General features: G+C 43.9%; 4 protein-coding genes and 1 pseudogene across 7 annotated transcripts; 2 read left to right on the top strand and 3 right to left on the bottom strand.

Annotated features, from left to right (window-relative positions):
• Positions 1-19,487: 19,487 nt before the first annotated feature.
• LOC308401148 (ras-related protein Rab-11B-like) lies at positions 19,488-20,142 on the bottom strand (annotated as a pseudogene). Its single transcript has one exon. The product of its transcript is annotated as a ras-related protein Rab-11B-like (transcript).
• A 24,501-nt stretch (positions 20,143-44,643) lies between these two features.
• Positions 44,644-52,222, top strand: LOC308401005 (uncharacterized protein; the record flags this gene model as incomplete). The annotated part of the gene is made up of 4 exons (XM_080889072.1): positions 44,644-45,916; positions 45,995-46,259; positions 47,109-47,395; positions 52,217-52,222. Exons 1-4 carry the CDS (start codon positions 45,251-45,253, stop codon positions 52,220-52,222), a joined length of 1,224 nt encoding a protein of 407 aa, XP_080745198.1. The 5' UTR covers positions 44,644-45,250.
• A 1,510-nt stretch (positions 52,223-53,732) lies between these two features.
• zbtb44 (zinc finger and BTB domain containing 44) lies at positions 53,733-71,531 on the bottom strand. 3 transcript variants are annotated; one of them, XM_080890071.1, is made up of 7 exons: positions 71,458-71,531; positions 71,225-71,363; positions 63,993-65,092; positions 63,397-63,481; positions 62,765-62,916; positions 62,078-62,378; positions 53,733-57,726 (listed from the first exon to the last, which is right to left on the bottom strand). In XM_080890071.1, the coding sequence occupies exons 3-7, from the start codon at positions 65,056-65,058 to the stop codon at positions 57,315-57,317; spliced, it is 2,016 nt and encodes a 671-aa protein (XP_080746197.1). In that variant the 5' UTR covers positions 65,059-65,092; positions 71,225-71,363; positions 71,458-71,531; the 3' UTR covers positions 53,733-57,314. The 3 variants fall into 3 exon arrangements, with proteins under 3 accessions (XP_080746197.1, XP_080746196.1, XP_080746198.1); XM_080890070.1 differs by having other exon boundaries at positions 71,225-71,524; XM_080890072.1 differs by having other exon boundaries at positions 57,563-57,726; positions 62,295-62,378; positions 71,225-71,524.
• Positions 71,532-73,346: 1,815 nt separating this feature from the next.
• On the bottom strand, positions 73,347-91,978 carry LOC308401169 (A disintegrin and metalloproteinase with thrombospondin motifs 8-like). Its single transcript, XM_080889286.1, has 9 exons — positions 89,966-91,978; positions 87,884-88,123; positions 83,293-83,425; positions 83,008-83,175; positions 81,924-82,213; positions 78,735-78,921; positions 76,536-76,708; positions 76,082-76,257; positions 73,347-75,472 (listed from the first exon to the last, which is right to left on the bottom strand). The coding sequence occupies exons 1-9, from the start codon at positions 90,680-90,682 to the stop codon at positions 74,728-74,730; spliced, it is 2,829 nt and encodes a 942-aa protein (XP_080745412.1). The 5' UTR covers positions 90,683-91,978; the 3' UTR covers positions 73,347-74,727.
• Positions 91,979-92,234: 256 nt separating this feature from the next.
• LOC308400463 (A disintegrin and metalloproteinase with thrombospondin motifs 15-like) lies at positions 92,235-115,049 on the top strand. The gene is made up of 8 exons (XM_080888168.1): positions 92,235-93,382; positions 98,398-98,530; positions 100,444-100,611; positions 104,792-105,075; positions 105,170-105,347; positions 107,943-108,118; positions 108,808-108,983; positions 109,463-115,049. Exons 1-8 carry the CDS (start codon positions 92,429-92,431, stop codon positions 110,238-110,240), a joined length of 2,847 nt encoding a protein of 948 aa, XP_080744294.1. The 5' UTR covers positions 92,235-92,428; the 3' UTR covers positions 110,241-115,049.
• Positions 115,050-144,179: the final 29,130 nt, after the last annotated feature.

Below are 144,179 nucleotides of genomic sequence, written 5' to 3'. Positions count from 1 at the left end.
CAGAGGGGGGGGGGGGGGGGGTAGCCTCCTCTGCACCCTGGTGACATACCCCTACTCCAAGGCCCTGCATGTGTGGGTGGTTGTGGTGGAGCGGGAAGAGGGAGGCAGCTGGAGATGGGGAGGGAAGGAAGGGAGGGGCATCATCTATCCATCCATTAATCCATTCATCCATCCATCCATTATCCATCCATCATCTATCCATGAATCCATCCATCCATCCATTGTCCATCCATCGTCCATCCATTCATCCATCCATCCATCCATCCATCATCCACTCATCCATCCATCCATCCATCATCTATCCATCCTTCATCCATTCATCATCCATCGATCATCTATCCATCCATCATCCATCCATCATCCAGTCATCCATCCATCCATCATCCACTCATCCATCCATCCAACTATCAATCCATCCATCTATCCATCATCTATCATCCACTCAGCCATCCATCCATCCATCGTCCATCCATCCATCCATCCATGCATGCATGCATTCATGCATCTATCCATCCATCCATCCATCCATCCATCCATCCATCCATCCATCCATCATCCATCCATTGATTGGTAATTTATTTCAACATGTGAACAATATACAAGTACATTTAGAAAAGAAATGAGAGGAAAAAAAATACCATACAAATTACATACAAAAAAACATTCTGAATAATTTACATGTTGAAAGGGAGTGGGAAGAAGTATACACTTATTTAATCCCACCCCTGTCCCATAAATTATCAGTGAATATTTAGTCAGCTTCCTTACTGATATAATTTGTAATAAAAATAGTGAACAGATTTCTGATATACTATATACTATAATATCACATCATGAATTTTTTGTTTGTTTGTTTTTAAATAGAGACATTCACTTAATTTAAATATTTTCCTTTTCTTTATAGATCGAGAAGATCATATTTTTATAACTCTTTTTGAACAGTTTTATGTTTGGACATTGCTTTAATTCCATATTCAGTTTGTTCCATAGTTTCACTCCTTGAACAGAAACACAAAAGCCTTTTCTTGTAGTACGTACCTTCATTGTTTTGAAGTTACAAAAACCCCTTAAATTATAACTTCCTTCTTTCAAAAAAAAACATACTCTGAATATTACCTGGCAGTTCTTTATTTTTTGCTTTGAATAGAATTTGTGCTGTTTGGAATTTCACTATATCGTCAATTTTCAATATTTCAGACTGCAAAAATAGTGAGTTTGTATGTTCCCTATAACCTGCATTGTGGATGATTCGAATTGCTTTCTTTTGAAGAGTAAAAAGTGAATGTAATGTGGTTTTATAGTTATTGCCCCAGACCTCTGCACAATAGCTTAAGTATGGTGAAACCAGTGAACAGTAGAGAATATGAAGTGATGTTCTGTCGAATACCTGTTTTGCCTTGTTTAGTACTGCAATGCTTCGTGATACTTTGGAATGAATATATCTTACGTGAGCTCTCCAGTTAAGTTTTTCATCTATTATTACCCCCAGAAATTTATTTTCACTGACTCTTTCAATATCAACACCATTTATTTGAATCTTTGCATTTGTATTTAAACTACTATTTCCAAATAACATAAGTTTAGATTTATTCAAATTTAATGATAATTTGTTTTTATCAAGCCAGAACTTCACTTTACTTATTTCATTAGTCATATCCTCCAATAAATTCTGCAGATCATCACCAGAGCAAAAAATGTTTGTATCGTCAGCAAAGAGAACCATTTTTAATACTTTGGACACTTTACAGATGTCGTTAATGTACAAGTTGAAGAATTTTGGACCCAAAACTGACCCTTGGGGTACACCACAAGCAATGTCCATACATAAGGAGCAACCACCATTTATTTTCACAAACTGCTTTCTGTCACTTAAATAACTCCGGACCCAATCTAAAACTACCCCTCTGACACCATAACGTTCCAGTTTTCTTATTAATATATCATGATCTATAGTGTCAAATGCCTTTGTCAAGTCTATGAATAACCCAGCCACATATTGCTTTTTGTCTATGGAATTTGTGATGTATTCTATTGAATCTAATAGTGCCGATGATGTTGATCTGCTTGATCTGAATCCGTACTGACTCTCAGTGAGTAGTTTATGTTTATCTATAAATTTTTCCAGTCTGTTTTTAAACAGTTTTTCAAGAACTTTTGAGAATTGGGGTAGTAAAGAGACAGGCCTGTAGTTTGTGAAATGGTGTTTGTTCCCAGATTTGTATAGAGGTATAACTTTTGCTATTTTCATTCTGTCTGGAAATCGACCAGTTTGAAATGATAAATTACAGATGTATGTAAATGGTTTTATAATAGCCTCAATGACTCTTTTAACCACTATCATATCAATATCATTACAATCCAAAGATTTGTGATTTTTACATTTTTTGACAATTTCAAGAACTTCATTTTCATCAACGGCTGTGAGAAACATAGAATATGGATTTCTGTCAATCAGTGTATCGGGTTTTTCCTGTGCTTTCCCAGGATCAGTGATTGTTCTTGCTAAATTTGGTCCAGCAGTTACAAAGAATTCATTGAGACTATTTGCCACAACATCCATATTGTATTCTTCATGGTCATTACAAATGAAATACTTGGGATAGTTCTTTTGTCCAGTCCCACATTTTATAACACTGTTCAGGATTTCCCATAATCTTTTATTATTATTTCTATTTATATCTAATTGCTTCTTATAGTATTCCTTTTTACTAAATCTAAGTATATTAGTTAACCTATTTTTATATCTTTTGTATCTGATTTCAGCATCTTTAGTTCTCGTTCTTAAGAACTCTCTGTATAGAGCATTTTTCTTTATACATGCATTTTGCAGACCTTTTGTTATCCATGGACAGTCCATATATTTCTGTTTCCTACTATATTGCTTTATTGGACAGTTGGTATTGTACAGTAATGTAAATATTCTAAGGAATTTATTATAAGCACTATTAACGTCCTGTTCCTGATATACTTCACCCCAGTTTTCCTTCAATAAATCTTTTTTAAATGCATTCATTCTTTCTTCTGTTCTTACTCGTCTGTACTCTTTTTTACTGTCCATTTTATTGATCTTGTAATTCCTATCATAGATTGTAAAAATTGGAAGATGGTCACTTATGTCGTTAATCAGGAGTCCACTTACAGTCTTATTTTCAATGTCATTTGCAAAATTGTTGTCTATGAGAGTTGCACAATGTGATGTAATCCAGGTAGGTCTAGTAATTTTAGGGAATAGATTCATACAGTGCATTGTGTTTATAAATTCCTCAGTGGTTTTATGTTTATTTGGGTTTAGCAAATCAATATTGAAGTCTCCACAAATGAAAACTTTTTTGCGAGCTATTTCAATAAATGTTTCTTCTATCCAGTCTTTAAATGTCTCAATACTACTACCTGGAGCTCTGTATATACAGCTAATGATTACATTTTTACTTTTTTCTTTACAAATTTCAACTGTAATACATTCTAGTACATTATCAATCACCATCGTCATCTTTTCCACCACATTAAATTTCAAGGATTTGTCCACATACAAGGCCACTCCTCCTCCTCCTTTGTTTCGCCTAGTTATAAATGTGAATTCATAACCCTCCAGTTCAAAGTCTGTTCCTTTTTCCATATTGATCCAAGTTTCTGATAAGGCAATGACACTAAATGGATGTGAAAACTGGTTAAGATATTCTTTGATATGACTAAAATTAGCATAGAGACTTCTACAGTTAAAGTGGATAATTGATAATTTATTCTCAGTTTTAATCCTCTGATTGTAGTCTTTATTTGTATAGTAGCAGCAATTGTTATTGTTAGATGAGAAAAAGTTGTTGTCTGGATCTATTTCATATTCCAAGTCGTGTGTATTGTGATCCATATAGTTAAATGTTTTCAGTTCCAATTGATCATATTCTGCAACTGTCTGACTGATGCAGCTGATTCTTCCAGATGTATCTGAGTTCTTCCTTCCAGTGTGTGTCATAAGTGAGTGTGTGGTTGTCTGTTACCTTGTTTGCCGTCCAGATCGTGTTGCTCACTGATATTTTTCGAGATCCGCCATATTTTTAATGGTCAGAACTTTGGCTTCCTCTGGTGATCCGTTTAGTTTAATGAATATTTTGCAGTTCGTCGTCCAAGTGCCTTGGATTTTTCCCAGCTTGTTAAGGTGTCGCGCTTTTTTGGCTATTTCAGCGTTGTGTTTGGTTAGATGTTCATTGATAAAGACATTAGATCCTTTTAATTTTCTTCCTTGTTTCAGCAGCGTAATCTTGTGCTTTCGATTTACAAACCTTAATATAATAGCCGGTATGTTGCCGTTCCTCCTGGGAAGAGGGTGGCATGCTTCGACAGAGTTACAGTCCAGGGCAATCCCTTTGGACCGCAGGAAAGCAGCCACCTGTTGTTCCGTGGAGCTAATGTCAAGCTCTCCAGGTTCCTCGTTGCTGTCAGCGGTCACCGCCTGAGCGTATGACCGGGGTTTAATATGGAGCCCAGTGATGATGACGTCGTTTATCCTGGAGTATTGTTCCAGGTCAGCGACCTTACTTTCCAGGTATGCAATCTTTTTATCTTTTTCGGCATTTTGGATGCGGAGGAGCTTTACCTCCTCCACAATTTCAATGATATTTTTCTGCTGCAACCTGATAGTAGAAATTTCCTCCATTATGAAGTCAAGGGACTTTTTAATGTCCTCGACTTCCTCAGCTGTCGGTGTCCTCTTCGGCCCCATTTTATCTGGTTACCCTGGTAGCAGGTTCGGTCAGCTGATTCCTCAGTCAGCTGTTAGCCTGGTAACGCGTTGGCTAGCCTGCAATTACCTCGTTAACTCCGTTAGTCCAGTCCAATATCCTGTATCAAAGTCGTAATCCAGACAGGGTTGTACCAAAAGTTCCAACAATGTGAGTAGTCTTTGCTCCAGAAATTGATGGCCAAATTTCAAAGATCCACAGGACACGATCAAAACACAACTTCCAAACAAATGGCAAACAGGAAGTGAAGCAACCTAATCAGAATGTTTTTTTGTATGTAATTTGTATAGTATATTTTTTTTTCTCTCATTTCTTTTCTAAATGTACTTGTATATTGTTCACATGTTGAAATAAATTACCAATCAATCAATCAAATCAATCCATCTATCCATCCATCCATCATCCACTCATCCATTGTCCATCCATCCATCATCCATCATCCACTCATCCATCCATCTATCCATCCATCCATCATCCATTCATCCATTGTCCATCCATCCATCCATCCATCCATCCATCCATCCATCCATCCATCCATCCACTTCCACTTATCCAAGGTTGCCTAGGCAGAGAGTCACAGACGTCCCTCCTCGCAGACACTTCCATAGTCTCATCTTGGGAAACACTCCATCTCTGGCATGCCTGGAACACCTCGTCCCAGAAGCATCGTTATCAGACGCTCCAAACACTTCCACTGTCTCCTCTTGATGACTGAACTTCTCACCGTATCGCCAAGAGAGAGCCAAACCATCCATTCATCCATCCATCATCCATCCATCCATTGTCCATCCATCCATCCATCCATCCATCCCTCGTCCATCATCCATCGTCCATCATCGATCCATCCTTCCATCCTTCCATCCATCCATCATCTATCCATCCATCCATTCATCCATCCATCCATCCATCATCCACTCATCCATTGTCAATCCATCTATCAATCAATCCATCCATCCATCCATCGTCCATCATCCATCATCCATCGTCCATCATCGATCCATCCTTCCATCCTTCCATCCATCCATCATCTATCCATCCATTCATCCATTATCCATCCATCATCCATCCTTCCATCCATCCATCCTCCATCCTTCCATCCATCCATCCATCCATCCATCCATCCATCGTCCATCATCCATCATCCATCGTCCATCATCGATCCATCCTTCCATCCTTCCATCCATCCATCATCTATCCATCCATTCATCCATTATCCATCCATCATCCATCCTTCCATCCATCCATCCATCCATCCATCCATCGTCCATCATCCATCGTCCATCATCCATCATCCATCGTCCATCATCCATCCATCCTTCCATCATCTATCCATCCACTAATCCTTTATCCATCCATCATCCATCATCCATCCTTCCATCCATCCATCCATTCATCCATTCATCCATCCATCATCTATCCATCCATTCATCCATCCATCATCTATCCATCAATCATCAATCCATCTATCCATCCATCCATCGTCCATCCATCCATTGTCCATCCATCCATCATCCATCCATCCATCCATCATCTATCCATCCATCATCTATCCATCCGTCATCTACCAATCCATCCATCCATCCATCCATCATCCATCCATCCATCCATCCATCCATCCATCCATCCATCCATCCATCATCTATCCATGAATCCATCCATCCATCCATCATCTATCCACGAATCCATGAATCCATCCATCCATCCATCATCTATCCATCCATCCATCCATCATCCATCCATTTATCAATCCATCCATCCATCCATCATCCACTCATCCACTCATCCATCCATCGTCCATCCATCCATCCATCCATCCATCCATCCATCCATCCATCATCCACTCATCCATTGTCAATCCATCTATCAATCCATCCATCCATCATCCATCATCCACTCATCCATCCATCCATCCATCCACTTCCACTTATCCAAGGTTGCCTAGGCAGAGAGTCACAGACGTCCCTCCTCGCAATCACTTCCATAGCCTCATCTTGGGAAACACTCCATCTCTGGCATGCCTGGAACACCTCGTCCCAGAAGCATCGTTATCAGACGCTCCAAACACTTCCACTGTCTCCTCTTGATGACTGAACTTCTCACCGTATCGCCAAGAGAGAGCCAAACCATCCATTCATCCACTCATCATCTATCCATCAATCATCTATCCATCCATCCATCCATCATCTATCCATCCTTCCATTCATCCATCAATCATCTATCCATCCATTCATCCATCGATCAGCTATCCATCATCTATCCATCCATCCATTCATCCATCCATCCATCCATCCATCCATCCATCCATCCAGCATTTCATCCATCTATCCATCCATCCATTGTCCATCCATCCATCCATCCATCGTCCATCATCCATCGTCCATCATCGATCCACCCTTCCATCCTTCCATCCATCCATCATCTATCCATCCATTCATCCATTATCCATCCATCATCCATCCTTCCATCCATCCATCCATCCATCGTCCATCATCCATCGTCCATCATCCATCGTCCATCATCCATCCATCCTTCCATCATCTATCCATCCATTCATCCATTATCCATCCATCCATCATCCATCCTTCCATCAATCCATCCATCCATCCATTCATCCATTCATCCATTCATCCATCCATCATCTATCCATCCATTCATCCATCCATCATCTATCCATCAATCATCTATCCATCTATCCATCCATCATCCATCCATCCATCATCTATCCATCCATCCATCATTCATCCATCATCTATCCATCCATCATCTATCCATGAATCCATCCATCCATCCATCCATCATCTATCCACGAATCCATGAATCCATCCATCCATCCATCCATCCATCCATCATCTATCCACGAATCCATGAATCCATGAATCCATCCATCCATCCATCCATCATCTATCCATCCATCCATCCATCCATCCATCCATCGTCCATCCATTCATCCATCCATCCATCATCCACTCATCCATCCATCCATCATCTATCCATCCTTCATCCATTCCTCATCCATCATTCATCTATCCATCCATCATCCATCCATTTATCAATCCATCCATCCATCCATCATCCATCCATCCATCCATCCATCCATCGTCCATCCATTCATCCATCCATCCATCATCCACTCATCCATCCATCATCTATCCATCCTTCATCCATTCATCATCCATCATTCATCTACTGGGTGGCCTGGGGGGATTACTGCACCCAGTATTCATGCTGTTGTCCAACCTGACTGTACTGTGTGTTAATCAGAACTTCAAAGTCCTTCACAGAGGGTGTGTGAGTCCTTTTAAGGAGAACTGTAAAAGAGCTTTATACTGAAGTAAGTGAATAGGCAATATTTACAGTGTGTAAGTGCACGGCTTAAGTTTGTATGCACCCTTTTTCAGAGCTTTTTGGCTTTCCTCTTTTCTTACGCCCACAAGAACACACACATAATACAGTACACAAAACCTCTCACCCTTACACATTCCTGCATTCACCCTTGTGGGTTTTTTTTAGTTGCATGCATTGTATGCATGCATTCATGCATCCATCCATCCATCCATCGTCCATCCATTCATCCATCCATCCATCATCCACTCATCCATCCATCCATCATCTATCCATCCTTCATCCATTCATCATCCATCATTCATCTATCCATCCATCATCCATCCATCATCTATCCATACATCCATACATCATCCATCATCCATCATCCACTCATCCAATCATCCATCCATCCATCCATCCATCGTACATCCATCCATCCATCCATCCATCCATCCATGCATCCATGCATCCATCCATCCATCCATCGAGCCATCCATCGTCCATCCATCCATCCATCCATCCATCCATCCATCCATCCACCCACTCATCCATCGTCCATCCATCTATCAATCCATCCATCCATCCATCCATCCATCTATCCATCCATCCACTTCCACTTATCCAAGGTTGCCTAGGCAGAGAGTTACAGACGTCCCTCTTCGCAGCCACTTCCATAGTCTCATCTTGGGAAACACTCCATCTCTGGCATGCCTGGAACACCTCGTCCCAGAAGCATCGTTATCAGACGCTCCAAACACTTCAACTGTCTCCTCTTGATGATCGAACTTCTCACCGTACACAGCAAATTCAAAAGTGTTAAATGTTTTGGTGTTAATAGTCTTCTTGCAAAAGTAGAGTTAATTTTACTCTAAGCAGAGTCACATTCTTTTAATGTAACTCTGAGGTGTAAAATGATAGTAGTTAAAATCGAGTGTTAAAAATGAGTGTTTCTCTGTCAAATCTGGAGGTGTTACAATGGAAACATTAACTCTTGACCTCTTAACTCTGAACTCCTAGACGGGCTATGACACCAATAGAGTGAATTCACAGACTCCGCCCCCAGCACGGCTCCAATCGAAGCTGAAGTGAAGCCGTTTCAGAACATTTTGCTCTACATATTTGAGTTGTTTGCCATGCTTGGTAAGTCATTTTTTCAAAGATTGTTTCAATTATTATTATGAGCTTTTACTTCTGTGGCTCTTTGGAGTTGAGACAAAGCTGTGTGAAAGGCATTAGCCATGTTGCTCGCTGATAGCACAATATTCTGTTTTAGCTAGCTGAAAGGTATTGTTTGCCTTGAAAAAAAGCTTGCATGTGAATTTTCAGTCAAACCTTTGGTCAAATACGCCTAAAACAATGTGTAGAATGTGAAATGTTGGTATAATGGTGCTACTTGAAGCCTGAAAACGATCGCCCATTAAAAAAACGAGCAAACAGCAGTAGCAGACGTCCTGACTGGGTTCTACGTTAGCATAGATCCCTCCAGAGTTTTGTGCACACGGTTTAGGTAAAAATGAAAAAGGTTGAGGTTTTACATTTAGTTCAGTATTACCTGTTGCCTGTGTCTTTGTCTTTTGGGAAAATACTTTACACAAGTAATGGCTCAAAGAGGATTCCTTTTTTTCCCACTGTGCTGCAATTGTTTTGTGCCATTAATTAGTGTCAACTAATTTTTATTCAATCTCCGCACAGGATATGCTTGTGAAGATGGAATATGGGGGAGAGCAGAAGTGCGTTGAAGTTCCACAAAGGGATGAATGAAGGACATGCATATTGTATTGAAGAAATAAGTGATAAGAATGCTTTTATTTGCATTTACCATGTCAGACCTTTTGATAAACAAAATTCTAATGAAAGTGAGAACATGTACACTGTTACATCTTTCAGAAAATGTTTTGAAATTGTGGTGCACAGTTCAGAATAAATGTTTTTCAAAAACATTGCATCTTTTTAGTAAATGTTTATTTCCAAAAGAAATGTCTAGAAGTTCAGAACAGTAAAATTCCCGCTTTTTAGAATGAATTAGAAGATAACTCTTACGTAGTTAAACTAAAATACTCTTTGAGAGTTAATATATAAACTCTTAACACCAAGTGTTAAATTATCAACTCCAGACAGATTTGGTGTTTAACACTAAATCAGAGTTAACGTACCAACTCTCCAAAAAGAGTTAAATTAACACTCTCTGGTGTGGACCCATATAGACACTTTAATAGTGTTGAAATCAAATCCGACAGTGTTAATTTGGACATGCTGGATTTGCTGTGTATCGCCAAGAGAGAGCCAAACCATCCTTTGGAGAAAACTGATCTCCACCACTTGGAAGGACATAGATTGACTAGTAAATCAACAGCTTCGCTTTCATGTTCTTTATTTACCACAACAGTCTGGAACAGCATGCATATCTCTGCAGACATGTCTGTGCGTCTCCCTTCTCCTCTCACACGAGGTAGCTGAACTTCTCCACTTAGGTCAGAAACTCCTTCAGCTGGAGTGGACGCTCAACCATTTTTCATCACCACGACTGTTACTCCACAGTGCCGATCGCGATCGCTCCCCCTGTGCACAATTGCCATGTATTAAAGGAACAGTACGTAAAAATTAAATAAGGAAAGAAAATTCAATATAACTGTAAACATTACACTAAACAAAATTTTAAAGTAAAACTGAAATTCTCCATTATCTTACATTTTATCTTCATCCAAAATAATTCAAATCAAATTATTAACAAATATACACTCTGTGAAATCTGAATAAAGTAAGAGATGTTTAGACCTTTATGTTATACTGGGCATTTATCTCATCAGCTGGTGGAGGGCTGAACTAAAAGAGAAGTAAATTACGCACTAACTGCACTTCTACAATATGGGAGTGCACTTCTGGCTAGCACATTAGCAAAGTTTAGCACAGCATTTCATTCCTGTCACAAAAAAGTTATATTGATGCAAGATACATGATCCCCAGTGTTTTTGCTTCAGGTTCATCCTTAAGTGTTTAAAATCAGTGCTTAGGTACTTCAGCACTCTGTCCATGAAAATTCCTGTGGCCAGGCTAGATCATCACCTTCTCATACGTCCAATTTGGCCAAATTAGGGAATTAAGAGCAGACATAAACATTTACATTCACCCTCTGACTTCAGCAGTCTGGAGCACATCGTAGTACCAGCCAGGTACAGCTCTCAGACAGATGCTGCCCTCAGTTCACAGACAGGCCACCACGCTCTTGGAGTCAGAAGTCAGCATGTGGTGCAACTAGACATCAGCAGGAGCAGCAGGTTCAGCAAAACAAACTAAAAAAAACCCCACAAGGGTAAATGCAGGAATGTGTAAGGGTGAGAGGTTTTGTGTACTGTATTAGGTGTGTGTTCTTGTGGGCGTAAGAAAAGAGGAAAGCCAAAAAGCTCTGAAAAAGGGAGCATACAAACTTAAGCCGTGCACTTACACACTGTAAATATTGCCTATTCACTTACTTCAGTATAAAGCTCTTTTACAGTTCTCCTTAAAAGGACTCACACACCCTCTGTGAAGGCCTTTGAAGTTCTGATTAACACACAGTACAGTCAGGTTGGACAACAGCATGAAAACTGGGTGCAGTAACCCCCCCAGGCCACCCAGTGTCCAGTGTTTTAGCAGACCCTGAAAAAAAGTCCGCCATGATCTGTTAACCAGAGAAAAGATGTGGAGAAGTTGCACTAATGAGCTGGTCACAAGATCCTGTCAGACTGGAGCCCTTCAGTTGGTGAACAGCTCTAAAAAATGTCGTTTTTGCAATTGATTACGTGTAAAATGTGCTTAAGGTATAAAACAAAACCATGCACACATCAGATGAAAAGTGATACCATGTAAAGCGTATAGTACGAACATCTAATAGTGCCATACACCACAGCAAACCTTCTATGTTTCTACTCTGCAGCCTTTCTGAATTGTCTGAGCTCAGACAGTCTCCCCCGCCCGTAGCTGTGATCAGATTTTATTGGTCGCTACCCAAAGTTTACCCAAAGGTAAGGGTGTGAATGTAAATCTCCAGCTTGGCCTTCATGGCTTCAGGATCCACTTTCTCCTCACTTCAGCAGACCAGAAGCCTGATGCAACAATCCACCTCTCAGTCTTCCAGTCCACCTTCCCCTGCTCATGAACAAGACTCAGACACCTGAACTCCTCCGCATGAAGCAGAAATCGCCAACCCAGAACAGACAGTCCAACCTTTTGCAGTTGAGAACCATGGCCTCGGGCATGGAGGACCTCATTCCAGCTACTTTGTATTCAAACACAACGCTCTGCAGTGTGAGCTGGAAACCATGGCTTGATAAAGCCACAGGACCACATCATACACAAAAGCAGAGATGTTATCCTGCTAGAACAAAGTCACACTCATTCATTACTGGTGACCAAACCCTAGACATTAGACTTACTTTAGACTTTTTAGGTAACAAAAACAAGCAAATATAGTTTGCTTAAACGGTGCTGCTGCTTAATGAAGCCCAACAATGTTGCAGTCCTACCTGAAAGATGGATTTTTACATTTACGCAGTAATACTCAGTGTTGGGACTAACGCGTTATTAAGTAACGCGTTACAGTAACTATGTTATTATTCTGGTACCGAGCACGGTAACTGCTTATGCCAAAATCAGGAATGCATTAATCGTTACTGAGATTTAGTCGTTATTCATTACTTCATGTGTTGCGTTCGACTTACCTTGGAAATCAGAACACGGACCTGGGAATGATGTCACACTCGAGTTCTGGTTAACTTCGTCAGAGAAGTCGGGATTCCAATATGGCAATGCCCTCGAAAACAGTTGTTTTGCTAGCCCGCTACAACAACAAATTACTACTAAACACATATGCAGCCATAGCTGGACCCGGTGGGCCGATGGTGATTTTTCGTTTTGATGAGCCGATGTTTTTTTGTTTGTTTTTTTCCGTAATGGTATAAACAATGAAAGGTGGTGGATTGTCCAGATGCTGGCAGATGTGTAAAAAATAACTCAGTTGTTTGGTGGTGGCTATGGCGGAGCTTCCACAGAGGCCAGCAGGTGGATGAGGGAGAGGGGAGGCAGGAGGAGAGACCAGAGGCAGCCGCCAGTCCGAGTGTCAGGTGAACTGAACTTCAGGTAAGAAGTTATGAGCTGCAGTCTCTCTGGGTCAGATATGAACCAAGTTTAGGTGGAGTTTATTTTTGTTACCATCAGTTACAATAACTCGTACTGCGTGCTAGCTAGCTTGACGGAGTTTCTATACAGCTGGGTGGTGCTATGATGTTACTGATAGTGAACTTTATTTTGTTCATAAGGTTAGTTAGTAGAGTTGCCAACCGTCCCGTAAAAAACAGAATCGTCTGGTATTCAGAGAAAATATTACGCGTTTCGTATTGAGGTGAAAAGGAACAGTTTGTCCCAGACTTCAGGTACAATGAAAAAGACACAAAGCTGGAGTTATTCTGTCTTTGCTGCACAGCTGCCTCTTCTTCTCTCATTCTCTCCCTCTCTCTCCCGTTTCTACTTCAATCATGAAACTGATCAATGATCAGCTGATTGGCTCTCTTGTTTGTTTATCGCCCACTTTGCGCCAGAAAGAGGAAACCAGCGGATGTCGCGCTAAACAACAGCAGCACGTTTAAGCTTGATCAGCTGTTGTTAGAATTTATTTAATATTAATTTCTAGTATCAGCTGATGTTTGCTGGAGCCACAGCTGTAAAGCTGCTGGTCATGATGTCGGTTTGGATATCTGGTGAGAGGGAAACATGAAGATGAAACCAGGAGATGTCCTTACTGAACCATCAGAGCTGAACAGGTGATGGAGAAACAGGTTTACCTTTTAGGTGACATGGATGAGCTGAAGGGAAGTTATGAACTGTTTCTGAGAGACAAATAACCCCAGGATCCTTTTCTAAGTAGCTGACAGCTGGTAACTGTGCAGGGGCGGGTCTAGCAAAGTGTTGCCAGGGGGCAGGTAGGCATTAACAGGGAGAGGGGGGCACAAAGAAATACTTTTCTTTCTTATTCTCATTTAAAATGTCTCGCTTTTAAAAAATAATTATCTGAATCTAGGTGACCCTGAATCCTCCCTTAGTTATGCTGCAATAGACGCAGGCTGCCGGGGGATTCCCATGATGCATTGAGTTTTTCCTTTCCAGTCACCTTTCTCACTCACTATGTATTAACAGACCTCTCTGCATTGAATCATATCTGTTATTAACCTCTGTCTCTCTTCCACAGCATGTCTTTATCCTGTTTTCCTTCTCTCACCCCAACCAATCACAGCAGATGGCCCCGCCCCTCCCTGAGCCTGTTTCTGCCGGAGGTTTCTTCCTGTTAAAAGGGAGTTTTTCCTTCCCACTGTCGCCAAAGTGCTGCTCATAGGGGGTCATGTGATTGTTGGGTTTTTCTCTGTATCTATGAAGCGCCTTGAGGCGGCTTTTGTTGTGATTTGGCGCTATATAAATAACATTGAATTGAATTGAATTGAGTCTTGCAACAAATGATTGATAGATTGATGCATATATACCATCAGAACAGTGAACATCACTGTCACAACAGCGTTTGTTTTCATTCAAAGGCTTTATGATTTTTCCTATAATGGCGGCCGGTCTCTAGTCAAAATGCCCGGGACGATTTTCTGTCCCAGTCCAGCCCTGTATGCAGCTCATCTGCAGTCTGGTGTTACCTACATCTTCCTATTCAGAAGGCAGAATTTCCGAGTTCTGAGTACAATCAAAGCACCACGACTGCAGTTTTTGTGTTGGATGTAAAAAGCAGGCTAGGATAGAACCAGGCGTGGGATTTCTCTCGTGGAAATGTGCACATTATTTTTTCCTTTCTATTGGTAGGTGGCACAGTGCACTTGTGGCAGGATAGTGTTAACATGTAGGCAAGCTAGAAGACTGGCAATCTGGCTGGGTATCCAGTTATGGAAGCAACACATTAACAAGAGAATTCTGAGTAAAACCAAAGTTACTTTCCCCGGAAACTAGTTTGAAAGTAACAAGTAACTTGAAGTAAGTGAGTTACTTTTGATAGAAGTAACTAGTAATGTAACTAAGTTACTAATTTAAAGTAACTTACCCAACACTGGTAATAGTAAACTGAAATAGGGGAAGCTGCCTAAGCAGTTAATCATTAGCTGTAATGATGGAGGCAGAAGCAGTGTTACAGCTCAACAGTAAGTCGTCAGCAGCTCTGTGAATGTTTTTCTTTCCTTTTTTATGCAGCACAGAAATCTAATGCGGAGAGCAATGATTTATGAAGTGAGGCCTGCAAGACTGAAAAAAATACGTCCTGACCAAATCGATGTACAACGTGTGGCCCATTTGTGAATCTTTTTGCTATGGGCACCTTCCTGATGTTGGCCAAGTTGATTTGCAGATGTGTCCTGACTTATGTAAGGTTAGGAGTCTGCACAGTGGGGACAGCCACTGGCTTCCAGCTTCCTCCAATGAAGTTCAAATGTTGGTTCAGTCCCAGTACAGACATTAACCCTGTCTTTATTCACTGGTGGTGTGTGCGAGTATGAAAAACCACAAACACTCAATGTGCTGCACATCGTCTGTTTGCTTTCCCAGCTGACCTCATGAATGAGAACATATATCTCCATAATGACTGTATTTCTTAACGTTTTGGCTGACAGAAGCAGGTCTGACAACTTCAATTCATTTGTCGTGCAAAGGCACAGAAAGGTGGGCCCGTCAATCGGCTTTCCTCTCTGCAAGAGCTGACACGAAGGATTAAGACAAAACAGAAGCCAGAGTTTGCCTAAATCACTCCTTTATGTACAATGTCTTCCCTCAGGGCCCAGAAATGTGTGCTTGGTTTACTCACCTGTGTGGACCTTCGAGTGCGCCTCAACAGGTGCTTCTCTGGTCCAGGGTTGTGGTTGTGTATACAGCTGTTTACTTTAATAACAGTGTGTGTTAATCGGGTGTAGCTCCTTGGCACCTCAGCTCTCAGAGATGACATCACTGGTGCGTAGCTGAGATTAGAAGAGACGATACCTTCTTCAAATTCTGACTGAGCAAATGGGAATTAACTGTGCATTAAAAATTACATGTTGTTGACTTTGTGAGTGGAAAAACTCACTGAATGAAAATTACTGACAGTTTTATTGACACAATGTCCAATCACAGCTGCCTCAAGAAGCTTTATATTGTAAGGTAGACCCTACAGTAAAACAGCAAAAACACCAACAATCAAACAGGCACCTACACGCAATCGCTTGGTGACAGTGGGAAGGAAAAACTCCTCTTAACAGGAAGAAACCTCCAGCAGAACCAGGCTCACATCTGCTAAGGAGGTGATTGGAGGAAGACAGGATAGAGACATGCTGTGGAAGAGAGCCAGAGATTATTAACAAATACGATTGAGTGCAGAGAGGTCTGTTAACACATAGTGAGTGAAGAAGAAACACCCAGTGCATCATGGGAATCCCCCGGCAGCTACACCGTGTGCAGCATAACTAAGGGAGGATTCAGGGTCACCTGGTCCAGCCCTAACTATATGCTTTAGCAAAAAGGAAAGTTTGAAGCCTAATCTTGAAAGTAGAGATAGTGTCTGTCTCCTGAATCCAAACTGGAAGCTGGTTCCACAGAAGAGGGGCCTGAAAACTGAAGGCTCTGCCTCCCATTCTACTTTTAAATACTCTAGGAACAACAAGTAGGCCTGCAGAGCGAGAGCGAAGTGCTCTAATAGGGTGATATGGTACTAAAAGGTCATTAAGATAAGATGGGGCCTGATTATTTAAGACCTTGTATGTGAGGAGCAGGATTTTGAATTCAATTCTGGATTTAACAGGAAGCCAATGAAGGGAAGCCAAAACAGGAGAAATCTGCTCTCTCTTTCTAGTCCCTGTCAGGACTCTTGCTGCAGCATTTTGGATCAGCTGAAGGCTTTTCAGTGAGTTTTTTGGACATCCTGATAATAATGAATTACAGTAGTCCAGCCTGGAAGTAATAAATGCATGAACTCAGACAGGATATTTCTAATTTTAGAGATGTTGCACAAATGGAAGAACGCAGTCTTACATATGTGTTTAATATGTGCATTGAAGGACATGTCCTGGTGTTACAGAAGGCCTCTTTTAATGCTGAACTCTTTTAAGAACATTTCATTTAAAAAGGCTTCTGTTGAGAGTTTTATTGAATTATTATTATTGTTTTTATTTATTTATATTGCCTATTATTTTTTTGTGTACACCACTTGTTTGTCTATGAAAAACTCCTATTAAATAAACTTTACTGACTTTCCTTCAGTTTCAAGGACAACAGTTTTAAATGCAACACATCACCATGTATAAGGTCACACATTCAAACCAAATTTAAGACCATTTCAGAAGTTTTAAGGCCTTTGACTTGTAAATGTTGATTAATTATCAATATATTAGGCTAATTGTTGGAGAACAGAAAGATCATCATTGTTAGTGTTAGCACAGCCCATGGCGGCCTCCAGGGTCCTAAAGAACCATGGAAAAGGGAACTAGACCAGAAACAGCTGAAAATCATTTTCTTTGGATGGAAAAGAAAGTGTGGACAGTAAAACACCACGTTTACAATAAACCACATTATCCACAAACACACATAAACATTAGGGGTGTATAGATGAATCTTCTTGTCATTCAGTGTCTCATTGGTGTACAGTTCACTGGCACTGGGAGTCTTCTTATAAGGAACCGTTCAGCTGTACAGCACAACCATTTTATTATAACCTGCCTGTTTCTAATCCAAGGCTACTCCTGACGTCAGCGCTTTTGGAGAGGAACCTGCACACATTCCTGAGATGAGTGGAGATCCACACCTCGGCCCTCACCCCCCATCCACCCACGCCCCTCCTCTGTAATCAGCTGTGACAGCGAGCTGAGTCCTCTGCAGGCAGGCTGATTGATCGATCAGTTTAACCAAACTTATATGTGAAAATTATGTAAAACCTTTGCGCTGAGTATGCCTGTAAGACAGCTGTCCTGGCAAGAAAAGTCCTTTTTTTCATGTATCATCCATCTTTACTTGCTGTTTTTAGCCTTGATGTATTTGTGGAGCGCTTTTCTTCCACCTTTCCTCCACAAATCACTGGAAGGCTTCTGCATTGACACAAAGGGAAAAAAGTCACTGTGTTGTTCGCTTAAAAACACCAATGCTCGCAATGCTAGGTGCACAGAACATGTCCTGTCCTTTATGAAGGACATAAACATTTTCTTTTGACAGTGAACACTGACACCAAAGGACGCACAGCAGGGACCCAGGTCAGACTCAGCCCCAGGCTACTGCACTCCAACCTGAGCCGAGGCCTTACCCATAAAGGACATAAACATGCACTAAACAAACAGACAAAAACATCCCAACAGCTAGCTGTCGCATTTGTAGCTCAAACACGTTGCCAACAGTGCCCTCTGGTGGTAAAACTACATAACATCAACACTGATAACATGGCTGAGCGTGGGTCTCTCGTCTTTTTAAAAAACTTTATTTGTATTCATTGGCCATTAAAAACAATGACTCTGACAGATGGTCAAATAACCACATTTTTGGGAGCATTTGCTCAGCTGCCAAGAAATATGACGACTAATGAAGCGTTTTCTTTTCTGTTTTCTTTTGTTTTCCATTTCCAGCTTTTTCTTTTTATTGATTCATGCATATATTATCAGTGAATGCGTCCTTTACAGGTATAGCGCCAAGAATAATGTGTCTCATGTCAGATTTGATTTTGTGTGGGTGTTAATTCCACCATCACCAAGGTGCATGTAAAAGTTGCATCCATGTGCTGATTCAGGTGTAGATCAAGTGAGGAGCTGGGAACTAGATTAGGGCAGCTTTCTGCTTTGGTGAACAATAAGCGTCTTCATGAACAGCATGTTGTGCCAACCTGGTTAACCAGGCTAGTGGGCTGTTTGCTGTGACACTGATACACTATCTGTACATGTGATAGTCTTCCCCTGTTACTCCAAATCTCAGCACTCTCTATAATTCCATTTACAAGTTTCCATGACGAAGTTTGATCCCAGCAAAGCTTTATGCTTGTGGATCAGCAAAGAAGGGATGGAACATAGATATGCTTACACTGCAGTGTGTGCCATGGGATAAAATGAAAGAGCACAACATGCACAGTGTGCTTTGCAAAATATTCCACAAGGTAAGGGTAGTGTGGCGGGGCGTGGTCTGGCGTGGGTGTGGTGCCGCTGCAGGGGAGATGGATGCACCTGCACGGTATCTGCAATCACGCCTCGCCACCATACCAGGCTGTCTGTGTGTGTGTGTTGTTGGTAGTGTGTGTGGCTGAGCTGGAAAGCTGCAGCCATGAGGTGTGTGTTCAGTGCAAAATAATGACTATGCTGAAAAACATGCAAACATCGTTGGGTCTATTGTTACAGGTTTCACATTTTGATTACTGAAACATGATTCTATGTATTCAGACTCACGTGACTCTGGGAAAGGAGGTCAGGGTCACAGGCTTTGGCAGTAGAGGAGTTTGTTGCCCCTCTGCCCATCCAGTGTTGGGGACACTTATGTCCACTACATTGTTGCCTGGGGAATCTTTGTGTGCAGATCTGTCTGATATTTGCTTCTGAGATATGATACGGTAGGTTTCTGTGAGAATGCTCTTGAATGCTTCTTCTTCGTTAGTGGAGTCCGAGGCTGAAGTTTCAATAAATGAAAGACTGTTCTTTTCTGCAGATGCTCGGGCCTCGTCAGTGGGCACGGCCCTGAGATGTCGAAGGTCGCTCTTGTTTCCAACCAGCATGATGACGATGTTGTTGTCAGCGTGGTCCCTCAGGTCCTTCAACCAGCGGTCCACATCCTCGTATGTCAGGTGCTTTGCAATATCGTAAACTAGGAGAGCCCCGACTGCACCCCGATAATACGCTGAGGTGATGGCTCTGCAGCACTCCTGCCCAGCTGTGTCCCAGATTTGAACTTTTATCGTCTTGCCATCCACCTGAATGCTGTGGGTTGCGAACTCCACCCCGATGGTGCTCTTGCTCTCCGAGTTGAACTCATTTCTTGTGAAACGCGACAGCAGATCACTCTTCCCCACTCCAGAGTCTCCAATGAGTACAACTTTGAACAAGTAGTAGTATTCATCATCTGGAGCTCCCATTTTAGAAAACTTTAACACAAACAACAACAATAAGAACAACAAGCTTCTCCACCAGCAGTAACAAGCAGCAGGCACCGCCTTCCAAGTGCTGAATTACCAGAAGATGGAGCATCTTTATTTGTGGGATTTTTGTTCTTATCAATATGAATATGATGCCCTGAGAGAAGCAGCAGACATAGTTCGTGGGTGTTTTCACTGACAGTTGTGATTCCTGTGGCAGTTACCTTTTGATGATATGCTTTAGTTTTGATTTAATTAGGTGTGCTGTCAGAATAGATCATTGTAATGGTGTTCTTTTAATTTGAGGCATATTTAGCATTTTCCTTGATAAGTAAAAGAAAGATTCCTCATTGACCTGCTGGGTTGTGTTGTGTGCAACCTGATTCAGGTTTGTAGGTCTGAATTGCAAACTCTATTTACTGTGCTGGAATCTAAAAATCAGAAGAGTCTAGCTCAAGATCTTCGAGACTCCTACATCTGGTATGGCCACACTCCTGAAAGCAGCTCTGAATAATCAGGATCGTTGCTTTTCCTCAGTCGTGGTTTCTTAGCAGCTATTTGACCATAAAGTATCAGACACACAGACTGATACTGGAGCTCTGTGCGGCATCTATCTGGGCTCTGATCTGAGCTGCTGTTAACGATTTCTGAGGCTGGTGACTCGGATGAATGTATCCTCAGCAGCAGAGGGACTCTTGGTCTTCCTTTCCTGGGGCGTCCTCATGTGAGCCAGTTTCATCGTAGGGCTTGATGGTTTTTCTGACTGCCATAATATGAACCAATGATATAATTCCAGCAGTTGTCAAACAGGGCTGTCAGCTGTGAACCAACCTGACTTCTACACAACACAACTGACGGTCCCAACCTCATTTAGAAGGCAAGAAACTCCACCAATGAACCCTGGCAGGCACACCTGTGAGGTGAAACCATCTCAGGTGACTACATCACTGAAAGAAAGTCGAGGGTTTGCAGCGCTGTCAACAAAGAAAAGGTGCCATACTTTGAGGAATCTAAAATACAAAACATATTTAGAGTTATTTATCATTTTTTTCTTTGCTACATAAGTCCATTGTAAACATCACGCGGCAGACCCGACTACATGTTTATACTGTTCAGCGTCTTTATTAAGTCCTTTCCTCACGGTTGCTGTTCACACTGTCATGGCTGCACCAGTACACACCAACAACATCATCATAGTCCGGACTTAGTTCGCTCTTATAGGCAGGCGGGGCTCAGGTGTGTCAGCCTCCCTGCAGATACAAATGAAATTTGACTTTACTTCTGATTTGAGGCTCTATTTTTCACAGGAGCTTCAGTATCCAGAGTGTGTTCTTGCAAGACTTCTGACCTCGTCAGCCATCATTGAGAGTGTGCACTGTTTGTACTCAGTCCTGGAGCTGTTAGTAAGAAACAGACATGGTGACTCAGTCTGAGCATGTTGCTTCAGGTGCACCTTTCACCAGTTGTGTATCTCACCTTATGCAAGAATAACAGTTTATCCTATAAAGTTACACCATGCAACAGTTTGCAGCTAACTGAGCTTATATTGGTATTGGTATTATATTGTGATGTGAGTACAAGTGTGTGTGTGTCCGTCCTCTGCTACTCATCCAGCGTATGTGTGTTATATTCTGCCCTAAAAATTTAGAAAAAAAGCTGTGTACTCCAGCGGTCCCCAAGCCCCGGGCCACAGACCGGTACCGGTCCGTGAGTAGTTTGGTACCAGGCCACGAGAGTCGAGGCTCGGGTGTGAAACCGATGATTTTCAGGGTTTTTAATCGTTAACACCTTAAAGGCCGGTCTGTGAAAATATTGTAAGACGTTAGCTGGTCCGTGGTGCAAAAAAGGTTGAGGACCTCTGCTGTAAAAGCTCTATACTTCTGCAATCAAGTTCATAACCCCAGAAAGAACAGCCCAGCTCCGGCGTGTACATATGTGCCTTACTGTGATACACAAATAATGAAAATGAATTATGTTTAACCACCTATTTCTAAAACTCTCCCACTGCCTGTTTTAAACAAGCCAAATAAACTGAATTGACATTTTATACCCAAATGTGAGCCGGCACACTGGACTTGTTTAAGAAAGCAGTTTAGCATGTAAATAACTGTAATTTGACTTCTTAATGACAGCTTTATTATTTTGTCAGCTTTTTTTTTTGTAAAAGTGTATAATTACCATAATTGCTTTTTAGCACTGAAGCAACACAAAGACCATCTTGATCCACGCTGGCAGATTAACCATTACAGGAATATAAGACATGACAGTGGTTATTACCAACACTGTTAATTTAGGGCGGCTAATCATTGGCTAATAAATTAGTTTATTATGGTTGGAATAAGATGAGATAACCTTTGTTAGTCCCACGCGTGGGAAATTAGTTTTGTTACAGCAGTGGAGAGTGCAAAGTTGCAGAGAAAAACACTGGAATAAGATATCAATAAGATACTGTACACAATAGAATAAAATAAAATACTGTATACAATCAAATAAAATGGAATACAAATGCTATATACAATATGAGTATAATACAATGGTGCCAGGAAAGAGTATTGCACTTAGTCTTATTGCACATGTGTGGATGTGTTTGATCAGTTGGAGGCTTTGTTGTGGAGTCTGACAGCAGTGGGGAGGAAAGACCTGCGAAATCTCTCCGTCCCACACCGTGGGTGCTGCAGCCACTGGAGGAGCTGCTCAGTGCTGTCACAGTCTGCTGCATGGGGTGGGAGATGTTGTCCAACAGGGATGACAGCTTAGCCGCCATTCTCCTGTAACTCACCACCTCCACTGGGTCCAGAGGGCATCCTAGAACAGAGCTGGGCCTGCAGATCAGCCTGTTCAGTCTCTTCCTGTCCCCAGCAGAGATGCTGCCGCCCCAGCAGCACCAGCATAGGACTCACATATCACCCATGCATGAAGCCTACGCTCTCAAGCGTGCAGCAGGGTTACGGTTTGAGTGTTTGAGTCTGAACTAACGATATGAGTGACTCCTTGTTCTGAGGTTACTCTATTTAAACTTATCAGAGTGATGAATGATGCTAATCTACAAAATAAAAATGCCTTCAGTATGCGTGGCCACATGTCGCACATTCTTACTAACATATTATGATTAAAACTAATTTCCTCCATGTTCATATGCAGGTTCTGCCATCCTAAACTTGGCCAGATGTGCTGGCTGACAACAGGACTGCTGGAAAATGTCAGAGGTGTCGTAGGCGCTTTACTGTCACCGCTGTCAGGTCGGCTTTTCCACGATTTCCCTGAAATGCGATGGAAAGACTCTGTCATGACCGAATGGAAAAAAGTGCTGAGACCCTTTTCTGATGGTTGGTTGGTTGGTGGGTTGGACATCGCTGCATCGCTTCAGAAATCCCTCATGTGCTCCAAAAACTGGTCCTAATTGTCTGATATAAATTTCACCCTTCATCTCAAAATGAAACAGAGTTGTCGCAGACAATGGCTAATGAGGAAAAAGTGAAAGTGTGCGTTTAAAGCCTGCAGCACGTGCCCCGTGTCGCAAATCTGTCATCTTAAGAGCCTCTTTGCAACACGTACGTGAGGAGGTGGAAACACAGCTCGGGTCGCAGAACGTGGCTGAAATGATGAGAGTGTAAAAAAATCCCAGGCCCTGGCTTTCTCATACGAGCTCGCGCTGAACACACTGTCCAGGCAGCACCTTCTAGATCTCTGGGAAGATTATTTAAGAAGATGAGAGCGCTGTTTGACGTCAGGCTTCCTGTGAAGTAGAGATAGTGTCCTTAGTAACGCCTGAAAACAATGCATCACAAATGTAACTCTGACAGCAGCCGGGAGTCTCATCCCAGCATTGTTACAGGAATAACACATACTTGGAAATGACTTTGAATAGCTCGGCTGTGAATCATCAACACACACACACACCAAGTGTAACCTCTGCTGCTGATCTTTCTAATACACTCCAGCCTACTGACATAATCTCCTCTGGATTTGGTGGAAGAATCATGTGATGCAACTTAATAAAAGTCTGATTTCATGATTAACTCATTTGATCAACAAAACAACAGAATGTCACAAATACCAAACGCAGTACATCTGTCTCATTGACCCTTTTCCCAAAACTTGAACACATTTTTCTTCAGAAACAACCGTGGCAGCATTTTCTCATACAGCGCCCTGTTTACCAGCTGTCAGTTGTATCTGGGCACATTATGTGAATACTGAGCTGCAGGTAAACGGAGTCCATTTTTAAGTGCCTACCACTTTAGTTTGCTAGCTAGCTTAAACTGCATCATAAGTGTTGCTCAGACTATCAGAGAGTGTGAAACTCGAGAGGGCAACATGATGCAAAATGAGCAGATGTGTGAGTGAAAGGTTTTAAATGTGAACACATTCATGGTCGATATGTTTGTGCTCCTGGTTTAGTCTGACACCCTGTGCCTATAATGTTAAAGGCAAACATGCTGTTACAAATAACAACAGCCTCAGTCATACACACTTATCGAAATCAGCCGCACAGCGGTGTGCTGATTGTAGCTGTTCCCGTACAGCAAGCAGGCCTTGGGTTTAAATCCACCCTCTGAGTCTGCATGTTTCTCTGGACACTGGGGCTTCTGTGGGCTTACGGTTATAATAGTTATGATAATGGGTGTGAACGGACTTCTATCCTATTTGTCTATCCCCAACCAATCACAGCAGATGGCCCCGCCCCTCCCTCAGCCTGGTTTTGCCGGAGGTTTCTTCCTGTTAAAAGGGAGTTTTTCCTTCCCACTGTCACCAAAGAGCTGCTCATAGGGGGTCATATGATTGTTGGCTTTTTCTCTGTATGTGTTATTGTAGGATCTACTTACAGTGAAAAGTGCCTTGAGGTGACTGTTGTTGTGATTTTGCGCTGAACTGAATTGGTCATGTGTCTCTTGAGGTAAACTTTCTTTACCTCACAGCAAAGCACGGTATGTGTCCAATAGTTCAATGAAATTCCTCCAAAAGCCACCAAAACTACAAACACAGCAGCTCAAACTCTGAGGCAGACACAGCTTCTATTTGCAGGTCTAGTAACGTGTTAATGCTTTGTTAAAGTGGCCAGAGTTGCCACTTAGTTAGAACTCGATTAACACAATACAATAAAGTCAGATATAAAATCTCCCTGTAGCCATCCAGGCGCTCGGTATGCTGAATTGAAAAAAATGATCATTTTCTGTCGTGCCAGCTCTCAGCATAACAATTCAATATATGTCGGGGAAAGCTCACCGAAGCCTCAGCTGGTCCATCGAGCCTTCGGTCCCTGCTACAAGGTTTTACGTCTCTTGCGTGGTGTATTCTCGTGACCGACTGAGCCACTAAAGGATCTGAGATAACAGCCGTGACAGACAGCTTGTCCCTCGGCCACATCTCATCTGACCTACCGCAGAATGATGCAAAGTAGAAAATAACTTTACAGCTTGTAGTGGCTGCAAACCTTCAGGATGAGGTAATAGCATTACTTATAATGACTGCAAATTTGTACTTTATATTTATCAGTGCAGCGTAATGGGGATATTTTCTCCTGAAACAGAAAGTTTTGAGAGCTGCAAATCTTAACACCTAGCCAAGCCAGCACCGAGTCCCTGGTGTCCAGATCAGAAACCCTCAGCAGAAATGCTACACAGCAGGAATGTGGGACTTATTGCCACTTAGAGACCATCCCAGCTGGTGAAACGGCAATCCAAATTGAGTGGTGCACTGTTGCACTGTTTGTGCTGAAAACAGCCTCTCTGTTCACAACAAGAGGCTGGAATTTGACATGTTCATATGTTTCCACATGAGCAGACAGCTTGAAAGGGCACCAAGCTGAACACTGAAACTTTTATACCCCTCCATTGCCTACAGCCTTTCCTCTGCAGCTTATGTAATTTTATGTTATTTGCTACCTACTCACTCCCTTTGGAAAATTGTCTCCCCTCACTGGGTCTAACAAGATCCAAAACTGGATGAACACTTTCATTTCCTTAAGATTTGATTTTTATTTTAAGCCCTTAATTTAATTTTGTATCTGGAGCCACGACTCATGACAGACCAACAAAAACAAAGGGTCAGCGCTTTCTCCCAGTTACAGAATTAGCCCTTCAAATGCTGAGCATCTCCAAATCAATTATGTTGTAGGAGAGAACGCCGAAATAATGCATTTCATTGCTTCTTCTTCTACATAGCAAGCATGTGACTGAGAACATGAGATTTATGCTCACATGTGTAGACACATGCCAGCTATCCCCCGTAGTGAAAACATCTGATTCATTTTCTCCAAAATTCACTGTTACGGTTGAGTGTTTGTAGTAGCCAAAGTCAAATAAAAGTTGCACATGTGTATGCCTGTCTCCTTTCACGTGGGTTTTCTTCATCCAGCCTATCTATTTATCAAACACATCTGATGTACGCTCAGCCTTGATAACTGCACTGCTGTTTATTGCATTCACGCATTTTTTCCATGACAAAGAGTTTTAATCTCTCCTATGGCTTAAACTTACTCGACTCCTCGGTGCATTCAGGAACATCAGTAAGCGAGAATGAGAGATCAAATTAGATTGAAAATGTGACCTCAATCTTTCCACATTTTTCCACTTGAGACAAATCTGTGGAGTAACCAGATGATTAAATGGGTAACAAACAAACTAATTCATCATTTGTCAGACACAAATATGTCCACGCCAGGGCTGACACCACCATATGACCTAAGCTGACTGCGGGTGTTTTCTGAATGCATGAACTGCAGGCTAATAGCTAGCTGTTTGGCTAGCTATTAGCCTGCAGTTGCAAATTTGAAAAGAGCTCAAAATGCATAAAGAAATTTAACAAGAACTCATGTGGCTCATGATCCACCACTATTCACAACTTAGTGAATGAAAAACAAACAAAGTTTTCTGATCAGTAGCTTTATTACACAAACTAATGGAATTAAAATTAAAGTACAGCGGTCCCTTGTTTATCGCAGGAGTTACTTTCTAAAAATGACCCGCAACAGGTGAAATCCGCCAACTTTATTTTTTACAATTATTTTAGATGTTTTAAGGCCGTAAACCCTTCACCACACACTTTATACACTTTTCTCAGACTTTTTTCTCTTGTTTAAACACTCTAAAGTTCAAACCTTCGTAGAAAAATAAGTCCAGTATTATAGAATGAAACCAAAGGCAACTGCAGGAGCCTTTGACAGTGCAAAATGTTTCATCGGCATTGTCGTGTTTGTTGGGGAGAAAACTTACAAACATACAGTCCAGCACTTCAGAGTCACGCTGACATTACGCCCACATTACACCGGTTTTAGAATCGCTGCACTGGCTCCCCGTGTGTTTCAGGATCGATTTTAAATCCATTATTATTATACCTAGACTACCCAACCATACAAAATCTATGTCTGACATACATGTAGATGCAGTTCTACATAAATATGTAAACAAAGGTGAACCGCGTCATAGCGAGGGAGCGCTGTAGCCTGAAGGATGATCTGATATCGTCGTGTTGATCCTGGAACAACATAGTAAAAGTTGTTCCAGGTTCAACATTGCAAGTGACCAATCACATTGTTGTCACGTTATTCTTTTGCGCACCAAGCCATTCGTGCATTTATGAAATTCCAATGTTGCAAGGACAATATCAGTTCTGCTTAGCGTTTATTAAACGGTCAGGGTCAGGGTCCGTTGATCGGCGGACAGAGGCGGTTTCTCGCAGCTTAAGTACAGTTTTTTGTTTTACGGCGGTTTTTCCCGAAGTCGCAAAAGTATGACGTCACCACATTCTGATTGGTCACTTGCAATGTTGATCCTGGAACAACATTTAGTATGTTGATCTGGGAACAACACCAACACGAGGATATCAGATCGTGCGTACTCTGAAACACATTCATGTTTCCCAACAACCAAACAAACAGGAATGTTGTGAAGGAATTCTCTAAGAATGAATGTCTGTACCTGTGTTGGTAAAGACTATGGGAATTCCACAGGTGGTGCACATAGGCCAAGTACACACAGAACAGACTGGCTCCCTTCAGCCTTACTTTCAGACACCTCTTTTATAAAGAGTTTTAGCACTAATGGAGTTCACTGCTGTGATACTGAGCAGTAGGTCATAAAATGACTCTTCATAAATGTCTAAACTCTGCACTTTAATCTAAGTGATACTGCAGAGTAGCCTGGGGGAGATTTACTGGGAAAGGCTCCTCTTACATGGTGGATATCAACACCATGCTGGGAGTATGCACACATGACAGCACACCTGTAAAACCAAACCATTTATTAGAAATGTATCTTCTCCTACACGTCACAATTATGATTGTTAAAAAAGTGCAGTTTGTATTGCACAATAAACAGTAACAACCATGTTCACAGGCCACAATCCATCATCCAACACTTACCTTCGTCCAGGTCACAAAATAAATTGGTCCAAGCAGAGAAGACCAAACTGGTTCCCAAGCAAACTGAGAGACAGTTGTCCAGAATGTCCTATGTTTGTCTCAGTTGGACATGCCTAAAGAAAATTTCCAACAGGGGTCCCAGTCTGATGCCTGAACCCATTCAGCTGTCTCCTTTTGATGCAAAGGGATTAAGCTACATACAAAGTGCTTCGAGTGCTATGTTATAGCAGAGAAGTGCTACATAAGATCCAGTGTATCTATGCTAGGACGTTCTGCATGATTGAGCTCTTCACCCAGTCTCTTCACACAAAGGTCATGTCTGTGATCTTGTTCCACTGGCCAGTATCCACAGCTTATAGCCACAGGTCAGCTTTCCTTTACCACACCTGAGCCCGTACTTTTATAACGAGCCATCGGCACAGCAGTCGCTGCCCCAACCTGCCCACGAGTCTCATTTAACAGGACGACATGCATGAACCCTTTCTATCCATATGATAAATGGCCTGGTTCTTATACAGCGTTTTTCTACTCTAGCTGAGCATTTAGAGTGCTTTACAGCAGCGGTCCCCAACCCCCGGGCCTCGGACCGGTACCGGTCCGTGAGTCGTTTGGTACCGGGCTGCGAGAGTTGAGGCTCAGGTGTGAAATGTGTAGTTTTCAGGGTTTTTATCGGTTTTCAGCGTGATTTTGTTATCGTTTTTATCGTTAACTCGGTTTTCCTGGGTCTTTTCAGTGTGTTATGAATAAATCTTCTTTTTTTCGGTACCGGTACTAGTTTTATTTTGTTGTATTTATCCTCGACACCTTAAAGGCCGGTCCGTGAAAATATTGTCGGGCATAAACCGGTCCGTGGCACAAAAAAGGTTGGAGACCGCTGCCTTACAGAACCTGCCTCAGTCACAGAAGCACCTTTTTATATGCTTTTTGACATAACTGCTTTCTATATAACATCCACACACAGTCACAGTGCGATTGATGCATCCAAGAGATATTTGGCATGTGTGTGTGTTAGCAGGGTTTTAACACAATTTGACCTGTCGTTAGTCATCTGAACTTCAGTCAAACACTCTGTTTCTATGGAGGCTCTCGCTGAGATGATTAATACAATGAGGCCCTGATGTGCTCTGGATAAGCTCCCCGTGAGATTCCTAAAAGAAGCTGCACATTCTGTCTGTAATGAATTCCTCACTCCTGACTGTCCCGGTTTATTTCAAATAAAAACAAGTGTACGATTCTCTTCTGAAAACATATTCTCTGGATATTAAGTCCTTGGATAATTTTAGAACCTTTTCCAGACTTCCATTTCTCGCCAGGGTTTTAGAAAAGATTGTTGCCAGACAATCGATTGCTGTTTGAAATAGAAATGAACCACAGCACAGAGACAGAACTGTATTTCATTGCTTTCATCTTATCCCAAACCCCAACATGTCATCTGAAATCCAGAACAGGAGTCCACTTTGTTTTTATTCAGTTCAATTTTATTTATATAGCGCCAAATCACAACAAAAGTCGCCTCAAGGCGCTTCATGACACAGAGAAAAACCCAACAATCATATGAGCCCTATTATGGTGGCTTCGGCTCGGGGGCCAGAGGGGCCGTGCACCAGCACAAAGGTTAGTGACTGGATCGTCGCCGCGTTTGTCGATGTGGGAGATTCTGTGACGTGAAAAGTTCAGTGTGCTTTCTATAGCGCTGTATGTCACGGTGTGAGGATGCGGCTTTGAAGGGTAAAGCTTTCAAGCAAAGTTACTGACCACGACCTGCTATTCAGAGACTCACCCTCGGCACAGCCCCTCTTTTTGCTCACACCCTTTATAGCAGGTGCACATGTGAACACTAGTAAAGTTTGCCCAGGTTAACTCACTGTGGAGCAACGAGGCTGTGGAGGAGCTTCGCACGTGTTTGGAGTCTACAGACTGGGACACATTGAAGGCTGCTTCTAACAGCTTGGACGAGTTTACGGACACTGTCACCTCCTATATCCACTTCTGTGAGGACAGCATTGTGCCATCACGCACCAGGGTGAGTTATAACAATGACAAACCCTGGTTTACTCCTAAACTCAAAAAGCTGTGGCTGGAAAAGAGAAAGGTGTTCAGAAGCGGAGACAGGGACTGCTACAGAGAGGCCAAGTACAGGTTCACTAAAGAAGTGGACATTGCTAAACATCAGCACTCTGAGAAGATGCAGCAGATCTCAGAGAATGACTCGGCCTCTGTGTGGAAAGGTTTTAGGAATATCACCAACTACAAGCCTAAAACCCCCCACTCCACTGATGACTCGCTCTTAGCCAACACCCTTAACGACTTTTACTGCCGTTTTGACGAGCCATCAGGCAGCCTTCCCACCTCCAACGGCCCCAACAATAGAGACACTTTGGACACTCATTCCCCCACCTCTCCCCCCTCCATAGAGCCATCACCACCTTCAAACTGTTCACCTACAACACCCGCCCCCTCACCCCACACAAAAGAGGATTTCACACCACCTCCTCCCACCACAACTCTTCATATTCATGAAGCAGATGTGAGGAAGCAGTTTAGGAGTCTGAATGCTCGGAAAGCTCCCGGCCCAGACGGCGTGTCTCCTGCCACCCTCAGACACTGTGCAAACGAGCTGGCCCCAGTGTTTTCTGGCATTTTCAACTCCTCACTGCAGGCATGTCATGTGCCTGCCTGCTTCAAGTCCTCCACCATAATCCCTGTCCCCAAGAAACCTAGGATCACTGGACTAAATGACTACAGACCCGTGGCTCTGACATCTGTGGTCATGAAGTCATTTGAGCGCCTAGTTCTCTCCCATCTCAAGACCCTCACGGCCCCCCTCCTGGACCCCCTGCAGTTTGCATATAGAGCCAACAGGTCTGTAGATGACGCCATCAACATGGCCCTACACTTCATCCTGCAGCATCTGGACTCCCCAGGAACCTACGCCAGGATCCTGTTTGTGGACTTCAGCTCTGCCTTCAACACCATCCTTCCAGACCATCTCCGAGGCAAGCTTTCCCAGATGAATGTGCCTGATCCCATCTGCCGGTGGATCACTGACTTCCTGACGGACAGGAAGCAGCATGTGAGGCTGGGAAAGAATGTCTCGGACTCCCGGACCATCAGCACCGGCTCCCCTCAGGGCTGTGTTCTTTCTCCTCTGCTCTTCTCCCTGTACACCAACTGCTGCACCTCCACCCACCAGTCTGTCAAGCTAATCAAGTTTGCAGATGACACCACCGTTATCGGACTCATCTCGGACGGGGATGAGTCTGCCTACAGGAGGGAGGTTGAACGTCTGGTGTCCTGGTGCAGCCACAACAACCTGGTGCTGAATGCCCAGAAGACAGTGGAGATTATTGTGGACTTCAGGAAGCACACAGCTCCACTCCCCCCCATCATCCTGAATGACAACCCCATCACCTCTGTGGACTCGTTCCGCTTTCTGGGTACCACCATCACCCAGGACCTGAAGTGGGAGCCCACCATCACCTCCGTCATCAAGAAAGCCCAGCAGAGGATGTACTTCCTGAGGCAGCTGAAGAAATTCAACCTGCCAACACGGACGATGATGCAATTCTACACCGCAATCATCGAGTCCATCCTCACCTCCTCCATCACCGTGTGGTACGCTGGAGCCACTATCAGGGACAAACAGAGACTGCAGCGTGTTGTGCGCTCTGCTGAGAAGGTGATTGGCTGCAGACTCCCATCTCTGCAGGACCTGTACACCTCCAGGACACTGCGGCATGCAGCTCGGATCTCAGCTGACCCTTCTCACCCTGGACACAGTCTGTTTGACCTGCTCCCCTCAGGCAGGAGGCTCCGGTCCATTCGCACCAGAACCTCTCGCCATAAGAACAGTTTCTTCCCCTCTGCTGTCGGACACATGAACAATAACCGTATGACTGTTCCCACCACTAACACATGACCCTACGCTGTGTTCACTGCATCATTCCATGTTTGGCACTGATCACCACCTGCACTCATGTATATATCATGTATATATCTATCCACTTAGCACTTTTAATTCTTATTCTTATTTTTATATTTTTATGACAGTATGTTTGCACTGAAGCACCGCAGCAATTTCCTAATGTTGTAAACCTGCTCAACATTTGGCAATAAAACCCTTTCTGATTCTGATTCTGATTCTGATTCATACCCGCAGAATCATTGTTGCACATCCTCGTGAGGAGACGCTCTGACAAATGCCTGGTGACACTTTTGCAAATGAACAGCCTGAGTCATCAAAACAGAGCGTCGTCTCCAGTTCAGCGTTTCCGAGCTGACTGTGTGCAGACTTCTGGAAATAACTGATAGATAGTGCTGCAGCATGCAGTCGCTCCCAGTTTTGCTGTGATGCTGATGGTTTTGAGCACAAAGTGAATAATCAGACAGGAAGCCTTACCCCAGGATTCACACTTACACACTTTTCCGATAACGCTGCTGGCACTACTCGGATAAAAGAGGTTTGATTTCAAGCGTACTCCTGCTAACCAAATCATACAGCGTGACAGCAGACTGCTACATGGGCAAACGGAGTGCGAGGCCAAATACCTCATTGATAAATTAAGCTTATGTAAGTACGTATGAATGCCATTAGACAACCTCATAAAGCATGTCTGACTCCAAGATGCAAGAACATCACTGCAATGTTCCAAAGACGTCTGATACTTGAGAAGCTTCAGGTGCCCAGCAGCTGCAGAGCAAAGACGTGATGCAGCACCACTGACGTACAGCGCTTCAGCAGAAGATGAAATCCACTCCACCACCACCGCAGCGCTGCTGTCACTGTCATTTAGGAGTCACACAGCCTGAGAGGCCATTAACTCTGTGAAGAGAAAACAGAAGTCCGTGTTTACGTCCCTGACACATTTGTAACTAAGGTCATGGAAACTCGAGGTGCCCCTGACACATTTGCTAAACCTTCTATCAGGAACCTTGGGGCGACTTTTGCAGCTTTCACTCTGGATGCTCACATTAAATCTCTGGTTTGTCCTCTTTTAACACATCAAGAAATACTGCCAGATGATGTCACGCTCTGAACTGGAAATTGTTATTCATTTTTTTCACCACATCTGACTTTTGTAATTTATTGTTCACTTGCAAGCACTCAGTTTACATTATGATATCCAACAGGAGTCACTGTATGTTTAAACTGTATGCTACACATACAGGGGGAAAGGTCTCTTTTTCCTTTTATGTTCAATTCAGTTTTATTTACACAGCACCAAATCACAACCGCAGTCGCCTCCAGGCGCTTTATATTGTACAGTAGATGGTACAGAGAAAAACCCAACAATTATATGACCCCCTATGAGCAGCACTTTGGCGACAGAGGGAAGGAAAAACTCCCTTTTAACAGGAAGAAACCTCCAGCAGAACCAGGCTGAGGGAGGGGCGGGGCCATCTGCTGTGATTGGTGGGGGAGAGAGAAGGAAGACAGGATAAGGACATGCTGTGGAAGAGAGACAGGGGTGTGAAGCCTAATCTTGAAAGTAGAGATAGTGTCTGTCTCCTGAATCCAAACTGGAAGCTGGTTCCACAGAAGAGGGGCCTGAAAACTGAAGGCTCTGCCTCCCATTCTACTTTTAAATACTCTAGGAACAACAAGTAGGCCTGCAGAGCGAGAGCGAAGTGCTCTAATAGGGCGATCAAAGGAGCTTGTAAAGAAAAGCGTCTGGACTTCTTTAAGTTGCTTGAAGACGTTTCACCTCTCATCCGAGAAGCTTCTTCAGTTCTAAGGTCAAATGTTGGAGAGTCCCAGATATAAACCTAGTGGGAGTTTCCCCCCAACGAGGGACAAAAGGACCCCCTGATGATCCTCTAATCGCCTGAGCCAAGGTGTGAAACTGGGTGTGGGTCCCAATCAGCCAGAGTTTCGGGTGAGTTCATTGTGAAACCTGGCCCCACCTTATCATGTGATTTCCTGAGGTCAGATGGCCCAGGATGTGAGTGGGCGTTAAGGCGTCTGGGAAGGATCTCAAAACTGGATTATAGATGGCAGAGAGTTGGTGTCGTAAACCCCGCCTCTGTTCAAAGATGGTCGCTCACAGTGGACATAGATGGCTTCTTTCACTCCTCTTTCAAACCATCTGTCCTCTCTGTCCAAAATGTGAACATTGGCATCCTCGAATGAGTGACCTTTGACCTTTAGATGCAGATGGACTGCTGAGTCTTGTCCTGTGGAGGTGGCTCCAGAGCCTCGTTTCATCTTCAAAGTTCTCACTGATGGAAGGAGGTTTTGGCTCAAAATCTCACGATACATGGCCCCATTCATTCTGTCCTTAACACGGATCAGTCGTCCTGTCCCCTTGGCAGAAAAACAGCCCCATAGCATGATGTTTCCACCCCCATGCTTCACAGTAGGTATGGTGTTCTTGGGATGCAACTCAGTATTCTTCTTCCTCCAAACACGACGAGTTGAGTTTATACCAAAAAGTTCTACTTTGGTTTCATCTGACCACATGACATTCTCCCAATCCTCTGCTGTATCATCCATGTGCTCTCTGGCAAACTTCAGATGGGCCTGGACATGCACTGGCTTCAGCAGCGGAACACGTCTGGCACTGCGGGATTTGATTCCCTGCCGTTGTAGTGTGTTACTGATGGTGACCTTTGTTACTTTGGTCCCAGCTCTCTGCAGGTCATTCACCAGGTCCCCCCGTGTGGTTCTGGGATCTTTGCTCACCGTTCTCATGATCATTTTGACCCCACGGGATGAGATCTTGCGTGGAGCCCCAGATCGAGGGAGATTATCAGTGGTCTTGTATGTCTTCCATTTTCTGATGATTGCTCCCACAGTTGATTTTTTCACACCAAGCTGCTTGCCTATTGTAGATTCACTCTTCCCAGTCTGGTGCAGGTCTACAATACTTTTCCTGGTGTCCTTCGAAAGCTCTTTGGTCTTGGCCATGGCGGAGTTTGGAGTCTGACTGTTTGAGGCTGTGGACAGGTGTCTTTTATACAGATGATGAGTTCAAACAGGTGCCATTCATACAGGTAACGAGTGGGGGACAGAAAAGCTTCTTACAGAAGACGTTACAGGTCTGTGAGAGCCAGAGATTTTCCTTGTTTGAGGTGACCAAATACTTATTTTCCACCCTGATTTACCAATAAATTCTTTACAAATCCTACCATGTGGATTCATGGATTTTTTTTTCACATTCTGTCTCTCACAGTTGAAGTGTACCTCTGGTGCAAATTACTGACCTCTGTCATCATTTTAGGTGGGGGAACTTGCACAATCGGTGGCTGACTAAATACTTTTTTGCCCCACTGTAAAGGTTGCTACAATAGGTGACACGGGGGAGCCCATGGCACAGCCATGTGTTTGTCTGTAGAAGCCTTCGTTGTACTTGAAGTATGTAGTGGTGAGGCAGAGGTCTAACAGTGTGCAGATCTGATCAGGTGTGAAGTTGGTCCTGTCCTCCAAGGAGCTGTCTTCTTGTAGTCATTTTCTGACAGTCTCCACGGCCTCCGTGGTGGGTATGCAGGTGAAGAGAGAGACTACATCAAAGGACACCATGGTTTCATCTGGATCCAGGGGAAGTTTCTGGACCTTGTCGGTGAAGTCAGTGGAGTTCTTGATGTGGTGTGGGGTGTTCCCCACGAGAGGAGCAAGGATGGTAGCAAGGTGTTTAGCAATGTTATAAGTGGCTGAGTTTATGCTACTGACTATGGGACTATGGGTCTGAGTGGGACAGCTTCTTTGTGGATCTTAGGAAGTCCATAGATGCAGGGTATGGCATCCCCTGGGTAAAGGCGGTGATATGTAAGGCGGTCAATAATTTTGTCCTTTTCAAAGTCTTGAAGGCAAACTATAACTTTCTTTTTGTAGCTGCTTGTGGTCTCGCTTTAAGGCTCCGTAGGTATTGTTGTCACTGAGGAGAGTTGTGATCTTTGTATGGTAATCTGTAGTGTTTAGGACCACGGTGCATCTTCCCTTATCAGCTGGTAAAACAGTGATGTTGTGGTCTTTGCTCAGGGAAGCGACGGCCTTCTTTTCCTGTATTGTGAGGTTGGACGGAGGGACTTTGGCACTGGAGAGCGTGGCTGAGACTTTCATCCTGATTTGCTCTGCTTCTGTCTGTGATAATTTATTAATCCGTATGGCGGTTTCTGTGGCTGTGATGAGGTCCACTATGGGCAGCTGTTGTGGAGAAATGGCAAAATTGAGTCCTTTGGCTAATACTCTCTTTTCAGGTTCAGTGAGATTCCTGTCTGAAAAGTTCTTAACCCATTTCTCCTGACTGTCTTCAGGTGTGTTTTCTTCTCTGGGTTGTGTAGGTTCAGGATGAGGAGTGTGTGTTTTTGAAAGCAAGGTGTGAAATTTCCTGCGTTGTCTTTCTTTTCCTTTAGAGTGTTGGGCCCGCTGAGCCTTGTCCACAAACTTGTAAACCTCTTCTAAGATTGGAGAGGGTAGAAGGATTTCCAGTTCCTGCAGGGTCTGGCTGATCTTGATCTGGAGGGCATCTATAGTGAAATGGACCTGTCTTATCCTTTCACTTAAAAGGTGATTTTGTGCTCTCTGTAGAATCAAGTCTGCTCTGTATCCCCTGACAGTGGATCCAAGGCGCAGGCTCTTAGGAACAACTCTGCTTTGTCTGCATCTTAGGTTGAAACGGAGATGGTTCCTATAATCCGCTAGTTTCCTTGATTCCCTTTCATACTCCCGCACCAGTTGAAGGGTGTTCCTCCCAAAATGTACGGCAATAGGGTGATATCATAGCTGGACTGGCCATCGGGCATACCGGGCGGCGGTGGGCCGCTGGCTATTTTTTGTTTTTATGGGCCGATGGATTTTTTTTTTTTTTTTTTTAGGAAGGGTATATACAATGAAAGGTGTTGGATTGGCCAATTGGTCATGATCGACTCTGGGCTGGACCAATTACAGCCGAGGAGGCCAAATGCACCCGCCCCCTTCTTTAGCAATCATGTGACTTTCGCGCATTGCATGCCGGGAACTCGTGGCAAAACAATCCAAGTACCGCATCAAATGCAAGCATTTGCAGCACCGCAAAACGTTCATTCTTCGGTTCCAATACCTTCTTGTTTTTTCTTTGCCGCAAAAAAAGGAATGTACAAAACAAAAGGAGAACAATGCCGGTCCGTACAAAGACAGACTCGACGAAAAGACAAAGAAAAGATACGAGGAAAAAATCAAAGACCATGGTACGAACAAAGGTAAGTTTACCAGTCTCACAAATCGTCGTCATAAATACACATTCGTTAACCGTTTATTAATATAACCTTTGAGCTCAACGGTAATTAATTAGTAGTGGAAATAATTTCTGGTACCCATCACAGAAATGTAGCAGTGACAATAATACTGTATGCTGTAATCGTACTGGACAATTAGTGATACAGAACAACTGTTTTCTCCTGTGAATAAAAGTATATGTTTTTGTCAATGTACCATAATAACAGAAGCGAAACGCAATATTGTGTCAGGACAATTCACTATTTATGCACAATAAACAAAGTAAACTTTAGTAAGTAAGTAAACTTTATTTATTAAGCGCTTTTCGCAGACAGGCAATCACAAAGCGCTGTACACAAATATTAAAATATTAAAATAAACAATAAAATCAATAGACATTATATACAATGTAAAAGATCAAATGTAAATAATGTAAAAAAAAAATAAAATAAAATATGTAGATCAACAAAAGGCTTGTTTGAACAGAAGAGTTTTTAACTGTTTTTTAAAAGAATCCACAGAGTCAAGCAAACGTAATTGTAGTGGTAAACTGTTCCACAGCCTTGGTGCAACAGACTGAAAGGCTCTGTCCCCTTTTGTCTTCAGTCGTGTACGGGGAACAACTAAGAGACTCTGAGTCTGTGAGCGGAGATGACGAGCAGCAGTGTATTTTAAAAGAAGCTTGGATAAGTAATCTGGAGCCTGGCCATTTAGTGCTCTGTATGTTAAAACAAGAATTTTAAAGCTAATTCTAAACTCTATTGGGAGCCAATGTAAAGAATATAAGATGGGAGTGATGTGAACACGCTTGGTAGAGCGAGTTAGTAATCTGGCTGCTGCGTTTTGTATTGTCTGGAGGCGAGAGAGAGATGATTTATCCAAGCTAGTAAACAGGGAATTACAGTAATCTAAGCGTGATGACACAAATGCATGAATGAGTTTTTCCAGTTCAGCTGAGGAAACCATATGTCGCAGTTTAGATATGTTTCTTAAATGATAGAAACAGGAACGAGACAAAGATTTTACATGAGAGTCAAGGCCCAGGGAAGAGTCAAATATTACTCCAAGATTTCGAATATTTGACTTGACAGATGGACAGAAAGAGGCAAGAACCTGATTTTAGAATGTAGCTCAGGAGGAGCTATGATCATGGTCTCGGTCTTGTTAGTATTTAGAACGAGGTAGTTGCTTGAAAGCCAATCAGAAACCTGGGTTAAGCACTGGACTAGGGTGGACAGCCTATCCAGCTGATGAGGCTTAAAGGACATATGGAGCTGAATGTCATCAGCATAAAAATGATAAGACAGGTTGCTAAAAGATTGAATGATACTAGCTAAAGGAAGCATATAAAAAGAAAATAGTAATGGACCTAAAACTGAGCCCTGTGGGACACCACAGGTCAGGGCAGCAGTGTTAGAGGAGAACCTATCAGTCCTAACAGAGAAGGTCCTGTCTGATAAGTAGGAAGAAAACCAGTCTAGGGCAGAGCCAGATACACCAGCCAAAACCTTCAGCCTGTTAAGTAGGATTTTGTGGTCGATGGTGTCAAAAGCTGCACTAAGATCAAGCAAAATGATCACAGAACAGTTCCCTGCGTCAGATGCCATTAACAGATCATTATAGACTCTTAAGAGAGCGGTCTCTGTAGAGTGCTGCTTTTGAAAGCCAGACTGAAAAGGGTCAAGAATCTGTAATTGACATAATAGAGACCTGAACTGATTTTCAACAATTTTTTCAAGTAATTTACTGACAAATGGCAATTTTGAAATAGGTCAGTAATTACTAGCAGAGCTAGGATCGAGATTGTTTTTTTTAACAGAGGAGTTACCTCAGCATGTTTAAAATAAGATGGAACATAGCCTTGCCTCAGTGAACTGTTGATGATGGATAGTAATGTGGGACCAATGCTGGTGATAGACCCAGACAGGACAGAGTGAGGTAATATATCGACAGAGCATGACGAGGGAGGAGCATAGCGCGACCATTTCTGTTCAGCGCCAGACTTGCTTGTAACCTATATCACCAATTATGTTAAGAAAAATGAAGCATTAACTACAACAGAAGACTGACCTTTGTGGGAATGCTTGGAGCAGACTAACCTGTGAGCTGGAGTGTTCTGGGACGTTATATTTGGTATATCCAGACCATCCGTCGCCTCTTACTTCGGAAACATGGCTTAAAAAATTTCTCTTCAACGACGTAATCCGATAAAAAAAAAAAACCGATCTCTTTACCCGTCGGCTTCCCGTGGCTGTCATGCGACCGGCTATTGCAGTTAATAATACAACGGCTTCTTGACATTTTTGTGTTTCTTTTTATCGCTGTGTGACTGATTTCAATTGAAAGCCTGCGTGCGCTAGTACCTCTTGCCACAAGTTCCCAGAATCCTTTGCGGTTTTACCCCTGAATGACGTCACATTTTCAATCTTTATCCTGGTGGGCCGGTCTCTAGTCAAAATGCCCGGGCCGATTTTTTGTCCCAGTCCAGCCTTGGGTGATATGGTACTACAAGGTCATTAAGATAAGATGGACTATTTATTAAAAGACTAAAACCAGGTTATTGTTTCCTATTCCATAATTATGTGCTTTATAAACTTCTGGTAAAATAAGACTTAAACTATACATTTGGACAGCTACTGCTGTTCACAGCTCTACTAAGTGAAGCAGCCCAGATTCAGTGTCTCGCCTCCCACGTCTTCATCACCACTATGTCACCCATCACATATCCAGTGTAATTTAAAGACGACTGCTTCTGCTTTTCCGTATTTTGTCATGTATCTTCCATTCCAGTCGTGGATGTTCACACTAAACATGAACTCATTTTTAAGGAATGAAGTCGGCGTGTGTGTGCAAGTAAATGCTGTGAGCCAGTACTGTAGCTCAAGGTTCAGACTGCACTAAACATCTGGCACACGGGCCAGTGTCAGCACTTTGTCACATCACACAGATTTAATCTACCCACATGTCCTAATATCAGGGCACAGGAAGTAATGAAACCTGACTTCCAGATTCTCTACCTCAGGACACGCAGTAAGTATATTTTTACATGTACACGGCTGATAATGTGTGGTAGGTCATACACTCACCGGTCCTTTTTTAAGTTTGGACCCCTTTTGCTTTCAGAACCGTGGCGCAGCTTAAACAAGGACCTGGAAACATTTCCTCCAGATTTTGGTCCACAATGACGTGAAAGCCTCGCAGAGTCACTGCAGATTTGTTGGCTGCACATCCGCGGCGTTCTCCACCGCATCCCAAAGCTGCTCCACTGCACTGAGATCTGGTGACTGTTGAGGTCTTTTGAGTACGGTGAACTCGTTATTTTCCACACGCCACCATTATTGTGAACTACTGACACAAGGAAGGATGGCTTCATGCTTTCATGCTGTTTACACCAAATTACCGTCTACCACATCAACTACTCATCGAACCAGGCGATGCCGGCCACTCTCCTTACTGTCGTGAAACTGAGTTGTCACCTGAGTTTCCTGTTCTTTCTCGAAACGTGTTTGGTGTGGTTCTTCTTCAGTGTGTGGCCCTCCTGTTTCACGGTTTGACGTGTTGTGCGTTCAGAGATGCTTGTCTGCGTAGCTTGGTTGGTGTTGCGTTTCCGTCAGCTTGAAGCAGTCTGGTCTGTTCTGACACCAACAAAGCATTTCCCCCGGAGAACAGTTTTCCCTTCTTCAGACCGTTCTCTGGAAACCCTGGAGATGAAGGAAAATCTCAGACTAGCTTATGTGGCACCAACAACAACCACGCCATGTTCAAAGACACTCAAACCACTGAACTCAGGAATCTTAAAGTTTATGTCATAAATACGTGCTTTTGAAATCCTTTAGTTTGGTGTGCATATTTTCTAATGTCGCTCACGCCATCTCCCTGCTCTTAGCATTCAGCTTTCAACATGTTGTTTCCTACTCTTGGGTCTACGGTGTTAAAGAGAGGAGCACAGCCTCGGCTGTAAAGCCCCTCCCACCAGCAGCAAAAAGCTTCTGTCTCTGAGGCACAGCCAATCAGAAGAAATTAGTCGTAAATCAAGCTGCTACCCAAGAATTTAAAAAATGGAGCTGAAATTAGCATATTTAATTTAACGCTCATTTCTTTAAACGTTTGTGTCAGCTGGTGATCAGCTGATCACGGGGCCGGGGTTAAAAGCCACCCACCTGTTCGCCGCTCAGACATCATTCTCTTCTCTCCGAAACTCTGCCGACGTCAGTCTCCGCCTGATTCAGCAACCGTGAGTGTTTTTCCCTTCAATCCTTTTTCTCTTCCCGGCTCCGCTCGCTCTCTGTCTGTAACGACAGTTCCGAAGCCACGCTTCGTGCACTGATCGTTACTAGAATAACTGCGTGTCTGCTCCAAACCCACCGCTAGCCGTAGCCGCGCTTGGGTCTAGTCAGCACGCTACACCGGCACGCCGAGCTACTGTGCGTAGCTCGCCCCGCCGTGACAGTTTGTTTTACATTTGAGCCTCTGAGGATCTGTGTAGAAATGTTTTTATTTTTCATTGTCCAAATATACTGTTTTCATTACGTAAGTGTCTGCTGGATGTGCCAATCACTAAATCTGTTGTATGTCAGTGTTTCTTGTGCTCTCTCTAAATCAGTAAACCATTAGTAACAACAGGCAGACAGATTTAAAAGGCTCCTGTTACTCCTACAGATGGAAGTTATTTTCTGTCACCACATCCAACCGTAAGTGTCGGTGAAAGGACTCCTGTGCATCAGCTCTGCTGTTATCAGCTGGGACACACAGTTGGTGTGAATGACACTGCTCCGAGCGCAGGCAGGCATTACCCAGTGTCTTTAGCAGAGCTAAAGGTGAAGACTAACTGCTCCTGTCTACAAAGACTGATGTAAACACACCCAAACACATGGAACCATTTTCCTGAAAATCCGGAGAGCCACACAAAGACTCTCAGGCCATCGTATAACTCAATTACCCCAAAGTGTCCATGCAGAGCAGTTTCACACTGATTCTTCTAAAGCAATAAATCTATTTCACATAACCTCAAACAGAAGTATGTAGCATGGCTACAGGCAGCAGCAGCAGCTTGGACAGCTCGGCTTCTGAATGGGAGATGGTTCTTAGAAACCATACGAGTCCCAGGTGGGCAGGATGCCACCTTCCCAGAGCTTGGATAGGAAGTCAGGACTGCCACTAGGCTGACCAGCCATACAGTAAATCTTGACTTTATTATGTAACCCACTGGATGGTTTGCTGCTGGAAAATGTGCTCCTAGCCTGAAGATAGACAGGTGGGTGGATAATGTTTGGAAACAGTCACCGTCTGGCACATGTTCATATGAATAAATGTGTTTTACTACTTACTATCGCTCAGCAGTCAGCAAAAGCTTTCAAAGTGACGGCTGTAAATCCAAGCCATCTTCTCTTACCCTGCTCCTGTGTGCTTCTGCTAGAACAAACAGAGAAGAATGTGAGCAGTTTGCATGAGCATGTGTTACAGTTCACAGCGCGAGAGCACTACCTGCAAAACACTTCATCCTGAAACGTTTACTAGCAGCACAGTAGGCAAGGGAGTGCTGCACAGAGCTGTGCTGCATTAATGGAGTATCCATGCACTATAATGCTAACTGGGCAGTGACACAGACAGGAGACAGGGAGAGGTAAGGATACTTCTTCCAGTTATATACCTCCATGAACACATGCTACGGCCTTATAAACGTATGGACTCGTGGATACAAAGAAACACAGCCCGTGTTTGAGATGCTTCCAGGCTCACAGAAACATATGATAGATAACGTGCAGCCCTGCTAGCTAGCTGATCACATCAACAATATGAACTGTGATTCATTACTGCACTGCTATTTAATTTCTTTAAGCTTGAAGCTCCCCGATCATCAACACTGCATCTACAAACCAAAGCAGCTAGTTTCATCACAAGACGTTAAATTATTTGTCAAAATATTAAAATCGTGTCATACTGGTGGAATAGACCAAGATCATTCGCAGAGGTGACTGAGGGGAGGCCAAGAGTGAAACAGGTGGATCAACAGGAAACATTTAATCACCTTTAAAGTAAGTGTTGAAGTAGCTGGCGCTACTCCATGTCCACCCCTCTTTAGAAATCCCTCGGCCACTTCAGTGCCGCTGAGGAAGGGTCACAAAATTCACCCACTCAAATACATTATCTGTCATATGACAGCAGGGTGAACACACAGTGCATTCACACACAGAGCAGCGATCAGAACACGAGTTCACATGACTTAAATACTTCCTGAAGGAGACTGGGAGATTACACACAGCTGGACCTGATGAGCCTGACGAGACGGGGGAAGCAAAACTGAACACACTGACATAAGACAAGGACCTTCAAAGTAAAACAGGAAACAAACAAGTCACAAAGACGCAGACTTGACACTGAACTAAACCTACACTAAAGACGAGGGCACAAGAACAAAACCCTAAACCAGAATCAACTGAAACACAGAATTATAATAATAATCAACGAAGCATAACAAGAGAATCAGAATACCTCCCATAATACAGACAAATATATGAAACTGAAAATGCTGGGTCAAAATGACCCAGATCCACGACTTTATCAAAGAATCAAAGAGTTTGTTGCTATCCCCCCCCCCCCCTTTGCTTTATAAAGCAAAACGCTCTCCTGCACAACACCACTGTGACCTTCTCCAGGTAAACCTAGCATGCCACAAATCTGCCACAAATCTGCCACAACTTCCCAGAGTCATAGGAGAGAGGCTTGGAGTGAAAAAGTAATCAAGTAGTTTCACGCTTCGAACGCCAAAAACTCCCAGTTGGTCCATTCACTCTCTGGGAACTCTTAATGTCTCATCTTATTGTATGGCAACCAGTGTTGGTCAAGTTACTTGAAAAAAGTAATCGGTAACTGATTACTTCTGTCACAGGCTGGGTCTCCGACCCAGCACTCTGAGTTTTCTTTGTATTTTTTGATACGTTATTAGTTTGTGTTATTTCCTATTTGCCTTTAGTTTAGGCAGTTATTGTTCCTGGGTTTTCTATGTTTTGGGGTTTTCTATTTATTTCATCACGTATTAGGTCTGTTAAGTTGTGTTGTCATTTCCTGTTTTATTCTGACAATGTCATGTGTTCTTTGTTCATTGTATTTAGCTTTCCTCTCCTGGTCCTGTCATTAGGTTTATGTCTGTCAGCTGTTTTCCCCCATGTGTCGCCACTTCCCCTGATCACCTCATGTCTGTATTTAAGCCTTTTGTTTTCTTCATGCCATTGTCAGTTCGTCTGTTTATCTCACCAGAGTTACAGTCATAGTCATAGTCATAGTCTTAGCCTGTTTATTTTCCACCTCAATCATAGTTATAGTTTTTGGTCTTAGTACCTTTAGTGTTTTGTTTCTTAGTGTTTTGCCAGCTTAGTGTTTTGTTTCTTAGTGTTTTGCCTGTTTGCTTTGGTCTCTTGGTTCATTTCCTGTCGTCATCGCAATAAAGGTTCACTTTTCTGTTAATCATTACTATTCCTCGTCATCATCTGCTTTTGGGTCCTGTTTCCGCACACATCGGCGCACCCCGCCGTGACAGAACGAACTGACCAGTCATGGACCCAGCGGATTCTGCTCTCACCGAGTGTCTGGAGGAGACTGCTCGGATCCAAGCGATCCTCGACCGCTTCTTTACAGCGCCCGATTTGAAGAGCAAGCTGGTAATGATTAACGTTGCTGAAGCTATTATGGAGAGGGATCCCCGCCTTCTCCAGCTCCCGGACTCACCTGCCATAGTTGATGCCTTTACGAGGATAAAGGAGATGCTGCAGGCCCAGGGACTGTCGAGTCAGGAAATGGCTTCCAGCACCCACCAGTCACAACAACCCCACAATCAGTCATCTCCATTGCTGCCTCCGGAACCTGAGTGTGTTCGTGTCGGTTCGCTGAGATTCGCCGCAGCGTCACCACCTCTCAGCTCACCAGTTTCCACGCCCTCATCACAGTCTCGCCATACTCCTGTCACAGTTCAGCGCGAGGAAGCGCCGCACACCATAGACTTGGACGACGACGAGCGCCAGTCTATATTCTGCGCTCTCTTGGAGGAGGAGCTCCGGTGGAAGCCGTGGCTCATTCCGGAGCACGAGCACTCTTTCCGGGGAACTCGACTGGCTCTCGGGGGACCTCGGAGTTACCAGGGACTTCCACCCATCGCTCCGCCGTCTTCCACTCCTAAGAAAAAGCGGCGTGCGCGCCACCGACGCTCCGTATCACAAACGCAAGTGAGTGATTACATTTTGGCTCCTCATGTTTTCTCTCAGGAAGTTGTTGAAATTGACACTACTTTTCCGGTTAATGAGCCCGGCTATACAGAGACTGTTTGCCCTGGAAAAGCTAGCCATCAGGCTCAGCTAAGCTGCTGTGGGACTGCTATCCAGGCCGGTTTGGAGCCGGAGACGGAGGTACAGCTGGTGCAGCCAATTTCAGTGTCAGCCGGAGGGCCCGGGGAGCCCGTCCGGCCTCATGTTTCGTCTGCTGGAGGTTCAGGAGAACCCAGCCAGCTTCATGCTTCGTCTGCTGGAGGTTCAGGAGAACCCAGCCAGCTTCATGTTTCGTCTGCTGGAGGTTCAGGAGAACCCAGCCAGCCTCATGTTTCGTCTGCTGGAGGTTCAGGAGAACCCAGCCAGCCTCATGTTTCGTTTGCTGGAGGTTCAGGAGAACCCAGCCAGCTTCATGTTTCGTCTGCTGGAGGTTCAGAAGAATCCAGCCAGCTTCAGGCTTCGTTTGCTGGAGGTTCAGGAGAATCCAGCCAGCTTCATGCTTCGTCTGCTGAAGGTTCAGGAGAATCCAGCCAGCTTCATGCTTCGTCTGCTGAAGGTTCAGGAGAATCCAGCCAGCTTCATGCTTCGTCTGCTGAAGGTTCAGGAGAACCACACCAGCCTCATGCCTCGTCAGCTGGAGGGCCCGAGGAGCCCATCCAGCCTCATGCCTCGTCAGCTGGAGGGCCCGAGGAGCCCATCCAGCCTCATGCCTCGTCAGCTGGAGGGCCCGGGGAGCCCATCCAGCCTCATGCCTTGTCAGCTGGAGGGCCCGAGGAGCCCACCCAGCCTCATGCCTCGTCAGCTGGAGGGCCCGAGGAGCCCATCCAGCCTCATGCCATGTCAGCTGGGGGTTCAGGAGAACCGCACCAGCCTCATGCCACGTCTGCTGGAGGGCCCGAGGAGCCCTTCCGGCCTCATGCCACGTCTGCTGGGGGGCCCGAGGAGCCCTTCCGGCCTCAAGCCACGTCAGCTGGGGGGCCCGAGGAGCCCGTCCAGCACCACGCCACGTCAGCTGGGGGGCCCGAGGAGCCCGTCCAGCCTCACGCCACGTCAGCTGGCGGGCCCGAGGAGCCCGTTCAGCCTCATGCTTCGTCAGCTGGAGGGCCTGAGGAGCCCGTCTGGCCACCTTCTGCTTCACCACCTGTGGCTGCAGCGCCACCTCCTGCGGCTCCCGTGCCGCCACCTGCAGGACCACCACCTGCTGCACTACTGCTTGCTGCTTCTACGCCTCAGCCTGAGGACGACGCCTCGCCTGGTTCTGCCACACCTCAGTCTGAGAACACATATAAACTCATTTCACCCAATATAGACTGTGTGTTGCTGCAACTTCCGCAGCCTCCTGCCATGTCGGCTGGGGGGCCTGAGGAGCCCGTCCGGCCACCACCTGTGGCTGCCTCACTGTCACCTGGTTCTGCCTCTGCTACGCCAGGACCAGCTCCGGTCTGTGCTTCGCCCGGTCCAGCTTCAGCCTCTGCTTCGTCTGCTGCAGCTCCAGCCTGTGCTTCGTCTGCTGCAGCTCCAGCCTGTGCTTCGTCTGCTGCAGCTCCAGCCTGTGCTTCGTCTGCTGCAGCTCCATCCTGTGCTTCGTCTGCTGCAGCTCCAGCCTGTGCCTCGTCTGCTGCAGCTCCAGCCTGTGCCTCGTCAGCTGCAGCTCCAGCCTGTGCCTCGTCAGCTGCAGCTCCAGCCTGTGCTTCGTCAGCTGCAGCTCCAGCCTGTGCCTCGTCTGCTGCAGCTCCAGCCTGTGCCTCGTCAGCTGCAGCTCCAGCCTGTGCCTCGTCAGCTGCAGCTCCAGCCTCCGAGTCTTCGTCTGCTGCAGCTCCAGCCTCCGAGTCTTCATCTGCTGCAGCTCCAGCCTCAGAGTCTTCAGCCTCGTCGGGTCCGGCCTCTGCCTGTGCTTCTGCTACGCCTGGTCCGGCCTCTGCCTGTGCTTCTGCTACGCCTGGTCCGGCCTCTGCCTGTGCTTCTGCTACGCCTGGTCCGGCCTCAGCCTCTGCTTCAGCGTCGCCTGGGCCGGCCTCTGCTTCAGCGTCACCTGGTCCTGTGCCCTCCAAGCCTCGGCCGGTACGCCTGACACTTGGGCGCCGCCGCCGCCTTCCGCACGGCCGGCCCCCTGAACTGTTTCCACGCCGTCGCCTTCCGCACGGCCGGCCCCCTGAACCGTTTCCACGTCACCGCCGTCGAGGTCGGCCCCCTGAACCGTTTCCGTGTCGCCGCCGTTGCCGTCCGCACGGACGGCCCCCTGATCACATGAACTGTGGCTTTCTGGACCGTCACCCCCCGGGCCGGCCCCCTGAGGAGTCATGAACTGTTCCCTGCGCTCCTGTGATTTTTGATGGACATTTTGGGGGTTTTTTTTGGCCTTGTTTCTGGCCCTCCGTCCTGGACCCCCACCGCCCGCCCTTGGTGGGTTGTTTTTGGTTTTGTTTTTCGAGGTTTTAGGGCGTCTGGAATCCGCCCTTAAGGGGGGGGGGCTCTGTCACAGGCTGGGTCTCCGACCCAGCACTCTGAGTTTTCTTTGTATTTTTTGATATGTTATTAGTTTGTGTTATTTCCTATTTGCCTTTAGTTTAGGCAGTTATTGTTCCTGGGTTTTCTATGTTTTGGGGTTTTCTATTTATTTCATCACGTATTAGGTCTGTTAAGTTGTGTTGTCATTTCCTGTTTTATTCTGACAATGTCATGTGTTCTTTGTTCATTGTATTTAGCTTTCCTCTCCTGGTCCTGTCATTAGGTTTATGTCTGTCAGCTGTTTTCCCCCATGTGTCTCCACTTCCCCTGATCACCTCATGTCTGTATTTAAGCCTTTTGTTTTCTTCATGCCATTGTCAGTTCGTCTGTTTATCTCACCAGAGTTACAGTCATAGTCATAGTCATAGTCTTAGCCTGTTTATTTTCCACCTCAATCATAGTTATAGTTTTTGGTCTTAGTACCTTTAGTGTTTTGTTTCTTAGTGTTTTGCCAGCTTAGTGTTTTGTTTCTTAGTGTTTTGCCTGTTTGCTTTGGTCTCTTGGTTCATTTCCTGTCGTCATCGCAATAAAGGTTCACTTTTCTGTTAATCATTACTATTCCTCGTCATCATCTGCTTTTGGGTCCTGTTTCCGCACACATCGGCGCACCCCGCCGTGACAACTTCCCCAAAAAAGTAATCCTGTTACTCTACTGATTACTTATTTTCAAAAGTAATTAATTACTTAGTTACTTAGTTACTTTTTAAAAACACGATTTACAACCTGAAGAGGTGATAAAGCGATAGATCTTTCAGCCCAATTCTACTTTTTCTACATAATCCATCATACAAAATGTAATCAAATGGAAAAGTCTCTTTTTAAAACTTGTTTTATCAGTTTTAATCTTTTAACTTTATGCATCAAGCAAACATTTAATTATCTGCAACATTCTCTGACTGGAAGAAATTAGTTTAACATTTAAACCTATTTTCTGCACATTCCAGCACATAAAATAAAATATTTTTTGTGTTTACACTCAGTCTTTCAAATAGATGCAAGTAAAACACAGCAGAAAATATATAAAGTCAAAGACTCAGCGGTCCTGTTGCTCTATTTTCACCTGTAAAGCAGGAGTGGGGTAGGCGGAGGTTTACCCTGGTGCAGGTGTGCCGCGGTCAGTGGAAGAATCCGCGAGTTTCTCTGTGAGTTTCCCATTACGTCGTAGTTACTCGGTGCTTGCTCGGAAGTTTAGGGGTTTTTTCGCTGTAAAAAGACGTTTTCTTCCCACGCACGATGGACACTAATGTTTTTGTCACTTTTTATGGAATCAAACTCAAAGTAAGGTCAGTACTTCCACGCTTTAAACGCTGCACGCTCATACTCTCTCTGCACTCGATATATGATCCATTGTTGATCTGCACACAGCTGTTGTCACTAACGTCGCACTCGCTTACGTCACTGTCGTGAGACATTCTCGCAGAAAAATCACGGTTTTAGTAACGCAGTAACGCAGCGTTCCTACGGGAAAGTAACGGTAATCTAATGACCGATTTTGCAATAGTAATCCCTTACTTTACTCGTTACTTGAAAAAAGTTATCAAGTAACGTGTTACTGCCCATCTCTGATGGCAACTGCATGAGCCATGGGAGAAGTCACACTAAAGACGTGCTGATGAACTTTGCTAACATCTATCAGTTAGGATCATTGGCAGAGAGGCATGTGGGGGCATCACACAAAGAGTCCGAGTCACTTTCTGTACACACAGCATGAAATTAGCTTTAATTTGGATCCTATGAGGTGTTGCTGGGACTGGAAGACAAGGCAACTTATTTTGATCAGTGTTATATTATTATATTAACACAAGTGAAGGACAAAGCGTGCACAGCCTCCTAAACCGTGATCACAGTGGCCTTTAGAGGTTATCTCTCCTATTACTACAGGATAGATCCATCGGTTCACTGCAACAGGCCCTTTAGGTGGCCATGTTTACCTCCCGTCCTTCGTCTAGCCACAGCACTGTGTGCGACATCACGTGAGCTGAAGGAATTTACACTGGAATGAGGTGCCGGGTGTTCCGTGTCTGGCTTTAATGAGGTTTTTCCAACACTAGAGAGCACAATAAATTCTGAGCTGTAGTGGAAAGAATCAGACACTGAGTGAGCCTCTGAGAAGCTCATTAGAAATGAATGGAAATTGACATAATACAGTGGGCAGATGAAGCGATTTTCTTATTGCTTCTATTAGCAGGTATTTAGTGCAGTAGAGCTACTGGTGGACAGACACGAGTGCAGCTGTGGAAAAGGGAGAAATCATTGCGGTCAATCCTTCTCAGACAGCTGTCATCATGGTCCCTGAATCTTTGAACGTAATGGAACAAACCTTTTGCATAACTGCAAGATGTCAACTGCAATGATCACCGGTAACATTACCCAGATCCTCGGGTCGCTTGAAAGACGGAGTTATTATTTTCTGTGGATACAAAGGGCTAATGAATCTGGCAAGGTCGGGATTTGTGGAATATTCCATTGAATCCAACTCCTCCATTGATTGGGAATGTATGACATGTGTATTAGTCATGCAGTGTGTTTTATTTTTCCTGGCATTGATGCGCGCCACAGCATTATCGCTCAGAAAACTGCAGTATCCCGTGTGTCTAAGAACTCGCCTCGGGACGTTCACGACGTGCAGATAAGCCCAGAATGTAAACAAGTCATAAATGCATCTGCAGTAAACCTTTACAGGTCTGAGCCCAGTATTATGCAATGGAGTTGTACTGGAAGCAATGCAGGGGTGGGAGTGAACAACTGCTCCGTCACTCATTCATTCATATTCATCCACCTGCGTAATCCAAACGAGCTGTAGTTTATTTGGCCTTTAATGGCAAAGAGAGAAGGATCATCTACTCTAACCTCCTGAGACCTGAACTCTTCCACTGCAGCATTTTTCATTTCTCTTTGATATTTGGGCTGATTGGGACACAATGAATGTGAAAACAAAGAATTTTTTTTTTATTCTAATTTTTGTTTCTAAGAAAAATCAGAGCCACATGAGGACATTCGTTTAACATTTTGATAGGACAGTAGCAGCATAACGTCCTCGTAAGTGGATATCAGGCCCATGTAGAGCAAGATTGAGTATTTTGGTCTAAATAACTGAAAATGTGGACACCAGGTCCTAGGAGGTTAAATCATCCAATGTGCATCTTTAGAAAAACAAACAATTGTGTGTAAAACATTTTAAAGATTCATCCAACATGAGCCGTGCGAAGAGAAGGACTTCCTGCGATGGGTCTACGATCAGCCAGACGTTCCCAAATGACTCCAGCTTAGCCAAATTTTCATCCACTGGTCATTTCTGCTCCGCTAAATATTTCTGGGAATGACTATGAAAGGCAACTTGTTACCAGAACCAGGGGTTGATATTAATATATATTCATTTCCGTTAAAGAAAAGGTTCTTAGCTTTAAAAACAAAAAATTAATGACTCAGTTTTCCCACCCAGTACCAGTACAGCAGTCCTGATGCCATCATGAGTTCTACTATGACTGTCTACGATGCTGATGTTATGAAATATAAAACGTATGAAATAAGATTGAAACCCCGGACCTCTCCCACCTCTTCGTGGTTTGGCTGCTGTTTGTTGGTTCTTCAGTTTTAATTCGACTTCATGAAAGCAGCTTGTAAACGGAGCAGGTTTAAGTTTGCAGCCCGTCACAAATGAAACTTTCCACTGAAATTCTTTGTTCAAGGTTCAGGCAGCACGTTTGGTTAAAGGTGGACATTTTGACTGTTTCACATTCTCGTCTCCCACAGCAGTAAACATCCATTATGCTTCAGTATAGGTCCACATAAACAAGTGGTGCGTTCTTCTGCACAGGTGTGTAAACCCGGAGCACCGTGGGTTTGAAGCCAGTCGATCACTTCTACCCTAAAGGTTACTGCAGACGGCCTGCGACGCGTGCACACTGGCCAGATGGAGCTGACAAGGTGGAACAACAATCCACTGAAGTCTTTTCATTTTGCAGCATCTCGTCTGCCACACAGAGAACGCCGCCTCCCACAGTTGTTGGCTTTGACGGCAGCTGTGGCTTTTTGTTATAAATGAAACAAAAACACAGCACTTAGCTCTGGTGGCAGCCGTCCTCCAGGCAGACAGTGGAAGATCTCGCATTTCATCAACACAATCAAAAGAATGAAATAGCAGCTGAATGGCTCGCAGGCTGCTCACTGTGACAGCGCACGATGACTTCTGTGGGGTCCTCTGAAGTGGGAAGTTTGTTTGTTTATATGTTTCGCAATAGCAGATTGTTTCATAGGCTGGTTTCATTTCAGTTTTGTAAGTATTCTTAGGTACTGGTTGATATTTGTATGGGCAGATTTGCAAATGCCCGACCAGAAGCACCACAAACAGGGTCTGAGCTTATCGAGGTAACTTCATACCACCGGCAGTGTTACCCTGAGCAGGAGGCAGAGCAGCACCTGCTATTTACAAGGTTAGTGGTTTGACCCCTATTAGAGCGAAGTGCTCTGCTGGGGGCTTCCCATGATGCACTGATGCACACACTGTTTCTTCTTCACTTCTCCACCTCTTTTCACTCAATAAGTGTTTATACACCACTCTGCATTTAATCATTAGTTATCATTAACCTCTGGCTCTCTTCCTCCCCTCCGCCCATCGAGTAGCAGCAGGTGTGCTCCTCCCTGAGCCTGAGTCTGCTGGAGGTTTCTTCCTTCCCGCTTCTTCATCTGACTGTTGGGATTTTCTCTGTATTATTGCAGCGGCTTATAATGTAAAGAACATTGAAGTGACTGCTGTTGTGATTTGGCGCAAAATAAAACTGAGTTGAACCGAATTGTCAAATCTGTAGTTAGACTAAGCCTCTGTCTCAGTTCAGGCTTTATCGGTTCTTCACTATGAGACTGTTAAGCACAGCCGCAGCTAAGAGAACAAATGCTAAAACTGTCACATAAAAAAGATGAAATGAATGGAAGAAACATTGTAATCAGTCAGATTGTCTTGATTTACAAGCACCGTGTTTTTGCTGGTGTGTTTTCTTTGGGAGCTTTTAAGTGGCTTCAACTTTAAAAACATGAAGTGGTTTCGTTGTCTGTAGAAGCTGTCGCTATATTTTCCTAATACTGTCTTATCTGTACTTGTCTGTATCTGTGACTGCTTGATAACACAAAAATGTCCGTATATGTTCGACTTGTCTTGACGGGGTCCAGGTTAAGTGGACAGAGCCTGACAACGGCAGGGCCAACAACCCTGGCGTGTTACTCCACACACTCCGAAATAAATCCTCAAAGTTCAGTGACAATCTTTCTGACTTTGATTTTTTTTATTTACATTTTAAACTTTTACAAAACAACTATTTTTAAGAACAACAGGACTGCAAAGCCAGAACACTAGCAAAGATTGAGAACAACCATAAACTCTTAAATACAGAGTGGTCTCGTCAGTTTTTAACAGCCAACTGTGGAATATGATCCAGTTAAAACACTCAACACCACCACAAACGTCAGTTCCCCGGATACAGTGTGTGCAGGTTGCATTACTATCTGGGATGTTTTTGTACAGGTTCTCCAAACTACAGTTTAAATACAATATCAAAGACACAAAGTACAACAATCTGTCTCAAAGCAGGTTGTAATCAGGCTGCCTACAGTATAAAGAATATGCAACATAGTATGAGTGTATATACTGGATATTTATATATATACACACACATTGCAGACAGTCACAAAGTGAAGACTACCAAGGCCCCGCCCACTCCCAGGCTAAGCTGTTCTATTCACATTTAACAAGAATATCCAAAGATGCCATGAAACAGCAACCAGAATAGAAAAATCACCAAAAATATATATATATATGCCATTATGAAGAGCTACCAGTTCGGGGGGTACTTTTTGTTTTTTATTATTTTCATACTTTTAAATAAATGGTATGGACTGGAAAACATATACAACATCAAGTGTACTCGTATAATCAAGATATCTTTTGAAACATTGCACATAAAAAAGGGATAACGTACAGAAAAGAAGAAGAGGGCATGCTGAACAACAGATCGGATGAAGAGTCGGCTACAAAATAAGGCCTTGACAGAACATACCACCAACTCAGCACATGCTCTCTTTCACGTCACGGAACGACACGAACATGCAGCCTTCCCAAACAAACACAGAGGAGCTGGACACAGCCAGTCGTTTCATGTCAAAGCTTACAGATGTTCACAGATCAAACGGGCTCGCTTTCATTCAGTCACATTAGATTGAAACAAAATGATACATTCTTATTTTCTTTTTCATATATTTATATTTTATATATATATGTATATTTTTAAAAACGAAAACCTTTAAAACGACACCGGTCCATTTATTGCACACCATTGGTTCACAAAAATATTTTGGGCACTTTGCGTTTCGACAAACAGCAGCATTTCATTATAAAAAAGGTGATCTGAATACACACACCAACACAACAGATGAAAAGCGTGACACACACGTGGAGAATAGAAAACTCTGTCTTTTTTTTTCAATTCTGAAATTGTGCAACTAGAGTTAATAGGTCCACTTACTAAGGCTAGCCTCTTCAACGCACAACATCATACAGTGTTGTAAAGGGCAGAACAGCAGGACCCCTCAGCTAAATAACATGGACCGCTTGAATGATTATCTCTTTCTTTTAATATGTGCAAGTACTGATTGCCACGGCAAATCCCCAATAAGAGAGAGAACATTTGGTCCTAGAGGAAAAAGCTCGGTTTGCACCCAGAGAAAAAGGGCAAATGGCACGACATTTAAAAAAGGGCTGAACGGATGGCACGGGGCGACACCGCTGCTTCTTAAGACGGCTCTGATTGGATTCTCAGCAGTATTCATCCTCACGTTTACAATCGAGTTCGTGCACCCTGCTGGAGTGAGCTGTTTGTACGACTTTTGGGGGCGCGTGTGAACGTAAGCACAGAACCCAGCTGCCGTCAGTAGCATTCGACTCAAAGTTCAGGCGCAACAGAATCACAAGCCCGTTGTCACAATGCGGGTAACAGAAAGTCTGACCCGAAAATCCACATTTAAAATAATCAGTAACACGAAGAACAGCCTGCGTGGGTAACATTTCCAAAGGTTCAACTCACGGTTAGCAGACGGGTTACTTCAAAACAACATTATCACATTAACACTCGACAGCCTCGTGATCACACTGGGTCACTCCTGCTTCCTGGGCTACAGTAACTGTACACTCACTGAGCAGTTTAACAGTTAATGTAAAAATACTCCTCGTTACTGTGACGTCACATATTAGTTTTAGAGTTCAGAGTCTCGACGTTAGCCAGCACAACGTTACTGATGAAAGGGTGGAGAGCTAATCATCAACAGGAGCAAAGTTTGATGTTTCTGATAAAACTCTGAAACACGAGCTTCTTTGTGGCTCTGGCACACAGCCTGTCATGTTGGTCACATACAAATGAATTGAATGCACCAAGGTCAACACCCATATATGTGAGTTGCTGCGTATTAACAAGCTTCCACAGTCGGCCCCCAGTGGCCGTTAGAGGAACTGCAGTTTTTAGCATTGCCACCTGCAGGTCACCGCTCGGTGTAATTCACTGCCACGTGTATCCATAAGCTGTTGTTACAAAGCTTATACAGTGGTCGTTGTTACAGGGGATGTAGCGGATGTGTGCCACTGTTTACGTGTTCCCAGTAAACTGCTCAGTGAGTGTTAATGGTAGTCAGGGAATCGTCCCCTTTGTAACAACTAGAAAGAAAAAAACTAAATCCTGGTTGAGCTCAGAGTCCCACAGAGCTGCAAAGAAAATCACGCTGTCAGTGTAACATCGCTCCAATAGTCAGGATGCAGTGTCCAACGCACCTGCTGAGCCACGTGAACATCTATCCAATGAACTGCCTTTGGAAAGAAGGCTGGGATGCTACATTGCCATATCACATTTGGGAATATATAATACTGCAGTCGTTGACGACAAAGTAACAATGTGATTTTTTCAGTCTCGATTTGTATCCATTTCGTTGGATTACAAAATAAAAGTCGCTCTAGTGCCGATCCAATCTTGAGATATTTGACGTCACGAAGTCTAAACAGGAAAATCGTATACTGCACAGATGTGTTCGGGAATACTTTGTCAAGTAATTTCAAAAAATGAAATGTGTTCATACTGATCAAAGAAATGCACATACACACACCTGACATATCATTTCACAACAACCAACATTCACAGCATTCAAATAGTAAAACTACAGTACAAGCTATTGCAATATAGATAATATTGACATTTAACAGTTTGCCTATAGCAACGGCACTAAAGGAATAACACAGTCTCTGCCAATACAAACTAGCATCAGCACTACAAATGAATACAAACATTTTTTCCAAAGACTTGATTTGTCACTGTTGGCAAAGCAAAGAGCTTTTCTTTCTCTACACGGTACTTTGTTAAAATGGGAACTCTCAGGCACTTTCCAAAAGTAGAGCAAGGCTTCGATTTAACAGACCTCGAATTGGCTAAGACAGAAATGACTTTAGCTTGTGCTGCATTCACGTCATATGGGAAAAACAACCTTCCTCCTTTAAGTGACTCGTAAAAAAAACTTGGATTTCGAGCGAGATCTTCTGACCCACTGAAATCTCACATCAACAGTGAAGGTTTATGAAATATTATATTTGAAACAAAAACAACCCCACAACAACAACAACAGCTGACATTGAGTTGCTGGGTTTGGTGAGGTGTTCAGCATCTGCGTAGAGAAACGCCAGTCAGTCGAAGTATCAGAAAACTTCAATCGCAGCGTCCTGACAGTTTCACACGATGAGGCGGCAACATCCAGTCGTCCCAACCGATATTCCCATATGACATGACTGCAAAATAAGACATAATGGGCAAGTAGAAGACTCGAATCACTTTATGGTAATGGAAGCCACCTCCTTGGCCCGAGCATGTTGCTGCTGCTGCTGCTCTTCTTCAAACACCTCTGGGGAACTGCCACCAACGCTGTTGTCCATCTTGGTCTCCTCTGTCATGGGCGCCGTGTCATCGGCGTCCATCTTCGGGGAGGCTGGGGCTTCCAGGGGATCCAGGGGCTCAGGTGACAGGAAGCCAGAGGAACTCTCACAATTCTGGGTGGAGGAGGAGACCTGGGAGATGACGGGCATCTGCACTGAGGAGGAGGACGAGGCGGGGGTGGTGGTGGAAGCGGAGGTGCTGCCCGGGTAGACCGGATGATGCTGGGTCTCCTCCAGCTCGTACTGGACTCCCAGCGCCTCCTCCTCCTCCTGTACCTGGCTCAGGTAGTCGGGCACGAGGAAATCACTGCGTGGACCAAGAGAACACGTTAAGTTCCCCGTCACCCGACAATAACTGCACATGTGATTTTCACAAAAACACACTGTAAAATACTTGTATATACATATACTGTAATACACAGAACATATGTCCACGTGTCTCCCCATGGAGATGAGCTCTCTGTCACTGTGACCACCAGTAGACCAAAAATGTACCGATGACACTGCGGCTACTTTCGGGATGAGGTCTGGGTATTTATAGACTTTATCCCGATGGTAACACCGAGCCAACGGAGGAGACTATCGAGGGGCAGTGGGTCTGCAGCCAACAGAGCTGAAAAACCTGAAACTAATCTCCAACAAGTTCTATTAATATTTAAGTTAAAGATTTATCCCACTGTGCTGCCGTTAGTCCTCTATGTGGAACAAGACCACTCTCCCTCTTCTGATTGGTGGCTGCTCGGAAACAGACGATTTGAAGAGAGAGCCGTGTGCCTGAGACGACCACGTTAGGGTTAGGGATTGTCTGTGCAACAGCACAAACAGCTCGGTTTAAAACCTGTCCGTGATGGTCCGAAGCCTGAGCTTTGGAGTACTGTGCAGAAGTCTTGAGCCACCCTCAGGCTGACTTCTTTTGGTTATTATTGAGCTGAATCATTCCAGCGTTAAAAGGCCCAAACTCAACAGATGAATCAGTGCTAACACCCAGGGACCAGTTTAGGCACTTATAGATAGGCTGCTAGAGCCTATCAGTGAAACATGTTTGAGTCAGTGGTGTTGAGGAGTTTGCCATAATTGATGGAACCATAAATGCAGAAAAGCACCATCAGATTTTATCCACCATGTGGAAAGCCTCTGCTCGGCAGCAGCGTCGTTCTTCAGCGTGACAAAGATCCTGCCAATGCAGTAAAAGCTTAGACAAACCACACCGAGGACCAGTGGGAGCCCAGAGCTCCGTGAAGCAGTGTGGGATCATCTTCAGAGAGCAGGGAACGAAATGCAGTCAAAATAAGAGCTTTGGGATGTCCTTCCAGAAGAATGGAGAAATGTTCCTGAAGCTCAGCAAGTCACTGTAACAATCTCCTATTTTCCTAGCAGAAAAGATATATAAAGAAATCTGCTCAAGACTTTTGCACAGTACATCAAACTCCTTTGAAACTTTGTCCACCTTCAGCATCCAGATAACCAGGAAACTCATAATCGGGCCGCTAAAAGCTAAAAGCTACTCCACATGTTCCATCATCAGGGTCACACGTGTAAGGTCTGTTGCTTGTATTTCTTTCACATGGTAGCAGATTGAAAACGTCTTCAGGGGTAACTTTCAGTATTTTACAACTGAAAGAAAAACATCGTAAACTGTTGCAGCTCCTGAGCGTTTGGAAACAGACGGCGTCATCGCCCTCTCTTTAGGTAAACGTTGGCGTGATTGGCTCTCCCTCATAAACACTGGGTTTAAACAGCGACGGCGTGCCTGAGACGACCATATTTACTGACATCATACTGAGCCAAAAGTGGAAAAACTGTCAGAAACTAAATGTTTAGAGCAACCCAAAGCCTGAGGCTTCAGCTTAATTGCACAATCACTGTACAGTAAATATAACGCAGACAGTAAAACAGGGATAACAGGCCTTCTATGACAGCACGCTCTATCGTAAATAAGGAAACATGTTTTTCTGTAGTTACAGCATAGTTTAAATTTGTTAATAAATTCATCATCTTTGTGATGCACCTTCATCTGACTCAGTCATTGGTGTAATAACAGCACTGATTCAGTGTGTGGGATTGGTGGACTCATCCTTTACATGAACGTTTGGTACAGGCAAACATACGAGATACAGAAACTGGTGCTGCCTGAGCCAAAGTGACACCGAGCTTTCATCACATGGTTTCCATGGATGTTCTTTCAAACGTGTCAGTGCCGTCGATCTTGCAGCTGCACATGTGCAGACTGTCAAACTACGGCTGCCGCAAATTATTATTTTGATAGTCGACTAATCAGATCGTGCATCCATTGGATGTTAAAATTACAGCTGACTGCACCAGCAGCATCTGCTCTATCATTAGCTTACAGCTGGAAGTGTTTAAGGTGCTCACTAAAAATAAAAACAGATGATAGTTTATTAACTTTTAATGAAGTTTGCAGATTGTTTCGGTGAAGTTTAATAAACTCCTTGCTATCTAAAATATATCAGGACACTGGAGTAAAGTCTCGACCGTCTCACACTGTTGTCAGTTTGATGTTTATTCAGCTGTGTGAAAACTTTAACCTCAGCCAAACCGATTTACTCAGGAACAAATAAAACACTGAAAAAGCCAAACAGTAACATTTTTAAGTTATCTTAAATTTGCCGTTCTCGCCGGCTCGAGTGACCCTCGACCTCTCGGCTAGCTTTCGAGCTGGTGGGTAACAGACGTCTCCGAAAACGTTGGAGCACTTTTGCAAATATGCGATGTCTCGATAAATCGAGCAGATATTTGAGGTTTACACAGCTACACTCTCGCCTGAAAATATGTTAAAAGTTTATTTTGTGACCCAGAAAGATTAATAAGAGTAATATTAAAGCTAACTAGCTGATGATGAAAACAAATAACCTCCTAGATTTGGTTAAAGAAGCAGAGATGACAAAGGCACCACACACAGTACCTGCTACAGTACGCTATAGTTTCTCAGGCGTGCTTATTACTACGAGTTATAATTTGGACAGTTACTCTGTGTGTTAAGGAAACTCAGTAAGTTCTTGTTTGTACTCTCGATACTTCACTTCATCCTCTTATTTCTGGAACTCTTTCAGTCAGAGCTGAAACAAATTTGAGGTATTTGTAATTTCCTCTCAGTGGTGAATGTTAAAGAAACAGTTTGACATTTTGGGAAATGTCTCCACTCACTTTCTTTACTGACACTTAAATGAAAAGCTTGAGACCATTCGTGTGCAGTAAATGCAACGCTACAGCCAGGAACTGTTTGCTTAGTGTGGCATAAGCTGGGCCAGTCGAACGGTAACTAAACTACCAGCAGCGTTTTCCAAAGTGAGCTGGTGATGAACTCCAACCGGAGCCTGCAGCAGCTGGGGGACTGGTTCCTCTGCTGCTACACCCAGCTCACAAGGCTACTATTATTAGCATCCCACCTAGGGCTGCCACGATTAGTCGACTAGTCACAATTATGTCGACTATCAAAATCGTTGATTTAAGAGTGTAATAACGGACTGAAACAGAAGATGGCAGCACTGCATCTACAAGGACGCCAGCTGCCGTTAAACACCAAAGAAGAAGAAGAAGCTGTGTCTGGTATCGTAGCTGTGTCCAAATTCAGAGGACACATCCTCCTGCGGCTGCATTTGTAAGCCAATGATGCCACAGCGACGCGACAAAGGATGTCCAAATTCAAAGACTCCTCCAAATGCGGCCGACAAATGGCAGAATTCACAGCGCAGCTCAGCCAGTTCCAGTTTCCAACAATGGCGGCAGCTACTTAGTTTTAATATTACTCTTATTATGAATGTTGTTGTTTGGCTTTTTCAGTGTTTTATTTGTTCCTGAGTAAATCGGTTTGGCTGAGATTAAAGTTTTTACACAGCTGAATAAACATCAGCAGACAGCTGATCATCAGAAGTGTGAGACGGTCGAGACTTTACTCCAGTGTCCTGATATATTTTAGATAGCAAGGAGTTTATTAAACTTCACTGAAACAATCTGCAAACTTCATTAAAAGTTAATAAACTATCATCTGTTTTCATTTTTAGTGAGCACCTTAAACACTTCCAGCTGTAAGCTAATGATAGAGCAGATGCTGCTGGTGCAGTCAGCTGGACGTTTTACGTCCAATGGATCTGATTAGTTGAGTATCAGAATAATAATTTGTGGCAGCCCCATCTACAAGCATATGCATGTAATTGAATGACTGTTGTTTATTCAAAGAGAAACTTGAAATGATATTCTCTGTTTTATTTCATGGGACCAGTTACGGGGCACGACTCCCAGTTTTCCCATGTTTTGAATCATGTGGAAAAGGGTTTCCACACCTGCCACAGCACACAGTGCTCACAGCAGTGACCGAAACAAACAGAGGCCAAAGTGCTGTGGACAAGGCCTCATTATCAGTATTCACATTTACACCACAGTTATCAGAGCGGTCATGACGTTTTCATTCAACTCATCAGATAATCCTTATTCCCAAAATATAAAACAATTGTGTCAAAGCAGTTAAAGTTCCCCAGTAAATACAGACACCCTTGATCTAAGCATTCAAATCATCTGAAAAACAGTTGTACAAAGCCAAAGTCACGACAACGAGCCTTCTGTTAGAATCTAAACTCAACTTTTTTCTCATCCAGGTGAGATCTGAGTAAAGATGGGGGCGGCGCCCCCGGACTCCTCACCTGCTCTGGAAGTAGTTTGCTAGTTCGGATGCCTCATGGTTCAGACTCCTCAGGTGTACAATTAAATTGCCAGAGTTGGTGAACATGGCGCCGCACGTTTTGCACTCATAAATCCGCGGCTTGCGGATTATGTGTCGGGAGACCCTCATGTGGTGCTTATATTCACCGAAGGACGTGAATGTGGCGCTACAAATCTGGCACCGGAAACAGCGTTTACCTTCGTGCTTCAGCCGATGCATCTTTAGGGAGTAGGCCCGTGTGAACTTTTTCCCACAGCGGTCACACTGGAAAGGTTTAATGCCTGGAAAAAGAGACAAAACCACGCTTGCTGATCTGTACATTAGCATTACACAAGTGTTTGTGTCCACGCGTGTGAGATCACAAAAAGCCTTTGCTAAGGTTTTTTAGATCAGAGTCTCCTTGAAAGTCTCCTTTGTTTCCTGAGGCATTTACAAGAGCAGCAACTTGTATCGTTTAACCTTTTTATTAAAATCTTCATTAGCAACTTCACAACCGAGAAATGTATTAACCCAGTTGTTCTTCTTGTCTCCAAGTAAAAAGACAACGTCTCAAAAAATGTCTCAGAAAACAAAGGCTGCAACATTTTTGTTTACTTCAGAGGGGCGTGGTGCTGCGCAGTCATATATGAAGAATCTTGTGATGCACCTGCTTTCATATCTCACCTACCGGAGTGTATGAGCATGTGCTGTTTCAGGTTTTGAATGCGTGTGAACCGGACTCCGCAGGTCGGACACTGAAAGGGCCGGTCAGGGCCGTTGGTGCCAGGCCGTGTTGAAGGACTGATGTAGAGATGGTACGGATACTGAATACCTTCCAACCTGAAACACAAACAGAGGACTAGTCATTGATGCAGTCCAGTCCCAGTCTACAGTATAGAGCTCTAATCTGTCATCAAAATGCCCTTCTTCTATTTTAACAGTGTTGACAGCAGATCAGGGTAACAACTCGACATGCACGACGTAGCATAAGTGTGAGCATGAACAAGCATGTGCGTGCACCTACAAGTACCGTTGTTGCATCTGCTGGTTATAATATAAGGAGTTAACAGAAAGCACGACCCTAACCAAGTATATATGTGTTTATATGTGTCGTGTGATTAGTGACGACAGCGATGTGCGCCACACTGAGGAGCGTGCTAACACGCATCACACAACGACCATTCTTTAGATTACCGTGCAAACACGACGTCTTTATTATCTAACCAGGTGTGGCCCAGACGTTCAGTCGCGAGAGCCGCGTCTATATGTTCTTTCCTACTTTATGATTGGTTCACAGCGAGTTTCAACAAATCACGATACCTCTCATCATCTTCCGCATGTCCTCCAGCGTTAGAGGTGCTCTGCATTGACGGTAAGCCCTCTGACACGCCCTCATCCATCGAGCCTGGGAAGACGGAGGGAAGAAAATGACTCACGGTAGCTGTCGACTGAAAATAAAGCCTAAAGCATGACATCTTGGACACGGTTAGACTAATACACTCTTTGAAGGCTAATCCCCTGCTTCGGGATTGATGCTGCTGGATAACAAAGCACTGTGCCACTAAACAGTTTAGGAAAAAATGACGAATGTTTCCATTTCCTCTTTTTATTTATGGAAAGGCAGAAAAGCCTTTCAAGCTGAATTTGGACCAGTGGACAATAAAACTTTCCACTGAGACAATACAAATAAAAATCCAGTGGGTGGGGAGGCAGCTCTGGGAGCAGGGCGAGGCAGGTTTGACTGCACACTTTGCAAAGCAGCGCCGTCTTAAGTGGGTCAGGACACAGCCCTGTTACACCAGTGAGAAACACAATATGCACATCGAAGTTTTATCTAAGCCGAACGTTTTAACCAAATATAATCGGCGCACATATGATACAACAATGCACCGTGAAGTTAGGACGAAGACGGTCACCTATGGAGGAGGACTGTGGACTGATGAGGAGCTCCTCTTGGACCTGTTCGCTCCCCGGCACCGTCTGCTGGTCACTCAGCGAGCTCTGAGAGGCACTGACTGGCTGTGACGATGCTTCCTGGACCTCTTCGTCACTGAGACGCTCCACCTTCACCCTTACATCTTCCTCCTCCGCTGCGACAGGTGAAGACACCGTCTTTGAGCTCTCGCACGTTAGGAAGTCGCTGAGCCGACGGCCAACCACTACCTCCGAGGTCCCCGGGGTTCCCTGCTCCAAACAGCGAGGGCTCTCCGGCAGCTTCGATTTGTCCGAGTGAAACCTCCGGTCGATACCGAAAGGGAAAGTCCAGGGGAAGGCCAGGGAGGACTCCACGGGCTGGGCTGCGCTGTCTGAGAACGAGGGCGATGGGTTGGGGATCTGAGGGGAGGTGGTGACCATCTGTGTAGTGCATTTGAGCGGACTCTCGGGGGAAGCCATCGACACAAAGCTTTTGCGTTTCCTTCGCGATTCGCGGCAGATGGGAACATTTCTTTCCATCACGCTGCAATCGGAAGACACCGGCGACACGCTGCCATCCAGCGGTGTCAGGGCACAGTTTGACGAGGCGCTCTCCGGTGCCGATTCGTGAGGTTTATCCGCTCCCATGTTGTTGTTGTTATTGTTGTTACCCGGAGTCCACAGAATACTTGACTTCATGAACTCCGAACACGTACTAGCCACAGCAAACATCTGCATGTAACTGGCAGCTGCCAGGACGTCGATGATATTCTCCGTGCTGATGGAAAGAGTCGACGTGTAGGCGTACTCCAGCAGGGGAGCGAAACCGCTAACCGTCACGTGGTGAAGGTCCAACACAAACTTGTCCTCCTCCTCTGGCCGGCCCACCAGTTTGGAGCGGAAGAATTCACTGCAGCAGGCCAGAACCACTTTGTGGGCCAGGAAGAGCTTGTCTTGGACTCGGATGGTGACATCGCATAAATGACCCTCGTTGCGCAAAGCGTTGAGCTTCTCGAGCATCTCCTGGCTGTGCGAGGTCGAGCTGTGGGTGAAGGTTTTCACCCCCATGTTGGAATTCCTCTTTATCCCAAGGATGCGTGTCCTGCAGAGACAAAAAGCCATAAATAAATGCCTCCGTTTGGAAAAGAGTAGTGTTACCGCGCCAGTCCTTTCTGCCGGTAAAAGAAACAGATCGCTGTGAATGAACATATACTTTGGATATTCTCCAAGATCCTTTTTAAACCTTAACCAAACAATGTAAAAATGATATACCGTATAGCTGCTGGTCAGGTGCACGACTAATTACACATGTCTGTGGATTTTAGACTTTTGACAGATAAAACAAGGAATCTGGTTAAAGGGCTGCTACTTCAGGAGCTCTGAGTCTACAGGTACCAGTTTCTCACATATTCACACACTCCAGGCAACGCATGAGGAGAAACTCTGGTTCTGTATCAGCACGAGGACACTGACAAGCAGACTGGGAGGGTCAGGGATCAAACCACCGGCCTCCTGAGCCACAGAGAAACTAGAAAAACACTCATGAAAAGATTTTCCTTTCTTGTATTCACTTTATGACACAAAGCTGTTGTTTATTATAAATCAGTTATAACTCAATCACACCACATTCCCTCACAGCAGCTCAAATTAAATCACTGTTCAGTTCAGCTCAGGCCAAGACGGCTAAAACTGATCAGAAACAGCGAGAGTCAGGGCTTATCTCGCCTTCGTGTTCACTGCCCTCCTCCCCAACTTTCTGACACGTATCTGGTTTTCACTTCACTTAAATCAGCAATCAACAGAAAAACACTGTAAACAGACACATTTTAGGAGCTGAGGAAGTGCATGACCTCAATGAAATGAATGAGGTTAGATTACAGCACCAACCAAAATATCACCATCCTCATGTAGTTGCTGTTATACTATAAACTATACTTTTGATTGTTGCAGCAGTATGTCATTACTCATGGCTATGATGACTACTGAATAGTTGTTTTATATGTAGTCATCAGGCTGTCTCTGCTGCTGTTACACTTCCAAAGGACTAGGCTGGGTTTTAATAATCGACAGTAACAGTAAATGAGAGCAGGAGCACAGACTCTGCACAGAGACGTAAACACAAAGCTCGGACCCGCCGACGCATCAGAATCAGTGAGATGTGACTTTCTCACCGACGGCACGGGCACGGTCGGGGCTGAAAGCCGACAGCTCGCTGACTCTGATGTGTCGGCGGGTCGAGCTTTGTGTTCACGCCCTTTTTTCACTGATTCTAAAGCTGTTAGTTTGATGTCTCTCCAAACAATATTGACCGAACCAGCAGCCAAAGAAGATCCAAACTACGCTTCACATAAACATCGTCATGGATTCACTCTGACTTTTACTGTTTTGCTTCCACCAGGATAAAATCTCACTTCATGCACAGCTCTCTCTCTCTCTCTCTCTCTCTCGAACAGTTTCCCGTCTAAAAATCTGTTTTCTTCATTATTCGCTTGCTTGTTACGCACAAGTCTGCCGTTGTTTACAGGCTGTCAGCCGCTGTTTTTTTTCTTTTACTTACTTCCGAAAAGAAAACCTCATTTCTGCCGTTCAATACTGAACAAATTTATACTTTTTAAAATGATGCAAAATGCAAAACGCTGTGTCTGTAATAAAACTGCTGTAACTTCAGAGGTGATGTTCATATGTTGATTAATGGTTTTCATTTGTTTTTGATCTACTGCAGAATATTTTTATAAAATCCCAGAACAGGAAAATCTCCTTCATGTGTTTCTGTTTTATCTTCAGCTACTTTGACACAAAGGCCTCTGCTGTGATGCTCACACCTTTGATAAAGTCTGGAAAGTGTCAGCTTCCTTCTTATAGATACAAAAATATGTAAATGTACAGATCTGAATTATAATATTTCTGACTGTGTGAGGCAAAATTTCCCAGATTCAAATCGAATTGAATCGATTCTAGAAATCAGTGGCGGTACCCAGCCCTACAGAGGACCAGTAGAAGATGACACATTAGTGTGTCACACCACATCACTATGTCTTAAAATGACAGTGTGTGTGACGACCAAAGAAGAACGATGCAGAATGAATAATGTGACAACTTCAAAAAGTAATCGCACTTCAATTTGAACACCAAGAAGCAACAGGACATTGAAGACATTTTAAGAGCCTGTTTTGTCTTTATTTTAGTTTGAGACTTTTCTACTGACCCAAACTTTACATGATTATTCTTTAAATCATTGTCAATGTGTCAAATCCAGGCCGAGCTGTCAAAGACTCGGGTGTGGAATCACTGACTTACTCAACAATCAGAAGTACAGAAACAAAACGAGGGGTCAAATATTACCCTGCAAGACATGACGTCGAGAGCAGAGACAGAGGGGGACAGGCAAGTGCTCGATGTTCAGAGGACAGTGGATAAAGGTAGAGAGGAATACAACGAGGTGCTTTCTGAGGGGAAGGTGAACGGGGGCTGAAAGCAGGCAGGGGTAGGAACGCAGAGGACCAAATGCCAAGTTATGTAACAACAATCAAAGCAGATGCGCGGCGATGCGAGCCAGACCCATGTGGAGGCCAGCGCACTGCAGGACGCTCGAGCAGCTGTCTGCGAGACGTGGATTCTCTGAGGCATGAGATTTTCCATCAAACAAAAGCTCGAGTGAAGGGGCTCTCACAGGGAGAGCGCACTCTCCTTCACACGGCCTCACCAAAGGAAAATACTCTTGGGCCATGTTGGCCCAGTAAAGGCAAAGTGAATTATAGATTTGGGCTGCGGTGGTGCAACAGGAGTCTGAACCAGCAAACAGAGCATATTAGAAAACGAGCTTTAATTCCACCACGAGGTTAGACTCCTGTCCGAAGAAGAGATTTCTGTTAACCTGTTCAAATCAATGTTCTTTAACATGAAGCTGAGATGGCAAACAGACATTTCACAAGAAAAAAGGCTGATTCGAGGGAATCATGGAGCTCCGGAGTGCAAGGACCTCTACTTCTTCTTTATATATTTATATTTGCATTGCTGTGCATTTACCTATGAAGTCAGACGACACAAATCCTTTTCAAGAGTGAATTCAAAATACCAGACAATATTTTTTTCATTCAGACGCAGAAACATAAAACGTTTGTTACGCACTCTTATTTATTTACAGTCTGCGTGACTCTGCTTGAATCCGCTGGTTGTTCTCTTTGCAGCATTCACAGTACGTGTTTTCAACAGCGACGCTGCACAATCCTCTTTGGTGGGCAAACTAGGCAATTTGGACACCCACAACATGGTTGAAGGGTGTCTCTACATTTTAAATTCTTCATTCAACTGTTGTTGTAAATGCAAATAATTGGCAAATAATGTCAGCAATAAATTGGTCAGGTTTCACAACAGGCATGTCTTAAATCTGTGCAATGTTGCTAAAATGAGAAATATCCTGTTTCAGATTTTCAGGTTCTTCTAAAAACTCCCTGAAAGTCTTGACTTGATCCAAAATGCTGCAGCCAGGTTGGTTCAATCCAGAATTCAGGGTAAAATCCTTCTTCTCTCAAATTTATGAACAATCAGGCCCCGTCCTGTCTTAAAAGCCTCTCTGGTTTCTCAATAGAGCACTACGCTCTCAGTTGTTTCTAAAAGTAGAACGTGAGGCAGAGCCCGTGGATTCACAGGACAGGCCTGTGACTGTAAGTCATTAGCCAATGATCAAGTGGAAAACACCACAGCTGACCAACGTTTATAAAACAGGCTTCATTTTTTATTTAGTGTGATGTCACTCATAATGGGTGACGAACATAAGAAAGCCTTTTCACCCCGACACACTTCTGTAAGACTGGGAGTCTCTTAACAATCACACCTGTTGCCACCTGGTGGCCTTCAGATTGCAGGATGGTGGAAGCTATGTCCATCTTTCTTACCGTCTAGATAAAAAACAAGAGAGAAGATGTATTTGAAGAAAAGAAATAATTGCATCGACTATTCAACTTTCCACGCCCAAGTTATTCCAAAACGTGTGCAGAAAAATCAATAACAAATGTTATTCCTCCACATATGCAGCATCTGCCCGGTGTGCTAACTCATGATATTACCCGCCTCGTCAAACTTTCCTCTGACAGAGACACTGAAAGAATTTTGAAGTGAAATTCATGGGAGAATCCTGTAACGTCCAGAGGAACAAAGCCTTTTAAAGTGCACGGGCACTTGGTAAACTTCTGGCTGCTCGCTTATTCACAAGAGATTTTTTTTCTTAACACCAGGAGCTCTTCCTCACTTTGTGTCCTCCTGTGATCAGACCAAGGCCCTTTCACTCATTAGAGGACTATTTAAATCACTATGGAGTAGGGCTGCACGATTTTGCATAAAATGAGAATCACGATTTTTTGGCTTAGAATTGAGATCACGATTCTCTCACGATTCTCTTTTCCAGTATAAATATTTATTGCACTTAGTAACTCCACATCAACTTCGTAACAGTTGAGACTGAACATAAAAACAATAAATAAACATAAAACAACAAATGTCTCACATTTTGTCGTTGTACTGCTTGAAATTCCGTCTCCACCGTTGCTCGACGCTGCGTGTACAGAGCAGGTAGTGCAACAATAGAAAAATAGTTGCGGGACGGCACTGTGTAGCATTTGTCTAGGGTGTTGATCATTTTCCTAAATCCCTCGTTTTGCACAGTGTTGATGGGAGCCATATCTTTGGTCAGGTGATAAGTGATAGCCTCCGTAAGTTCTTTGTGCCTGCGGGAGTTCGACGTGTATAGGGAAGCGCTTGACCGGGACGGATTTTCTCCTGTCACTTTCTCGTCATCCCTGACGTGCTCTCCGTTGTTTTTTCCTGCTAATTTTAGCATCACACAGCACAGCTTCTGTATCGTGGTATAAGGCTCCGCCCTCGTCATTTGTTGAGCAGGAAGCCTGAGCGCTTGTTTTCATGCAGAGTACATCCCGGATCAAAATGCGGTACAGTCGTCGTCGTCTTTTTTTCTTTCTTTTTTTTAATCGTTGTCATTTGGAAATGAGATCGCACATAAGTATGAATCGAGATCGCGATTTTCTAACGATTAATCGTGCAGCCCTACTATGGAGGCACTCTAAAGTTAATTTAGAGAACATTTCAAAATGACTTGTTGAACACTCCACAATAACGTTGATCCTCATGTTAAGTTCAAACATTAGGTTTGACACTCTGAAAGAGATTTTTATTTTTAACACAAATTCTGGAGGAAAAATGCATAAATATACTTCTTTGTAACAGCTACTTAAAAGTGAGCATGATTGTTTCCCACATTAGACTCTGGATTTGTTTTGATGCTGTTTATTAGTTTATTAGCAGGTGAATAATAAGACAAATAAGCTTGCATGCAACTGATTAAATAATGACTATATGACAGACGACAGGGTCGAGGGGGCGTGGCCTTCATCCTGTACTTATACTAATTGCATTGCATGAAGCCAAAGTGAGCAAAGTGCAGGACTATAACAGCAGAAAGCTGAGAATGTGAATAAAACAAACAAACAAAGAACGACTGTGTGTGTGTGTTTCGAGTGTGTGTGCATCTCAGTTTCAAGTGGACAAGATGCTCCGTGAACATGATTGCAACAACAATCACAGTTTAGCAAACACTAGCTAACGGTGTCAAACAGACGCCGAGTTTGCCAGGAGGCGATTTGAATTTTCAAAATAAAAGCCAAACGAACCTGACAAATCATTTGAAGCAAATGGGGCACGTTAATGTGTGACAGTTACTGGTGTCGTTCAACGGGTTTAAAACACAGTTGTTACCTACAACTTGCACGACGTAAAGTGATTATTTCTGTTATATGACTATAATAGCCATTTATACTAGTCATCATTTATATTCATGTGTTATTCACAACTATTGCTGGTAGACCTGTGGTGTTTTTTTAAGTTAGCTTTCTGAACTGCACTGCAGTCTGAGATTTTACCAATCTGCATAAATACTAAGACAGAAATATACAAAATAAGAGAACATTTTTAATTGACTTCATTTATTTTGAAGCCGACGTATTCCCATTTCCGTTTTGACCGCAGACTAGCCGCTGCACTTTGACGCAGCTGCTCCACGGGAGCTAACTGGCATTAGCTGCCAAGCTAGCGATAGCTGAGACAACACGGCGCTCTTAGTTGGTTTGTCTGTCGTTTTCAGTGTCGAGAAAGCAACACAACCAGACAGGAATATACACACCACGGTTAGCGTTATCAGGCACAGCGGACGAAGGTAGTTTACCTTCTCGGGTGAGGCCTGTGATAACGGATGGGCCTCGGGTCGCAAACAGCTCAGCTGACAAAGCAGTTGGAGACAGCGGTGTGCCCTGCCGCTCTTCTCCGCTCCCTTCACATTCCTCGCTCTTCCAGCAGTTGTCAGCCTGCCAGCCGCCAAAAGTCGCGCTTTAATTAAGGCTCACATGAATTCACATTACAGCAGGCTGGTGTTAAAAGTTGCCGAGGTGCAGTTTTTACCCCTTTGTGCTCCCCGCTGTCCTTTCTGCGCTGTATTTGTACCCCCACAATGCAACGCGCATCTCCCACTGTACTGTACAGTACTGTCAGAAACAGGAAGTCTCACATTAAGCTGTGTACGCACACCTCGGGGCAGCTTGGGGGTCCCCACTGTTTGTATGCATTTGTGTGAAGTTTATATTTTCTCTATAGAGATGTTCATAGAATCACAGCATGTGCAAATCTGCTGTATTTGTACATTTTCTCGTCTTTATATTATCACATCTATTATTTAAAGTAATTTGATAATCTTTTACTTACAATCTGTGATTTTAACTCTTCTAAATCCTTTTATATTACAACATCCTGTGTTTCTTGATGCCTCTATTTATTGTAACTTTTAAATAAAATGATGGTGTGCAGTTCAGGAGCTCCTGTTAACCATGTAAACCTCTGACTTTCAGTATAACTCGGGGTCATGCCACCTGCAGAAATACTCTTAATGAATCTGCAGTGGTTGGACATTAGTGATGGGCAGGAGTATTACAGTGGGTGATTTTATGGAGTCGGAGAAAAGTCTTCTGTATCTGAATAAGACTAGAGATGAAGTAAGAGGACAGCTGCACAACTGGTGAATATCTTGGGACAGGATGTTGATGTGGTGGAAGAGTACATAGACCGACAACAGGCTAAACTCCGAGGAAGCTGAGGTGCTTCGGTCTGTGCAGCACAGTACAGGAGATTTTCTATCAGTCACTTGTGGCTAGTTCAGTATACTTTGCTGGGGGGAAGCTGGTGAAGAGCACTGGATCATCTGAGCTCTGGTGAAGAGGATAATCCTGACCACCTTCTGCAATGCAATATAGCATTTTGGCTGAGGTCCATTTTCCCAGTAATGCCAGAAAAAAAGCAGAAATAATAATAATAATAAATCATTTGAACTGGTGTAAGAAGATAATTAAATGATTAACTAAACAAGATGACGACAACCATCATTATGGATGGACTGTAACATATGAACAGCCCCCAACACTCCTACACAGGAGAAAGATTGAACAGTTATTTTTTGGTCATCATTTGACTGACATTCAAAAGAGTTTCTCGTTATTTCTTTTAAATAGCTTTCATTTCAGACTTTGAATTTCTTCAGCGTGATAAAGCTCTACGGTCTGCTGAAACATTGCATACCAACTGAAAGTCAAACTGAACTGTGGATAACGTGATTATGGTCATGCTGGTATTTTTGAACTATTATGATTTTAACATCAACCAAGCTCAGAATATAGAATAACAGGCGTTAAAACAGGATGTTGTTAAGTGGCTGGGTTCCTCCCTAACCACAGCTACTGAATATATTCTTATGTGGCTGTCTTTGAAATATTTGAGCGGAGAAGTTATTCCAGCGTGGGAGGATTTTTACAGAACTTTGGAAAAGGTTTCGGTTTGTAAAACTTGCCTCACCCAACTTTTAAAAGCTACCAGGCACCTAAAAGAATTCCACACATCTGTGGCGAGTTTTAGTGTCGTTCAGCCTAAAAATGAACCCTGGAGTATGGAAGCCCACAAAAAAAAAAAAGGATCCATAACTCGAAATTTCAAGTTATTTTCTCGAAATTTAGACCTATTAACTCGACATTTTGAGAAAATAACTCAAATACTTTTCTCAAAATTTTGAGTTAATAACTTGAAATTTCGAGTTATGGATACTTGTTTTTTTGTTTGTTCTTTTAGTGGCGGAAACGGGCTTCCATACTGGAGATCTTACGTGAAATATTTTGTGAAATTTATGAGTCCTTATCGCTAATGTTCACTTGAAATTTCTATGCGTAGTTAATAATGCCACTTTCATATGTTTTTAGTGATGTTTTGTGGAGGGTCACTCACAGTACAAGAGAACAACACATCGACATAAATGTGTTTATTTGACCATTTTATAGACAATTATCTCAAAGACAGCAGCGTCTGCCATGTTACTTACATGTCCAAGGTAAAAACTTTACAAAAATAAATAGCTTAAAAAGGAAGCTGTAATAATAGCATATTCCTTCACTGAAGGGATACAGGCCTAATCCTCCATCTCTTTTATAACATACTGTAAATTAACAACAGGAATGAAGAAATCAAATATACACACATGAGTCTGAAACATCTGCAAACATTTGCATATGATGCATGAACTAAAGGGAAAATGAATAAAATTACTGTTATTTTTTCATATACATGATAGATAATATGCTTATCACTTAACTTAGTAATAACACCTCCAAAATAAAATATTGCAGACTGGTTGTACTGCTGTTGCTCAACTACACTGTGATGCACGTGAACATGGAACAAGGCTACAGTTACGTTACGGGGTCGAGTGGTCTGTCGTTGGGTTGTCCGATCAGAAAGACCAGACATGATCGAGGCTAATACATGTACAAAGTGTGGGAAATGCCTAGCTTTTGATGTTGGCTCCAGCAGCCAGTAAATATAGTGAGAGCTATGGGTTTGGCTCAACAATACTAACTCTCCAGATAAAACCATGACGTCCTCGTCACACGAATTTAACACAAATTACATTAATGTGTGTTTGAAAAGACGAAGCAATCACACACAAGTGCCTCGATCGTACGTCCGTACCTTATTTAAGGGCAAGTGGCTCGATCAAAGCTCTATAGGGGCTTGATTCTGTGGATTACAGCTGGACGAGGTATATTTACACTGTGCTGGTGTCTGACAGCAGGTTTCATTGTTCTAGCCCCACCGAACTGCTGTTAATAGCAGACGGCCTCCAAAAACAATCTTTTAAGCTGGACTAAATCTCTCATTCTGGAGGAAACACACACACTGCACCTTCTCTTAGCAACTATGCATAGCATCACATGTACATCCTGAGGTAGATTTCCATTGTTTCAATAGTGGTTGTCAAATGATGTCAACAGAATGACATAGCAATATTCAGCTAAAAGCCTTTGATGTGATTTGATGCAACCAGTCGATAAGATGGATGGATTATGAGGCAATGGGCCCTGGGATGTAGACGTTTAACCCCCACCCACCACCACTGCCACTACTGCCACTCCTGCGTAACAACAGGACCCTCCAGATTGAAAGGCATAAAACATCTTGCAGGTGAAAAAGAATGGTCATAATTATCATTTCTTTGGTTTTGTGGATCGCTCTGTGTGTGTTTGTAGTCATACTGTCCCTGATCTAATGGACCCCAGCATTATTCTTGGTGCGTCCACCTGTTCAGTAATCCATCCATTGTTCATAAGTGCACTATGACCATGAGACTCGTGTTCTTCACAAGCAGTCCTGGTTGAAACATTCCCCAGACACCGGCTCTGGGATCTTTCTTGGATCGCACTGTTCTGCTTCAACAGTCTTGCCAGTGTAGTCTATGCAGAAAATGCTGCGGTGGCGCTCCCCCTGACCACAAGTTCGTGAGCAGGCAGACCAAGGTCCCATCTGCCATATGGGACAGGGCAGATCTGCACAGGGCCTGATGTCTATGGGCTTTAGGTCTTTGTCACACTGACTGGAGAGGAAGCCTTCGTCGTCCATGCATTCAACGTTTCTCCTGGACCACCCGGATCCACAGGTCTTGGAGCACAGAGACCACTCGCCCAGCACCCATTCAGGCACGCCAAACGGACGAATCATATGCAAAGACAGGGACGAGCCCTTCTTCTCCTTGGGTTTGTTCAAAGTCACATCTTTAGGGATGAAAAAAGTATATTTGACCTTGGGAGGGCTACCATCTCCTGCAGTGGCGAGGAGCTGGATGGTGATGGCCTCCTTGAGCTGCCTGAAGCTCTGGATCCTCTCTAGCGTCGTGGAAGAGCCGCTGTACTTCAGTACTGCGCCCAGCACCGGAATGTCCTGCTCAACCGTGGACACGGAGAAGTTACCATTAAGGATGTAACCGCCACTCTCTCTCTTTACAGCCAGGTAGTAGCCATCGTGCTTGATTCCTCGGTGGCTCCGCTGCTTGATGTCAATGTTAGTAGCGCCAGTGGGAACTGTGACAATGTCACTGTATCCATAGCTGATGGAGAAGAAAAAGAACAGATAACAGTTTACTATAGAATATCTTATCTGTGCATTAATTAGAACTTCCAGGTGAAAGGAGATGAACTTGGTTTGAAACAGAAGAAGCGTGAAACTATAATCAACCTACCAACATGTATGAAACTACTAATCTTATCTAAACTATGTTGAGTAGATCAGAAAAAGCATAAATAAAATGAGACAGATAATCAGAATACCACAAATGGCTGGGCCAAACGTTATGAAGGACCTAAATTGATATTTGGGGTGAATAAATTCTTGTGAATGGGCCTCAAGTACAACATAAGCAAGTAGAATTTAAAAAAAGATTTGTATTATAGTGGGCGAAATATGATCTAACAACACAATCAATTAATCTACTAATTAACTACAGTAGAAGGAAAGACATCAATATATTTGTCTAAGCCTTTTAGTGCTTTATCATTTTTATTATCACGTTCAAGTTCAAAGTTTATTCGCCACATGTAGTGGCAGGTCGCCCTGCAGTGGAATGAACCCGCCCCCCGACCTTACACATACAACACAGACATCACATGGGGATACAAGTCGGAGAACGGTTGCATTATCGTTGATCTGATCGGCTTACGTTGCTTTGTTGCTCGAGCCTGTGATCTTTCTACAGGTCAGCCCACTTCCTCCACACACTCCACACTTGTCCACTCTCTTATTGGATCCTATCACCTGGTCGCAGCCTGCCTTCACACACTGTCCTTGGACACACACAGATGTGGTGTCAGGGCCACAGGGGGTCCCGTCAATCACCTGCAGGGATGGAGCAAGCATCGGTGGGTCACTACACATGTCCCATTCAACTATATTTTGAATACAGTTCAACATCATGTCAGGGTGTTCATCAGTGGATGGAGGTCACGGTCATGATGTTGGAGCTGGTTATGACACTGGCTATGAAGCAGAGCTGGGACTTCAGGAATGAGTGACGCTTTTCTAAAACCACTATTCTGATTTAAAAAACTGAACCAGTGCTTCAGACTACTGGCTTTCCTTTCATTGAGATTTGCTGTCGAGTGACGTTATTGTACCTTGGATTCAAACACCTTGAATTCACTGCTGCCCCGGGCCCTGCAGAACAGCTTGCACCTGTCTCTGGGAGAAACACCAGCGTACTTTGGTATCCACTGTTTCACGTTCCCGTTGTGGTCCAGGTAGTTGGGGCTGCTGTACTTCTCACACTGCTCCTCCCTGAAACTTTTACCTAACATGAAGAAACAATAAATTAAGATACTCTACCAAAACAATATTATTTGTATAATCCGAACACCTGATCAACTGTATGTTTATATTCATTAGAGCAACGCAGAAAAATAGATGAACACCAGCAGAGTCTGGATCAGGCTGGTGGACAACAATTAATTATGTAGCATCAAAACATAAAACCTGATTAGAAAACACTATATGGACAAACGTACTGGGCCAGCTGCACATCGCACCTACAGGAGCTCAGCCATGCTTGAAGCGTGCAGTTTTTGTGGCGATGGAGGATGCTTCACGGCCGAGTTGGGGAGATTTCTACAAGCTTCCCCTTTGCAATATTCACGCTCACAGTGAATCTCATGATATCTAGAAGGGAGGACATTTCATGAACTGACTTGTTGCAGTGGTGCCATCCTGTTACAGCACCACACTGGAATTCAGCGAGCTCTTTACAACGACCCATTCTTCTGCTAATGTTTCTAAAGGCAGGCCACACAGTTCAGTGCGTGACTGTAAAACACTCTGACTCAAAGATTAGGAGGCGTGGCCATATGGTGTGTTTTTGCAGTTCTTTTATTGGTTACAGTGATACATTAGTGACTCCTCTGGTCTGCCCTCAGTGAAGATGTTTCATTGGAGTCTTTAGTTTCATGTCTACAACATGAGTCTTAATTTGTAAATTAGTGTCCACACTAGTGTCGCTGACATGTCCCTGCTGCATGGGTGGTCATTTCCGCACTCCCATCCCCCCATCCCTGCTTACAAGATGGCTCAAATCACAGCACCTACATCTGTCTTTTATATGCAGGCTGTGGGTCAGTCTAGAAAATGCTGTTTTTCGATTGAGCATCCCCCTGTTGCCTCCAGTGCCGTCTCCCTGTCGGCCTGTGATCATCTGAGTGCAAACAGCTGTTCTAGAGTCCGAGCAGATCTGTGCCAGCTGTGCCTCATCACAACAATCAAGCTCTCTACAAATATCCAACTCTGCCACCACCAGCCTGCTGCGTGCTTATGCAACTTCTTATTTTGTTGTTACTCGTTACAGAATCCCGACCCTCGTCTCCTCTCGCCTGCAGCTCCATCTGTAATGTCTGCAGCGTCAGACTTTTAGCTTCCAGCTCGTCACTTGTTTCCATCCCTGTGTTACCCCTGCCCCAACCGAGCTCTGCTGCTCAAGTCGGAATATCACAAGTTTTAATCCAAGCCTGCTCTGCTGTCCCCGCTCATTATCTACAATGAATTGTCTTTTATCTACAACTCTGTAGAGAAAAGACAGTTGAATGTCGCAAAAAGCTGGAACAAGTCAAAACTGCAAAACTACAAAGTTGGATCTGCTGACATCAGTGGTCGGTAGATGTCTATAAGCACCTGTTTTGTTCTCCTGCTCATGATTTGCAGTGTGGTCAACAACACTGGCAGCACTTTGGCAGAAAAGAGGTTCTAGATAGAACCAAGCTTAATGTGTTTAAATTACACAGTTTCTTCCAGAGTTTGTGGAGTGGTTTGAACACGAGCTGGTACATAGTTTTTTGTTTTGTTTTTTTCTTCATAAAAATGTCCATCTGTTGCAAAGCTTAATTTTCATTTCTAAAGACACGGTGGAGCCTGGGGAAGAACACAGCACATTTCAGAGCAGGTTTAGAGAGTTTTTCTTAAGGTTGCGATGTAGATCTTGGGCTTTGGCAGAGGCACTCGGGGATCACATCCTGTGGCCTAATGTTCCTGTGGCTTATGGTGAGGGTTGGGTTTGGAAACTGTGGCCAAAACATCATAAGGTGGGGTCAACGTGCGGTGGGGCCAACCCTCGCCCAAATATGCCAACACACCTAACATCTGGCCTGCATAAAGCGGATCTACAGTAGGTCTGTGGCAGCCAGACTCACCCCGGGTCAATGCTGCCAGTCAAGGCCAAATGTAGGACAATGGAAAGTGCAGATGTGGGACAAACATTTGTTGGGAACAAGCGATATAAGAAGCTGTTTCTTTGTTCATTTGAAAGCTGAGAGCTGTATTACGTTGACCCTTACCTTCATTGTTGTCACATGGCTGTATGTTGCAGGACTGGTACTGGACCCTCTGCCCTTCACAGTACTTCCCTCCATTCTGAGGCACTGGGTTAGTGCACTCCCTGTAGGAGAACTCCACCCCACCTCCACACGTCCTAGAGCACTGCTGCCACGGTCCCCACGAGCTCCAGCCGCCGTCCACAACCATCTGCGGTAAAACACACAGGAAAAAAAGAGCAGAGTAGTTGGTTAGTGCTCTGAGCCAAAGGCAATGTCAGCTGTGCAGCCTAAACCACAGTCTGGGCTTCTGGGTTTGAGGCCGCACAGCGTGTTGGCATGCCGCGACTCGAGGCTAAATCTGTGTTGAAGTTCGGCACGCGCCTGCTGTCTGACTCTACCCACATTCCTGCCACATGTGTCACTCACTGCTAGTAGAACCTGCCATGCTCCAAGTTTGTACGTTGAGTGAGTATGTGCGCGTGTGCATGTGTGTTTGCTAGCAAGGTTGTTCTTTCCAGAAGTTTTATAAGCTTGAACCACATCCCAACGGCCAGCATGTCTGGATTCATAAACAGATGTGTATTCAGAACACAAGGAGAAGGTATCAAGGCGACCGACCTTAAATAAGATGCTGAGATGTTCTTTGAGGAAATCTAAAAAGGTATCGTGAAGGATCTGCATTTCAACTCGCCAAAGTCAGACACAGCTCAGTTTATAATGCGTTCTCTGAGCCCTTTAATGTCTGTACTTCAACTTGAAATGGCAGCATTTATGAAAACGAGTCAGGTCTCAGCTAATGCAACACTTTGTACAAACATGCAGAGTTTTGTATTATGGAAGCAGTGAGATTCTCCACCACAGGGAATATTTTGGCCTTGCTGACTCTCATCACTTGTCTGTTGTTAGCGTATTAGCTTTGCTATCTGCTGTCATCTCTCTGCTATCATTGTGGGTTTGAATCCACAGTTTGGGGCGGAGCTTGATGGTTCTTACCATATTTGCGTGGGCTCTCTGTGGGTATTCCAGCTTCCGCCCACACGCCAAAGACATGCAGTTAGTGCATTTATGTTCATTGGAACATCAGATTAAGAATAAACTGTGAGACAACTCGTGCATTATCCACAGCTTATCTAACGCAGCATGAGCAAAACCTCCAAAATGTGCTGAGGATGCCGGCCTCATTAGAGCTTTATGACTACAAACCTGATTACTCTGTTGAAAGGAAGTGACTCATCAGACACTGTGAACATTCTTTGGTGGTGAGCCAGTGAAATAAACAACGTCAGCATGCAACATGCAAGAAGATGGGAACAGGGTCCAAAGACTGTAAGGGTTACTGAAAAAACACGTGCTTCAGAAAAAAGCTTGGAAAACCAAGGATTTTGACTAGGCTGGGTTTTAATAATCGATTCATCGATTAAAATGGATTCCGGCTTGGATAACGTGATATCGATTCATTAAATTCCTGAATCGATTTTTTTATATAAATGTATTTTGCCCAAAACGCCAGAATCTCAGGTTAAACCTCACAAAATTTCAACAACCACCAAACAGCTAAAACAGTAAATGAGAGCAGGAGCACAGACTCTGCACAGAGACGTAAACACAAAGCTCGGACCCGCCGACGCATCAGAATCAGTGAGATGTGACTTTCTCACCGACGGCACGGGCACGGTCGGGGCTGAAAGCCGACAGCTCACTGACTCTGATGTGTCGGCGGGTCGAGCTTTGTGTTCACGCCCTTTTTTCACTGATTCTAAAGCTGTTAGTTTGATCTCTCTCCAAACAATATTGACCGAACCAGCAGCCAAAGAAGATCCAAACTACGCTTCACATAAACATCGTCATGGATTCACTCTGACTTTTACTGTTTTGCTTCCACCAGGATAAAATCTCACTTCATGCACAGCTCTCTCTCTCTCTCTCTCTCTCTCGAACAGTTTCCCGTCTAAAAATCTGTTTTCTTCATTATTCGCTTGCTTGTTACGCACAAGTCTGCCGTTGTTTACAGGCTGTCAGCCGCTGTTTTTTTTCTTTTACTTACTTCCGAAAAGAAAACCTAATTTCTGCTGTTCAACAGGCTTCTAAACAAATGTAAACTTTTTAAAATTATGCAAAATGCAAAACGCTATGTCTCTAATAAAACTGCTGTAACATCAGAGGTGATGTTCATATGCTGGTTAATGATTTTCATTTGTTTTTGATCTACTGCAGAATATTTTTATAAAATCCCAGAACAGGAAAATCTCCTTCATGTGTTTCTGTTTTATCTTCAGCTACTTTGACACAAAGGCCTCTGCTGTGATGCTCACACCTTTGATAAAGTCTGGAAAGTGTCAGCTTCCTTCTTATAGATACAAAAATATGTAAATGTACAGATCTGAATTATAATATTTCTGACTGTGTGAGGCAAAATTTCCCAGATTCAAATCGAATCGAATCGATTCTAGAAATCAGTGGCGATACCCAGCCCTAATTCTGACCCTCGTGTGAAAATCTTTGGTCTCAAAGCTGCACTGATATTTCTTTTCTTCCAAAAGCAATCGTGACCTTATGTTGTCGCCATGGCCACTACAAGCCTAATCACCTCATGGCCTTACAAGGATGGTGTGGCTCATGTGTTGGGAAACAGCTGAATGAACAAACGTCAGCCTCACTTTTTGTTTTTTACCGACTGACGAGGAAAAAACAAAAATCAGGCTCACTAGCACGGCGGCACAAAGGCAGCAGGTGCACTGATGTGAAACAGGCATGCAGGAGGTGCATTTCTGCACATCTACCTACAAACTGTGTCCCTTTCTTAGTTGTGTGTCACGGTGAACTTATTTCTAAGGCTTCTCCACAGTACTCTGCAAGCATATCTTTCAATGTACACACTGATCATGTGTGAGCACTCAATAAGAGCTGCTAAGTCGGCAAGTTTGGATGCAGTATTTGTGTTGTGAGATAAAATTCCTGCTAGCAATACTTCCAATATTTGACCAATAATACAATAAAAAGGTCAAACTTTAAAATAAAAGAGGTCGTGTGGGAGGGGCACTGACTCAGTAGTGAGAATTACACAGCTGATACCGTGAGCTAATGCTGGTGTTCATAGCTGGTAGCTGAGATACTTCCGGTCCCTGTTCATGAAAGCAAAGGATTTTACTGCCATCAAATGTAACTTAGTAAGGTGTCTTTTAAAAAACAGGGAAAAAGACTCGGGCTTACCAGTGGCTTCATCGCCTCATAGACTGGCACGCAGACGCCATGAAGGCAGCTTCCATTGGCACTGCAGGGGGTGCCATCAGCCCAGGGCAGGCTCTTCTTGGTAGAGCATTCCAGCGTCCCCACCTCCTGACACCACAGCTGGCTGCAGATATCGCTGTCGGAGGTGTTGGGGCAGTGGACGAACTCCTCTCCAAAAATCTGCTGGCACTGCTGGTCCACGCTGTACTTGGAGCCTGGCAGCTCCTTTGGTAGAGGCATGGCGCTCTCTGGGACATCGAGCAGGCAGTCCCCTGTGGTTACAGCACAAAACAAGTCCGTATGAGGCCGATTATATCGGGGTTTGTGGAGACTGTGGTTCTCGCGGCACAGTGACAATCGTAAATATGCTGCGTGTGGCATGACAACAGTGGGAAAGTATTCAGTGCAAGCTGTGTCCTGACTATAAAACGGAATAATTTCACTTTAACTGATGTAGTGCATGTTTATAGGCAGCCTAATGCTCTGAATCTGGACGTCTGACAGGTAATCCAAATCTGATTGTTTTCCATTATTCCTCTAATGATCTTTATTGCATTCAATAAGCTTTTGTCTGGAGCTGTCAATGACATCTGCGGTTTGGAATGAACATTCTCAGCCACATGAGTTTTTGTTGGAAACATTTTCCAACTGATAAAGAACATATTTTGCTGACACCAGCTGTTGCTTTTGGCCGAGGAGGTGGGGAACAGGAAGAAGTCCATATTATGACTCAGTGGAAAAGAAGGTTCACTGACAGATCTAGCAAGGATACAAACAATACAAGATGCACAACAAGGCAGGGGGAGAGGGAGCAACAGAGGTAAGGCAAAAGAAAGAGAGCAGGATGTGGAAACCTCGGGCGAAATAAATTGAGCGTCCAACCCGTAATTTAAGGGGAGCGGCACGTTTAAGCAGGAAAGCCTCGGTTCACGAGAGGATGAGAGGAAGCGTATGTTTTATACATCTCTGAGTCAGCCCTAATAACAGAGTCACAGCGTGGCAGGCAGCCACACTGGCACAAGACATTAATGTCTGCTGTAGAGCAACAAGCTGCAGTGTGCCTCACCGTGCCCGTTGTCAAAGAATTCGGTAACGTAGAGCGCGCTGCAGGGCGACCAAGGCATGGTTTTGTTGAGGCTGACGAACACAGGCGCCATCAGGTGATGACCTCCCAAATCCCCAAAGAGTCTCTCACACGTCTTGGAGTCATCATGAGGCATGCTCAACACATGACCTGCAGGAGGTGACAGTTTTTGAAGGTGCTTGAGTGTTTAGGAATGACTGAAAACTCGATCTAAGAAGCTTTTCCATAAAGCCGAGGATCGCGTCAGCCCCCCCAATGCGACCTCACCGAGCTCGTGTGCAGCTGTGAAGGCAGCTTGCAGGCCGTTGTCCTCGATAACCGAGCAGCTTCTCTTGGGATCGCACATCGTCCCGACATCGGCCACGCCCAGCGTGTCGCAGCTCTTCTGACCGCAGATGTTCTGGAACACAAACACAGAACAAAAATGTCAGATTTGAATAAACTGAAAAAAAGAGCTACTTTGTTTCTCCACGATTACATGTTCGTAGTTTCACTTTGGTGGCTTCTCCTTCTGGGCTTTTCAAATACAGGAGGGGAACGGGTTCTCCAGATAAAGCTGGAATTCAGTGAAGCTCCATAAACTTCAAACTCCAGCAGGAAGAAAGAATAAAAAGGACGCTCGGTGCCACTCCGGTTTCTGCTGCAACGTTCAGAATTTGATGTAAACAACATGGAAGAATGGATCCGTCCTGCCTTGTGTTAGCAGTTTGTCCTATTACATCACCGGACCAGTGAGCATTAATGACCTGGGCTTTTTTCTGACCACGTGCAGCCCTTTATGTGCACGTCTTCTGATGACGGCACACCACAAAGCTTCAGTTATATCAAACTGCTTTGTTGAACACAACAATGAGTTCACTGTACCTTTGGCATGTTCTCGAATCGCAGACTCACATCACGGAAGTGTAGCAGACAAACCTGCAGCACTTGTGTGATGTTATTGTGTCAGTAACAACAAAATCGCTGAGGAATGTTTCCAGGAACGTTTCGTGTTTGTGCCACGAAGAATTAAAACAGACAAAAAGGGTCCAAATTCAAACAAAGTGTCCCGTGAGCACAGTTGCCTTTCGTTTCTAGGTCAGCTGTTTGGTCACTTTAAACTTTCCGTTCTACTTTGAACCAACTTTTTCGTTTTTGCTAAATTGCTTATTTATTCTAGTCTGTTTATAATTAATCACTGGTTCAACTTTTCATCAGTGGCTGCTTGTTACAATATTCGGTTTTTAGAATGAGCCTCTGGAGAGTGAAGCTAGCACAATCAGTCCTCTTACAGTAAAGGTATGTACAGAGATCTCTATATAATGTGCATTATGCCAAAGTAAACGAAGCAGCAATTTTAAGATTGTTTCAAAGCGTGAGTGTGACGTGGAGCTGGGAACCGAGTTTCGTCCTCTGTGCAGTAAAAAGCCTGATTGTGTTGACCTGCTTGGACTCTGACTAGTTTTCATGCACACTCAGTAGCAGCCTGAGGTGTTACAACCACCTCCTGTGTGGATATAGTTTGGTGGCTAGCTGCATATTAACTCAGCGAGTGCAGCTTTGCATAAAGTTGGAGCGCTATGTACAGTATGTGACAAGAACCAGTATACACTGGAGGGAAGTAATGGGACAGCTGCACTGCTGCTAAAACTGCGTTTCACTCAAACTAAATTGAAAGATTCAAACTGAAACAGGCAACGTCCGAATATTTTATACATCCCAAATATTTGCGTGATAGCTTGTGGATATATGGCACTGCAGGCTGGACTGTTAAAGACTTAAAGCCATTATTCTGTCAAATACAGTAAATATATTAGCAACCCTTGATGACTGTTATATAACCTTCACCATCTATTAAAACAAGCAAAAGCATGTTACTCAGTGTTTCCATCATTAAGCAAAAGCAAATAAATATCCGCAGCTCTGGGAGAAGTGACCGTGTGTTATATCAGACATCTTTCCTTATTTCTGTGTAGCATGGACAGATGCATCCACGGCCTCGCCTTCTCTAAAAAACACGAGGCAGGACCTTCTGTGATTGGAAAGACATCTGGACTTGGAAACAGGGACTGAGTGCAGCTCAGTCTGTGTTTGCTCACCTTATTCCACAACAGCAAACCATGCCTTTCATGCAGATGCAAGACTCGACGTATGGGTCAGAGCTCAAACCGCAATGTTGTACAAACACACACGCGGTGAGACCGCAAAGATGCACGAGTGACATGTTTCCAATGCATGCAACCCGCCGCGAGCTTTGCGTTTTACGCAGCGTCAGTCTTCTCTTTTGACTGCGGCTTGCACAGCACGCATTTGCAACCCCGAGCAGGCCACATACTAAAGCTCGACCGTTTGTAGGGGCACTAAAGTTAGCTCATCCACGAGGAGCCTTCTGTCCTCTGCATTTCAAAGCGTATTTCTGCGGAAATGGAAAAACAAACAGAAACCCGGGTTGGCGTGAATGATGGTTTCCCCCAGAGAAAAGCCGCTTCAACAATCCAGCACAAGACAGCACAAAGCCATATGTTCTCTCCATTATTTCTCAGAGCCGGGGTCAGATTTACACGCTAACGTCATTCTGTAGGCGGATAAATGCCAAGCCTGTCATCAAATCGAGCAGCAAACCAGGGCACTTAGCTATAAAAATGTAATAATAGAGAAGTTCCTCGCCTAATGTATTGTCTGCTAACACCTTGTCAACACGCACATACCAGATGGAAGAAGGCAGCCAAATGCAGCAGAACAAGCCAATCGCAACTCAAACCCCGAGGACTTGTGAACTTATTTCCTGTCGAAGCATCCATAAAGAACAGTTTGTTTGCTTTGCTTTGACATTTCCCCAGCTTGGAAAAGATTATTCCATCTCTGCAGTCTGGTTTCAGCATCTTTAATTGACAGCTCGAAAGTTTTTCTTTTCTATGGGTTGTTAAAAAAATAACGCATGACAACGGTTGGTTTAAAGCGAGGCGCTGTTTCAGCTGGGAGACCTCCAAGTGTCACTACAGCTGCTCTAAAGCGCACCTGTGCCACTGTGTGGCACTTTGGCTTAGATAATTGCTGGGCGGTTGGCTTTGCTGCCTGTGAAACCGCGTTATGCTCCCACAGCTGGCGGGGCACTGAATTCCACCAGAGATTATTTTCGGACTCATTCTTGCTGGTTGTCTTCTGAACGGGAAACTAAATCTGCCAGAACGTGATGGTGAGAGGACCGTCCATCCTCCGTGAAGCACGGCAAAACCGCACTTTGAAGAAAAAGCTTGACTGCTGTAACCTATCGTGGTGACTGACTCTGTGTCAAGGTGTTTTTTACTAGCACGCACACACACACACACTGCATGAACTGCTAAACACGTCCAGCTGAGGGCACACAACCTACTTTGTATCACACACGTGTTACTTCAGAGGATCCTAACATTAAACATGATGAACGTTTCAAATAGTAACAAATAATCCGTGTGAGGTCAAATCTGACTTTCTTACTTCAAACTATTTTTTTTCTACTTTTGGATCTGTATGATGTCACTGTGAGCAGAGATCCCTAATACACTCATCTCTGTTACCATCTGTTGCTGTGAGTGTACAAGCCCCACCCACTTGGTGGGTTTTATTTATGAAGAGCAGCCAATCAGAAGAAACTTGGCTTAAAAGGAGGGAGAGGGTCGCTGGGATGGCTGCCATAAACTTGTAGTTCATTTAGTCGGTGAAAAAGCGTCGCACAGAGTCCCATTACGACGTAAAGAACTGCTTTAATAATATAACGTAGCTGTAATAAATCCCCTTTAAAAGCATTAGCCTTAGCTCTGTTTTAGAGAATCATACATTAATTCTCCTTCTTTAACTTCCTTTATTGCTTTGGTTGCTAGCAGGTGGCACACATTGAGTTTATGTGAACATGAGAATCCACCTTCAGCAGTGAGAGAAATACATGTACCTTTTACAGGACACACAGGGATTTGTTCAATAAAACATTAAAAAAATAGAATTTATTTGTTAGCATTTACATTTTGGGCAGCACGGTGGCACGGTGGTTAGCACTGTTGCCTCACAGCAAGAAGGTCCTGAGTTCAATTCCTCCATCAGGCCGGGGTCTTTCTGTGTGGAGTTTGCATGTTCTCCCCGTGTTTGCGTGGGTTCCCTCCGGGTACTCCGGCTTCCTCCCACCGTCCAAAGACATGAAGCTTGTGGGGATAGGTTAATAGGAAAATCCAAATTGCCACTAGGTGTGAATGTGCGAGTGAATGTGAGTGTGAATGGTTGTCTGTCCCTGTGTGTTGGCCCTGACATACTGGCGACCTGTCCAGGGTGTACCCCGCCTCTCGCCCTATGACAGCTGGGATAGGCTCCCGCGACCCTGAAAAGGATCAGCGGAAGCGAATGGATGGATGGCATTTACATTTTTGCTTCATGACTAAATCACTTCCCATTGTTAAACCTTTCAATGAAACCTGAAATACTCCGGTGTTCCTCAAGGATCAGTTCTCAGGCCACTGCCGTTTGCAAATTATGACTTAATGAACACTTCACAGTAACTCTTAATTTTGCCTGTAGGTTTTAATTGTGTCTCAGTTACTAAATGGCTGAGTACTCGTTTGCACAGTCCAGATGTCGTTGCGCGATCTTAGAATTTCAATTGCACGATATTAAACAATGCCTTTATTCAGGGATAATGATGGCATTTCTCTGAACTTGTGCAGTTAAAAGCTATAAATAGTGTAGTTAATGACTTCTTGTTAAGATGTTCATCTTGTTTAAAAGATAAATGTTTAAAGCCTTATTTGCAGATGATGCTGTGTTTTATTTCAAAGACCTAAACAGCTTCAAATAAAACAAAAAATGAGAAAAATAACAAAATCAGATGTATGCTCGTCTGCTGGTTCCTCACCTCTCTAGTGAACAGCATGGCAGTGTCGTAGTGCTCGGGATGCCTCTGGCTTGGTGGATTGAAGCGCTGCTGCCAGGAGCAGAAGTTTCTCAGAGCCACACCTCCATTGCTGGAGACCTCCGGTCCAATTTCCTCATCTTCCACCACCAGCATCTCCACCACCACCATGTTCACAGAGTTCTTTATGCTGGGGTGCTTATAAAGCTGGGCGGCCATGGACATGAGGGTGAGGATGTAGTGCTGTGGAGGAGAGGATATTTATGATTCAGCCTACAGATGTGTTTGGAGCCAGGCTGGCTGTCCCTCACAAGTGTGGGATTATAATAAACATACACGTGATGGTAATGAGAATTTTTTTATGAAATCTTGACAAGAAAGCGTGTGCGTGTGTGCGGTATATTACTCCAGGAGACTTTAATGATGTTTTGTGTCTGCGGGACAAGCTTCATTATAAAATTTTGAACAGATTGCAAACACATTTTTGCCTTTTCTTACTTACTAGATGTGCATGTGTAATCGTGTAGAGGGGTCAGTGTGTTGGTTAGCTCGGCTCTAACGTGCCGAGCCTCGTTTGATGCCTTCAAATGGAAAAGAGACTTTTTCCAAATGCAGTAATTGCACAAAAATAAAAGCATAAACACTATGAAGTACTACTCACTGAGCACATGTGTGTTCTACAATGGAAATTAAACTGGCTGATATGTGGAGCTGTCCTGGACTGTATGTTACTGCTGCAGCAAACAAAGAAAAGGAACGGATGCCAACATCATACAAGATGGCCAGAGCTGTAGGCAGACAAACCGACATGTATTTGCACCTGTGGCCTGAAATCATTTTCCCCAAAGTTACTTGTCCCATGACACAATCATGGGGCAACTGTGGCTCAGGGGATCGGGAAGCTCATCTGTAACCGGTTCGATCCCCCTGCTCTCTCTGTCCTGGTCGTTGTGCCCTTTGGGCAAGACACTTTACCCTACCGGTGTTGGCCAGAGGGGCCGATGGCGCAATATGGCTACAACTGTAGCTGCCTCCACCAGTGTGTGAATGAATAGTGGAATTGTAAAGTGCTTTGCCTGGAATTATTATTATCATTAAAGGAGACGCGTCAGGGATTTCCACTGAGCTGCTGTGTCACCGTGTTTCAGAGCTGCCAAATCACAGACAGTGTGAGCGGCTTTGCCGTGATGTGTATTCTCAGTGAAATCATTTTTTCTAGGGTGGGTTGATAGTCCCACATTGAAAGTTTTTCCACATGTGCTGTGAGCACACCCACGGAACCACATGTTGATTTTTGCCTGCGGAAACCAAATCACTGAAACGGCCCCTATTTGTAGAAAACTGCATAGAAATAAAGGAATGTGTGAGTTGGGATGGAAAATCCACTGTGAGCCAAGTTTATCAGTGCAACCTTTCTCCTCACCTTGTGTCTGGTTGCCTGGGGAATACTATGGAGACTTTGGCAGCTGAGGAGTGACTTAAACACAAACAGATTAGAATTTGGCTGGTGCGGACTTTGGCACAGTCCTACTTATTACTGGTTCAGCTTTGTTTGGAACCAGGACTGATTTTAGATTGGAAGGAGGACGTAATAAACATTTAGTGCACTTTAAACACTGAAGGTTCTATGTGGGAGAGAAGGGCTGATTTAAAGAATCACGGAGTAAAGACAGAATGGAAAAGCGCTGTGAGTCTTCCTGGTGATGCTGAGGCTTTGCTGCCAAATGGTGACCTAGTCCCTAGGAATGTGCTCTAGCATTTCTTGCATTTCTTTGGCCTGACATCTTTCTGTGAAAAACAGGGAGCTCATCGATTTCCGCCCAAGGTCCCTCACTGACAAAACATGTTTTATGCAGCCGGAGAGAAAAACATATGCCTGCCTTTATATTTTCGAGTGTGTGAATCCTGACTTTGCAGACAGGATGGGAAAATAAAAAAAAAAAGGGGGGGGGGGGGGGTAATGGAATGACGTCTACAACAGCGGCCTGTTTATGGAAGAGTCTAAGCCAAGAAATTAAAGAAAGCTTTGTTTGGGCGCCGAGTAAGTGTGTGCGTGCAGGAAAGAATGAGTTCATGGCGTCTGACCTTTATTTCATCTCCATAGAAGTGGGTCATGGTTGAGTCTGCTACCACCAGGGTCTCTATGAACCGTGGCGCGGAGACAAAGCGTCTCCGGCGTGGTTCCCTCCTTGCGTCACCGTCGCCGTGCGTAAAACTTTCCCCATTGTGCTGCTCCACGGCCGCGTGATCAGACGGGAGGGAAACACCGTTGCTGTCGTTGAATGTTCTCCTCCTGATGACGTGCGGCTCCTCGGCAGAGGCTGGCCCCGGGCCGCCGTGGAGTTTGGGCTCAATCAAATACTCTTTGCCCTCCGTTACAAAGGAGCCAAAGATGCCCGAGCACAGACTGACAGCCACGAGTGAGTTCTGATCTTGATCCACGTTCCCGGAGTAAAAGCAGCTCCTCAGGTGGCCCTCGCTCTCCTCTGACCTGTTCATAAGCTTCTGGGGGACGGCTCGGGCACCTGGAGCGCTGCGTAAAGTTTCAACGTCTCTGGCTTTGACGCGCTGGATGGTGAAGGAAGGCGCGATGAAGCTGGTGTCCGGGACGAGGTTTAGAGTAAAGTCTTTGCCAAACGCACTGAGGACAAACCTCGGCTGCTCCTCGCTTCTCTTCCAGAAGCGCCCGCTGGTTCTTGCGTTTATCCGAACAGGTACAACATCCTCTGATTCAAACGAAGAGGCAAGTGCCGCGTTGACCACGCACAGGAGCGAAAAGAGCAAACACGCAGTGGCACACATCGTCTGCAGACAGAAACGCGCTGAAGAGTGGATCAAAAATAAAGACTCTAACAAAGATGATGTTCTTTCTCTTCTGCAGTCGCAATAACGTCTCTACTGAAATGAAAGTGAGCTCCCAGTCCCACTCAGCTTCGACCAGCTATCATTCCCTGTTCTGCCGCTCACCAGCACCGCTGCAGTCTGGACATATCGGGGGTATTTATACTTTCCCTTCTTCTCTGGACACGAGGGGGCTTATTTTTGATATCCTCCGTTGCTGGAAATTCTCCTCCCACTCACACTTCATGAGAAACTCGAGGATAAAACGGGTCCAATAAGAATGGGCCGACACTCCCCCCTTCTGAAACAGCTTGACAACCGCGCTCCTATTATTAACCCAGCGTGCTGTATGGCAGCGACAGGACATCTATACTACGCATAGCTGGGAGTCCGCTACGCGAGTTATTTCGGAGGTGTGTGAGTGGCAGGCCCCCACAGGGCCCGGAGCCCCCCGCCCCGCCCCTCTCCAAATCCGGCCTGCTTCATCCTCCGCACAAAAGAGCAAGACGAAGAAAGGCGCCGAGTTTTCTTGGAACTGACCCCGAATACTGGGAAACGTCTAATCGCGTTAGTGATGATTTTGGATGAACGTTATTCTTCTCATATCTCCAATATGTGACGTTTGAAGAAGCTTCTTTTTAAATACTAAAATAAAGCAAGATTGTTTACACACAGTGAATAAAAAACTGCATTTGAACTGAATGTTAAACTCATCAAATAATCAAAAACAAATGCCAAAAAATTCCTGCACCCCAAACAGATGTACAGATCACGACATGTACCAGCAGATGGCGCCAAAGCACAAGGACCGAGCGTTTGTGCTCACTCTTCGTTAGACACTAGGTGTCGCTGTTTGCCCAAAAATCACGTTTCTGTTTTCACTTGTTCCCCGTTTTCTTTAGTAGAAGCTGGAGACGTGTGGTACTCTGTAATGTTGACCATTCAATAATATTAGAGTCGTTACTGTCATGATGGCCTCCTCAGTGGCAATACTTGATTCTAGGAGGGTTTTGGTCTTGTTCCCAAATCAATCGATCTCTGTTAGATACGTTTTTCATCCTTTTTTGCTGGAGCCCATCCTCCCTACCCCCAACTTTGTACATTCACTGCTGTACTTTATTAAATTACAGATTTAATGCCCTTGTACTGATCCAGCAGTGCTGAAGTCACTCAAATCACCTCCAGCTGCAACATTAAAGTGACATACACGTTATTACCTAATCCAATGATATCATGTAAATGATTCTGCTTGATGTTTTGATGAGATTGAAATTCATGACCAACGTTTATCAGTGTATCTATTTCTGATCAAGTGATGCTCTGTGTGCTCTTCTGAAACATGTCTGATTCAGAGTTGTCTGAGCAGACTGCGTGGTGATGATGCTCATGTCGCTCATGCTGTACGGCAACAATAATATTTGGAGAGCTACAAGTGGCTGCGCTCTGCAGCACAAAGCGCGCAGCCTGGCCAATGAGCTCCGTCCTGCACACGCACTCAGATTTCTGTTTGACAGCGATGCTCGAGTTTAGCGCGACTTTAAAACTGAGCAGCTCAGAGAAGTTCGCGTGCAGACAGGAAACGGTGCAAGATGGGAAAGCAGCAGGGAGGACGCGCGAGTGCATAGGCTTTTAAAAGACGCATGGGCTGAGCTTGGTGCCATTGCGCACAACTTCTTGAACGGCGGACTGTCCCGAGTGGGAGCAGAGATGGCGATGCCGAGCAGTTCTTTCGTTCTTTTTACGCAGTTCTTGCTTTATTTGAAGGTGACACATTGCATGGAGGTCGATTTCTGCAGACCTGTTCGCCTGAGTCAGAAAAAGCCCGGAGTGTATTTGCACCGGCGCGCCGAGCAGATGAATGAAGATGAGATCGTGTTTAGACTTCGTGCATTCAGAGAGGATTTTTACCTCCATCTGTCTCCAGATTCCAGTTTCATTGCAGCTGGGAGTGTTTCAGCACCCGACACCTTTGCAGGCTCTGAATTCAGGGAATGCTTCTACTCCGGCTATGTCAACGCAGACCCCGACTCCTTTGCCGCGCTGAGCCTGTGCAAAGGCCTGCAGGGGGGATTCTTCTATAACGGCGTGGAATATTTTATTAGCCAGACCGAGACTGAAGACGCAGGGGCCGCTTCTGTGCGTGGAAACTCCTTCGACAGGACGCATATCATTCGCCGCCGCAGACGCCCAGCGCACTCAGCTGGAAACTTCACCAGCAGGTGTGAAGTTCCACCTGACACCAACTTCACCGTCTCCCTGGAGAGATACAAGTACATGAGAGAACTGGAGACGGACGGCTTGACCGAGACTGTGCTCAATTCCTTGGGGAGGTCTAAGAGGTTCGCCGCCGTCCCCAGGTTTGTGGAGGTGCTGGTTGTGGCAGATGAATCTATGGCTAAATTTCACGGGGATGGCCTAAAGCATTACGTTCTGACCCTCATGTCAGTAGCAGCCAGGCTTTACAAGCACCCCAGCATCCTCAACTCCATAAACATAGTGGTGGTGGGCTTCATGGTGATAAACGACGATGACAAGGGACCGAAGGTTTCCAGTAATGCTGCTCTGACTCTGCGCAACTTCTGCTCCTGGCAGAAGAAGTTAAATAAACACAGTGACAAGCACCCCGAGTACTGGGACACAGCCATTCTGTTCACCAAACAGGTAGGTCAAAGAGCCAGAGCTGCATTAGAGATGTGGGTGCTGCAGAGAACAGAACTACTGCACTCATGGATGGATGGTCAGATCCTGGAGTCTGGGGCACAAACACGTACAGGGCCCCCTGTTCACTTAGACACCAAGACTAAAACACAGCTGTAGCTGAAGTAGATGCATTGTGTCATCCAGGGGTCTCAAACCTGTGGCCCGGGGGCCACTTGTGGACCACGTCAGCCCTACTTGCTGACATGAAGAAATAACGCAGTTTGTCCCTTGTTGTCGAGTGCAATGTTAAAATAAGTTCTTTAAGAAGCCCAAAATGATTTAACATGAAGGCGACATGAGCAGAGAGCACAAACACGCTGAGGCTGTGTTACTCAGTGACAGACTCACACTCATGTCTGCAGTTTGATTTGTTAAACACAAACACAACGACAGCAGCAGTGCTGCCACGTGTGCACAGACAGCACCAGTGTGTGTGTTCAATGAAAGGATCCAGTTAGTTAAAATCTGTGTTCACGTTTGCAGTTTGCTCTTTTTATACAATATTTGAAATTTTAAAAACAAACAAACAAAACATTTTAGGAAATATTTGTGGGTGTTTTCTTGTTTATTTGTTTGTTTTTGTACTACTTGAACATAAAGTGTCCGTCCAATGAGACGACAGTGCCAGCAGTGGCCCACAGCTCATGTAAGTTTGAGACCATTGATGTAATCATTGTGTGTCTGTCTCAGGTTGTTTGATGTTTTGATTGTCTCTTTGTATGTTTGCGTCTGTTTACGTCACACAGTGAGTTTTTGTTGGGGTCGTTTGTATCTCTGTAGTCATTTACACGTCTTTGTTGGGCCTCATCGCTGTTCTTTTGGGCATCATGTGGGTTTGTGTTTCGTAGTATCTTTCGTAGTACTTTGCTCCCCTTTGCAGTTGTTGCTGATTGCTTGAGGTCGTTTCGTGTCTCTGTTTGTTTTGCTTTTACTTCACGTCTCTTCATCTCGACACTACGTCTCTGTGTCTTTTTTCTTTGCATTGCTGTTTGAAACTGTCTCTTTGCAGGGATTTAGTGTTTCTCCACCTCCTTGTAATTGTTTCACAGCTTTTTTGAGCTGTTTTGCATTTCTGTGGTTGTTTCGTGTTTTTATAACTATTTGATTAGTATGTCTTTAGTGGGTGGTATAAATAGACTAGGGGCCCTGAGTTTGTAACCAGTAGTTTGATACTGACTTTCCAGCATTGCAGGGTTTCAAACACCCATTTCACACGACCACAGCTAATTAAGGTTGTCGTGTTTATCACCCCAGTTTTAAAAGGTGGCTTACTTGTTGCTTCTAGGTTTGATTGTTAGAGTGTAGAGCAAGCCTGACGACGATGCAAACTCCCAGAGACCTTAAGAGTAATCCTCAGCAGCAGCAGTAGTGGCGGCAACAGTGCTTGTCTGTGACTCTGTGTCACAGGCTATCGTTATCAAGATGTGATGATAACACAAATGGCCAGTGTCACTGTGGAGACTTGTTATGATTCCTGCACAGCTGCCACATTTACCCATCACTAGTGATCAGTAGGCTCAGTATAGGTGCAGCTACATCCCAGGACTTGCACAGCTCTGCGAGTCCCCTTTTCTGTTGGCTGCTGCAGTGCGTCAGTGGAAAAGACCAGCTGAGCCAGTTCTTTCCATGAAAGACCTCACCTCTATCTGCCTCAGCCGAATAAGAACTGGATTACTATCTGCCTGTAGTGGCCATCTTCATACTATCAAAAACTCTGTAAGAATCCAGCTAGAATTCCAACGACTCCCTCATTTATTCAAGCTGATGTAAGTTGGCACCGTCTGAAGAGTTCAGCCTGTTCACAGCTGTCAGATAATCCCATGTGGTCACCAGAGCTGTAAACACTGGCTGATTCTTACTTCTCCGTCTCTCCCTCTTCAATGCCTGCTCATTATCGGGGGTCATTTTTCCATTAGGTCCACTTTGGCTGACGGTCTGATACACGTCGGCCTCCTTTGCTTAACACGTAGCAACATACAGAAACATTTACGTCAAAAAGAATGAAAAATTGTTCCAGTGTTGGGAACCATCCCTTAATCACACTGTTATATATAGGAAAGTCCAGGTCCAGTGCTGTTGTCCTTGTAGGGCACAGTGACTCCAGCTGCTGCATTGGAAAAAATAATGCAATAGGTTATGAAGTCTAAGATGTGTGGAGTACACATGGTTGGCAGTGTGTGTTACAGCCTTACTGGGCCAACACTGGGTTAACAAGTTCATTTTCAGCTGTCTTCATATTTACTTGGAACACACAGGTACATGAAAGCCACTTGGCCACAAAATCATTCCTGACTTGACATAATGAAGCAGAGACACAAAGAAACCTTTTCAGTGAGCCTCGTGACAGAACTTTGCTACAAAATTACTGATAATCGTTGAATTGTGGCCATTATTCCAAGAAGTTGTTCAGTGGGAAAATACAGTTTGCTGTAATGTTGAACACCAAGCAGGTGCAGCGTGTGCAGCGATGCTCTAAGCTAAAGTCACAGACTAATGTGGACGTAAGCAGTGGAAACGTCGTACTCATTCACCAGTCTATTTGTATTTGTTAGTGTCACTTAGTGTTCATAGTGAGTTGTTACATTACAATCTGTGACTTGTCATGTTACTAAGTTATCAAAAATAAACAGTGTTAGCGTGGACACGTTGGTTAGACTGCACAGAGAGTGTTAGCCTATTGGCTAATGTAGCTCTGGCTGTGCTAGCTCTATCGCCATCAGGTTTGTATTAGGTAAGTGTGGTTAACCACGACACCATAGCCACAACAAATAACCAGCAACAAGCTTGGTAATGTCTCTCAGAGTGACAGTTTGAGTTGAAACCTCGCTAGTGTGGTTTCTGAGCTGTGGTGGTGGTGGCCCAGCCAAGGGGCCAGAACTGTGGTACACTACTGACTCTGAGGCTCGCTTTGCTGGCAGCAAGACCAGCTAACGGATGAGGTCAGCTAGGAATCTCTGTGGATTATGATGTTTGCGGACGACGCTGGAATCTGTAGTGAGAAAAGGAAGCAGATGGAAGATAGCATGGGGAAATGCTATGGAGAGAAGATGAAAGCAGAAGTAAGGCAGTGCTGGCAGGGTGGAGTCGGTGGGGCGAGTGTCAGGGTTGATTTGTAAAGGGAAGGTTTACATTATGCTCGTGAGACTTTGTGATGTGTGACAGAAGTGTTTGTAGGCAAAGAGAGGCAAAGCTGAGATGGACAAGTGCAGAGGACGGATCGCAGGTATGTTCAACAAAGCGTGTTGATTGTAGAGCTGCAAGGAAGCTCCACATTTTGAGTAAAAGAAAAAGAAGAGTTTTATAGAAATAGTGAAGGAGGACATGCAAAGGGTTGGTGTGAGAGAGGAGGATGCTGGGATATGATCTACCATGGTGACCCCTACAGAGAGCAGCCAGAAGAACAAGCAGCACTGCCATCAAAAGGTGTCATTATCACAAAATCGGAAGCACATGCCAGACCGCAATTATCAGCCCGCGAAGATTCACGCAAATCACTCCGAAATGCACAGTCCAACCTGTCGGCTGTCTCGCTAGCTAACTTCAACATGCTCGCTGACACAGCTGTAAGTTTGGATGCATCTTGCTCAGCAGCTGCATCCCACTGAGGCAGAGGGAGAAAGATGCTTTCCAAATCCTTAAGGGCCTTTCCTTTTCCTTCAGCCGATCGCTTGAAAAACCACACTATATAACTCATCACTTTGTAACGCTGACATTTGTTAACAACAAGCGCAGTATACACCTGAGGCTGATGGGAACGCCAGTTTTATATAAACACAGCCATAAATTAAAGCAACGACCATTTTCAAAATTTGATCCACTGGTGGTTACAGCAAGGCCAGCACCTCATGAAGCAACACATCAGTGTTCTTCTGGAAGGAACATAAACACCTCTGATACTCGATGTTGAATCTTTGCACATTGGTGCTGATTTAGGAGACGACTGAAATCCAAAGGAGAGCTCCTCTGGGGACCCTCAGTGTCACACATGGAAACCAACCCAACACTTGTTGAAATGTTTCAGTTTGGACAAAACCACCAGTGATCTGTCCTCCTTGTTCTCAAACCACATTAACAGCATAGCTAGAAGATAACACCACAGCTGTAAATGTGGGCACAGGTGTGGGGATCATCCTGGTTTTGGAAGTTTTGTCTTGAAGTTTTTGTCTTGAAGTTTTGTTTTGAGTACAGACGACTCCTCTGTACAACTTACTTCAATCATGACACTTTTGCAATTCAATCAAATTACTTTTCTAGAACCAGCAGCCACCATAAAGGCGCACGACTGTGTTCAGTTCTGGTGCAGCAGACTGTGGAGTTTTACTCTGAATACCACTTTGAAGGAGTGCTGTGAAGTTTACATCAAGTGTAGGTTAAAGTACTGTCTGCATTTCGGGGGGAAACCTGCATTTGGTGGCATCTGGGTGCTCCGAAACTACAGGTTTTCTCTAAAATGTTGTACAGAGGGTACAACAGGACATATCAGGACAAATATATATTTAATAAAGGTGCTCAGACAACAAATAAAACAACAGACTGATTCTTATCAATATAAAAACATCAGATGTTCACATAAAACCAACAATTTACTTTGAACTGTTCTGTAAATTAAGAATGGGTGAATGTAAGCAGAGAGTAGATGGGAACAGTCTTTGCGATGAACACAGTCAGATAGATTCCTGTGGATTTATTCCACTCTGCGCTGCGCTGGAGGTATATTCTTACCTCTGTACAGAAACACAAAGAGGAAATCTGTGGCAGCCCATCTCCCCCGACCCTCTGCTTCAATATATTTTAAGAACAGGGAATAAGCAAACCACACTCCCACATGCTTTGAATTAGTTCCTTTCATGGTCTGTTCAATGTGTTGCTCAGGGCCCAGCCACACATAGCATGTTTGGAACATGGCCCGAGTCCAATCTGATTTTTCAGGCTTCCAATGAGAATAAAGAAGCACACATTTGTCTCTGTGTCACCAGGATCTTTGTGGAGCCACGACCTGCGATACGCTGGGGATGGCTGATGTTGGGACCATGTGCGACCCGAAGAGGAGCTGCTCCGTCATCGAGGATGACGGCTTACCCTCGGCTTTCACGACTGCTCATGAACTTGGTCAGAAGTTTTCTCACATTATGCACCTCATGCTAAACCAACACGACCACAGAATGACTTTTTATTTGGGGCTTGACAAACTTGTATGTGCATAATCAGTGCGCAGACTAGCCCGGCCTGTGGGACTTATTATTTTCATGGTGAATTGTATGGTTGCGGTTCTTGGTCTTGATCCTGGGGGACTGGTGGGTTTCAATCTGTCAAATGATTTAATTGCCTTCATCTGATGCTGTGTTTGAAAATCAGTATCATTACAATCAAAAGCAGCGCTCAGTGTTTCACCGAGCAGCCACACCATGTAACTTTGTATTCTGGCAGCTGCAAATGGCTGCTGTGAAAAATCTCAACTATTTCATTTGATATCATAAAGCAACATCTTTAACAGTCCAGCCAGTCTGTGGAAAGGAAAGGGGCAACGAAAGCACAGGAAATATTACTGGTATGTCCAGCAGTGGCTGCTAATTGTAAACTACATACATAAACTATTGTTCATCTCCGAACATTTGGGGTGGAAGTGAGTGACACGAGCAGATTCATACTACTGTTGTGTCTGTGAGTTAGCTATTAGCTACAGCAAGCAATTTAGCATAAAGGTCTGAAGATACTGGGAATGGCTCGCCTGCTTCATCCAAGCTCTACTGAGTACTGTTACAAAGTACACTTTGGCACAAACAGCTAGCTCTTAGCCCTGCCCCCAGTGCTTTTCTTTGTTAGGCTGGCTGTAGCCAGGTTAGCCTCATTAGCTTAGCCTCTTACGCAACCCACAAACATCACTTCGTTTTTACTCTGTCGCGGCGGGGTGCGCCGGTGTATTTGGAAATAAGACCCAAAAGCAGATGCTGATTGGGTTTTAATGAAAAGCGAGCCTTTATTTGCCTGGTGGCAGGAGTTAGACATAAAAACTAAACGAACAGAAACACTGAGAAACACCGTGACTGTGACTATGGGGGGGATGACAGACGACCTGACAATAACTAAACAGAAAAGCACAGGCGAAATACACACAAGGGTGATTAGGGTAATGAAAACACACGAGGACACAGCTGATACACATGAACCTAATGACGCTACTGGGAAGTGAAACTAAATACAATGACCAAAGACCACAACACTCTTTCAAAATAAGACAGGAAACATGGAGAAAAATACAGTAATCGATTAAATAAAACTAAAATACACACAACACTGGCTCACAGACCCAGAACCATGACATACTCTGGATAATGTTTTTATTCTGACATGACAGTTACCAGGTTATATGAAATCCTAGTTTCAATGTATTACGGTGATTGTGCACCATAATAAATTCATTTTGTAAAATTCTTCCAGAATTTGTGAAGAGCCTATTAGCTAGCTAAATTACCAGCATAAATCTGTGACTCCTAATGAAAACATAAATAGGTAATTCTTCTCCGCCTGCTGCCTTAATGTTTAGTAATAGATAGCATTAAACTGCACAAACTTGTAAAAACTCCTGAGACTGAGTGACCGCTGAGAAACCTGCTGAAAAACAGAGGGCTTTAGCCTGAAACCAGATGCACGAGTAACCCGAGAGGCCCAGGAGAGGCATTGGTTTACACTGTCCTCATATATGTTAAGTAATTACACAAGTTCCCCCTCGAAATAATCCGGTCTCATGAACGACCGCATTAAAACCACAGTTTATGTTTCTTTTTTATTTTGGAAGGCACTGCTTGTATTTAGGGAACGTAATGATTTCCTTTGGAAATAAAGTGCTCTGTTCCTGACATCAGCTTCAGATGACTGAGTAGAGCTGCTGTGTGTATGTAAACGATTTGTCTTTGCATTAATATGTTCGCATTTCTCTTTATCTCCGCACGAACTCATTGTGCTCGTGTTTTACTGAAAACAGAACCAAAATGAGTCCTCCTCTTCCCACTGTTTTCCCTCAGGCCACGTTTTCAACATGCCCCATGACAATGTGAAGGCATGTGAGGAGGTATTTGGGAAACTAAAGGACAACCACATGATGTCTCCCACGCTGATTCAGATAGACAGGAGCCGACCCTGGTCTGTGTGCAGTGCAGCCATCGTTACCGAGTTCCTGGACAGAGGTCACGGTTAGTAAACACTTCCTGCTTATGTTTCTGGACTCTGATTAACATCTAATTATGTCCAGGCGTCGTCATCCAGCTCTCAGCTGGTAGCAATCTGACTGTACCCACAAAATGGTTTTTTTGCCTGTAATTTCTGCTTGATTTCATGCCAAATGATATTTCTGTTTAACATGTTTTCAATCATTTGGATTCAGTTATTGAACTGTGCCTCACAATCATATTGTTTTATTTTAAAAAGTCGGAGCAATTTATCTAAAGCAAGTTTATCACTGGAGTGTTTAGTTAGAACCAGGCCACTTTTAAAAGGTGCACACGTAGTAATTAGTCAAATGACTTTACAAATTATAAAGATGTTGGTTATAGAGAATTTTATATAAATACTGTTTGTCATTGCAGGGGCAACATTTTAGTGGTTGTTGACGGCTTAGCACGCCCCCCTAATGTGATCGAGGTGAAAACGAAACTCACCTGTCGTCAGGCAGAACGCGGATGCTGAGGCTTGATGTGGACCAACTGGTCACACAGTTGTTTTACATGACTGGTGAACAGCCGAGGCAAGGCCACAGCATTTCATTCATATATGACGTTAAGTTGTCATCAGTTCAGATTTGATAAAAAAGTTGTACTTAACTGGTGTACGTGAAATGAAAATTCTGGATCCTCGTCCAGAAATCTTGTTTTTCTGACGGATCACTCGGTTTCTTCATTTCTAGCCAAGAGCAAATTTCTAAAAGACAAGTTAACAGAGTGATTAGTGTTATCTGCCGGTCAGACATCAGTAAGAGACATGGTGGACGTCCCATCTGGATTCTGTTGATTTTCAGTCTGGGTTCTGTTTCCTGTGGTCTTCATGTTTCATTCTTTGGATGAGAGTTTGTTTTTTTACTACATGTTAGAGTTTTGAGCCAGAATCAGAGAAAACCACCGACTGTATGTAAACGATGTACATAGACCTCATGATATCACCTGTTTGTTGTTGGGGGCTGCAATCTTCACCCATCCTCTTCTCCTTATGTGGTGCTGAACGATACGCCAGCTATCAATCATGAGGTGAAAGGTGCAGCCTGTGCCACCACTAGGTGCACGTCTTTGGACAGTGGGGAGATGCCAGAGCACCTGGAGAGGACCCGCGCAGGTAGAGGAGAACATGCAGGTGTTGCATTTGAAGACCTTAAATTAGTGATTGAGACCATAAAGTCATCATGAAGATTTCTCCGGTGAGGCCATGGATCAAGAGAGCCGAGGACGTTTCTCATATGTTATGGAATATATGATGGTTCCAAGTTTACCTTAATGTAGCAATAACTGCCAAGGACATGAGAAGTATAATATCGATGCATTTATTATGGAATATTACTTGATATTAGAGAACACAGGTGGACATTCTTGCTTCAGCAGGCACAGCTATTCAATTCTGAAGTTGTAACCTCACACACGGTTTCATAAACTTCCTCCTACGCTCTCTGGATAAGGAAACACATTATGTCTATCTACAAGCTGCCGGCTGTCCTCCAGCCAAAACACCCAGTGCCATCAGTGGACTGAGGTCATTGTAGTCCTACAAGCTCCAATAAGACTAACCTTCTCTCAGGCCTTCCTGAACAGTGAAGCAGCATCTGACAGACTAGTGCTGTCACAATAACCTGGACCTAACGGGAATAAAGAAACAGTGGAGTTTGGAACTCAAAGTGCACTGAGCTGTCGGTCCTCTGCCTGCACAGAGAGGAGGTAGAGAGGGAATATGTGGTAGGTGTGAGTATCTTCACAACAGATCGTCACATTCAAATCCATCGTCTGCATCAGCACCTGCTGACTCAACTTCTCTCAGGCTGCGTCCACGCTGGCCAGGATAGATTTGAAAACGCCGTTTTTGTCTGAAAACACTCGGCGTCCACACTATCGTTTTCTGTCGTTTTCACAGAGTTGTGCGTCCACATTGAAACGGCCCAAAACGCTCACATTTTATTACTGCGCACGCGTGAAACGCAAGAAGATTCGACCTGCCTCGTTTCTGTCTTATTTACTTTCCGGCTCTTTGAAACGTCGGCAAGATGTCGAGGAAAAGCAGCGGGTTTTTTAAATGGACTAGCAACGAGGTGGAGTTGCTGCTGCGAGTAACACAAAAGTACAAAGGTGCAAAAGCGAGTGAGAATACTAGGGCTGACAAAACTGAGAGCAAACAAAACAACTGCTGTATAACGTCCTCCGCTATCTTAGGTTAATTGGCCACGTGACTGCATCACATGACTAAAGTGCATCATCGTTTTTGAAAGTCTCTGTTTTCGCTGTCCACACTGCGACGCAAAAGCACCGTCTTCAAATGAATTCGTTTTCGAGAGCGTTTTCTAAACACTGCGTTTTCCTTCGGGAAAAACGGCGTCTCAGTGTGGACGGGCGGCCAAAACGCAGAGAAGATGATGCGTTTTCAAACGAAAGCGCATTAGTGTGGACGTAGCCTCAGTCTTCAACACTCCTGACCTGCTGCCGTGTGCTGAGGTTGACCAGCTGCTCACAGCGAACAACAAGAATCCACAGCAGGTGGTGACGGCGTCACAGCTCCCCACTGACTCCAGCTGTTTTACAAAGGACCCCACTCACTGTGAACATCACCTGTTCTTTCCTCCTGCCTTCTTGGAGGACGTACAGCTCACACATTAAAAATACAGATTCTATATTATGTTATTGTTTTAGAATAAAATGTATTATTTTCCTTTTCCAGTATTATTTGTACCTGTGTTTACCTTTCTCTCAGTTTATTTTACACGCCCTGACGTACAGCAGAGAAGCAGGACGCTTTTTCACTGTAACACTGTTATAATGACAATACACATTTGTTCTATTCTGGATTATAAATACACCAACAGAGTGATTAACCATCCTGAGGGTGACTGTAAGTGAAGTCATTAAATGTACTAATTTATTATATCACCCCTAATCTCCAGCTACCAACGACTGCCGTTCCTAAAACAAGCAAATGAACCTGAACAAGCTAACAGTGCTGAGTCATTAGCTTAAACTAAACACGATCAGGCGTCTGCACCGTCTCATGCAGAGCACACTCTGCTTGTTCACACATTATTTATAAGTTCAAGCAGTGCCTGTCTTCCATAGGCTTTGATGCTGCAGGTTTAAGTCCGACATAATGTTAAACGTGCATCATTGTTTATCTCCCTGCCAGGACCTTACATTAACTTACCTAAATGTACCTCAGCGTCAGTGTCATATAAAACAAATCAAAATGAATGCGTGAGGTGAACGTACACTGGTTACATTTTCAATTAAATTTCCACTGACTGATGAAGCTCAGTGACCTCGAATGAGTTTTCACACGTTCAGGTGACAGGAAGCATCATCCAAGTCCCGATGTCCCGTCCACAGCTATGTTATGACGCCAAAAACTGAACTCGATGTTTCGGAGAATAAAGGTCGCGTCAGACCATCACTTGCAAGGGGAGAAATATAGACGAGGTTTTTGCAAAGACAAATACAGATAATAATGAACAGGAGCCCAAAGAACAGCGTGGCCGTGCAGGCAGACCGGCTTTGTCAGAGCCTGTTTCCTGTTTTTAAACACTTCCCATACAGTTCTGTACATTTAAACTGTGTTTCTTTAGTGACATAGTGAACACGTCAGACTCTTATCCTCCGTGACATTCATTCAACTTTCATGTCGCAGCTGTTTTTCAACTATGACCAGACTCTGAGAAAAGAGGACCGGCAACATTCAGTGCTGAAATGTTTGAATTTATTGACAGCCATGCTTCTTTCCACCTGGTAAACACAAGTGCACAATTTACATTTCTTTCATCTGTTCTGTGTTTGCTCTCGTCACCGCCTCACATCCTCATCCCATTTTTAGCTGCAAAGTGTTCGTATGCTAGCTGCAGACTTTGTTTGGTACTGGGTAGGTGATGTAGTGTAGTGCACACATTTCCTGCTGCACAAAATGATGAGAGTAAAGAGACTGAACCAAAACATTCAAGGGTGTAAGAAACAGTGAGCTCAGTGAACAGCTACAAACATTTGTTAGTGCATAGATAAACTACATAACAGGTTTTTCTCAATCAGCATCACCTACATGCAAATAAGGCTTTTCTCCTTTTGCAATAATATTGATTAGCTATTTAAAGAAACTGATCACTCCATGAATAAAGCTTTGCTGTTACTCTCGGTGTGTTTCTAGGAGACTGTCTGCTGGACCAGCCTCAGAAGCAGCTGACACTGCCCGACAACCTGCCCGGCTCCAGCTACAGCCTGCACCGTCAGTGTGAGCTTGCATTTGGCCCCGGCTCCAAACCCTGCCCTTACATGCAGCCCTGCTCCAAGCTGTGGTGCACGGGAAAGGCCCGAGGACAGCTGGTCTGCCAAACTCGACATTTCCCCTGGGCCGATGGCACAAGCTGTGGCAACGGCAAGGTTTGCTACCAGGGGGCTTGCTCTGTGAAGAACAGCACTGAGCACATCAAGGTGAGACGGGGTGTGGAAAGAAAGCAGCATCCCATCCTGCTCCAGCATTTTTGTCACAGACTAGTGAACAGCTTTGATCGTTCTTTTGTCTCAGGTCGATGGTCGGTGGGGGAAGTGGGGTTCATTTGGTGACTGTTCCAGAAGTTGTGGAGGCGGAGTTCAGCTGGCAAGAAGACAGTGCAACAACCCTGTCCCTGAAAACGGAGGCAAATACTGCTACGGCCTTCGTGTCAAGTACCGTTCCTGTAACCTCAGCCCTTGTCCTGACACAGGTACGCTGATCCTCGGACCATTCACCATAAAAATAAACCTTAGCAACCATAACTATTTTTGTCCAGTGATGGCAAGTAATTCAAACAGAAGGTGGCAAAATCCTGCAATAAATCCCCCAAGGAGGGCTCCTTAAGCCTATATCCAAGTATTAGATTAGCATTAGATTAAAATGCAAACATGTGTTCAGTATTTTTAAAATTTTCTTCAGTTTTAGTCAGAAAATTTAAAAACAGTCAGGGAGGTGTATAAATACCTCATAGACTTTGCTTTGTCATTTTCCTGTTAGCTTACTTGCTAACAGTTTTCATAAGCACAGAAACAGCAGCATTAATGGGACTAGCTAGTGCTAACCTGGTACGACAGTTTCTGCTCTGTGTTCGAAGAAATTAAGTCAGCTCAGCATTAAGATTATTTAATTAATGAAAAGTTAGTTGGTTCTTAAGTAAAACGGCACTGCTGCAAGCTAACAGCTGGCTAGCTTAGAGCTCATTCACACAGGCCTAGAGGCTGGTCGAGGACCCTTTCACAACCTCATTTACTCTGGACCTGTTGCTGTCTGTCACCAGGTGGAATCAGTCACACAACCTCCAAACTTTAGTTTCTATAAAACATGCCACGATGTCAGATATTAACCACAGAGCAGCAATGAAACTTGAAAACGTGCTACAAATCGGAAATGGAGAATGTTTGCTTTCAAAGTAAAAGTGCCTTACCACTAAATCCAGCAAAACAGTCAACTTTTAATTTGAAGGCAGATTAAATGTCTGATTTGTATCCCACTCTTCACAGTTTCAGTGCTGCTTAGCCAACAGGTCAACCAATTTTACACAGCAACAGCAGCAAACACCAGCAATGCTAACTGTCCTTTTGTAGTGCGTGGCTGCGACTCCAGCAATCAGTTTTACAGAGGCTGCCAATGACTGCCTCCAACCAGTTGGGGAATAGTCAAAGGAGCTTGCAAAGAAAAGCGTCTGGACTTCTTTAAGTTGCTTGAAGACGTTTCACCTCTCATCCGAGAAGCTTCTTCAGTTCTAAGGTCAAATGGTGGAGAGTCCCAGATATAAACCTAGTGGGAGTTTCCCCCCACAGAGGGACAAAAGGACCCCCTGATGATCCTCTAATCGCCTGAGCCAAGGTGTGAAACTGGGTGTGGGTCCCAATCAGCCAGAGTTTCGGGTGAGTTCATTGTGAAACCTGGCCCCACCTTATCATGCGAATTCCTGAGGTCAGATGGCCCAGGATGTGAGTGGGCGTTAAGGCGTCTGGGAAGGATCTCAAAACTGGATTATAGATGGCAGAGAGTTGGTGTCGTAAACCCCGCCTCTGTTCAAAGATGGTCGCTCACAGTGGACATAGATGCTTCTTTCACTCCTCTTTCAAACCATCTGTCCTCTCTGTCCAAAATGTGAACATTGGCATCCTCGAAAGAGTGACCTTTGACCTTAAGATGCAGATGGACTGCTGAGTCTTGTCCTGTGGAGGTGGCTCTTCTGTGTTGTGCCATGCGCTTGTGAAGTGGCTGTTTGGTCTCTCCAATGTAGAAGTCTGAGCATTCCTCGCTGCACTGTACAGCATACACCACATTATGATGTCTGTGTTTTGGCGTTTTGTCTTTCGGGTGAACCAGTTTCTGTCTGAGTGTGTTGCTGGGTCTGAAATACACTGGGATGTCGTGCTTGGAGAAAACTCTCCTGAGTTTCTCTGATACGCCGGCTACATAGGGGATGACAATGTTGTTGCGTCTGTCCTTCTTATCCTCCCTCGCTGGTGTCTGGTCTTCTTTTCTGTGCCTCTTTGCTGACTTTAAGAACACCCATTTAGGATAGCCGCAGGTTTTGAGTGCTTCCTTTACATGTGTGTGTTCCTTCTTTTTCCCTTCAGGCTTAGAGGGAACATGTTCTGCCCGGTGGTGTAGGGTCCTAATTACTCCAAGTTTGTGTTCCAGAGGGTGATGGGAGTCAAAGAGGAGGTACTGGTCCGTGTGTGTGGGCTTCCGGTAAACTTTGATGTTGAGGTTGCCGTTCTCTTCAATGTGCACAGCGCAGTCCAGGAACACCACCGGGCAGAACATGTTCCCTCTAAGCCTGATGGTTTGAAAGAGGAGTGAAAGAAGCCATCTATGTCCACTGTGAGCGACCATCTTTGAACAGAGGCGGGGCTTACGACACCAACTGTCTGCCATCTATAATCCAGTTTTGAGATCCTTCCCAGACGCCTTAACGCCCACTCACATCCTGGGCCATCTGACCTCAGGAAATCACATGATAAGGTGGGGCCAGGTTTCACAATGAACACACCCGAAACTCTGGCTGATTAAGACCCACACCCAGTTTCACACCTTGGCTCAGGCGATTAGAGGATCATCAGGGGGTCCTTTGTCCCTCTGTGGGGGGAAACTCCCACTAGGTTTATATCTGGGACTCTCCACCATTTGACCTTAGAACTGAAGAAGCTTCTCGGATGAGAGGTGAAACGTCTTCAAGTAACTTAAAGAAGTCCAGACGCTTTTCTTTCTAAGCTCCTTTGACTACAATGACCTGGATGACTGAGAACCTTCACAGACATCTAATTTGAGGCTGTTGCTTCATTTCCAGATAAAAGCTTCCGCGAGGAGCAATGCGAGGCCTTCAACGGCCTAAACCTGAACACCAATCGGCTGGGCTCGTCTGTGGTTTGGGTTCCCAAATATTCAGGCATCTCTCCCAAGGACAAATGCAAGCTCATCTGCCGTGCCAATGGGACCGGATACTTCTACGTCCTTGCTCCAAAGGTATGCATCTGATTTTCAGCCGTTCCACTCAGGAAACAATTCTGATTGTATCTGTTTCTATCAACTCTTTCTTAACACACTGAAAAATGTGTTCAAGAACGCAAATTATGTTCATTAAATGAAAGATAAGTGATGGCTGTACACAGTACAAAGATCAGCACTGCTAGCTTTCATTACGCTGCAGTTAATTTCAAAATGAAAGTCCTGCCACGCTTGTATCTGTGTAACGAGCTCAGACATGACACCGGCCTATCAACTATTATGCTTCATAATGAATCTGAACTCCTCAGTGTTTAACACTTCAGAAGTCAGGAGTCAAAACCTGATGGGACGCTGAAGCTTTGAGTTAGAAAGGTTGGTGTGTCACTGCTTGGCCTTATTCACAGTTTGGGAGATGATGGTTACATCCATCACTTTTAAAGTGACAGGTGATGTTTTGGTGGCAGCAGAGAATCAATAGAGTGGTGAGAAAGTCAAAGATGGAGAGACAGAATCACTGCACAGCTGTGGCTTCTCAGCAACCTTTTATGAAATCAGCAGAAATACAAGCCAACGTCTCACTGACATGTTGTGGCAATCAGTCTGGGGAAGCTTCTTGGTTTGTAGTGATTTATGGCTCTGCTTTATTTAAAGTAAAGGCTGGTAGCTCTCTCTGATGTGTGTATTCATGCATGATGTGAATGTGGCAGGTTGTGGATGGGACACCCTGTTCCCCGGACACTACGTCTGTGTGCGTTCAGGGAAAATGCATCAAGGCAGGCTGTGACGGCAAGCTGGACTCTAACAGGAAGTTTGATAAGTGTGGTGTATGTGGTGGGGACAACCAAGGCTGCAAGAAGGTCTCAGGATTGTTCACCAAGCCAGTGTAAGTAATCCCCACATACAAATTTTACCTAGTACATTGCTCCATGTGACAGAATGTTTCTAAATTCAGTACATCAGCAAAGTGGAATCAAATCGTAAAGATAAAGTATCGATTTTGATAAAAAGCTTCAAACAAAGACGCAAATGTTACATTTCAACCCATATTTAATCTGAAAGACTCGCTGTACACAAACACAATTCACCTCCTAAAAAAGAAGTTCTGCTATACTTGGCACCCGAAAACAGGAAATGAAAGCTTGTGTTTAGAGAGTAGTTGGCTGAAGATGTACTGGTAAGACTGGTTCTGGTAGAAATGGCACATGGTCTTATTCTGGATTCTGTCATTGTGCTAAGTTTAGTTGTTTGCATTGTGCACTAACACATGGGACCTAATTAGTTTGTATTAATGATATTTTGGCACTTGTAATTTAAAACCACTCGGTTGGACATCATCAGTGTTTGACACCTTTTCATTTGCAGCCATGGCTACAACTTTGTGGTGATGCTGCCCGTTGGGGCGTCCAACATTGACATCCGTCAACGGGGCTACCGAGGAATGGTCAGCGATGAAAACTACTTAGCCGTGAAGAACCGCCACGGGAAGTACCTCCTGAACGGCAACTACGTGGTGTCAGCTGTTGAGCGTGACCTGCTGGTGAAGGGCAGCCTGCTGCGCTACAGCGGTACCTCCACATCTGTGGAGATCCTTCAGGCCACCAGACCCCTGGTGGAGCCTCTGACTGTGGAGGTGCTCTCTGTGGGGAAGATGACTCCTCCCAGAGTACGCTACTCCTTCTACATCGCTAAGGAGAGCAAGGAGGAGAAGACTCTGTGGAAAGAAGAAAAAAGTCATAAATCAAAGAACAGCGTCTTGGCTGATAACAACAAAATTGAGTCTAAGAAGCAGGTGATGGGGAAGAGACCCGTGAGTCACTGGGTGACAGGTGGATGGGATTCGTGCACAGTGACTTGTGGGAGTGGTCTGCAGAAGAGGCTGGTACAGTGCCAGAGTGTGGATGGACGTCCTGCTGTGGACTGTGATGGTGCTGACCGGCCCGTGTCAGTAAGAGCATGCGGGGATCCGTGTCCCGTGTGGGATGTTGGGACTTGGTCTCACTGCTCCAAGTCATGTGGGAGGGGCTTTAAAAGGCGGCTGGTGCGCTGTATTACCGAGAACGGCCTGAATCTGCCCAGAGAGCACTGCTCTGGGAAAAGGAAGCCTCAGGAGCTGGACCTGTGCAATCTGAGGCAATGCTAGAGCTGAGCAGGTGCAGCCTGGGGGGTTACCTTCAGCAGTCAAGTGAACCTTTAGCCCTAATCAGCATGATAATGATTCATTTGCTGTGTCAGGTGACTGTTACTGTGACTGAAGGGGCTACACCAGAGAGGGCCGTCTTCCATGGTCTGAAGGACAGACATTTATTCCCTAAGAGAAAGGAAGGAGACCGCCCCCTCCCAAACTGTCAAACCTGCAGCGGGAGGTTTGACTCGTGGTTTGTCTACCTCTTCCAGGACCGATGACCTAATGCCTGCATATACAAAAGACCTTCTAAGACTTAGAGTTTGCAGCAGAGCTGCTGCATCCTCAAAGACTCCGTTATGCACATAAAGACTTTTAATCGCTGTCGGAAACGTTCAAAAGACTTGTAAACACAGCGCTCACAAACTTCTTGGTATACCTACACAGGGTGAGATCTCAAAGCAAGGAAATGAAAGTTTGTGAGATTCGATCTCAAAAGCATTACTGTGCTGTGATGATGTCTTGCCTGTGTACTGGACTTCTCTCAATACTGAGGAACTGATGAAAATGTGAAACATGGTACTGTATATGTCACATTTAAGGCCTCCTTGATCCATGCAGTTTCTACATGTTCGTTTTCCTTTTAGTTACTGGTGTGTGCGATGGGCTGTTGTCTGATATGGACAAATGAAACACAGAACCCAGCTTTATATGTCTCCAAAAAGAAACAGATCCAGGTCATTAGTGACTCTTTAGGGTTAGCGACGGGTTTAAATAGCACAGAAACTCAGAAAGTGTTAGGGTGACATGGTGGTGTGGTGGATCCTGATTGGTTCAAATCCAGTCTGGTCCTATCTGTGTGGATTTCGGGTGTGTCTCCCGTGTCTGTGCGGTGGACACACAGATTAACTGGCGATTCTAAATTGACCGTGCGCGTGTGTTTGTCTGTCTTTGTACGAGCCCTGTCACAGAGTGAAATTTTGCGTTAAGTTTTCCTTTCACTCTGGATGGCTCACAGGTGACCTGGTGGATGATGAGAGGTTAGCTAAACATCAAAGAATTCCTGAATTAATGACCAAAGTATTAGTAAGTTTCGAGCTGAGCTGAAATTATATTCTATACAGTGAATGTAGTCGGTCAGTATGATGCTGTTTCTAATGTGTGTGTCTTTTGTGCAAAGAGCAACAACACATGTTCAGCTGCTTCTTCTATGTTGCCAAAGACCTGTAAGCTGGCACAAAGCCTTAGCACAGTGAAACAGCTCTCTGCAGAGTGGTTTTCATATCTGTCCTCAACCTGAAGCTGGCTTGGTACTGACAAACCCTGACCTCCAGGAGGCTTTAGATCAGGTAAAAACTTGAAATGGTGGATTGATAAATTCATGAACTACTGTTCACCCCACTCACCTTCAGAAATAGAGTCAAATTCCATTTGTGTTCCTTTAGGTAACCCCTGCATGAATATACAAACTAGGACTAAATACCTGGACCTCCAGGTAACTTTGTGTATCTTTTAAAGTACATATATGTTCTTATACATGAAAGCATACATGGCTGCACGGCTTCTTCACGTATGTAGACACATTCAGTAAAACCTTCAAATCTAAGATTAAAATGATTATTTTACAGGTTTCCTTATTTCTTTAAGATTTAACACATTCAGATTTCAGAAGGTGATGGTCGGCCAAAGTTGACTTTTCTGTAGATGCACTCATGTCCTCCCAATTAGTCAGTATTAGCATACACTAAATGTACACCTAATAAAAGGCTATAGTTCTCCTGGTTAAGCAGACAACCCATATGAAAATGTGCCTGTGTTTGTATCGGCCGCAGACCATTTTCTGCAGATTATTCCCGTCGCTTTGTGGCTGCATCCCTCCAGTTACATGGTTTAGGACTAGACACTCCATAAAGCACAAACCACAAGGGACCACAAAAGAAACGATCAGCTGTACCCACTGTACCTTTAAATGTACAATAATGTACTTCACTTTCTAAGTGAATTTAGCATTTTGACTGGTTTACCAGACAAAACTAGTGACGTGAAACCACTGCCTTATGTTTGCCTGCATTTTACAGACCAAACAATAGACGTTTGTAGTTTGCTTCCCTCCTCAGTAAAGCTTCTAAAGATTATGGAAATTAATCCGTTATTGCAAAAAGAAATCATAACTGTCTTGCTATGTTATCACTACGTCTAAACCAGTTATGACAGCAATGTAATTTTGACGTAAACTGGAGCCTAAGAAATGCTTCAGTGACAGACTTTGTGGGAAGAACCATTCAAGCTGCTGCTTCCAGTTGCTCTTCGAGGGATCAGTGAATTTGAACTCAACAGAAAGGTTCAGTGGTAAAAGCAGCAGAAATCCCTCCAAGTCAAAATAAGACCTGAATGCACTGTGAGAATCTCCCGAAAGCACTTTGTGTATGAAAAACAAAACACTTGTGCAACTGCTTAACAACATGGGGCCAAGAATGTGGAATATAACACAAGCATCTTTCGACATGGTGTCCAGTTTAGTTTGCTGTGCAGACAGTCCAAGGTTTCACATTTTAGGTCGCCTGCAGACACTGACAGATGGGCCATGCTGTACATTTATCTGTGGACATGATACATTTGTCTTTAGTCCCCTGGGAAAATTCCTGGGATGAAAATCTAGCAGGATAGATATATTTCTACTGACGAGCCACATCCTCGACTGGACACAGAATGAGTAAGCTCAGAGACGATGGCAGGACAATGGAGCACTAAAACTGCACGCAAAAAATAAGTCAATAATAATATTTGTAATAAATTTATATAGATAAAATATAAATAAGACTCCCAACCAGAGAATTTAAAAAGAACAGAGCATTAAAAGTAAAATGCCAGCAGCAGAAATAGTCAAAGAAAACCTCAGTAGATACAAACTGCAGTTTTTAATTGTTGTTTAAAAGTTATCCAAACTTAGCTGTGTGAGAAATCACTCTCTTTAAATCACGAATTAACTCTGATTAACCACAATGTGTCAGGTTGGTAAAACCACAGCGTGAGCCATTACCCATGATGGGAGAAACCCTGGACCAGTGATCAACCTTCCCAGCAGTGGCCAGCTCACCAAAGTTAAGAGTGTGTCAGTGAGTCACACAGCAGGTCACAAAAGACCTCAGAACAACATTAAAGAACTCAGTTAGCTCGGAGGTCATGATCCAACCATATGAAAGAGGCAAAGGAGAGTTCAAGGAGAAAACCTCTGCAGACCAAAAAGAACATGTAGGATGGTCTCACATTGTCCACAAACATCTCGATGAGCCCCAAGTGTGGACTGGTGAGACAAAAACTTTTTGGAAAGTTCAAGTCTCAGTATTTGGTGTCAAACTAACACAGCCTTTGATAAAAGGAAAAGTCTTGGTGTTGGGAGTGTGTCTGGTCTGCTTTGCCAACACTGATGGAATCAGGAAATCTGCTGAAATCCTGAAGGCGACTGTCCGGCTGTCAGATGGTCCCTCAAAGTCCACTTGAGCCAAAATGACCTGAAACGCAGGACGTTAGTGTCTGGACCTGAATCCAGCTGAGATGCTGTGGCATGACCTTAAACAGGATGTAAATTCTCCAGTGTAGCTGAATTAAAACAATTCGGAAAGAACTGACGAGTGGGCCAAAATCCCTCCACAACAACGTCAAACACTCGTTGTTAGTTTGTGCAAACACTTGATTGCAGCCAAGTGTGGCCCAACCAATATTTAGGTTTTTACTTTTTCACCAGAGGCCAGGCGGCTTTTGTCCCTGTTGTCTCGTAATAAATCAAATCATTATTTAAACTGCATTTTCTATTTACGGTCATCTTTGTCTGCTATTAAATGTGTTTAATAATATAACACAACATGTGACAAACATGCAACAGGAAGGGAACGATTTTTTTGTTGTTGTTTTTGCTCATTTATTATATCTGCCTACATTCATAACACAACATTTTGGACCGTTTCCTCCAGTGTTACATTTTATTCTTTGTGGTTTACAAAAAGAAAAATGTGTTTTCCTGATGAAGCTTATGGAAACAAACGGATCACATGTATCACCAAGCAGCTCCTGTTGTTTTTCCTCCCTGGTGTAGCGTTAACATGTGTTGTTGAACAGAGAGTTGATCCACGGTGTGCTGGTATGTCTGTACTCGCCATTATCCTCGCAATATTCACCAGACCACTAGCAAACCATTTACGGGTGTTTGTGGTTTCCCTTTCACATTAATTCCTTACATGCATTTTGGCAGTTCTTCTATTACAAATTGAAACGTCTGCATGTTAAACGTGTGAAAATTCCAATCAAATACGTAGATGCTAAGACGTTAACCCTCTGGCGTCTGATTGGTGGTTAGTAATGACCCCAGCTCCAACCCAAATCCCAACCTGAGACAATGAGGTTCATTTTATTACGCTGGTCTCACAGGTCTGTCCAATCAGATAAGGAGGAAAATAATAACCTTAACTGACTCACATCAAAGACTGTTCACGTCTTTCTTCCAAAACTGGCTGTTTTGTCTTCAAATTAAATATTTAAAGTATAAGATTAGTCTGAAGTCGGGTTCAGCTGTTGCTCTACTTTGAATCATAAATTCATGCATGATGATCAAATGTTGGGTTTATTGGAAGTTTGCATTGATCGACTCTGTCCTTTAACAGAAACCTTTTTTTGTGTTTGTTTAGAGGGACCAGTTACACCATCTAAAAGGTGGTGATGCTATTTTTATTATTCATGCACATATAATATTGTTTTAACTGTTGTCCCTTGTATTGTATACTATGTATACATTCATCTAGCTGAATACAATAAAGTATTGAGATATTCAGATATTCCACATTCACATGTTGTTGGCTGGATGTTTGGTGAAGCGCTCCTGTTGGTATCTGTTACATCATATTTCTGCTGTGCCAAGCAGTCTTCCACCACACGAGACAGTCTTGATACTTAAGCCCTTCCTCAACTGAAGCATGACTACAGATAAAAACACATTCATTCATCTACTTTGGTATTCTGCTGATTTAAGCTCCCTTGTCTCGACTGTGCTGTAATAACACACCGGCCTGGCGAGCGAGCCTGACGCATTGTTGGGCAGACACCATCATTCCAATCATCTAAGGACTTATTAGCCATAATATTTAACATTTTTTAGAAGGTGTGGTTAGCTGAAGCAGGCTGTCACAGGGAATCACACACAGGTGTGTGCATTTCATTTCTACCTAGAATCAGGTCGATGTGTCTCCTTGTGGCAATATTTAAGAGAAATGGACACTTAACCAGGTACTGGACTCAGTGACAGCACAAGTTCATACAAAGAAAAACGATCGTCCTAACACACGTGTGCTAAACACTCAGCTGCTCTCCTGTGTAGGGTCCACAGCACATGTGCATTTGTGTGTCCCACCCACAACTTGCTGCTTACATAATAAACTTGGCATTGTGATTACCTAACACAAATAAAAGTCCTGTTTTAGGCACTGAGAAAAATGTACTAATGTGACGCTTTCATCCTTTTTAAACTGACCATGTTTCCAGCTGTGGGTAAAATATCCCACTGCAGTCCTTTTGGCCCACAGGGTATTTATCTCTTTTGTCAATTTGATTTTTGGTTGCAACCTCATAAGTGAACACTGGAAAGAGCGAGCAGCTAGCTGTGGTCCTTTGTTTAGGTCTCTCAACAGTAATGACGTGTTTACGGGGTCAGATTCACCCTAAAACATCGCGCTCTGATTATGATGCTAAGGTCAAAGTCAGGCTCACTTGTAGTGAGCCTCAGAGCCACACCTGGAGGAGGTCAGGTGTGTGCATATGTCATGGAAACACTCGACTTTAGCACAAAGTTTCCCTCTTCTTAAAGAGACATTTGTTGTAAACCACTTCTAAATATAGCATCCAGTACCCAGGTAATCCTGTCTGGCTTTATCCTCGTGTTTGGGTTTCATTTTTTTATCCATCCATTTTCCTAATGTGTAGGTTTGCCCTGGACTTGGTGGTGCTCCCGGACGTTGCCATTGCAGACCCTACACCAGGGGTGGGGACTCTCAGTCCACGAGGGCCGGTGTCCCTGCAGGTTTTAGATCTCACCTTGGGTCAACACACCTGAATCACATGATTAGTTCATTACCAGGAATCTGGAGAACTTCAGGACATGTTGAGGAGCTAATTTAGCCGTTTAAATCAGCTGTGTTGGTTCGAGGACACATCTAAAACCTGCAGGACACCGGCCCTCGTGGACTGAGATTGCCCACCCCTGCCCTACACCCCCCTGTGGCAGGTGTGGGAAATGGAGATGCTTACTGAGCCTTCTCGTTTCCTCTCTCCTTCTGAGGGTAGCATCTACCTCCCAGTCTGAAATGCATTAGCTTCATTTGGATGCCTGAAGTTCACGATCAGCATGTCAGTCTGTAAAGGACGAAAGCAGGCATTGTTCAGCCAAAAGTCCTTCCTCTGTAAATGTGCAGCTAAACCAAATATGTTACTGATATGCTTCAAACTCCTCTAGATCTCCATGGGTAAAACTGTGAGCCAGTAAACCAGATGTTCTTTCTCGTTTTGCTTTTATAGATAAGATGTGATGAAGAGTGTTCAGTCTGTGCCAGAGCATCGTCTGAGATCAGTTCCCTAAAGGTTGACTTGTAAAGTTGCACAAGGCCACATGACTATCTACTGTTGGCCTGAATCACACCCAAGTCAAATATGTGGATTTGCAAAGATCAAACTAGATGCACTTCACCCACAGCTCAGTTCTTGAGAAGAAAACAAACTGTAGTGAGATTATAATATATTACTAATGTGTTTTACTTTGGGCGCAGAGCGTTGCAGACAGGCTGGGTTGGTGAGCGTGGCCGTCCGTGTGCAGACTGAATGTTACGTCTTGGAACTTCTGCTTGGGCGATAAAAAGAATCTGCAGGATGGGGAGATTACGTTACCCGATGATGTGAGTGGATTGGTTGAACCAGCAATAAAGTTTGATGTAATTTAGGTTTAGTTTCTCTTGAAAAGCCTGCATACCTACCTGTTGGAACAGCACTGAATACCGTCGGACAACTGCAGAGCCCAGCAATGGTTGTCTCGGCATTCCTGTCTGACACCATTCATATTAACTGTAGTAATTAGATTAATATTAAAATATTGATGAGTGAAACACAATCGTCTGTGCGCTCAGGTTACACTGTTGCTGTGAGTCTGACTGTGAGGCCGTGCAGTCACAGAGGCAGCATGCCCATCACTCATTAGCTTGTAGAAGCATCTTTACAGGTAATAACTTGGAGTTGACTTGCATGACTGTGGCCCACTCTTCTTTGCAGTGTTGCTTCTTTGCAGTTTGTTGGCTTTCACTTCTGCAAAGCTCTCTTAAGATCCCACTAAAGCATTTCAGTCAGGTGAGACTGGACTGTCAGACTGTGTTGGCCAAGCTTTAGATGTTGCACATATGGCTTCAAATGTGACTCTAGATGCATGCAAAGATGCATGGGCAACTCAATGATTTTAAGATAATTGAGTCCTGTGGCTGCAAAATGGCCCAAATCATCATCCTCCCATCACTGTTCTGAGCAGCTGTGTGATGAAGGCCAAACATCTCTGCAAATATCTAAACACAAATACCTGCTGAGATTATTTAAAGCAGAACACCAAATTTGTTTCTTTTGGTTGTATTACTCACATAGTTTAACATTATCACATCATAAAATACACAAAAAGCTTCTCTGCACTTTACAGTTGTGCACAGTTGTTTTTTAACACAAAAAACACTGAATGCAGTTTATAATTATTACGGGTGAAAAAGACCAAGCTGCGTTGCAGCACCCTTAGCAGCAAAACTGCAATCAAGCATTTGCAATAACTGGCACTGAGTCTTTTACAGCACGGTGGAGGAATTTTGGCTCATTCGTCTTTGCAGAATTGTTGTAATTCAGCCACATTGGAGGGTTTTCAAGCATGAACCTTTTAAGGTCAAGCTACAGCATTTTAATCAGATTCAGGTCAGGACTACGCCACTCCACAGTCTTCAGTCGGTTTTTCTGTCCGAGGTGGACTGGCTGGTGTGTTTGGGACCATTATCCTGCTGCAGGGACCAAGTGTGCTTGAACCAAGAATATTTTTCTTTGGGATCATCAAGATGTTTTGAGACAAGCCTTTGTGTTCTTTTCAGTCAATAGTGGTTTTCTCCCATGGATGCCGATCTCTTTCTTTTTGTTGAATCCTGGACTCTGGATTGATTGACTGATGGCTCTCACTGTGGTTCACTGGTCACCAAGCCTTAGAAGTGGCTTTGTAAGCCTTTCTAGACTGATAGATGTCACTGGCCTTGTTTCTCGGGTGTTTCTTTAGATCGCCACGTGATGTGCTGCTCTTTCAGATCTTTAGTCGGTTTTTAAGTCATTTCTTGATTGGACTGCTCTGCTAGTCGTCAGGGCCGAGTGTATTTAGTGAATTCAGCTTTCAAACGTGTGGTTAACCACAGTTAGTTCATGATTTAATAAGAGGGGCTTTTTCACACAGGGCCAGTTAGGTTTGGATAACCTTTGTCTCTTAATCAATGAAATCATCTTTTAAAAACGTTTTCTATTTTCTCAGTCTTTCTTTTCCTAATATTACAATTAGTTGGATGCTCTGAAACATGTAAGTGTGACAAATCAGGAATGGTCAGACATTTTTTCACAACACTGCACACACAGAGCTGCAAAATAAACTGCATCTCAGAATCCAAAAGAAAAGATCGTGAGCTCCCTGAACTCTAACTTCTGGGCCAATGACCCAGGACTGTGACAGCTGGCCACTCTTGGAAAGACTGGCATTGTGTTAATGCACACACGAATGTTCAAGACTGGCAAACCGTCAGAACATCTGCTTACATAGAGGTGTTCAGACCTGCTCAAGTGCACTTGGATGCTATTTACCCTCACGATTCCTACGGCAGCAGTAATGGTGCGTGTAGTTTTTCCCAGACTGCACAGAGTCCTGTGAACTTGCTTTTTCAGAACAATAAACTTGCATTCTGTGTCGTGGCCTGCAGACATTATATTCAGGTCAAATGCAGAAGTTGGACAGTGTAGATGTCGGGGGGCGGATTTTATTCTGCCGGTGAGTTCAAGTTCTTAATTGCTAGTTTGAAGTTTTTTTTGACACAGTGACGTATGTTTATGTTCATACATCATCGTTACATTAATCAGAGTAAAGCAGACAACAGACTGAGACATGCCTGTATAAACTGGGCCTTTTTTACTCACCACCAATCAAGCACACAACATATTTTAAAAGATTTCCCCCCCCTAGTTTCACCGTTACACTGGGGGAAGTGCAAAAATAATGAATTTTAATAAACATTTTAATTCATTTTTAGGCTATTTATTTATTTATTTGCCATTTTCTGAATGTTAAATACAGGTTCATGGAGCTGAACAGCATTTAGAACATAATGATGGGATGCGACAGGGTCCAGCATAATACAAAGAGCCGTGATTCATGCAAGTGGTTTGAATTAGCATTAATAATAAAAACAACTGCTGTACAAGCTGGCCGAGTTTACCACGAGGGACTGGGAATACATTCCTGTGTGACACTGCAATAACATAATTTCTAATTTGAGTGTGTATGTGGAAATTAGATCAGCCATTACTCTTCCGCTCCACTGGCTGACACAGCTCCTCCGCCCTTTTCATCACCTCGTATCACCCTGTGCTTAAAAATAAAGGAGTGCTGTGTGAGTTCTTAGCCACTTTAATGGACCCGGCTGTAGCATCCTGAATGGCTCAGGATCCTATTGAATGTCAGCTTAAGTCCAGTGTATTTAGAAAATCTCCCTCTTGGAGCTCATCTTAAGGAGTTTTACCTCACAGTGGGCCGCTGCTGCAGAGAAGTGTGAAGAGAACTCTTGTCCGGAAATCACATTATCTGCTTTACACAACAACACAGCAGTTGACGCGGGCCTCAGCCAAGAATCAGGCGGGTTTTGATTGAACTTCCCCCTCCTCTTCTCAAAATGAAGGCCTGTCCATCTATTCAGGCCCCACTCACGTGGCTAATGAGCATGAGGGGCTGATGTTTCCCAGTTCATGGGAACCTGTGAGGCTTTAAGTTGCCCTTTCTTTACATTGACTGAACCACAACATCAGAATGACCAGCGTTACAGAATGAAATGCATGTGGAGTGCTGTAAACAGCTGGCTGTGAAGTTCCTTTGCTGAGCCAAGGCATCAAAGAAGTGCATGCAGAGCACCTTTGATTTCACAGAGTCTTTGTACACTCACTCAATCGCTGACATGTAATAACCCAGGCTCAGTTCTTCAGTCATAAGAAAGTCATAAAACCCATATGAGACAATCTGTAGTGGTTCCAGATAAATTTTCCAACAACACAACGACCATCTTTATGCTACATTGCAATGTTAGAAATAAATGTCCTAATCTTAAGAGTCTGGAATCCAAGGTGGTTCCATAATAGAAGAACCAGCTGAAAGAACCAGAGTGCCAAACATTGTCCCTGTTTCTAGTCCCAGTTAGTTCTCTTGCTTCAGCTGAAAGGGAACTATAGAGCAACGTGATATTAATGAATTTCAGTAGACCAGCCTATAAGTAATTAATGCACAAACACGCTTGAACTTAAAAACTATGCTTTTGGGAAAAAAAAGGTTGAACACCGTCACTGTCACAGCTCTGTTGTCTGGCCTAAGTTCCTCCCTGTTCAACTATGTGTCTCAATAACTGCAAATTTACTATGGATAATAACAAGTGGCTTGCATAAGCACCCATTACAGTTTTAATGTTGCCACAAAAGACGCACTTTGGGCACTGTGGCAAAAACTACAGAGACTAATGGTTGTTTGGTTTTTAACACCAGGGTGGATCAGATCTGATTAATAATAACGATAAAACCAAGGAGCTGCTGGTAGACCTCCACAGGCACAAACTGTCACGGTCTGGCTGGGGCAGACCGTATGTGTTGCAGAGGAGGACTCAAACGCAGACCAAAACGTAGTGTGGATAAACAAAACAAGCCGTTTATTGAGGCTAGCAACGAGGGTAAAAATAATCGGGCATCGGTGAAAACTAAACAATAACCTAAACTGGGTGAACCAATAACAAAACATGAAAAACCTTAACCATAGTGAACTGACATGGGTACCTGGAGATGAGACATGGATGAGCAGACGACCTGACAACAAATGACTGAAAGCACACGGACTAAATACACACAGGATGATGAGGGAAGTGGGAACACATGGGGAAACAGCTGGCACACATGAACATAATGACGTCACAGTGGGAGAGTAAAACTGAACATGATGAACACAGAACACCAGACCTCTTCACAATAAAACAGGAAACATAATGAGACATAGACATGACAACCCGAACTTGACAACGTAAGACACAGACATGAAACGCATGAAGAGCAGGGGAGACTTAACATGGGTTGGAAACACGAGGGGAAACTAATAAGCAAATGAACATAGGAGGCCTAATGAGCTTAACATACTACAAACATCAAGATGAACTAAAACTCAAAACACTGGGTCCTAAGACCCAGGATCGTGACACAAACATCCTCCACTGCAACCACTGAACATCCAAGATATGGACATCGAGGCTGTGGACAGCTACAGGTACCTTTCTGTTCATCTGAACAACAAACTGGACTGGACTCATAATCCAGACGCCCTCTACAGGAAAGGGCAGAGCAGGCTGTACCTGCTGCAGATACTCAGGTCTTCAGGAGTGGAGGGCCCACTCCTGAAGACCTTCTATGACTCTGTGGTGGCCTCAGCCATCTTTTACGGTGTGGTCTGCTGGGGCGGCAGCACCTCTGCTGGGGACAAGAACAGACTGAACAGGCTGATCTGCAGGCCCAGCTCTGTTCTGCCCTCTGGACCCAGTGGAGGTGGTGAGTGACAGGAGAACGGTGGCTAAGCTGTCATCCCTGTTGGACAACATCTCCCACCCCATGCAGGAGACTGTGACAGCACTGAGCAGCTCCTTCAGTGGCTGCGGCACCCACGGTGTGGGACGGAGAGATTTCACAGGTCTTTCCTCCCCACTGCTGTCAGACTCCACAACAAAGCCTCCAACTGATCAAACACATCCACACATGTGCAATAAGACTAAGTGCAAAACCCTCTGACAAAGTTGTATTTTTACTCAGTTGTATACAGCATTTGTATTCTATTTTTATCCTATTGTATATTTTATTCTCTACTGTACAGTTGTGTACTGTATTTATTCTTATTGTATTCTAATTTTTGCTTCATAACTTTTGCACTGTCCACTTCCTGCTGTGACAAAACAAATTTCCCACGTGTGGGACTAATAAAGGTTATCTTATCTTATCTTATTATCAAAACATGCTAAAGAAGTATAATTTAGTAGAGTCAGAAACTTAAAGATTTTAAATTTCAGATATACACTACCAGTTGGGATGGCTGTAGCTCAGGCATTACATCAGGTCGTCTACTGATCGGAAGGTTGGTTGTTTGATTCCTGGCTTCCCCAAGTCTGCATGCCGAATATCCTTGGGTAAGATATTAACCCCAAATTAATATCTAATTAATTTGTAACAAGTACATGTACTTGTTACAAGTACATGTACTTGTAACAAGTACATGTACTTGTTACAAGTACAGTACTTAGTGCGTGTTACTGCCCATCTCTGGTGATAGGCGGCTCAGTGGTCGTAGTGAGCAAGTCTCAGTTTCAGCTGTGAGGAGAAGACTTCAAGCTGCAGGTTTGACAGGACGAGCTGCAGCAAGAAAGAAGACGTCAGAATAAGATAAAAAGAGGCTCGTCTGGGCCATGAAACATTGGACTACTGAAGACTGGAAGAAGGTTTTATGGACTGATGAATAGTTACTTCAGTTTCACGATTTACAACCTGAATAGGTGATAAAGTGATAGATCTTTCAGCCCAATTCTACTTTTTCTGCATAATCCATCATACAAAATGTAATCAAATGGAAAAGTCTCTTTTTAAAACTTGTTTTATTAGTTTTAATCTTTTAACTTTATGCATCAAGCAAACATTTAATTATATGCAACATTCTCTGACTTGAATAAATTAGTTTAACATTTAAACCTATTTTCTGCACATTCCAGCACATAAAATAAAATATTTTTTGTGTTTACACTCAGTCTTTCAAATAGATGCAAGTAAAACACAGCAGAAAATAAATAAAGTCAAAGACTCAGCGGTCCTGTTGGATCTATTTTCACCTGTAAAGCAGGAGTGGGGCAGGCGGAGGTTTACCCTGGTGCAGGTGTGCCGCGGTCAGTGGAAGAATCCGCGAGTTTCTCTGTGAGTTTCCCATCACGTCGTAGCTACTCGGTGCTTGTTGGAAGTTTAGGGGTTTTTTCGCTGTAAAAAGAAGTTTTCTTCCCACGCACAGCGGACACTAATGTTTTTGTCTCTTTTTATGGAATCAAACTCAAAGTAAGGTCAGTACTTCCACGCTTTAAACGCTGCACGCTCATACTCTCTCTGCACTCGATATGTGATCCATTGTTGATCTGCACACAGCTGTTGTCACGAACGTCACACTCGCTTACGTCACTGTCATGAGACATTCTCGCAAAAAAATCACGGTTTTAGTAACGCAGTAACACAGCGTTCCTACAGGAAAGTAACGGTAATCTAATTACCGATTTTGCAATAGTAATCCCTTACTTTACTCGTTACTTGAAAAAGTAATCGGATTACAACGCGTTACTGCCCATCTCTGTCCACGACATGTGAAGACTCCTTGTTTATGTGAACTTGAATCTGTCACCACTGCAGTTTATTTCTGTGATATGATGTTGCTGTAGTAAAAGCTGTGCTCACCAACTGATGTGCTGAGAGGCACAAACACAGAGACAGTCAGCTGTCAGAGGCTTAAGGAGGCCGGCAGCATCCAAAGGTGAGGAATGTTTCACTCATGGTTTAATTTGCAGATCTTTGAAGCCTGTGATATACCGCCTATTGAAAAAATGAACTGGTCACATTTAAAACTGAAATATTAATTAACGACATCTTCAGCATCATTCCTGCCACGCTGTCAAGACCTGAACCTAAATCAGGTTGCTGGTCACATGGTGGATATTACAGGGTTAATAATTTGTGATGGTTATGATTAACGTCTTGTGAGAGGTCAGTTGTGTCCGAGTAAATGATGTTTGGGCTTTCCTGATTTCGGGGACTTCTGCCTGGTTGTTGTTGTCATGAACACGTCTCAGGTTAACTGCAGTTTATTTACAGTGTGCGATGATCAGACCTTACACGGCGGTGACGATCCCAGGCTCCCACACAGACACGCGTGGCTCTCCGACAGTTTCTGAAAACTAGAAGGCAAGAATCTAGGTGAGGTCCCGGCATTGCACAAAACCCAGCGCACCGTACACACACACACAGACAGAGAGAAATGGCAGGTCCACACAGTGACCACTGTTTTTCCCCACCGAAGGTTTCAAGCATGCATTTCCATGCTGTGGGAATGATTTGATGCTTGGTGCTTTCAGGAGCTTTCAAGATAATGTGTTATTCTGACGAATGGAAGTCTGCAAAGTGCAGCACATGTGAGGTTAGTCCTATAGTGCACTTACCAAGCTAATGACCAGTCACTAACATATGTTCTTTTCCAATACAGTGTCTACACTTCTTACACACACACACACACACACACACACACACACACACACACACACACACACACACACACACACACACACACACACACACAGAGTGTGTGTGTCTCAGCTGTCCAGAGAACAAATGATCCTTCTTCTTTTTTCCCAGAACACAGAATCAGGTCCAATACAGAGGCCGGTGCTTAAAAACAAGACAGCACACCTATATATACAAGCTATATGATATATTTGTAGACACAGACGACCTTTTGAACTGACAAAAAAATTAGTGTACCATATCATTCATCTTACTTTATCATCTCTTTAGATCATGTCTTCAGAGTTCCAGAGGACAGCTACCAAATGAAAGATCAACACTTGGAATCAACTCCAGATCTTCAATCTGCTTGATTTGTCTTAAAATAATGTGGAAGTGCAGATGGCTGCCACTCCCTGAGCCTGGCTCTGCTGGAGGTTGTTTGCTGTTAAAAGGGTTTTTGAAGAACAGGACCAGGTCTGGCACCACTCACAGCTGAGTCTTCAACTTTTGGGACATGAAAACAGCAACAAATTGTCAATAAAAACGAGTCTTTGCCATCTTATTACAGCAGCTATTGGTTTGCAGCTGAATTGATTAAGTTTGTCAAAATGTGACAATAAACTGTGATAAACAACTTCAGTTGCTGTTGCAGACATGTTGTTGTCTACATACACAGAAATTCCCATTGGCTTCTTATATTGAGCCAGAACCTCATATTCTTAAAACAGACTTTCTTCCATAAATAGTAACATAGTTGCACAGCTGCAGGATGACGCAGAGATCTTCAAACCTTTGCCCACCTGTCTGAGAATGCCTGTCTAGTGTTGGACACTGTTTGTCTCTGTAGATATATGAAGCATGGACGATGCGGAAGTGCTTTAAACCTGCATTGCATCTGGCAATAGCTGTGGTTGACCTCTGGTTCTGTAGATGGGAAAGCTGCTTTCTGTCCTGACCTCTGTCAATAATTTCCTGCTTAGTTTCTGGGCTTGGTCCCTCGTTTTGAACGCAAACTAAAGTCTGTGTGTAAATATCGGTCCTTCCCTTTATCTGTGGGATTATCTGTGGTATGAAGCAACATGCTCACTGGCTCATTAGTAATTAGTTAATAAGCGTGTAGTTTCACAGTCAGACCCAACCCAACTTATCACATCTGTTTTTTAACCTAGATTGTGAGAAAAGCAGCTCTCAAGAACCCATCTGTTATACTGTTTGTCATTTCATCTTGAAGAAGAACAGCTCACCAACGAGCTATGAGGAACTTACTGAGGAACACCCATTTGTGGGTTTCATTTGTAAAGCTGTAGTTCTTTCTTACTGTACGTAGTCCTGCACGTGTCTTTTTACCTTAAAGGTGTAACCTATGGGCTCACAGAAGCTCACAGTTAATGATTGCTCTCTCACACACCTGAAGCTGTTCTTTGAATGACTCGGACGTTCTGCCTGTAACGATGTTTGAAAGTTTGCTGTGATCGATCCCTGCTTATTAGCACTGTTTGGATACAGGACAGCTCACATCTGACTCAGCACAAACAGCTTCAGCTGAATTCACTGGCGCCTGCTTCGTACCGCTTCGGGTTACACAGAAGCCCTTCCTCTAAAGGAAGCGAGAGCGTGGCTTGAATCCATCAATCTGAAGGATGCGAGCTGTGACTGTGGGGTTCACGGTGAAGACTTCAGCCACAAGAATGTTTTGGTCTCGTTTGTTCGCTTGTTTCAGAGTGAAGCACTGAAGGGCTGAAGTAGAGCCGAGAGCACAGCCACATGTGTGAGTTCAGCATTGTGTGTTTTTAATGAAACCTTTACAGGATGCATTCAGCAGCACTTATTTACAATGAATGTATTTATATTCGTGTTTTTCAACATGGTTAAAACAAACTCTTGATCCTGTTTAACCAGTTTGCACAAATAAAGATGATGATCCAGAAATGCTCATCTTTTCAGATCCTTCACTCAAACTATTTTCAGATGTAATGTTTTTCTGTGGAAAAGCATGTACAGTGTCGGCCCTGAAATCTGTCCAGCAGTCTTTGAAATCAGACGTGCTGAAACTTTTAACCAACTTCAATCGCTTATCAAACACAACACCAGTTTTCGAGTTGTGTTAAATGTTCAACAAAAGGCTTTTCATGATCTTCAAAGGCTATTTAATAGGATGGACAATTAGTTAACTGTCTATTAATCACTTGTCATCTCCAAAGCAGGTTCTGCGTATTGGTGCCTCATTCTTATTTTAGTTCTAATAAATGCAGGAGTGCATATACTTTATTGATCTGTCAGATAATTGCAGTGAGACGCTCCATCCCAGCAAAAACGGATGAAACACTGTTATTTTCCTGTTATCTCAAACCACACAAACAAAATAACATTAGAACATTTTTGTCCACAACATCGGTGGTGATTCAGCACAGCTCTGATTATGAACCTATCATCAAACACAGCCGTCCAATGTCTACATTTATATATAACTTTATTATTTTGGTTTGTTTCCTTTGCTTTGAATTGATAAAAAAGGTATCGTGAAAGAATTCCAGAGCGACACGTAGCATGTCATCATGTCACCGCAAAAAGTTCCATTTGGAAATATCTATGAAATACCAAGTATATGTCTGTAATAGGCCAACAGTCAGTAGTTAGTTAACATCACAATGTTTTAGACAGTGATGCAAATAAAGAGTCCATCAAAAAGCTGCCAAGCCCGAGGGGGCCCGAGGGGCTGGCCAGGGCACTCTGGCACACCTGCAACTGGTGCAAAATGCTGCGGCACGCTTTTTAACTGGTAAAAGAAAATTTGAGCATGTTACTCCTGTTCTGCCCTCCTTGCACTGGTTTCCAATTGAATTTAGGATCTATTTTGAAATCCTTTTACTGGTTTTTAAATCCTTAAATGGTCTGGCAACTGTAAATTTGCCCTACGCCCCCTCGTTCTCTCCGGTCAGCTGAGCTTGCTCTCAGTCCCTAAATCACAGCTGAACTTCACACTAAGCCGTCTACATCAGTGGTGCTCTTTAAATCCAGGTAAAAAGCTCAGTTTTTATTCACTGGCCTTTCACTCAGTGGGTATTTTATTGTTATTTATTTATTGTATTTATTATTCCCATTGCTGATATTTCTGCTGTGCGGCACTTTGGCCACGTGTTGTTTGTAAAGAGTTACATAAATAAATTTAATGAGTAAATTCAAACAAAAAGCTTTTCAGCCCCGGAGATTTCTGCTTGATGTAACGATGAAGATGATGTCCTTATTGTTTTGACATGTCCAGATCCAACGTCCAGACAAATCATTCAAATAGCGCTAATTATTAATCTAATAAAATAATAGAATTTTTCTCTACTTTACTGCTTGGATGTGCTGCGTCACACAGCATGTGGTAACATCTGGCTCACATTCTGTGGTTAGTGTTGAGGCCCAGTAGACAGCTCGTTATCCTGGGACAACTGTCAGCCGGGATCTCCACACCCCAGAGTTATGAAAAACAAAAGATGCAGTTTTCCTACCGTACTATAAATATGCTGATCGCTGCTCTTAAAATGGGCATTTTAATTGGGTTAAAACTGTTGCATTTAATCGAACTGCTTTTTGGCTTTTTTTTTCTTATTCTCACTGGGTCAGGTTTAGGCTTTGTTTCAAACTTGTTGTCATTGCTTATAACAGCACACAATAGTGCATATTGTTTTGTGTACTGTATATATTGTATATTAGTATGTAGCACAAGTACAGTTGTCCTGTGTTGGGTGAGACTTGGTACTTTAATCTTTTATTTAATACCAGACTTAATATGTGAAGGCTGAAGAAGAAAACACATGTAACTGTTCAAACACTGTCGCTTTCATATGTTTTACACTCAGCTGCTTTCCTAATCGCAAGTGACAGCTGGCAACTGCTGCCAGCGTCTCACACTGACACACACAATTAAGACTGTGTAACTCAGTGTTAGCAGAAACAACATGCACACTATCTAACACCACATCTGAGTGACATAAGGAGGCATTAGTCTCTCACTTCTTCCCCTTTGTTGTTCCCCTCAAAGAAAAAAAATGGTAAGGTCTAAATTGGGGTTTTTCCAGTGCCTACATAGATTTACGTTGCCATGGAGATGTTACAAAATAAGGGCTGGGTTAGTTACCCTCTCCTCCAATGTTTCAACAATCATCTGGGCTGTAACGAAAAGCAGAGAGCAAAGAGAGAAACGAGTGTCACCGGCTCTTTGTAGTGTCTGTCATCCTAGCCGGAGCATTTTCATGACTGTAACAACAGTTTAGCAAACGTGTTTGCACCCTGACATGTGCACAGATCACGTGACTTGATGAATTTAACAAGGTTTTCCAAAGCAGACAGCACAGATTGTGCTAAAGCTGTATATTCAGAAGTGACAAACTGAATGCTCCACCAGCCAGAAAAGGTCAAGTTAATGAAAAACAGAGCAGCACCTTTGAGATCCAGCCTGCTGTCCCACTCAAGACACCAACAACGACTAATTCACTTCCACTCTGAGACCTTGCACATTTTAAATGCTTGCTTGCCTCTCAAAACAAAACTGTCTTTTGTGATGTGAAGGAGACGGGACCGATGGATGGCTAGAATCTGCCGAAGCTGCCAGCGGGCATTGATCCTGCGGAGCGGCCTCTGCTCCACGCTGGCTGACGGCCAGACAGAAACAAACTGTGCAGAGGGAAAAGTTGCAATGAAGAAAAAAGGAGAAATTAGGAAAAACAACAACAAGAGGAGACGGCAGTGGAGACATTCCCCAGCTGCTATGCTCTAAGTCGCATATCGCGCTTCACTGAGACAGCATGAGTTTAATCATAACACGCTGTGTTTGCTTAACAAGTTTACACTAGAGCAGTTCACCTCAGCCCACGCTGATGAGTCTTTCTGAGGGGAGGCAACGTTCCACAGTGACTCAGTCAGCCAGAGAACAAGCAATCTGCAGGACATGCAACACACGTGCAAATACACACAGACACACACAGAATAACAGTAAATTCATGCTTTTGTTCACTCCTGGAACTCAAGGCACGGGAAACTGCAGTTCCTGTAATGGCCTCTTGGCGACTCAGTCCTCAGAGACTCCCATTAATCAGGATATTTGTAGCAAGGTACAAAAAACAAAATCAGCTAAACAAGTCCCAAGAAACACCAGCCGGGAACATCTGGCTGTGATCTTTGCGGGAACCCTTACAACACGAGTTTTGAATTTTTAGCAAACAGCCCATTCTAGCTCAAATAACATTAGCAGATTTTATCAGCTGTCACTGGCAGTGTTGGGAAGGTTACTTTTCAAATGTATTCCACTACAGATTACAGATTACATGCCCCAAAATGTATTTTGTAACATTTTCCGTTACGTTACACAACGACAGTAACGTATTCTGAATACTTTGGATTACTTAATATATTATCATGCTTTTTACAACTACATGAATGTACTGTTGCTGTGTGATTTATTACTGTTACTGCAGGTTACTCTCCACACCAACACCAGCTAGATTTTTAAATCTTGATATAAATGAGTAACAGTAGGTGGACATTAGGTAAGGCTACACTTTTTGCAGCGATCTCGTATAGAAAACTATTCCACACGTATATAAAACAGGTCAGCGGCTCTCGACTGTAGTAAAGGGACCTCTGGCTAATACGTCGGGTTTGTGTCGGGCTCGTAGGTGGAACCACGGGACGATCGTGGCTCAAGAGTTGGGAGTTCGCCTTGTAATCGGAAGGTTGCCGGTTCGAGCCCCGGCTCCGACAGTCTCGGTCGTTGTGTCCTTGGGCAAGACACTTCACCCGTTGCCTACTGGTGGTGGTCAGAGGGCCCGGTGGCGCCAGTGTCCGGCAGCCTCGCCTCTGTCAGTGCGCCCCAGGGTGGCTGTGGCTACAATGTAGCTGCCATCACCAGTGTGTGACTGTGTGTGTGAATGGGTGGATGACTGAATGTAGTGTGAAGCGCTTTGGGGTCCTGAGGGACTAGTAAAGTGCTAAACAAATACAGGCCATTTACCATTTTGTTGTCTGGGTCGACTTTGCTAGCAGAGACAGAGAGAGGCGTTGAAAGGCTGCTCCTGCAGAACTTATTGTTTCAGAGGAAACACGAACACAGAGTACAGTCGAGTCTTAACAGCTTACTTACAACTGGGCTGTAACACTCTGCCTGTTGCCTTCATATTAAAAAAATCTTTGAACAGTAATTTTTAAAAATATTTCTTCACGTCATTATGCGGCCGCAAGTAGACTTGACATTGGGCCGTTAGATTGAGACACAGACATTAGAGCCTCCCGTGTTTTGTTTGGGTTTTACCAAAAATAGAGAGGGGGCAGCCTAACGTATGGAACAGGAAAAGACCGCCGTGTAATCCGTTTATTTCAACAAAGTAACTGTATTCTGAATACCACCTTTTTAAACGGTAACTGTAACAGAATACAGTTACTCATATTTGTATTTTAAATACGTAACGCCGGTACATGTATTCCGTTACTCCCCAACACTGGTCACTGGTGCACTAATACAGCTAACACTGTTTAAGGTAAGTTGACTGTTTGTAAGTTTTCAATGAACGCTTTTATTTAGAGCGGGGCTCCAGGCCTCGAGGTGTTCTGCAGGTTTTAGATGTGTCCTTGATCCAACACAGCTCGTTTAAATGGATAAATTAAAATGTTCTCCAGAGGCCTGGTAATGAACTAATTGTTCAGGATTCAGGTGTGTTGCCCCAGGTGATCTCTAAAACCTGCAGGACATCGACCCTCGAGGCCTGGAGTTCCCCACACCTGGTTTAGAGAACCTGCTTTCCTAATCCATGCCTAACTAACATAGTTAGATACAAACTGGCTATGAATGCGTTGCTACTAGTCTCAGTAATTATGGTATATAGTTTAATTAAACAGTTTTCATACATGCTACCTGTGCTGAACTTATACAGCGGCCTGGTCCATCAACCCAAACACCAGATGTGTTTTGTTTTATCCGGGTCTAAATCTCTACTTCAAAAAGCGTCACATGTGAGCTAACAGCTAGCTGTAGTTTCAGGTCGTCTTTACAGTGACTGCCCCTGCCATGCTGTGCCAAAATGACATTTTCATATGAGTCACTGGTTTGATCTCGGCCGTGCACCTCTATCTAAATCACAGGGTTGACTTATATTACATAAAGCTTCCATTTTTTTCACCTGCAGGAACTGTGCATGTATAGTACACTCATACCATGAAACTGTGTGTGTGTGTGTGTGTGTCACAGCATTTTAACAACACAGTGCTGTAAGGAAAACATGCAGTCGAGCGCACATACACATAGGCAGTAAAAAGGCTCCTTTCACTACCGCTGCTATTCATGCGTCTGTTTTCAATGCGACAGCACAGGATCAAAGACCGTCGCATTATAACAAATGAAACATCACACGATGATGCCAGTGACACGATCCTCATAGTCTGGAAGGTATCAGGTGTCACGCTGAAGAGAGCAAGAGAGACGCAGGGAGTGACATAACAGCACAGCAGAACACTTTCACACAGACATTAATCACTGATGTCTTCAAAGCAGTCTAACACCACACACTGGACCACTTTAGTTCCACTGATGGGAACTGAAGGTGGTCCAAAGTAAAACCATATACAGCACTGTTGGCTTATTCGTGTTGTTTGAATGTCATGCACAGTCTTATTGTGCAGTTTCTGATGCATGAGCTGAAATAAACCTGTGAGAGGAAACCCTGCATTCAGCACAGCCACGCCCACCTGGGGGTACCACCGGGCCGGTCAGCCCCTGTGCACCCTCAGTGGAGACCTTTCTGTCTTTGACCTGTGATGCTGTGTGGAGGTTTAATGCTTTACAAATGTTCCACCAAAGAGTCTTTGTCCATTTGCTAATCACAATAATTTAAAGAACAGTTGGATCAATAAAATCTATTTCTGCTGCTAAGAGTTTAGAAAAAATAAAATGTGAAATTTCTGGACTTTATTCTTGTATTGAATGTTGCATATAGACTCGTTCTTATACAACACTTTTCTACTCTACTCAAAGCACTTTATACTACATGTCTCATCCCCATATCTAAGTGCTCTCTGTCCAAATCAGGAAACCTTTCAGAGAGCAACCCCTGGTTCAACCATATGATTGGTGGATGACTTGCTGTACTTCCCAGCCACTCAAACATATGTGTTCTTTTCTTTGTCGCTTCCCATCACACATTGCTCTTATGTCAAAAACCTGCCCTGAGGAGAGAGTCTGACATTGTGGTCTGGTCAAAGCGTCTCGTACAAAGAAAGAAACAGCAATCATGTAACTGCATTAACAAAATCCAGAGTGTGCGTCAACTCATTTTATTGTGAAGTAAATGCGATAAGACAGTCGCGCAATGTCCTCTCCAAGTAATCCAGCGTCTTTTATCAAACACCCCATTTTTAAATATAAACAATGTTTTAAATTCTCTGTTATCAATAGTATGTGTTAGATTTTCCATTAAAGTTTACAGATCACACACAAAATGCAAAAGTCTTCCACTTCATAATAAAAACCAGGAATAGCAAAGCATCTGTCCAAAGTTATGAGACCCACAATAATCACAATATGTCAAAGTAGTTATTTTCTAAACTTCTCCCTTTTTAACAACAACACAACTGTGTTTTTATTTCTACACATGAATACAGATGATGTGATGTTTGTGGCACATATGTCGATGAAAGCTGATTCTTTGATTTGCATTGCTAATATTGGTGGGAACATTTCAGTGGACTATGTTGTTCAACCATTTAAGGTCGTATTTTATGAATAAAACGTCTTTCTTTCTTTTTTTTACCATATTTTGTGGTAAAATGTGCAAACACTTTAGGAACACGAAGACCTTGTGAGCTGCAACCTGTTTTTGGGCCCACAGGTACTGGAACCAATAAGTAGGGTCTTTCTTTTATGTGGGCTTGTCTGTTTAAAGGTTCTTGGCTCTTGGGACTCTACCCAGTATTTCAGCCTACACTGCACATGTGAACTGCCAGACTGTATCAGGAGAGTGAGCGCTGAGTGTTCATGTGTGAAAAAACAGGAAGGTTGAAAAGCATCTGGATCCACTCCCCTATGATCAACAAATAACTGATCAAAGCCAAATAATCAGAGGCGCTTATGTCATATAAGAACATTTGAATTCTCAGAATAATTGCAAAATGAAGCTTTAGAGGAAAGCTCGTGTGATCTTGGGCACAGCTCAATATGGACACGTTTTGTGGATTTTTAGCATACTGACAACAAATTTCAGCAGTGGTTTGATTGATGTAGTCATGGATTTGTGGTTAGGGATTGTGGCAAGCCACTAAGGCAACTTCTGAGGCAAATAACCCTGAAACAAGTGGTTCTGACAGTGAAGGAGGAACGAACAGTTGGGGGTCCAAATCATAGAAACCAATCCTGTGCCCACTGCAGGGATCAGATTTCATATGAAGGATTCTTACAGCAATAATCTTTGAGTTAGTAGGTTTTGAAGTTTGGGGAAATCCACTTTCAGGCCCTTTGAGAGTTCAGGTTCTCAATTTTAAAAATGGAAAGACAGTGTTTGTTGTATTTTTGTCTTTCCTTCGACTGCATTACTCAAAAATCCAAAGTATTTATCAATCTGTGCTTTTTGAGCTTCTAATAATCAGCACCAGACTTTGTGACTTCAGCATAGTTTTATTAAACAATGTTTTTATTGCTTTTTGCAACAGCATACAAAGGTTTGTTTTCACAGTAATATGCCACAGTAATAAGAACACTCCCGCCTCACCTCCCATCTCTGCTCTCTCCCAAACCTACATCAAATAGAAACACATGAAATATGCATACAGTAGTACAATATGTGGCATTTATAGATATTGAATGAAACAAAAAGGGAAAAGAAATAGAAATAGCTAGCACAGACTAAACAATTTTCCCCTCATCCAGACTCCTGCAGCAGTTGTCCGATGTTTACTTCTTTTACAAAGTTTTTAAATGGCTTCCAAATCTCATCAAAATATGTTAACTTGTCTTTGAGAATTGCCATACACTGTGCCAAAGGATTTATCCAAGCACCAATAGCAGGAGGATCTGATTTTTTCCAGTTTAATGCAACTGTACATTTTGCCTGTAATGTACAATAATCCATAAACTTAATTTGATGGGCTCTTAGTTTAAGATTTTTAGGATACACATGTAGTAGCAACATTTCTGCTTCTAAAGCAATCTTTGTATTCAAAATTGGTTTATTTTATCTCCGAAAACGTCAGAGCACTTATGCAAATATGTGATGTCCTGATGAATCGAGCAGATATTTGAAGTTTACACAGAAACATTCTCGCATGAAAATATCTTAAAAGTTTATTTTGGGACCCAGACAGAGTAATATTTCAAACTCCGCCCCTCTGCGTTCCTCCGCCACTGCCTCGTTTGAGTTTTGGATGAAATGCATTCTGGGATATTGCATTTCATCATTTCGAGCTGATTGGAGACCAAAACAGCCAATCAGATATTTTTGCATCCAAGTCTGTGATTGGCTGGCTTTGTGGCACAAATATAACGGTGTAGAGAAAGAGTTGAGCGCGCACGGGCAGAAATGTTGAGAGCGCGAGTAACACATTGCGAGCGAGCGCAAATGCAAAAACTGAGTGAGAGGGGCTGTTGTGTGTGTGTGTGTGTGTGTGTGTGTGTGTGTGTGTGTGTGTGTGTGTGTGTGTGTGTGTGTGTGTGTGTGTGCCAGGTGTGTGTGTGTGTGTGTGTGTGTGTGTGTGTGTGTGTGTGTGTGCCAGGTGTGTGTGTGTGTGTGTGTGAGTGTGTGTGTGTGTGTGTGTGTAACACATTGCGAGCGAGCGCAAATGCAAAAACTGAGTGAGAGGGGCTGTTGTGTGTGTGTGTGTGTGTGTGCCAGGTGTGTGTGTGTGTGTGTGTGTGTGTGTGCGTGTGTGTGCGTGTGTGTGTGTGTGTGTGTGTGTGTGTGAGTGTGTGTGTGTGTGTGTGTGTGTGTGTGTGTGTGTGTGTGTAACACATTGCGAGCGAGCGCAAATGCAAAAACTGAGTGAGAGGGGCTGTTGTGTGTGTGTGTGTGTGTGTGTGTGTGTGTGTGTGTGTGTGTGTGTGTGTGTGTGTGTGTGTAACACATTGCGAGCGAGCGCAAATGCAAAAACTGAGTGAGAGGGGCTGTTGTGTGTGTGTGTGTGTGTGTGCCAGGTGTGTGTGTGTGCGTGTGTGTGTGAGTGTGTGTGTGTGTGTGTGTGTGTGTGTGTGTGTGTGTGTGTGTGTGTGTAACACATTGCGAGCGAGCGCAAATGCAAAAACTGAGTGAGAGGGGCTGTTGTGTGTGTGTGTGTGTGTGTGCCAGGTGTGTGTGTGTGTGTGTGTGTGTGTGTGTGTGTGTGTGTGTGTGTGTGTGTGTGTGTGTGTGTGCCAGGTGTGTGTGCCAGGTGTGTGTGTGTGTGTGTGTGTGTGTGTGTGTGTGTGTGTGTGTGTGCGTGGATGATAGCAAACACTGAAATACATTTTTTGCACGCAGGAATGAATTTTGTTCACTCAAATTCAGCTTTTCTTCGCTCAAAATAAATTTCTTCTCAAAATACAACACTTGCACCTGCAAACTTTTTTTTACATGCACTCAAATTTTTTTTACGTGAGCTCAGAATAGCGGCACAAAAATAACGCCATAAGAAAGTGACTGCCATCCGCGGGTGCGCGCACAGCTGCTTAGAGCTGTAGCATCCAGATTACTTACAGCTACTTCCGTGCAGCTGATATAAGATGCGGTAAACTGAACACAGCTTCAACCGTCTGTTGAAAAATAGTAACGGACCACATTTTCCTGTTAGTACCTGTAACGGCATTGTAACAATATTAGATTACTTGTTCCTGAAAAAAGTAACGGCGTTATTCCCATCACTGGTAATGAGTCACATAACACTCATCACTGTAGATAATTCATATATTACCATCCCAGTGACATTGGGCAACAGTCTGTGTACTGGGAAAGGATGAGATTATGATAAGAGCCCCTCCCCCCCACTTCAGCACAGTTCATCACTACATGTCTGTCCCAGCCCCGGTTCCTGCCCAGCAGTATTAACAGAACAGAACAAGCCTGCCTGGCATACAAAATAACCCAAACTTCCTGGCATTAAACATGGAGGTAGTCCAGGAGTTTATATGGGTGTATGTGAAAATACTGTGCACAGGAACGCACAGCCCGTCTCAGGTTTCCCTCCTCATCATTCCATCGCATTCTGTAATGCATCACTGTCATGTTGCCCCATTCCAAATAGTTTAGTCTGACAGGACCCACTTGGAGGTGATAGCATGAACCTGTGTGTAACACACTTAAGCTTTCCACGCTGAGAGCTCCACTGTTGAAATGCATATGTAGAAAATGTGGGTTTTTTCTGTTTCAAAGCTAGATGTTTGTTGTTTCTTAAAGTTTTAATTCCTCTGCATGTTTTAGACTTTTGTATCAGCAATAAATCACATCACTCTAATATCAATATATATGATTTATTTTTGTGGATAACATTAACAGACACATACACTAATGCAACATGTAACTGTGGCCAGTAATGACTAATGCATTTCCAATGAACAGCTGCTGCTGCACATTTTCATAACAAAACTGCGAGCAGTATGTCCTGCACTATTTCATCCAACCTAAACAATTATTACTGCAAAAACTGCAAAATGGGGTGTTGCGTACACTTTCATAGCAAGCTTGAATTCTCAAATTATCCCACAGGTCTGTATTTGGCTTGGCAACTTTTTTGGTCTTCATATTTTACTAACAGCGACCCCTGTTTGCGTTCCATCTTAGGCATTGTCTCATCATCGATGGGAGTCAGCTGACTGCTTGACCCCTGAGCTGTCCAACATTTACTTAAAATTCCAGGGAGGTAATTTTGGACAATAATCAACTCATATATAACTGCAGCCTGCTTCACACACCTCGGTATCGTCTTACTTGAGTTAACATTCTTGACTCTTGAGCTGTTCTACACAACCCTGAATCATCATTGCATGCTGAGCTGATCCGTACATGTGTATTCATACTTTTTGTACTACAAAGGTGCTTCACTTTCAAAGCCATGGTAAATCACGCTGTGAACCTAACTTGGTTTGGATGAGGTTATGTGCCAGAGTAAAGATCAACAAGTTCGTAGACAATAAAGGCTCTGCAGTGGAGATTACTTACAGTCGGGCATTTTGGACAACACTTTTATTTTTGATGCAAAAAAGAGAAGAGTGTGATGTGCAAACTGCTTCCAGGACAGAAAGGACTGTGCAATACTGCTAACACAACGTTGACTCTTTGCAGGCAGCATGCTAACACCAAGCTAGCAAAGCAGAGTGATGGTAAAACTGAGTGCGCATGTGTTAGCCTCAGGTTTATGTTGTTAAATGGTAATTATGAGACAATACATAATGTAACAAATTACTTTCTCTGCTGAGTAATTAAGTAACATACTCCATTGCTTTAAGGCATTACTTTTTTCAAGAACACTGGATATGACAGAGCAGCTATTTTTACTCCCTGACCTTGGATCATATTTGTTTTTAACTTTACTTGTTCTCAGACTGTTAAACACCACAGGGGCTGCAGCCGCTAAAGTTTCTCAGTGATAGAGATATGATACTGATAAATCTGTCAACTTATATTTTTGAAAGCTTTCTTTCTTTCAGAGATGCTTCAACCGGGTGTTGTGGCAGGACTTGTGGATGTTTCTAGGTTTGCTTCAGATGGACAGTGACGGAATTAACGAGTGCCTTAATTTCAAGCAGACCAATGAAATTAGGGGTTAGTTTCATGGACTCACTTCTCAAGGAAATATTTTTGGAAAACAGTTAACTTTCTAACTTAATGAGCAGTTGGGAGTCAGTGGTGGTGAGGCTTTTTATTCTGTTCCTGGGTTCTTAGTAGGGCAGCCCTAGTGATCCTACAGAGGTGACGACAGCATTGGAGGTGATGCTGGACAGGTCAGCTCGCTCTCTTGGGCTGGGAGGAGCAGATAGCAAGGTGAGAGGCCAGTGGCAGAGCTGTGAACTCCCGGTGGACTGGAGTGCACCACATATTGCACTGATTTGTTGTCTGTCCATTTGCCTGTGGGTAAAAAAGAGCAGACACTTAGCTGTGTCCAGAATCGGGAACTGAACTGTGAAGCCAAAAGAGACGATCTGTGTGGAGCTCAGCCGTCTCTAGAGGGAGCTTGGAGAGATGTGCTTTGCTTTGGAGACCCAGCACTGGTCAAACTGGTTGCATTACCTGCCTTTGAATTTCTGTTCACAGTTCTGTGGCAGTCTAAACAGTAGCTGTTAAACAGAATGGTCTGTCCTGCTGGTGGTGGTAGAGGAACACTGGTGGGATCATTAAAGTCACAAATGCGCAACCACTTGATACCAAGAATGCCTGTAAATTTTGGACAATTTATAATAAAGTTTGGTATTCACACACACTGCACTGCTAAAGTATTCATTCACCTGTTCAAATCATCAAATTCACTGATTACTTTCACAATAGATAGACCTTCCTGTTCCAGCATGACTGCACACCAGTGCACAAAGCCCATAAAGACATGGATGAGCGAGTTTGGTGTGGAAGAACTTGACTGGCCTGCACAGAGTGCATGACCTGAGGAAGGTGAAGTTTCATTCCCAGATCGGACCTCATCTCCCATGATGTTGCTGACCCTTCCTGGTCTGCTTGGAGGATGAAGGCTTCTCGCCCTCCCTGATGAACTGGATGGATAGCATTGGTCTTGCCCAAACTTGATGTTTCCTCCATTGCTGCTGCTCCAAAATGTCGGCCAACACTTTGGGACCTTGTCATGACACCATTCGTATCTTCCCTGTCTAAGAGCAGTCTTCCATCCTGCTCCAAAATGTGCACCATGGTTCCTCTCCCCACATAACCTGCGCTGTGAGACCTCCCTCAATCCCCACCTATGCAGGTTTGTAGGAGTGTTTCCAGTTTCAGACTGACAGTTTCTCAGCAATCAATGCAATAATGACTAGTTTGAATATATGCAATTTAAAGTGGCCTAGTTTAACCATTTAAAGTCACATGAAATCCATTATGCCAGCTAGCCTTTAGTTCAATATAACAGCCTTTCCCCATATTTCCCCATTTTTTTCTCCTGTCAGCTTTCTCTTGGCTGTCACACGTCACAGATGGATTTGGACATTAACACTTTTCTCATCTGCCTCTCAGTTATGAGAAGCCTAATGTCTTTGGAACAAACCATGAGAATCAAACTTCCTCCAGTCAGCAAAAAAGGGAGAGGACACGGTCTGAAAATATCTTTCACACCCAGATCCTGACACTTCGTCCATCATTGTATACTGTTCACCAATCTGTGCCATAAATGTCAGTTTTATTAAAGACGGTGTTGAAATGCTTAATATAAACATGTTAGACTTTGTGCTCAACTACCCAAGTAAGAAAACAAAAAAGAAGAAAAAAGGGTTAGAGCATGAAGTGTTTCTCAGGGCTTTCATCCAAAATACCTCACAGATCTGTGAGTGAATTTCTTTACAAAATGGGGTCTGCCAACAGAAATGAAACACCCTCTGTCATGCTAAAATCGATGATCGAGCCGCTGAATTATCTGAGAAATAAAAAGGAGAGGATATTAGAGGATATTAGAACAAGTCTCTGGAGTACTGCCATACAGGTAAATGGCAAAAGTGACCTACGCTTTGATGCCTGTGAAAAGGCAGAGATGGGATGGGGATTTTAAAAAGCCACCTCTCACCCGCCTCAGCACTCAGGACAAAAGCCAGACCTGGTCCATTATTTGTTCTGTGTGAAGTAAGCCACAGAAATGCCTGTCCAAATGCCATGTGAAACATCTGCTGCAGCCTGCTTTATGATATCATCCACCAGTCATCCACATAAGAAAAAACCCACACAGCCCTGTTAAAAAGGCAGGCAACAACAAAATGTAGCACAGCTCATTAACAAAGGCATGAGTCACTGGGCCTCTCTTCGACAGGATACGTGCACCAAAACATCATCTACAGTGGCTGCTTTTTCCAACAGTGGTTCATTTTGTTTACAGGTTTGCAGCATCATTTCCAACGTGTGACAGAGTGCCAGAAAATGACCCTTTTCTATCCTGTACCTAATGAAAGAACAGATCAAAATAAAGCCACACGACACAGCCACAGGTCGTTAGCTAACTAAGACCATTACATTCAATGTGAGGCACAAAAAGGATGAAATGGTAACGATCCTACATAACGGAGCCTGCTGGTGGCATCCAGTAACTCGAATATGCAGAATTCACAGCAGATGCTGGAAGCTGGAGCTGCTCAGCAGATCGCCCTGCCAACTTTACAGGAGATAGGGACTGCCGCTGTTTCAGCTCCGAATTATCTGAGGGACCAGAGCGAACGAGGACCTCCAGCTCAGTCTTTGGGCAGATGTTACGTTCCCCCCGAAGGGGTCTAGGCATGTGAGAGAGGGGACCAGTAACAAATGAGTCCGGAATCAGAATGAAAAAGGAAAACAAACAGAGTTGTTCTGCATCAATAAAACTTTATTACAAAATGGTACAGGTTAACATTAACTTAAAGGGCCGGCAACGCCGTCTTACCAATAACGCCAAAGAAACAAAGAAAACGCTCGCAGCCACGAAAGGCAGGAGGACTACCAAACAAACACAATAAAAAAGGAGGCACTTCCCACACTTCCTACCCTACTCCCCACCACGGGGAGACACTCTCAGGGCCCACAAGCCCGTCTGCTCACTGGTCAGAAAGAGGCTGTCTGTCCAAAATCTAGCACCGAACCGCGTAGAGCCACCGAGGAAAAAGCCACCCTGCTCACAGCTCATCCCCAGTTTAAATAGCCTCAGAGGATGATTGCTGACTGGAGTCAGGTGGCAAACGAGGCTAATCAGCAGCAGCTGTGTCCTGGGGAGAGAGGAGAGTGAGAGAGACAGGGAGGGGTAGGAGTGGCAAGAGGGGTGGAGGCGGGGAGAGTGGGCAAACACCCCACCCACACACTCCCACAGCCTCACAGAACGTAACATACCCCCCCCCCTTACATTGAAGCCCTACCAAAACAACAACAACAACCTATTGCGAGCTGCGTGAGAGTGCATCAGCCACTATATTGTCAGTACCTTTCTTGTGTATGACCATCAGATTGTAATCCTGGGCCAGGAGTGCCCAGCGCATCAGTCGCTGGTTGTGATTGTACATCCGGTTCAGAAAAACAAGGGGGTTGTGGTCTGTGAACACGGTCACCGGGGAAGCGCTGGAGCCCACATACACTTCAAAGTGCTGCAGAGCTAGAAGCAGAGCTAAGGCTTCCTTCTCTATGGTAGAGTAGTTCAGTTGATGGGGTTTGAACTTTGCAGAGAAATAACAGACCGGATGGCACACACCTTCCTCATCATCCTGCAGCAGGACTGCCCCGGCTCCGGTGGCACTGGCATCGACCTCTAGCTTAAAGGGGCGAGAGAAGTTTGGAGCTGCCAATACAGGGGTGCTGCACAGAAGAGATTTTGCCGACTCAAAGGCATGCTGGCATTCAACTGACCATTCAAAAGGCACCTTTGGGCTACACAGTTTGGTTAGCGGGGTCACGACCACAGAAAAGTTCTTACAGAAACACCGGTAATATCCGGTCATCCCTAGGAACCGCCTTAGTTCCCGTCTGGTGGCTGGACTCGGGTAGTCCAGGATTGCAGCAACCTTCGCCTCCACTGGGCGGACCTGCCCAAACCCCACCTGCTTACCTAGGTAAGTGACGGTTGCCTTACCAAACTCACACTTAGCGAGATTGAGGGTCAACGAGGCCTCGGCTAGCCGCTGAAACACTGTCCTCAGAAGGGACATATGATCTGCCCATGTGTCTGTGTATAGCACCACGTCATCTAGATACACATTGCACTGGGGCACATCTCCCAACACCAACTGCATCAGTCGTTGAAAAGTAGCTGGGGCATTTTTCATGCCAAAGGCCATTACTGTGTATTGCATGAAGTGGTCAGGGGTGACAAATGCAGAAATCTCTGAAGCTCTGGGAGTGAGAGGCACCTGCCAGTAGCCTTTAAGGAGATAGAGTTTGGTGATGAATTTGGCAGGGCCGATGCTGTCAATGCAGTCTTCCATACGAGGGAGCGGAAAAGAGTCAGAGACCGTTACAGCGTTTACCTTCCGATAATCTGTGCAGAAACGGGGTGTGCCATCAGACTTAGGTGTTAGTAGACATGGGGAGCTCCAGGGGCTACAACTAGGTTGTGCCAAGCCGTTTTCTACTAAGTACTCAACTTCTTCTTTCATGACCTCACGTTTGGCGAAGGGGCAACGATATGCATGCTGCTTGATTGGGACTGCGTCTCCAACGTCAATGTCATGCTCACAAACGTGGGTACGCGAGGGTACGTCACTAAAAAGAGACAGGTAGGAGTGCAGCAAGTCAAGTACCTCTTTACACTGGGACGGAGGAAGGTGAGATAGGTTGGCCTCGGCCTTAGCTAAAAAAACAGAATTTGACAACCGCCCACATTGCTGTCCCTCAGAAAGGGTACCCAGATCATCATCACCCTTAACTTCAACACTTAGCAGGGCAACAGGGACTGAACCGGGGACAGCCGTCCCAGCAGTGTCTGATGATTCTGTCATGCTGGTGTCTCTGGTATGGTATGGTTTCAACATGTTGACATGGCATAGGCGAGTCTTCCTTCTGCGTTCTGGGGTGTTGAGAATATAGTTGGTGTCAGACACTTTTTTCACTATCACATAGGGGCCTGAGAAACGAGCCATGAGGGCAGAACTGGGCACGGGCAACAACACAAGAACTTTGTCCCCAGGCTGGAACTGTCTTTCCACTGCTTTTTGATCACATCGTTTTTTCATGTTTGCCTGGGATACACAGAGAGCCTCTTTTGCTAACAAAGTAGCCCGTTGCCACCTGTCCTTGCATGTTTTTACAAACTCCACCACAGTAGTTTTAGGCACACAACCACTGAGAAAACTCTCCTTCAGCACCTTTAGCGGACCCCGCATGTCATGTCCAAACACCAGGGTAGCTGGGCTGAACCCCAAAGACTCCTGCTTCGCATCACGTATAGCGAACAATACAAAAGGGACCCCTTCATCCCAGCTTTTTCCGGTGTCGTGGCAATACTTACTCAACATCGCCTTGAGAGTTTGATGCCACCACTCCAGTGCACCTTGTGACTCTGGGTGATAAGCACTAGACACAGAATGAGAAACTCCAAAGGACCGTAGAGTCCGATTAAAATCCCTGGACATGAAATTGGTACCCTGATCTGTCTGCACGGTTTTCGGGAGGCCAAAGGTGGTAAAGAATTTGACTAGTGCTTTGGTAATGCTTGCTGTCGTGATTTTCCGCA

Source organism: Rhamphochromis sp. 'chilingali', assembly GCF_963969265.1.
Source record: "Rhamphochromis sp. 'chilingali' genome assembly, chromosome: 8".
NCBI lineage: Eukaryota > Metazoa > Chordata > Actinopteri > Cichliformes > Cichlidae > Rhamphochromis > Rhamphochromis sp. 'chilingali'.
This window is presented reverse-complemented; position numbering and strand designations above follow the sequence as displayed.

Excerpts from the sequence above, each read along its gene's own strand:
- LOC308400463 (XM_080888168.1), top strand. The coding sequence starts at position 92,429 with ATGGCGATGCCGAGCAGTTCTTTCGTTCTTTTTACGCAGTTCTTGCTT. Across the intron at positions 98,531-100,443 it reads CACGACTGCTCATGAACTTG|GCCACGTTTTCAACATGCCC; the intron begins GTCAGAAGTTTT and ends GTTTTCCCTCAG. Across the intron at positions 108,984-109,462 it reads GGATTGTTCACCAAGCCAGT|CCATGGCTACAACTTTGTGG; the intron begins GTAAGTAATCCC and ends TTTCATTTGCAG.
- LOC308401169 (XM_080889286.1), bottom strand. The coding sequence starts at position 90,682 with ATGTGTGCCACTGCGTGTTTGCTCTTTTCGCTCCTGTGCGTGGTCAAC. Across the intron at positions 78,922-81,923 it reads ATGAGGCGATGAAGCCACTG|ATGGTTGTGGACGGCGGCTG; the intron begins GTAAGCCCGAGT and ends GTTTTACCGCAG. Across the intron at positions 75,473-76,081 it reads GGCTCGAGCAACAAAGCAAC|CTATGGATACAGTGACATTG; the intron begins GTAAGCCGATCA and ends CTTCTCCATCAG.
- zbtb44 (XM_080890071.1), bottom strand. The coding sequence starts at position 65,058 with ATGGGGGTGAAAACCTTCACCCACAGCTCGACCTCGCACAGCCAGGAG. Across the intron at positions 63,482-63,992 it reads TCCACAGTCCTCCTCCATAG|GCTCGATGGATGAGGGCGTG; the intron begins GTGACCGTCTTC and ends CCGTCTTCCCAG. Across the intron at positions 62,917-63,396 it reads CATGCGGAAGATGATGAGAG|GTTGGAAGGTATTCAGTATC; the intron begins GTATCGTGATTT and ends TTTGTGTTTCAG.